We start from the raw sequence: 144,179 nt of genomic DNA, 5'->3' as shown, positions 1-144,179 counted from the left end.
ATTACAATACCTTCAGCTCCAGCTCACATCTGCTAAATCTAAATATCTGGAGGCAAGGTTCAGGAATTTCTATTTGTAACAAGCTCCCTAGGTATACACCAGGTACACACCATACGTTCGGAGCCATGTTTAAAGCATAACCATAGATTTTATAGAGCAATAAATTTCATTCTTAAAAAAATTGCCAATTTCAGATATATAGTTATTAATAATTGAGAGAGATTCATTTTCCCTTCCTGAGATAATCAGCAATGTTTTCCCATTGCTTTCTTTTTCCTTACTACTTGTTTTCATTTTATTGTGGTAAAATATATATATAACATTAAATTTGCTATTTTAACCATTTTTCAGTGTATAATTCAGTGGCATGAAATATGTTCACGAAGTTTTGCAACCATCACCATGATCTATTTCTAAAATTTTTCATTACCTAATAACAGAAACTGCTTACATATTAAGGAATAACTCCACATATTCCTTTCCACCAAGCCCTTGTAACCTCTAATCTACTTTCTGTCTCTATGAAATTGCCTATTCTAGCTATTTCATATAAGAGAAATCATGCAATATTTGTCCTTTTATGTCTGGCTTATTTCATATGGCATAATGTTTTCAAGGTTCATCCTTGTCATAACATGTATCAGAAGGTTTTTTTTTCTTTTTATGGCTAAATAACATTCAATTGTGTATGTATGTATATATATATATATATATATATATATACACACCATGTTTTATTTACCCATTTGCCTGTTGATGGACACTTAGGTTGTTTCCACTCTTTGGCTATTGTGAATAAAGCTACTATAAACATTGGCATACAAGTATTTGTTTAAGTTCCTGTTTTCAGTTTTCTGGGGTGTATACATAGTAGTGGAATTGTTAGGTCAAAAGTTAATTCTATGTTAAACTTTATGAGGAACTGCCAAATTGTTCTGCATAGTGGCTGTTCCATTTTATATTCCCATTAGCAATGTATGAGAGTTCCAATTTCTCCACATCCTCACCCACACTAGTTGTTTTACTTTTTTTGAATGATAGTCTTCCAAGTATGTTCGAAGTTGTATTTATTTAGGTTTTAGTTTTCATTTCCCTAGTGACTAATGATATAGGTATATGTTCCTATTGGCCCATTTGTATACCTTCTTTGGAGAAACGTCTGTTAAAGCCTTTTGCACATTTTAAAATTGGGTTGTTTGTCTTTTTGTGACCAAGTATAGACGATGGAGGATCTTCACCAGATGAGTTATCCTATCACCTAGTTGTTCAAAGCTTCTCCGTAGCAAATGCTCTATAGTGGGCATTAACACAAAACAGCAAATTCCACCCAATTTATACCCACTCCCATACGTCCATTAAAATGTCTGTTTCTAGAACTCTTTGTCTCTGACCTTCAATCTCATTTCCTCCTTATCTCTGACCAAACAGATATGTCACTGACCAGTGACTATGTGTCTATGAATCCTTAACTTTGTCCACTTCTCCCTCCATTGATAGTAGTCATGGGAGATTTGAAGATATTTGATCACTGGGGAGATTTCCCTCACTATTTTCCTATGAAGTCATCCCTGAGTGGTGCTATAGTGCACCAACAATCAATTATTTGCTTGCACCAACATAGTGAGTTGTCTCATCTATGAACTGGACTCAAGAAGTACTGAGATTATATAGCAGCAATAACACTTGAACAATATGGAATCAGTAGTAAATAAAAGGATTGTAGAGTTGGATATTTCTTGAATACCTTCATAAGAAGAGAATGACAGGCTCAGGTCAGTCAGTCAACAACTCAGAACACACATGGAATTCAGAAGGCCACTGTTTTCGTCTCCTAAGCTGCCATAACACATTAGCACAATCTGACAATAGAAATCTATTCTCATATTTCCGGGAGTCAAAAGTCTGAAATCAAGGTGTTGGTAGGGTTGGATCCCTCTGGAAGTTCTGAGAGAGAATCCATTCCATACTTTTCTCCTAGCTTCTGGTGGCTGCAAGCAATTCCTGTGGCTTATAGATGCATCACTCCAATCTCTGCCTCCATCTTCACATGACCTTCCCCTTTAGTGTATCTAGGATTTTTTCTTTTCATTGATTCATTTTATAAACACATATTGAGTCTGATGTATATACCACATAATGTGCTAGACATCAGTGAGATAAAAGTGAATGTTTCAAAGCCCCTCTCTCAGTTTGCTCAGATCCTAGTATAAAAATTAAAACATTAGGGCTTCCCTGGTGGCGCAGTGGTTGAGAGTCCGCCTGCCGATGCAGGGGACACGGGTTCGTGCCCCGGTCCGGGAAGATCCTACATGCCGCCGAGCGGCTGGGCCTGTGAGCCATGGCCGCTGAGCCTGCACGTCCGGAGCCTGTGCTCTGCAACAGGAGAGGCCACAACAGTGAGAGGCCCTGCGTACCGCAAAAAAAAAAAAAAAAAAAAAAAAAAAAAATTAAAACATTAGCCACGTAATACTGGTTTGATTCTAATCAGTTAGCAACTTGCTTGGCTTCATTATTCTATCGTTTGTCAGAAAGAGCCTTGTGTTCTATCACAACTTTCAAGCACTTCTCTCTGAACTATAATGATGCTGACACACAATTCTTAATCAAAAAACTTGAGTATGTTCATTAGGCCACGGAGTCTGAAATTGCAGCCCTGACCACACAAGCTAATATTACCAAATTCTGTTATCTAGTTTACTTATCTTGATCACCTCCTCTGCCCTGAGAGAATAATTTTGCTGTTTTTTCCTGTAATTTAAACCACTCTTTTAATGCCACATAGTAATTTGGATTCATGACTGTCTGGTTGCCTTTAACTCTGGCAACGTTTTAGGTCCAGCCATCTGCACAATGGGTCTAAGAGACATTTCAGCAAAGCGTCATAATATGGCAAATTCAGAACTAAGGAAGTCTATTTGGAAGTAAATTAGGATCTTGAGTCAACAAACGTACTCTAGATTTTCTGGTTTAGTGTCTCAGTGTCTATTTTGGTTAAAACAATTCTGATTAAATCAGATGTTCTTTTCCTTTGTAATTTTCACTGTAGAGTTAAATGTCTTTTATATTGAAGCAGAGTGTTTCAAAGTATTAAAGGGCACAGATTTCTATTCCAGTGAGGCAATTCTTAAAAGTTACTCTATTAAGTCTTAATTTCTCTCTGCCCTAGAATAAAAGCAAAACTTGTTTCTGTATGTACTGTATAAAATGATCCCATTTCATATAGAAACATTATTATTCATACCCTAAAGTGCACCATAAAGGTTTGTTCCAATTCTCAAATTCTTACAAGGAAAAGTTAAGAAAAACGGTTTAGAAGAATAACAGACTCTCTTAGTACTTCTCTAGAAAAAAAAAACTATCATACAAGAAAAAGGTATTAATGCTCACTAATTAGTTTGTACAGTCTTTTTAGAAAAACATATATGTATTTTTCAAGTTAAAATATATGTGAGCTACTTAAGCACCTACTAGTTAAAATTGCCAAAATATTCTTCTAGGAGTTTAGAGGTGCATTTCTCCAACATAATTATAATCCACTTTGATATCTGAATATTTCATCCAGCTACTAAGATGCTGCCTTGATCATAAAACATATCTGTCTAGAACACCTGGACAGATGAATGAATGAAAAGTGGGTTTATTTTAATGATTTTGATAAATGCCTTCAGTTGGTCATGAAGAATAAATCAGTTCAAACAAATTTCAGGGAAATAATCCACATGCCACATGGCTAGGAAGAGCCACACAACTTCAACTAATGTTAACAAAGATCCTCCAAAGAATTCTGAGGAGGAAAAGAAATTTAGTCCAGTTTATGGTGTAAAATGATGTTTGCATTTCTAGTTTTCAAAATCTCAGGCAAATCAAAGTAGAGAGCTAGCTCCTAGATACATGAAGGGAAAGACTGAAGAAAAATGTGATCAAGGCAGAACTATCTGTGGCAATTTAATGATGATTTCAGGCTTGTACCAAAAACACACTTAAGAAATTAAGAGTTAAAAGGAAGACAATTTCAAAGGGATGTGAATACTGAAGAAAATATCTGTGTATATAGATACAAAAAATGGTCTCTTGTAACAGTGTTAGAAGAATCTAGATCGTAACTCTTAGAATCACTGTAATTTTTGTGCTTAATGCCCATCCTTTACATTTTGTCATTTTCTGATTTGGGCATGAGGTCAAACAGACTAACAAAATCTATACCCCTAGGGTTACTCTGTGCTCTTTTTTGTTGGGAAAGGCTCTGGGTAACTCATTTTATCTTGGTGTAATGTTTAATACTGCTTCATTTACTCTCAAAAGTGTTCTGGTTTGAATGATAAATTTTACGTTCACTCTAAGAATGAAAGAAACTTGAATAGTCCCATGTAATATAAAGTTATCTGTGGGGCCTAATTTATTTTCTTCTGTCTCTAGACACTCTAAAGTCTCAGCAATTGAAATATCTAGTTGTCAGTTATTACTGTGCATTTCTGTCTCACTTAGTATTAATTAAAGTGAAATCAGATTGAGATACTTAAATATTTCTTCCAAGCTTTTATCTTGACTTATGTGATATTCAATTGAGAAGAGCATTATGACCAATAAGAGAGTAGTTTCTGAGTGGTTGTTCCATTTATTGAATTACTCAAGAAGAAATAAGCTACTTTGGAAAGACTTCAAGACAGTATTTTCCTCAAAGAAACATTTCCTATCAGCCTGGTGTAAATGTTATTCTTATGATTTGTGTCAATCATGCTCTTTTAAAAGAAATGTCATTCGTGTAATTGTAAAAAATAATAATAAAGTTAATGACATATGAATTTCACAGGCATCAGCTAATATAAGAGAAGAATTTCTTTCACATCTTTTAGAATGCTTTACCTGGTATCATATAGGGTTTGGGGCTAGGTAGATACCAAGATTGTGCTGAGTTAGTATTAAGCACCTACAGTGGGGAATTTAGCTGAAAGACACTAGCAAAGATGGGGGGTAATTTAGTAAGTGAAAAATAGGCTCTTAAGACAGTTCTGAAGTTATAATTCAGGAAGAGAACAGGATACCTGAAACTACAGAGGTTGAGAAATAGAATATGGAGCTAAGGGTAGCTTTACCAATTCTGCAGAATTTTACCCTTCTTGCATAGGTTGTTTTTCCTGGGCCTTCTTTGCAGGGATGATGGCTTTATTCCAAGGTCTCTCAAAGACACCTATCACCTGGAATCTTCCATATAGTCACATAGGATAGCACCTAAAATTAACCTTGTTCCTAGTCTGAATAGAGATGTTAAAAGTTGCTAGAATCACTTTAAAAGAAATACAACAGATTTTTCTCCTTCAAATTTTAGAAATTGCCTTTTTGGCAGACCAACTGCTTCTTGGACAATATGGATCTCTGTTTTGATTGAGGGAATTTTCAGTGTAATTCTCCATAAGAAAGCCCAATTTGTATTGAAGAGAGCCTCAAAACTGTCTATTTGTTAGAAAGCGTTCTAGAAGGCAATATTTCTACTCAGTTTTAAATAAAATAACTTATAGCTGTTATAGCTTCTCTTTACACATTGGTATTTAATGCCCCTCTTTGAAAAGCACAAAATTATGATGTTCATCCCCAAATTTCTAAAATCTGCATACTCAATCCTGATATTTAATTATTTTACTTTTTTTTTCAAGAGAAATGTGTGGATTGGGGCTGTAAAATATGGTCCCAACATTTATAAGGAAAATCAGTGAGCCCCCTGAGGCTAGAATGCAATAATCCCAATTTTGCCAAATGTCACTGACAGGAGGCAGGCTCATCTAGAACCTTAGCCTCACTCATTATGGAAGTGAGGTTCCAAGCATGCCAACATATAACGGTAAGTACAATCGATGATTTGTTTTGTTTCCTATTATCTTTATTTTTAAGAAGACTAACCAAAACAAATATGCATAGCCTCTGAGAAATGAAATGTACAGTTAATACTATGAAGCCCAGAGGGGAATAATCTTGTCCAAAGGGTATAGATTTTCAACAGATACAAGTGAGCTCTCAAAGTCTAAGAAACAACACTGCCCCCACTCTCTTTATACCCATGCCTATTAAAAATTATTTTTTAATGCTAGAAAAGTCAAATCAGGCATTGCCAACAAATCCGTCCAAATATGCCACACCTTCCAGTTGACTGACATAAAAGCAATGAGCAAAGTATGAACAACTACTGTATAAGGATTGAAAGATGATAAAAGTTTAGGATTATTTTGCGGGCAATGTTCAGAAAAAGTGTTACAAGGGCCATGGGCCTACACTGGAACAGGAGTGGATGTCCAGTCTTGCTTCCTCTTATTTTTACCCCAAAACAATAACATTTCTATACAGAAATGCTTTTATGTGCTTTAGTTGGAGTAGGACTTGGAGTTTTGGTTTAGATTTTAAAAGTACTACCACCAAATAATAAGAGATCAGTGCTTGAAAGACCCTTAGAAATGGTATAGTCTAGGAGTCTATATGAGAACATGTGATGGTTAATTTTGTGTGTCAGCTTGGCTAGGCTATGGTTGTTTGGTCAAACACTAGTCTAGATGTCACCATGAAAGTATTGCAGATGTGGTAAATAACTACAATCAGTTGACTTTACATAAAAGAGATTGCCCTCAATAATGCGGGTAGGCATCATCCAATCAGTTGAAAGACTTAAGAGTAAAAACTGAAGTTTCCTGGAGACTAGGAATTCTTTTACTCAAGACCATAACACAGAAATTCTGCCTGAGTTTTCAACTGGTAGCCTGCCCTAAGGACTTCAGGCTCAAGACTACAACATCAATTCTTATCTGGAGTTCCAGCCTGCTGGCCTGCCCTACAGAAATCAGACTTGACAGGTCCACAATCACATGAGCCAGCCTTTTTTACAAACTACAAAAACATCCTATTGGTTCTGTTTCTCTGGAGAATGCTGCATGATACAGAGCAGATACTTTTGTTTCAGAGTTCTAAAATAATTTTTAGTTAGAATTCCTTTAGGCAAAGCATAAATCCTTCAGTTCCCCTAGGTACTCACCATTCCCTGTTGTCTTACACTCAGTTTTGTCCCTGAAAGTATCTGAGTATGAGATTCCTCTCTTAAGCTACCCACTCAGTTTATAGATGAAGAAACTGAAACCCACAATTGTAAAAGTGTCTTATCCAAATTCTTAGGGTTTTTGAAGGGCTAAGACTAAGGCTCAGATGACCTTGCTTCCAGAGCACCTTACTTCCCATGACCCATTCCTGACTGTCAGTCCCTTCCCTTTGCAACCCTATCATGAGCTTAGCTTCAGCGTAGTTCCCAGCAGCCATCCAAAAATAAACAACCCCAAAGTTAGTCCTGTTTGAACCTTCTCTGATAAGGCTCTTACTTCAGGCCTAACAGTGCTTGCTTCTGCACTTCCTTTCCAGCCAACAGAGGAGAGAACTTTGAGTGTGGCCTGCATAAGAGAGGGACAAGGCTTTTTTTCTCACTGCAGATGAGGGAATTATCACAGGGGAGGGTGGAGTAAGCCAAATTCTTCCATGGTCTGAAGGGCCAGACCTAAAGTTTCAGAGAACCATAGTAAGACCAGAGCCTCAGCCTATTTGAAGTTCAGTGGAAGACCCCACAGTCTTGACCGCCTTTCAAGAAGGTTTAATAATAGATTTTTTTAGAAAAGTTTTGTAAGACAGACTCAACTTTATGCCATCCCGTTTCAAGAATACACAGGAAAGTCATTATGAGCTTTCATAGCATTTTGCTTCCTTTGTAAGGAATAGAATCAGAGCTAAAAGTACCTTTGAAATGATGTCTAACCCTCTTAATTATCAGAAGGATGACCTTACTTAGAAAAGAGAAGTGAGTTGCCCATAATATACAGGAAACCAGGACTGGAATCCAAGTGTCCTGCTCATATTCCAGTGATTTTATGTGTTGTTTTTTTTTTCATCACACTGCAGATTTTTTTTTTTTTTTTTGGGAAATGAGAAGCAATTCTTTAATAGAGTAAATTTGCTTTACAAGAATTTCTATTTTTCTGAAATTTCACTGATTTTACAGATAGAACCCCTCGAGACATGCCCTATAATGGTTTATTTTTACATGCAGTCCTTAGGTTTTGAGCCTATGCATTTCTTAAAAATCTGGGAACAACCCATTTAAGTGGCACTATTACGCACGTATTCTTTTAGTAAAGAACCTGTAGCTCTCCCTTACTTCCAAGTGGACACCAGTTGGAAACTGCATTGTTAAACAAGCCATCTTTGTGACAGTCCACTTAGAAAGCTGCTCTAGCTTTTTTTTTTTTTTTTTAACATCTTTATTGGGGTATAATTGCTTTACAATGGTGTGCTAGATTCTGCCCCATAACAAAGTGAATCAGTCATACATAAACATATGTTCCCATATGTCTTCCCTCCTGCATCTCCCTCCCTCCCACCCTCCCTATCCCACCCCTCCAGGCTGTCACAAAGCACCGAGCCAATATCCCTGTGCCATGCGGCTGCTTCCCACTAGCTATCTACCTTACTACGTTTGTTAGTGTGTATATGCCCATGACTCTTTCTCGCCCTGTCACAGCTCACCCTTCCCCCTCCCCATAACCTCAAGTCCGTTCTCTAGGAGGTCTGCGTCTTTATTCCTGCTTTACCCCTAGGTTCTTCATGACATTTTTTTTCTTAAATTCCATATATATGTGTTAGCATATGGTATTTGTCTTTTTCTTTCTGACTTACTTCACTCTGTATGACAGACTCTAGGTCTATCCACCTCATTACAAATAGCTCAATTTCGTTTCTTTTTATGGCGGAGTAATATTCCATTGTATATATGTGCCACAACTTCTTTATCCATTCATCCAATGATGGGCACTTAGGTTGTTTCCATCTCCAGGCTATTGTAAATAGAGCTGCAATGAACATTTTGGTACATGACTCTTTTTGAATTTTGGTTTTCTCAGGGTATATGCCCAGTAGTGGGATTGCTGGGTCATGTGGTAGTTCTATTTGTAGTTTTTTAAGGAACCTCCATACTGTTCTCCATAGTGGCTGAACCAATTCACATTCCCACCAACAGTGCAAGAGGGTTCCCTTTTCTCCACACCCTCTCCAGCATTTATTGTTTCTAGATTTTTTGATGATGGCCATTCTGACTGGTGTGAGATGATATCTCATTGTAGTTTTGATTTGCATTTCTCTAATGATTAATGATGTTGAGCATTCTTTCATGTGTTTGTTGGCAGTCTGTATATCTTCTTTGGAGAAATGTCTATTTAGGTCTTCTGCCCATTTTTGGATTAGGTTGTTTGTTTTCTTGTTATTGAGCTGAATGAGCTGCTTGTAAATTTTGGAGATTAATCCTTTGTCGGTTGCTTCATTTGCAAATATTTTCTCCCATTCTGAGGGTTGTCTTTTGGTCTTGTTTATGGTTTCCTTTGCTGTGCAAAAGCTTTGAAGTTTCATTAGGTGTCATTTGCTTGTTTTTGTTTTTATTTCCATTTCTCTAGGAGGTGGGTCAGAAAGGATCTTGCTGTGATTTATGTCATAGAGTGTTCTGCCTATGTTTTCCTCTAAGAGTTTGATAGTTTCTGGCCTTACATTGAAGTCTTTAATCCATTTTGAGCTTATTTTTGTGTATGGTGTTAGGGAGTGATCGAATCTCATACTTTTACATGTACCTGTCCAGTTTTCCCAGCACCACTTATTGAAGAGGCTGTCCTTTCTCCACTGTACATTCCTGCCTCCTTTATCAAAGATAAGGTGTCCATATGTGCATGGGTTTATCTCTGGGCTTTCTATCCTTTTCCATTGATCTATCTTTCTGTTTTTGTGCCAGTACCATACCGTCTTGATAACTGTTGCTTTGTAGTATAGTCTGAAGTCAGGAAGCCTGATTCCTCCAGTTCCTTCTTTCGTTCTCAAGATTGCTTTGGCTATTCGGGGTCTTTTGTGTTTCCATACAAATTGCAAAATTTTTTGTTCTAGTTCTGTGAAAAATGCCAGTGGTAGTTTGATAGGGATTGCATTGAATCTATAGATTGCTTTGGGTAGTAGAGTCATTTACACAATGTTGATTCATCCAATCCAAGAACATGGTATATCTCTCCATCTATTTGTATCATCTTTAATTTCTTTCATCAGTGTCTGATAATTTTCTGCATACAGGTCTTTTGTCTCCTTAGGTAGGTTTATTCCTAGATATTTTATTCTTTTTGTTGCAATGGTAAATGGGAGTGTTTTCTTGATTTCACTTTCAGATTTTTCATCATTAGTATATAGGAATGCCAGAGATTTCTGTGCATTAATTTTGTATCCTGCCACTTTACCAAATTCATTGATTAGCTCTAGTAGTTTTCTGGTAGCATCTTTAGGATTCTCTATGTATAGGATCATGTCATCTGCAAACAGTGACAGCTTTACTTCTTCTTTTCCAATTTGGATTCCTTTTATTTCCTTTTCTTCTCTGATTGCTGTGGCTAAAACTTCCAAAACTATGTTGAATAAGAGTGGTGAGAGTGGGCAACCTTGTCTTGTTCCTGATCTTAGTGGAAATGCTTTCAGTTTTTCACCATTGAGGATGATGTTTGCTGTGGGCTTGTCACATATGGCCTTTATTATGTTGAGGAAAATTCCCTCTATGCCTACTTTCTGCAGGGTTTTTATCATAAATGGGTGTTGAATTTTCTCAAAAGCTTTCTCTGCATCTATTGAGATGATCATATGGTTTTTCTCCTTCAATTTGTTAATATGGTTTATCACATTGATAGATTTGCGTATATTGAAGAATCCTTGCATTCCTGGAATAAACCCCACTTGATCATGGTGTATGATCCTTTTAATGTGCTGTTGGATTCTGTTTGCTAGTATTTTGTTGAGGATTTTTGCATCTATATTCATCAGTGATATTGGCCTGTAGTTTTCTTTCTTTGTGACATCCTTGTCTGGTTTTGGTATCAAGGTGATGGTGGCCTCGTAGAATGAGTTTGGGAGTGTTCCTCCCTCTGCTATATTTTGGAAGAGTTTGAGAAGGATAGGTGTTAGCCCTTCTCTAAATGTTTGATAGAATTCGCCTGTGAAGCCATCTGGTCCTGGGCTTTGTTTGTTGGAAGATTTTTAATCACAGTTTCAATTTCAGTGCTTGTGATTGGTCTGTTCATATTTTCTATTTCTTCCTGATTCAGTCTTGGCAGGTTGTGCATTTCTAAGAATTTGTCCATTTCTTCCAGGTTGTCCATTTTATTGGCATAGAGTTGCTTGTAGTAATCTCTCATGATCTCTTTTATTTCTGCAGTGTCAGTTGTTACCTCTCCTTTTTTATTTCTAATTCTATTGATTTGAGTCATCTCCCTTTTTTTCTTGATGAGTCTGGCTAGTGGTTTATCTATTTTGTTTATCTTCTCAAAGAACCAGCTTTTAGTTTTATTGATCTTTGCTATTGTTTCCTTCATTTCTTTTTCATTTATTTCTGATCTGATTTTTATGATTTCTTTCCTTGTGCTAGCCTTGGGGTTTTTTTTGTTCTTCTTTCTCTAATTGCTTGAGGTGCAAGGTTAGGTTGTTTATTCGAGATGTTTCCTGCTCCTTAAGGTGGGCTTGTATTGCTATAAACTTCCCCCTTAGAACTGCTTTTGCTGCATCCCACAGGTTTTGGGTCGTTGTGTCTCCATTGTCATTTGTTTCTAGGTATTTTTTGATTTCCTCTTTGATTTCTTCAGTGATCACTTCATTATTAAGTAGTGTATTGTTTAGCCTCCATGTGTTTGTATTTTTTACAGATCTTTTCCTGTAATTGATATCTAGTCTCATGGCGTTGTGGTCAGAAAAGATACTTGATACAATTTCAATTTTCTTAAATTTACCAAGGCTTGATTTGTGACCTAAGATATGATCTATCCTGGAGAATGTTCCATGAGCACTTGAGAAATATGTGTATTCTGTTGTTTTTGGATGGAGTGTCCTATAAATATCAATTAAGTCCATCTTGTTTAATGTATCATTTAAAGCTTGTGTTTCCTTATTTATTTTCATTTTGGATGATCTGTCCATGGGTGAAAGTGGGGTGTTTAAGTCCCCTACTATGAAAGTGTTACTGTCGATTTCCCCTTTTATGGCTGTTAGTATTTGCCTTATGTATTGAGGTGCTCCTATGTTGGGTGCATAAATATTTACAATGGTTATATCTTCTTCTTGGATCGATCCCTTGATCATTATGTAGTGTCCTTCTTTGTCTCTTTTAATAGTCCTTATTTTAAAGTCTATTTTGTCTGATATGAGAATTGCTACTCCAGCGTTCTTTTGGTTTCCATTTGCATGAAATATCTTTTTCCATCCCCTTACTTTCAGTCTGTATGTGTCTCTAGGTCTGAAGTGGGTCTCTTGTAGACAGCATATATAAGGGTCTTGTTTTTGTATCCATTCAGCTAATCTGTGTCTTTTGGTGGGAGCATTTAGTCCATTTACATTTAAGGTAATTATCGATATGTATGTTCCTATTCCCATTTTCTAAATTGTTTTGGGTTCGTTATTGTAGGTCTTTTCCTTCTCTTGTGTTTCTTTCCTAGAGAAGATCCTTTAGCATTTGTTGTAAAGCTGGTTTGGTGGTGCTGAACTCTCTCAGCTTTTGCTTGTCTGTAAAGTTTTTAATTTCTCCATCAAATCTGAATGAGATCCTTGCTGGGTAGAGTAGTCTTGGCTGCAGGTTTTTCTCCTTCATCACTTTCAGTATGTCCTGCCACTCCCTTCTGGCTTATAGGGTTTCTGCTGAGAGATCAGCTGTTAACCTTATGGGGATTCCCTTATGTGTTATTTGTTGTTTTTCCCTTGCTGCTTTTAATATGCTTTCTTTGTATTTAATTTTTGACAGTTTGATTAATATGTGTCTTGGCGTATTTCTCCTTGTATTTATCCTGTATGGGACTCTCTGTGCTTCCTGGACTTGATTAACTATTTCCTTTCCCATATTAGTGAAGTTTTCAACTATAATCTCTTCAAATATTTTCTCAGTCCCTTTCTTTTTCTCTTCTTCTTCTGGAACCCCTATAATTCGAATGTTGGTGCGTTTAATGTTGTCCCAGAGGTCTCTGAGACTGTCCTCAGTTCTTTTCATTCTTTTTTCTTTATTCTGCTCTGCAGTAGTTATTTCCACTATTTTATCTTCCAGGTCACTTTTCCGTTCTTCTGCCTCAGTTATTCTGCTATTGATCCCATCTAGATTACTTTTAATTTCATTTATTGTGTTGTTCATCGTTGCTTGTTTCATCTTTAGTTCTTCTAGTTCCTTGTTAACTGATTCTTGCATTTTGTCCATTCTATTGTCCATTCTATCTCCAAGATTTCGGATCAACCTTACTATCATTATTCTGAATTCTTTTTCAGGTAGACTGCCTATTTCCTCTTCATTTGTTAGGTCTGGTGCATTTTTATCTTGCTCCTTTATCTGCTGTGTGTTTTTCTGTTTTCTCATTTTGCTTATCTTACTGTGTTTGGGGTCTCCTTTTTGCAGGCTGCAGGTTCGTAGTTTCTCCTGTTTTTGATGTCTGTCTCCAGTGGCTAAGGTTGGTTCAGTGGGTTGTGTAGGCTTCCTGGTGGAGGGGACTAGTGCCTGTGTTGTGGTGGATGAGGCTGGATCTTGTCTCTCTAGTGGGCAGGTTCACGTCTGGTGGTGTGTTTTGGCGTGTCTGTGGCCTTATTATGGTTTTAGGCAGCCTCTCTGCTAATGGGTGGGGTTGTGTTCCTGTTTTGCTAGTTGTTTGGTATAGGTTTTCCAGCACTGTGGCTTGCTGGTCGTTGAGTGAAGCTGGGTGCTGGTGTTAAGATGGAGTTCTCTGGGAGATTTTCGCCGTTTGATATTATGTGGAGCTGGGAGGTCTCTTGTGGACCAGTGTCCTGAAGTTGGCTCTCCTACCTCAGAGGCAGAGCCCTGCCTCCTGGCTGGAGCACCAAGAGCTTTTCATCCACACAGCTCAGAATAAAAGGGAGAAAAAGTAGAGGGAATTAGTAGAAGTATGAGGAAAGAAAGAAGGAAAGGAGGGAAGGAAGGAAGGAAGAAAGAAAGAAAGAAGCAAAGAAGGAAAGAAGGCAAGAAGGAAAGAAAGGAGGGAGGGAGGGAGGAAGGAAGGAAGGAGGGAAAGAAGGAAAAAAGACAGAAAGAAAGAAGATACAGTAAAAATAAAATAAAGTATAATAAAGTTATTGAATTAAAAAATTCTTATTTAGACAAAAATAAAAGGGACGGATAGAACCTTAGGACAAATGTTGGAAGCAAAGCTCTACAGACAAAATCTTACACAGAAGCATACACATACACCCTCACTAAAAGAGGTAAAGGGGGAAAAATCATAAATCTTGCTGTCAGAGACCACCTCCTCAATGTGACAATGATTCGTTGTCTAAAGGAGGGAAGGAAGGAAGGGAAGAAAGAAAGAAAGAAAGAAAGAAAGAAAGAAAGAAAGAAAGAAAGAAAGAAAGAAAGAAAGAAGGTAAAGTGTAATAACGTTATTAAAATTAATTATTAAGAAAAAAAATTTAAAAAAAAACATGGACGGATAGAACCCTAGGACAAATGGTGGAAGCAAGACTATACAGACAAGATCTCACACAGAAGCATACACATACACATTCACAAAAAGAGGAAAAGGGAAAAAATCATAGATCTTGCTCCTAAAGTCCACTTCCTTAATTTGGGATGATTGGTTGTCTATTCAGGTATTCCACAGATGCAGGGTACATCAAGTTGATTGTGGAGCTTTAATCCGCTGCTTCTGAGGCTGCTGGGAGAGATTTCCCTTTCTCTTCTTTGTTCTCACAGATCCCAGGGCTCAGCTTTGGATTTGGCCCTGCCACTGCGTGTAGGTCGCTGGAGGGCGTCTGTTTTTTGCTCAGACAGGATGGGGTTAAAAAAGCCGCTGATTCGGGGGCTCTGGCGCACTCAGGCCGGCGGGGAGGGAGGGGCACGGAGTGCGGGGCGGGCCTGCGGTGGCAAAGGCCGGCGTGACTTTGCACCAGCCTGAGGCACGCTGTGCGTTCTCCCAGGGAAGTTGTCCCTGGATCCCGGGAACCTGGCAGTGGCGGGCTGCACAGGCTCCGCGGAAGAGGGGTGTGGAGAGTGACCTGTGCTCGCACACAGGCCCCTTGGTGGCGGCAGCAGCAGCCTTAACGTCTCCCGCCCGCCTCTGGGGTCCGCGCTTTTAGCCGCGGCTCGCGCCCGTCTCTGGATTCCGCGCTTTCAGCCGCGGCTCGCGCCCGTCTCTGGGGTCCGCGCTTTCAGCCGCGACTCGCGCCCGTCTCTGGAGTTCCTTTAAGCAGCGTTCTTAAACCCCTCTCCTCACGCCCCAGGAAACAAAGAGGGAAGGAAAAGTCTCCTGCCTCTTCGGCAGGTGCAGACTTTTCCCCGGACTCCCTCCCGGCTAGCTGTGGTGCACTAACCCCTTCAGGCTATGTTCAAGCCGCCAACCCCAGACCTCTCCCGGCGCTCCGTCCGAAACCGAAACCCGAGCCTCAGAGCCTCAGCTCGCAGCCCCGCCCGCCCCGGCGGGTGAGCAGACGAGCCTCTCGGGCTGGTGAGTGCCGGTCGGCACCGATCCTCTGTGCAGGAATCTCCCCGCTTTGCCCTCCGCACCCGTTGCTGTGCTCTCCTCCGCGGCTTCGAAGCTCCCCCCTCCGCCTCCCGCAGTCTCCGCCCGCGAAGGGGCTTCCTAGTGTGTGGAAACTTTTCCTCCTTCACAGCTCCCTCCCACTGGTGCAGGTACCGTCCCTATTCTTTTGTCTCTGTTTTTTCTTTTTTTCTTTTGCCCTACCCAGGTACGTGGGGAGTTTCTTGCCTTTTGGGAGGTCTGAGGTCTTCTGCCAGCCTTCAGTAGGTGTTCTGTAGGAGTTGTTCCACGTGTAGCTGTATTTCTGGTGTATCTGTGGGGAGGAAGGTGATCTCCGCGTCTTACTCTTCCGCCATCTTCCGCCGAGCCCCTCACACTGCAGATTTTAAATATTCTGAGACTCATTAAAGCAGCACCAAATAGGCAATTTTCCTTTCTGGATTCTTTGAGTAACTCTGTCAAAAATACCTCAGGACTGTGTTTTTGAAGGCAACCCTCCTTTTATTTTTTTAATTTGCATTAATTTTTTGTTTTTCTTTTTAAAGAATATAGCCTGTGATCAAAATGTTTAACTCCACTCACAGAGTTACATATATTCTCATGCTGATAAATAGAAAAGGAAAGCAAGCAGAAGAAAATGACTCCATTTCTTGAAGGTGCACTGTCCTCTTTTCTTCTCAGATTAATGCTATCTGACATGAACATTGCAATTCACTGCATCATGCAGAAAATGTAAAAGGACAGCTTTTCTGAAAAACAAACCATAGCTTTTAGAATATAACTAAAATGAAGAGCAGCATGTAGCTGGGTCTTCTGGTCAGGCACATGGAAAATGTTTTCTATTTGGCAGCATTTATCCAGAGGCCAAAACAGTTCACAACCATGCATTTTGCTATTCATATAACTGTGGATCTTTCTCTTGTTCTTCCTCACCTTATTATCTCCTTACATTCTAGTCATCTTTTCCAAACTACCTATTCTGCCACTCCATCCCATGCTAGCTCTCAAATGAAAACAAACAACACATCACTTGGACCCTCCTTGCCATTTGTTCTATCTCCCATTCCCCTCAAAGTTTACTAATCAGGAGAATGCTACAGATAGTGTATGTGGATTTTTCCAAGGAATATGACAGGTTCTCACATTATCTTGTGCATAAGATGTACCAAAATGTGGGACTGGTATAAGGATAGTGATGTTGATCCATAGCTGGCTAAAAAACAATACCCAAAAGGTTCCAATCAAGTGAGCAAAAGTCAACTTACAGAAAGCTCTCTAGTGAAACACCACAGGAACCTGTCCTTGGTCCTGCTCTGCTTTCTATATTTAGGAAAGGCCCCACCAGCCTATGAACACTATGAGGCCAGACATTTCATATTCACCATTCCCATGTTTGGCATAAATTAGTCAATAAATGTTTGTTTAAGAATCAATTACCAAGATGAGCATATTGATAATATACACATCAAATTCACAGGATCAAGGATCAAAGAAAGCAATCTCAACACATTATTGATGGCCGGGATAACAAACAAGATCTAATGAGTACTTGGCTACAGACATACCATAATTTGTCAAATATAACAAAGAGTAAGTTTGGTTTAAGAGCAGAATGAGTTTAACATATTAAAAAATACTCTGGAGATGTCAACAAGATGGCAGAATAAGAGATACCAGCCTTCATTTCCAACAACGACAATAACAACAATGAAAACAATTAACTATCCACAAAGAAAATAGCCCTGGGAGTGCTCAAAAGTCCAATGAATAACCTATAGTAACACAGTGGAGCAAAAAGTGGAGAATAATTGCACATAAAGGATTACTGGGGAGATCAGCTTAGCTAAGATGTTTGGAAACAGCTAGGAGCAAAGAATGTGAGAGTTATCAGTATCAGCCACATGGTGGGTGCTATTACACTCCCCAGTTGCCTGCTCTGTGGAGGACCCCAGCATCCTTTGCTGCTGAAGACCTCAACAGCTCCTGTGACAGCTGCAGATTCCTTGCAGCTTTCAAAGTGGAGGACATCATAGTGTTCATTGGCATGGATCCCAGCAGACTGCTCTGCAGAGAACACTGGCAAATTTAACCACCAAGTTAACCAACAGCGATTGCCACCATGGATCACCCTGGGAAGGGAGATGCACTGCCCACCCCCACAGAAGGAAATATTGTTACACCATACTGGGACAAGGGTTGCCACCTGCAACCCCTCACAGGATCCATACCCCAGAGCTATAGCTGCTGCACATGCACCTGCACTCCAGACTCCGGCCCTGAGGCCACTCTATGTGCCCACATCTCACACACTGGAGCCACCACTGCTATGAACTAGCCAGCACTCCAGATGCCAGAGTTACTAACTCACCATGTACACCTGCACTAGGGACCCCAGCTCCATCACTGCCCATGGGTGTTCATGTATCAGACACCAGTACCACCACCACTGTGAGGGCACCTGCTAGCCAGACTTGATACCTAGAGACTATAAATGTCTGCATTAAATAAAAAGAAAGATCTCAAATAAACAACCTAACTTTATACAGGAACTATAAAGAGAGAAATAAACTAGGCCCAAAGTTAGCAGAAGAAATGGAAAAAATGTTAGCAGGCAGAAATAAATGGAATAGAGATAGATAAACAATAAAAGAGATCAATAAAACTTGAGTTGGTGTTTTGAAAAGATAAAGAAAATTGACACACTTCTAGATAAACTAAGAAAGAGAGCCGACTCAAATAAATAATATCAGAAATACAAGAGGAGACATTAAAACCAATACCATAGAAATATAAAGGATAATGAGAGACTATTATGAACAATTATGAGAAAACAAATTGGATCACCTAGAAGTAAGTGGGATGTCACCTTACACCTATTAGGATGTCTTTACTCAAAAAGACAAAAGATAACAAGTGTTGGTGAAGATGTGGAAAAATTGTACACTGTTGGTGGGAATGTAAAACGGTGACACCACTATGGAAAATTGTATGGCAGTTCCTCAAAAAATTAAAACTAGAACCACTATATGACCCAGAAATCCCACTTTGAGGCATATATCCAAAATAATTGAAATTAGGATCTCAAAGAGATACCTGCATTTGCATATCATTGCGGCATTATTTACAATAGCTAAGTTATGGAAATAATCTAAATGTCCGTTGATGGATGAATGGATAAAGAAGATGGGGTGTATAAATACAATAAAATATTATTCAGCCTTAAAAAAGAAGGAAACCCTGCCATATGTGACAACATGGATGAACCTTGAGGACATTATGTTACGTGAAATAAGCCAGTCACAGATGGACAGGTATTGCATGATTTCACTTACATTAGGTATCTAAAATGATCAAGCTCATAAAAACAGAGAGTAGAAAGGTGGTTGCCAGGTACAAGAAGGAGGGGGAAGTTGCTGTTCAATGAATATAAAATTTCAGTTATGCAAGATAAGTAAGTTCTAAAGATCTGCTGTGCCTATAGTACTATATACTGTACAATATTGTGCTGATAGTTAACAAGACTGTATTGCAGACTTCAAATTTCATTAAAAAGGTAGATCTCATGTTGTGTTCCTGCTGCAGTGAAAAATAAATTTAAAATATTTTTAAGATTCTAAGGTTATTAATTGACAGGGAGCTCAAAATATGATAAGAGCATAATAGGGTTGCCAATAAAGCTAATGTAAGCTTAGGTTGGGGAAAAGAAGAATGGTGTCCTGAGCTTAGTTGACCCTTGAACAATGCAAGGGTTAGGGGCACCAATCCTCCATGCAGTTGAAAATCCACATATAGTATATAGCTGGCCCTCTGTATCTAAGATTCCTTTGTATCCTCGGTTCTGCATCCAGAGATTCAACCAACTGTGGATCATGTAATACTGCACCATTTACTATTGAAAAAAATATGCACATGAGTGGATCCACACAGTTCAAACCCATGTTGTTCAAGGGTCAACAGTAGTTGAACTCCTATTCTAGTTTCCAGGACATCCACACTGGCAAAAATCAGTTTTACTAATGATCCAGTTATCCAATTATAGCTTGCCTAAAATGGAACTTCCTTTTGAGTATTTTGGCATTGGTTCAGGGATCCTAGAAATAAAATATAATTATATTAAAATTAAAAGAAAGGGACTTTAGACCAACAGTCCAAAAAGTTCCTTAGTAGACACAGTAGGAAAAGCACCCATTAAGAAAGCAAACCATCCCATCATTCATAGTATGCAGCATAAAATATGAAATTATGTCAAAAATACTCCCTAACATATTGGATTTTAAATATCTAAAAATACCAAAAAGATGGTAAAATAAAATACAGGGTGCTATGACTGAAAAAGTGCTCAGAAAAGCATTGTAGTTTAGATAAAGTAGCACATAACCTTTGTCTACATTGACAAAATTACAATCAAACCATTGTACCCAGTTCTGAATGCCCACTGAGAAAATGCAGCACGTTGACAGAGGAGTAATAAGGATTACTGGAAGACTTGAAACAATACCATTTTAGAAGGAGGTGAGGCAACTCGAGATGATTTCAATGGAGGAAAAAAAAAGATACATGTTGGACATGATATCTGACCTTACGTACTTGAAAATATTCATTACACTTATTCCATTAGCTTCAATGATCCAATCTAGAATAAATAAAACTGATTGTACAAAGATACCAATCAGGACTGAAAGTATGAAAGAAGGTTTGGTCAATTGCAACTTTAAACATTGTAAATGGCTGCCTTGGAATTATATTATTAAGATTGTTCTTGCAGGTTGTTACTTATAACCTTAATGTTAAGATTTATATCATTAGGTTATTTATAAAGAAATCAAATTTAGAACAATTCTACTGAGGGTTGAGACTGAATTTCTTTCTTAGGTTTGGCATTAAAGTCTTTCTCTCTGAAAATTCTTTGTACCCATCCTGGCCACTATGACTCTGTTTCTTTCCTGATTCCTTTTTTTCTAATGAAGTACTGTGAACTGTAAGTTACTTTTTATTTGAAGACTGGACTTTGAAATTTTCAGCCATCCAGAACATTACCAAGAATCAGACAAGAAACTGAAATATTTGTTATCAAGCCCATGATACAATGTCCCATTTCTATTGGTGTCATATTATTATAGGCTTTATTACTTTGTGTCTTAATGCAAAATACAGCAATAATGGTAAATTTGAAATTTGGTGAAAGAAGGCATACATTGTCGGCACATTGATGGGATAGCTGACAATCCTTAGAGACAGGACAGCCATAAATAGCAGACTGAAGCATAAAAAATATGGCTTTGCTGACCAATTGGGCAAACAACCCACAAACTCCATAACATCTGAGAGCATCACTCTTTTTCAACACAAAATGATCATTATTTATAATAATCAGAAGTTATTAAAAAATAATCCTATTGAACTATCTAATGGATATTTTCTTTAGGGAGTTAGAGGAATGTCTTATTCATTTTAGAATTTTTTTTCTTAAACATAGATCAAATTTTAAAAATCAGGCCAATAGAGATTCACATCATTATATGGAAAAGCACTTATGTAAAGGGCCCCCCCCCCCCCCTCCCCCCCCACCCCCCGTGCCTAAAGATGTCAGATAAACTTTACTGCACTTCATCCTAGATTTCACTCTTTGACATTGCCTAATTTGAACTTACATAGCAACGTGAGTTGAGTCTAGGAAATTGGTCTTACTCCACTTCCTATCCTAAGGATTTACAATTGTTACTAATTAATGTGATGGGGTGGGAGTTGGGAAGATAGGAATAGCCTCACACCCCAATGTTAGCCTCAAAATATCCCTGGAAATAAAGACATGAGAGCTCTGTACCAAATATCCAGCTGAATTATTCAAGGGGTCTATTTTTCCCCTGAACTATTTTATTAAATGTTCAAAAAGAATTTTTATTATTGTTGTCTTTCCAATATTTAACCATTTAATTAATAGCAGATTACACCATGTTTGAGCACTACTTGATTTAACTAATAATTACCACCCAGAGGGCTTCTCTGGTGGCTCAGTGGTTGAGACTCCACCTGCCGATGCAGGGGACACGGGTTCCTGCCCCAGTCTGGGAAGATCCCACATGCTGCGGAGTGGCTGGGTCCGTGAGCCATGGCTGCTGAGCCTGCACGTCTGGAGCCTGTGCTCCGCAACGGAAGAGGCCACAACAGTGAGAGGCCTGTGTACCGCAAAAATAAAATAAAAATAAAAATGATAATAATAATAATTACCACCCAGAAAAATTGCTCGTAAAGCAAATTTCTATAAAACAAATTATCTTTTTCCATTGATCTTTCTAATAATGTAAGGAATGTGTTCCCGAATTTCTTTTTTTTTTTTTTTTTTAATTTGCTGTTCCTGCCTCTGGGTGATTATAGCACAAAGAGGGGTATAGTTACTCCACTAACTCAGACCATCTGCCACCTGCCTGAAGCCATGGCTCAATTCAGGCATAGGATGCAGGAAGCCCTGCTCTTTCCACCTTGCTTAATTTCAAATGCTTGCTTCATGCAGGCAACTTCTTATCCCCTACTGCCACAGCCTAGATTTGATGGCTTATCCAAGATCAGGCTGTGGGAGATACGAGTAGCAGCTGGTCACATCCTGCTGTTTCTGTGGCAAGGTACAGATAACTGGAGATCTCATTTTGTATATGCTCCTGGAAGCTATTTGTCTGCTGGCAAGTTTCTGTTCATGTGAGGTTTCTGGAAGCATATATTGAATTTATTTCCTACTTTTCTGTTATGGTGAATTTCTCGTTGGTGAATCCCATGTAATGGGGTACACCTGCACTTTTGAATCAAGAAGGAGGGAAGCTTCATAGTAAAATTAACAGTTGGCATTTGATGTTAGGACACATGACTACATTTGCAAATTCACTCAATAAATCCACAGACTTTTTCTATTCCTGTGTGTGTTTGTGCGTGTACATTATATTTCCAGCTAAGAAATGATCACATCTCTTGATTGCTTCACACTGTGACTCAGTGCTCAAGCAGCACTGAATCAGCATTTGTAAAGACACTGTTGTTGGAAGCTTTGTTTTTTAGTTAAGATGCACAATTGAAGTCCTGATCACTTTATACTCACTAACTATCCCAGTGCCACTTTTTCAAGGATATGGACACTAATTAGTTCCACTGTCCTAAACCAATTCTAAATTAGGTAATTATGTTGTATATCCAGCAGTTTCTGCTGCGAAACAAGTTCTTCACTTCCTGTCTCTAATTGATGGCCATCTGTTAAATAACTTCCAAGTTTTCCCCAGAGATGGTTACACATCAGAAATGATTCTTTTACAGGATGTTTTCAGAACATTCAAGATGAAAGGAGCTATGTAAATGGTATTGTTATTGCTTATTATTATATATTATCAGTGACAACTCTCTTCATAGCATTATTGCATTAGTAATTTGGAGGTAAATGACAATGTTGTAAGATGCATCTCAGAGATTTTTGTTAGAAAAATTTGTCATAGGCCAAATGCCTGTGTCCCCCCAAAATTCATGTGTTGAAATCCTGACCCCTAATGTGATTATCTTAGGAGGTGGGGCCTTTTGAAGATAATTAGGTCATATGGATGGAGCTCTCATCAATGGGATTAGTGCCCTTATAAAAGGGGCCCCAGAGAGTTCTTGCTCTCTTTCTGCCATGTGAGTTGGCAGTCTGAAATCCAGAAGATGGCCCTCACAAGAACCAGACCAGGCTGGCACCCTGATCTTGAACTTCCAGCCTCCAGAACTGTGAAAAATTAAGTTCTGTTGTTCATAAACCACCCATTTTATGGCATTTTGTTATTGTAGCCCAAACTAAACCAAATTTTTGCCTGAAAACCAATTCATATTAGGCAAGTACTTCCCAAGTTCTTAATAAATGCATATCTGTTAGCAGAAAATAATTTTAAACTCATTCTGATTCAAGATTTTATACAGTGTAGGGTGGTAAAGGGGAAAGGGGGAAAGTAACCTGAAGTCTATTTTAAAGAACATTGGAAATAATATTTAAAATCTTGAGTAGTCTATTGGATGAAATAATCACTAGTGATGAAAGGGAAAGTTAATGGGAATTCATCTTGTGAGCTATCCGTACCTCCTCACTTACGAAAATAAAAGTTTTCAGCAGATGTCTCCTATAAAATATTCTGAGGAGTGTCCTTCTCTCCAAAAGACCAAGTACAAAAAGTCACATTTAATTAGAGATGAAATTTAACAACTGCACTAGAACACTGATCTATTATAATTCATCTTTTAATGGTCACATTCCCAAAATTAAGAAACTATAAATAGTATTGTGAGTTTATATATAAATGATTTGAGTCTATAAATATGAGATGTGTGATTAATTTTGTGTATAGAGATTGTGCAGGTCATGTCAGCTATTCTGATGGTTGCAGAGGTTGAGACAACTCCTAGTAAGCAAGTTGCATGTGAATGGAATCCATGTTAATTCTATTTAAGTTGCATTATCACAGTAAGTACACAAGATCCTCAGGGAGGCAAGGATTGAGAGGTGGTCATGTCTAATCATCCATGCTCTGAATCTAGTAGTGAGACAGCACTATGGGATGGGTTTTAGATAGACATAGTTTCCCTCTGTGACAAATTCTTTTAAGATTAACACTATAATCACAAAAAAGAAATTCTTGGCTTCTCTTAATAACTCTTTGTAGATTTAATACCCACCTCCCCAAAAAAGTATACCTTGCATGAGATTAGCACATTTATGTTCCTTTAGGAAAGATACCATGTCTTATTCATCATTATAGCCACTGCTCCGTGTAAAGTAGTATACTGCAGAAGCTCAATTAAAAATTTGCTGAATAAAAAATTGTTTCTCAGTTTTTTAAAGTGTTTATAATTTCTTGAAACAAAGAAATATATATTATCAACTTTGTAATAGTACTTCCTTTAATTCAGCTTAAAACTGTCTCATTATTGTTCCAGAAGCTACCTCCCATCATTCCAGGAATTTGTGAATGGATCTCTGGTCATCTGAGTTATTTACTTACTCAACAACTATTGAGCCACTCCTACATGCAGGTAACTGTGCAGGATACAAAGATGAAAAACTCAGATCCCTAAAAGAGTTTCCATTCTAGTAGAGGAAGATAAGACAGTAGAAAGTCACAGGCCCATGTATAACTGATTCACTTTGTTATAAAGCAGAAACTAACACACCATTGTAAAGCAATTGTACCCCAATAAATATGTTAAAAAAAAAAAAAAAAAGAAAGTCACAGGCCCCCTAATGGAGATACAGAAAAGTGCTACATGACCTCAAAGGAGAGAAAAATGACACAGTATGGGAGATGAATTAAGGAGAGAATGATTCAGCCTATGGAAATTTGTTTGGTTCAGAAGGGGTCCCTTTAAAATCTAGCACCAATGACATTTATTGGTCATCTTTTAACCCTTTTGTGAAATTATTTCTTGTTCACAAAGTTGCTCATGATAATTTTTTAGGTAACACTTAGATTGCTCAGAGAGATTGACTAATTCACTGGTTACTTTGTAATGTGATACCAAGTCCTGATGTGTTGAGTGCTCTTAGGAAAGACTTGCCTCCCTCAAGGTTTTTCATAAGACACTCTGCACCACTCATGCCACTAATTCCAAAGTTAATCTAGAAAAGGCCTTACGTATGTGCTGTGCACAGTTACTAGTCAAACCAGTAAATGAATTCCTAATCAAACTTGTTTCTTCAGAACAAAGCTATCTTTCATATCACCTTCATTTTGTTTTTAAAAAAGTTGTGGAGGGACAGGTCAAGCATGTACAAGTCACTGGTCAACCTGCTCTTTCTCAGCTAATGGGAAATGTCTCCTGTGTTTCCATTTATTATAAACTATTATGGTAAGGAAAGGGCAAGTACCAACAATCATTAAAACTCACTAGAACTGAATGACAAAACACTATTGTCCATTTCTTTCCTGAAATCCATTAACCTCTCTTTCATATGAAACGTCTCACAGAATTTATTTTGATCTGAACATACATTTCTTTTATTATCAGTTACTGCACCACATGGTGTATTAAATGTAATCTGCACACATGGAGAAGTTAGGTGGCCCAGAAATTAAGTAGCTATCCTGTCTTGTGATAATATAATATCTCTCTGGAAAATAAAGAGGTCATTGATGACAGTAATCTGAGACTCAAGAAGTAATCTGAGATTCAAGAAGATAGTTGTTTAAAATAAAAGATAAAGACTTAGGGTCTCAGGTTGGTTCAAGATGGCAGAGTAGAAGGACGTGTACTCACTACCTCTTGTGAGAGCAGCAGAATCACAATTAACTGCTGAACAATCATTGAAAGGAAGACACTGGAACTCACCAAAAAAGATACCCCACCTCCAAAGACAAAGGGGAAGCTGCAGTGAGATGGTAGGAGGGGTGCAATCACAATAAAATCAAATCCCATAATCACTGGGTGGGTGACTCACAAACTGGAGAACAATTATACCACAGAAGTCCAACCACTGGAGTGAACGTTCTGAGCCCCATGTCAGGCTTCCCAACCTGGGGGTCCAGCAACAGGAGGAGGAATTCCTAGAGAATCAAACTTTGAAGGCTAGCGGGATTTGATTCCAGGACTTTGACAGGACTGAGGAAAACAGAGACTCCACTCTTGGAGGGCACACACAAAGGAGTACATGCATGAGGACCCAGGGGAAGGAGCAGTGACCCCATAGGAGACTGAACCAGATCTACATGCTAGTGTTGGAGGATCTGTTACAAAGGTGTGAGTAGCTGTGGCTCACTCAGGGACAAGAACATTGGCAGCAGTTCTGGGAAGTACTCCTTGGTGTGAGCCCTCGAGGAGTCTGTCATTAGCCCCACCAAAGAGCCAGGTAGGCTCCAGTGCTAGGTCACCTCAAGCCAAACAATGAACACAGAGAGAGCTCAGCCCCACCCATCACCAGACAAGCAGATTAAAGTTTTACTGAGCTCTTCCCATGAGAGCAATACACAGCTCTATCCACCACCTGTCCTTCCCATCAGGAAGCTTGCATAAGTCACTTATAGCCTCATCCACCAGAGGGCAGATAGCAGAAACAAGAAGAACTACAATCCTGCAGCCTGTGGAATGAAAACAACATTCACAGAAAGATAAGCAAAATGAAAAGGCAGAGGACTATCTACTAGATGAAGGGACAAGATAAAACCCCAGAAAAGCAACTAAATGAAGTGGAGATAGGCAACCTTCCAGAAAAAGAATTCAGAATAATGATAGTGAAGATGATCCAAGACCTCGGAAAAAGAATGGAGGCAAAGATTGAGAAGATGCAAGAAATGTTTAATAAAAATCTAGAAGAATTAAAGAAGAAACACTTAGAAGAATTAAAGAACAAGCAGAGATGAACAATACAATAACTGAAATGAAAAATACACTAGAAGGAATCAATGGCAGAATAACCGAGGCAGAAGAACAGATTAGTGACCTGGAGGACAGAATGGTGGAATTCACTGCTGTGGAACAAAATAAAGAAAAAAGAATGAAAAGAAATGAAGTCAGCCTAAGAGACCTCTAGGACAACATTAAACACACCAAAATTTTCATCATAGGGGTCCTGGAACAAGAAGAGAGAGAGAAAGGACCCGAGAAAATATTTGAAGAGATTATAGTCAAAAACTTACCTAACATGGGAAAGGAAATAGCCACCCAAGTACAGGAATCACAGAGAGTCCCAGGCAGGATAAACACAAGGAGAAGCACACCAAGATACACAGTAATCAAATTGACAAAATTTAAAGACAAAGAAAAATTATCAAAAGCAACAAGGGAAAAACGACAAATAACACACAAGGGAATACCCAAAAGGTTAACAGTTGATTTCTCAGCAGAAACTCTACAAGCCAGAAAAGAGTGTCATGATATATTTAAAGTAATGAAAGGGAAGAATGTACAACCAAGATTACTCTACTTGGCAAGTATCTCATTCAGATTCAATGGTGAAATCAAAAGCTTTACAGACAAGCAAAAGCTAAGAGAATTCAGCATCACCAAATAAGCTTGACACAAAATGATAAAGGTATTACTCAAAGTGGGAAACACAAGAGAAGAAAAGGACCTATGAAGACAAACCCAAAACAATTAATAAAATGGTAATAGACCAAATGTAAAATAGATAGCTAGTGGGAAGCAGCTGCATAGCACAGGGAGATAAGCTCAGTGCTTTGTGACCACCTAGAGGGGTGGGATAGGGAGGGTGGGAGGGAGACATAAGAGGGAGGAGATATGGGGTATAAGTATATGTATAGCTGATTCACTTTGTTATAAATCAGAAACTAACACAACATTGTAAAGCAATTATACTCCAATAAAGATGTTAAAAAAAAGAAACAGAACAGAAAATGGTAATAGGAACATACATATTGATATTCACCTTAAATGTGAATGGATTAAATGCTCCAACCAAAAGACACAGGTTCACTGAATGGATAAAAAAACAAGAACCATATATATGCTGTCTACAAGAGACCAAATTCAGACCTAGAGACACATACAGACTGAAATTGAGGGGATGGAAAAAGATATTCCATACAAATGGAAATCAAAAGAAACCTGGAGTAGCAATACTCATATCAGATAAAATAGACTTTAAAATAAAGAATGTTACAAGAGACAATGAAGGACACTACATAATGATCAAGGGATCAATCCAAGAAGAAGATATAGCAATTATAAATATATATGTGTCCAACATAGAAGCACCTCAGTATATAAGGGAAATACTAAAAACCATAAAAGAGGAAATCAACACTAACACAATAATAGTGAGGGGTTTTAACACCTCACACCAATGGACAGATCATCCAGACAGAAAATTAATAAGGAAACACAAGCTTTAAATGACACAATAGATCAGATAGATTTGATTGATATTTATAGGACATTCCATCTGAAAACAGCACATTAAACTTTCTTCTCAGGGCACACGGAACATTCCCCAGGATAGATCATGTCTCAGGTCACAAATCAAGCCTTGGTAAATTTAAGAAAATTGAAATCATATCAAGCATCTTTTCCGACCACAATGCTATGAGATTGGAAATCAAACATAAGGAAAAAACATGAAAAACACAAACACATAGAAGCAAACAATACATTACTAAATAACCAAGAGATCACTGAAGAAATCAAAGAGGAAATCAAAAAATACCTAGAGACAAATGACAACAAAAACACGACGATCCAAAACCTATAGGATACAGCAAAACAAGTTCTAAGAGGGAAGTTTATAACAATACAATCCTATCTCAAGAAACAAGAAAAATCTCAAATAAACAATCTAATCGTACCCAAAAGAACTAGAAAAAGAACAACAAACAAAACCCAAAGTTAGTAGAAGGAAAGAAACCATAAAGATCAGAGCAGAAATAAATGAAATAGAAACACAGAAACAATAGCAAAGATCAATAAAACTAAAAGCTGGTTCTTTGAGAAAGTAAATAAAATTGATAAACTTTTAACCAGACTCATCAAGAAAAAGAGGGAGAGGACTCAAATCAATAAAATTAGAAATGAAAAAGGAGAAGTTACAACATACACTGCAGAAATAAAAAGCATCCTAAGAGACTACTTCAAGCAACTCTATGCCAATAAATGGACAACCTGGAAGAAATGGACAAATACTTAGAACGGTATAAGCTTCCAAGACTGAATCAGGAAGAAATAGAAAATATGAACAGACCAATCACAAGCACTGAAATTGAAACTGTGATTAAAAATCTTCCAACAAACAGAAGTTCAGGACCAGATGGCTTCACAGGTGAATTCTATCAAACATTTACAGAAGAGCTAACACAAACTTTTCCAAAAACTGCAGAGGAAAGAACACTCCCAAACTCATTCTACGAGGCCTGCATCACCCTGATACCAAAACCAGACAGAGATACTACAAAAAAGGAAAATTACAGACCAATATCATGGATGAATATAGATGCAAAAATCATCAACAAAATACTAGCAAACAGAATCCAACACCACATTAAAAGGATCATACACCATGATCAAGAAGGGTTTATTCCAGGAATGCAAGGATTTTTCAATATACTCAAATCAATCAATGTGATACAGCATATTAACAAATTGAAGAATAAAAACCATATGATCATCTCAATAGATGCAGAAAAAGCTTTTGACAAAATCCAACACCGACTTATGATAAAAACTCTCCAGAAAGTGGGAATAGAGGGAACCTACCTCAACATAATAAAGGCCATATGTGACAAACCCACAGCAAACATCATTCTCATTGATGAGAAAATGAAAGCATTTCCTCTAAGATCAGGAACAAGACAAGGATGTCCACTTTCACCACTATTATTCAACATAGTTTTGGAAGTCCTGGCCACAGCAATCAGATAAGGAAAAGAAATAAAAGGAACCCAAATTGGAAAAGAAGAAGTAAAACTGTCACTGTTTGTGGATGACATGATACTATACATAGATAATCCTAAAGATGCTACCAGAAAACTACTACAGTTGATCAATGAATTTGGTAAATTTGCAGGATACATAATTAATGCACAGAAAACTCTTGCATTCCTACACACTAACAATGAAAGATCAGAAAGAGAAATTAAGGAAACAATCCCATTCACCACTGCAAGAAAAAGAATATGATACCTAGGGATAAACCTAGCTAAGGAGGTAAAAGACCTCTACACTGAAAACTATAATATATTGATGAAAGAAATCAAAAATGACACAAACAGATGAAGAGATATACCATGTTCTTGGACTGGAAGAATCCATATTGTGAAAATGATCATACTACCCAAAGCAATCTACAGATTCAATGCAATCCCTATCAAATTACCAATAGTATTTTTTATAGAACTAGATAGAACAAAAAAATTTTAATTTGTATGAAGACACAAAAGACCCTGAACAGCCAAAGCAATCTTGAGGAAAGAAAAATGGAGTGGGAGGAATCAGACTCTCTGACTTCAGACCATACTACAAAGCTACAGTAATCAAGACAATTTAGTACTGGCACAGACAGAAATATCGATCAATGGAACAGGATAGAAAGCCCAGAGAAAACTACACACCTATGGTCAACTAATCTACGACAAAGGAGGCAAGGATATACAATGGAGAAAGACAGTCTCTTCAATAAGTGGTGCTGGGAAAACTGGACAGCTACAGGTAAAAGAATGAAATTAGAACATTCCCTAACACCATACACAAAAATAAACTCAAAGTGGATTAAAGACCTAAATGTAAGACCAGACACTCCAAAACTCTTAGAGGAAAACATACGACATAAATCACAGCAACATAGTTTTTGACCCACCTCCTAGAGTAATGGAAATAAAATCAAAAGCAAACAAATGGGACCTAATGAAATTTAAAAGCTTTTGCACAGCAAAGGAAACTGTCAACAAGATGAAAAAACCCTCAGAATGGGAAAAAATATATATTTGCAAATGAGTCAACGGACAAAGGATTAATCTCCAAAATATATAAACAGCTCATTCAGCTCAATATTAAAAATACAAACAACCCAATAAAAAAATGGGCAGAAGACCTAAATAGACATCTCTCCAAAGAAGACATACAGGTGGCCAAGAGGCATATGAAAAGCTTCTCAACATCACTAATTATTAGAGAAATGCAAATCAAAACTACAATGAGTTATCACCTCACACCAGTTAGAATGGGTATCATGAGAAAATCTACAAACAACAAATGCTGGAGTACGTGTGGAGAAAACTGAACCCTCTTGCACTGTTGGTGGGAATGTAAATTGATACAGCCACTATGGAGAGCAGTATGGGTTTTTTTAAAAAAAACTAAAAATAGAACTATGATATGACCCAGCAATCCCACTACTGGGTGTATACCCAGACAAAACCATAATTCAAAAAGACACATGCATCCCAATGTTCATTGCAGCACTATTTACAATAGCCAGGTCATGGAACCAGCCTAAATGCCCATCGACAGATGGATGGATAAAGAAGATGTGGCACATATATACAATGGAATTTTACTCACCCATCAAAAGAAATGAAATTGAGTTATTTGTAGTGAGGTGGATGGACCTAGAGTCTGTCATACAGAGTGAAGTAAGTCAGAAAGAGAAAAAACAATACCATATGCTAAAATACATATGGAATCTAAAAAAAAAATGTTTCTGAAGAACCTAGGGGCAGGACAGTAATAGATGCAGATGTAGAGAATGGACTTGAGGACACATGAAGGGGGAAGGGTAAGCTGGGACAAAGTGAGAGAGGCATGGACATATATACACTACTAAATGTATAATAGATAGCTAGTGGGAAGCAGCGCATAGCACAGGGAGATCAGCTCAGTGCTTTGTAACCACATAGAGGGGTGGGATAGGGAGGGTAGGAGGGAGATGCAAGAGGGAGGGGATATGGGGATATATGTATGCAATCCCACTAGTGGTCATATACCTAGAGAAAACCATAATTCAAAAAGACACATGCATCCCAATGTTCATTGCAGTGCTCTTTACAATAGCCAGGTCATGGATGCAACCTAAATGCCTATCGACAGATGAATGGATAAAGAAGATGTGGCACATATATACAATGGATATACTCAGCTATAAAAAGAATGAAATTGGGTCATTTGTAGAGACGTGGATGGACCTAGAGACTGTCATACAGAGTGAAGTAAGTAAGAAAGAGGAAAACAAATATCGCATATTAACACATGTATGTGGAATCTAGAAAAATGGTACAGATGAACCAGGTTGCAAGCAGAAATAGAGACACAGATGTAGAGAACCAACATATGGACACCAAGGGGGGAAAGTGCGGTGGTGGTGGTGGTGGCATGAATTGGAGATTGGGACTGACATATATACACTAATATGCATTAAATAGATAACTAATAAGAACCTGCTATATAAAAAAAATTTAATTTAATTTAAAAAAAAGACTTAGGGTCTCATTCGTGGAAAAGAATGTATTTCATTTCAAAAATGATTGAAAGGAAATTACCAGGCTTTCCATGGTAAATATGTAACTCACTATCTTTTCCCTCCTGTCCTCACTTTATGCATGTTAAATCAATTAGGCCCCTTGTTCATTGACTGATGAGAAAGTATGTTCCCTACAGGTGTCTAATAGTTTCCTTTCATAATACTGTAAGTGAAAATATATTTTTCACTTCAAATTCTAAGGTAGAATTCTCAGTACCCTAGTGTTAATATCTGCAGTGTAATCATTCTGAAACTACTCTTACTTATGCTTTGCTATGCTATGTTGAACATCTTATGGGAAAATACATCTGTGCAATACCACAGCAATCATTTAGTATCTGCTAGTAATCTATAATAGCATTTTGGGAAGATCACATTCAGAAGTAGTGTTATAGGGACCCCAAATTGAACACTTTTATCTATAATAGGAGAGAAAATAATGACAGCAGCAACCACAACAACACTATAAAAAAGGAAGCTCTTTCACACCTTAAATTTATTTTGCATGATGCTAAAACAATGGGTTAAAAAATAAGTCTTCAGCTGATCAGTTGTTTGCTCACTCTACATAATTACAAATAATCAAGTCAGTGATTTCCCAAACATTTATTTAACTTGCTTTCTGGGTGAAGTGGCTGCATTGCATTGGCATGGTTTTGACAGAGTCTGAGTCACAGTATGAAGCATCAGATGGTGGATAGACTGCCCTGGAATGAAGTGAAGATGTATTTGATGGCCAAGTGTAGACCAAGAAGTCTACTAACAGCCTATAACATTTATGGAGCTGAAGCATTTGTATCTACAGTTTGCATGGAGATGATTTTGTGGAGTTTACCTCGTTTGCAAATTGCAATTCTAATCTTTGGAAAGTCTTTCTTGATAAGTGTGATAGTGTATGAACCTCTGACATGAATGACTGGATTTGCATTGAGAAAGAAAACCTCACTGGATTCCAGAACAGATATGCTTTTTGGAAATGAGTATATGCAAAAAGGGTAAGAAATTATACTTTCAGATTATTTTGGAGTAAAGTTGTATCAATATCAGTTTTCAACCATTAAAAAGAACTCTGTAATTTTGGCACCTCTTCCCACTTCCAGGTGTTCCCAGATATATGACTCCCAAGGTGGATGATCAAAGTTCTCTGAAAAGAATTGGTCAAAATAGTTCCTAAAATATGCTAAGAACAAATTTATAAAAGAAAAAATAACAATATTTTTACTGCTTTTGATAAGCACTATTTCATTGGGTGACCAACTGAAAACTCCTTAGCTCTCTTTATCTAGACACTCTTACCCATCTAAACATACACACACCCCCACACCCCCACACACAATCATATATACATGTACAATCTTCAGTCATGTATTGTATCTGCATCAGGAGTGCCATTTCTAATCTACAGAAATACTTATGATCATTCTAAGCAACATACAGCCAGTAACACCTGCTATACCCTTTAGGCCAGTGAAATTGTTCTGGTACTAAAAAAAAAAAAAAGTAGACTTTATCATGAGATAAGAGTAATACAGAAAACAATAAACAATAAATTTCTTAATCAATAAATTCTTCAAGAAACCCAAGGGGAAAACACTATAAAAAGTCAAGAGATAGGAAGGCTGGATTTATTTGCATATGTTTACAGAAGTGACTCATCAGGACCCATTTAGTTCCAAGTGACAAGAATCAACTCAAATTAGGTTAAATCAAATCTAAGAAGATAATTAGCTCATATAGCTTAGAAGGATGCTGGAGAAACTAAAAATGGGTGGAGGAACCACAGAAACCAGGACTTTAGGGTTTAGAAACAGAGTCAAAGATACTAGTTTTATATATATTATATTTATATATTATATATAATATACCATGTGCAATAAATATACTATATATATGACATTTTGATTAACCAGAAATCTTTCATTTTCATTTTGAAATACCTAACATTGTCCAATACAAAAACACTGTGAAATTACTTTACAACTGCTAGAATATTTAAGGGGCTGACTGGTGATTCTTAGAGTACGTTCAGGCAAAATCTGTGAATGGAAGCAAACAAGAACTGGAAACAGAATAGAGATTTCTCAGTGAGCCAGAAAAACCATGATATGACCCAGAAAGTATTGAGTTGATTAAAGAACTTAATGCACTATCTAGCACTTAGTGTTCAATAAATATTAGTCTTGTGCCATACTTTCGATAGCTTATCTCATTTTTTCCTCACAATATTCAAATATATAGAAAGTTTCATTTTACAGCTGAAGAAATTGGGGTGCCAAGCAACTTTTGCAAGGTCACAAACCTTATAAATGAATGATTCATCTGCAAGTGGAACCCAGGCAAGTTTTCTCTAAAATTTCTCGTGTCATGCTACTTGTCAAAACAAAGCATTATGGCAAAATTTCAAGTTATGCCACTATTTTCTAAGGTAAATTTCCTCATATAAATAGGTTTAGAATAAAAGCATGGATATTTTAACAAAAAAATACTTTTTATCTTCAGTATTGATGTTTATTTAATGTTAATGACATACAAAAGTAAATCAAGTCAATATACATAACCCTTTCAAACTATTTAAATATGACCCACAGGAAAAAATACATTTTACACCATGACCCAGTAAACACAAAAATTTTATGAAACAATATTTACTTTATCACATGTAATGCACTCTGGTACCTTATATGCTATTTTATCACCTAAAAAAAATAATGATGGCCATAACCTATGAAATTGATTTCTTAACCCACTAATGGGTTGTGATCAACAGTTTGAATGAAAAACACTCATTTGAACAATGATGCTTTAAACAGCCATATCTACTTCTTTTTAGCTCCTAAGTATAGTTGGATTCTCCAATCAACTAAAAGGAAAAAAAAAGCAAAAGGCCCAGGAGGAGCTTCAAGATGGCAGAAGAGTAAGACACAGAGATCACCTTCCTCCCCACAAATACATAAGAAATACATCTACATGTGGAACAACCACTACAGAACACCTACTGAACACGGGCAGAAGACCTCAGACCTCCCAAAAGGCAAGAAACTCCCCACATACCTGGGTAGGGCAAAAGAAAAAACAGAGACAAAAGAATAGGGATGGGACCTGCACCAAAGGGAGGGAGCTGTGAAGGAGGAAAGGTTTCCACACACTAGGAAGCCCATTCATGGGCGGGAGACTGCGGGTGGCAGAGCGGGGAAGCTTCGGAGCCACAGAGGAGAGCACAGCAACAGGGGTGCGGAGGGCAAAGGGGAGAGATTCCCCCACAGAGGATCAGTGCGGATCAGCAATCACCAGCCCAAGAGACTTGTCTGCTCACCCACCAGGACGGGTGGGGGCTGGGAGCTGAGGCTTGGGCTTCGGTCCGATCCCAGGGAGAGAAATGTGTTTGGCTGTGTGAACACAGCCTGAAGGGACTAGTGCGCCACCACTAGCCGGGAGGGAGTCCAGGAAAGTCTTGAGCTCCCGAAGAGGCAAGAGACTTTTTCTTGCCTCTTTGTCTCCTGGTGCGCTAGGAGAGGGGATTAAGAGCGCCACTTAAAGGAACTCCAGAGATGGGCGTGAGCCAGGGCTATCAGCACAAACCACAGAGACGGGCATGAGACGCTAAGGCTGCTACTGCAGCCACCAAGAAGCCTGTGTGCAAGCACAGGTCACTATCCACACTGTCCCTCCCGGGAGCCTGTGCAGCCCGCCACTGCCAGGGTCTCGTGACCCAGGGACAGCCTCCCCAGGAGAAAGCATGGCGTGCCTCAGGCTGGTGCAACATCACACTGACCTCTGCCACTGCAGGCTTGCCCCACATCCGTACCCTCCCTCCCCCCGGCCTGAGTGAGCCAGAGCCCCGGAATCAACTTCTCCCTTAATCCCATTCTGTCTGAGCAAAGAACAGATGCCCTCAGGCGACCTACATGCAGAGGCAGGGCCAAATCCAAAGCTGAAACCTGGGAGCTGTGCAAACAAAGAAGAGAAAGGGAAATTTCTCCCAGCAGCCTCAGGAGCAGTGGATTAAATCTCCACAATCAACTTGATGTACCCTGCATCTGTGGAATACCTGAATAGACAACAAATCATCCAAAATGGAGGAGGTGGGCTTTGGGAGCAACGTTATATATATATTTATTTATTTCTCTTTTTCTCTTTTTGTGAGTGTGTATGTGAATGCTTCTGTGTGTGATTTTGTCTGTATAGCTCTGCTTTTACCATTTGACCCAGGGTGCTATCTGTCCGTTTTTTTGTTTTTTCTTTTATATCAAAAAAATGTTTTTCTTAATAATTATTTTCTATTTTCACAACTTTTATTTTATTTTATATTCTTCTTTCTTTCTTTTTTTTCTCCCTTTTATTCTGAGCCATGTGGAGGATAGAAACTTGGTGCTCCAGCCAGGCATCAGGGCTATGCCACTGAGGTGGGACAGCCAAGTTCAGGACACTGGTCCACAAGAGACCTCCCAGCTCCACATACTATCAAATAGTGAAAATCTCCAAGAGATCTCCATCTCAACACCAAAACCCAGCTCCACTCAGCGACCAGCAAGCTACAGTGCAGGACGCCCCATGCCAAACAACTAGCAAGACAGGAACACAACCCCATCCATTAGCAGAGAGGCTGCCTAAAACCATAATAAGGCCACAGGCAACCCAAAACATACCACCAGACGTGGACCTGCCCACCAGAAAGACAAGATCCAGCCTCATCCACCAGAACACAGTCACCAGTTCCCTCAACCAGGAGGCCTACACAACACACTGAACCAACGTTAGCCACTGGGGACAGACAGAAAAAACAATGGAAACTACGAACCTGCAGCCTGCAAAAAGGAGACACCAAACACAGTAAGTTAAGCAAAATGAGGAGACATAGAAACTCACAGCAGACAAAGCAGCAAGGTAAAAACCCACCAGACCTAACAAATGAAGTGGAAATAGGCAGTCTACCTGAAAAAGAATTCAGAATGAGAGTAAAGATGATCCAAAATCTTGGAAATAAAATGGAGAAAATACAAGAAACGTTTAACAAGGACCTAGAAGAACTAAAGATCAAACAAACAGTGATGAACAACACAATAAATGAAACAAAAAATTCTGTAGAAGGAATCAACAGCAGAATACCTGAGGCAGAAGAATGGATAAGTGACCTGGAAGATAAAATAGTGGAAATAACTACTTCAGAGCAGAATAAAGAAAAAAGAATGAAAAGAATTGAGGACAGTCTCAGAGACCTCTGGGACAACATTAAATGCACCAACATTCGAATTATAGGGGTCTAAGAAGAAGGAAAGAAAAAGAAAAGCACTGAGAAAATATTTGAAGACATTATAGTTGAAAACTTTCCTAATATGGGAAAGGAAATATTTAATCAAGTCCAGGAAGCACAGAGAGTCCCATGGAGGATAAATCCAAGGAGAAACACAAGACACATATTAATCAAACTGTCAAAAATTAAAAACAAAGAAAATATATTAAAAGCAGAAAGGGAAAAACAACAAATAACATACTAGGGAGTCCCATAAGGTTAACAGCTGATCTTTCAGCAGAAACTCTGCAAGCCAGAAGGGAATAGTAGGACATATCTAAAGTGATGAAAGGGAAAAATCTACAACCAAGATTACTCTACCCAGCAAGGATCTCATTCAGATTTGATGGAGAAATTAAAAGCTTCACAGATAAGCAAATCTAAGAGAATTCAGTATCATCAAACTAGCTTTATAGCAAATGCTACAGGAACCTCTCTAGCCAGGAAACACAAAAGAAGGAAAAGACCTACAATAATAAACCCAAAACAATTAAGAAAAATGTAATAGGAACATACATATCGATAATTACCTTAAACGTATATGGATTAAATGCTCCAACCAAAAGACAAAGACTGGCTGAATAGATACAAAAACAAGACCTGTATATATGCTGTCTACAAGAGACCCACTTCAGACCTACGGACACATACAGACTGAAATTGAGGGGATGGAAAAAGATATTTCATGCAAATGGAAATCAAAAGAAAACTGGAGTAGCAATTCTCATATCAGACAAAATAGACTTTAAAACAAAGACTATTAGAAGAGACAAAGGAGGACACTACATAATGATCAAGGGATCAATCCAGGAAGAAGATATAACAATTGTAAATATTTATGCACCCAACATAGGAGCACCTCAATACATAAGGCATATGCTAACAGCCATAAAGAGGGAAATCGACAGTAACACAATCATAGTAGACTTTAACACCCCACTTTCACCAATGGACAGATACTCCAAAATGGAAATAAATAAGGAAACACAAGCTTTAAATGATACATTAAACAAGTAGAACTTAATTGATATTAATAGGACATCCCATGCAAAAACAACAGAATACACATTCTTCTCAAGTGCTGATGGAACATTCTCCAGGATAGATCATATCTTGGTTCAGCAATAAAGCCTTGGTAAATTTAAGCAAATTGAAATCATATCAAGTATCTTTTCTGACCACAATGCTATGAGGCTAGATTTCAATTACAGGAAATAATCTGTAAGAAATACAAACACATGGAGGCTAAACAGCACTCTACTTAATAACCAAGATATCACTGAAGAAATCAAAGAGGATATCAAAAAATACCTAGAAACAAATGACAATGAAAACACAATATCCCAAAACCTATGGGATGCAGCAAAAGCAGTTCTAAGAGGGAAGTTTATAGCTATACAAGCCTACCTTAAGAAACAAGAAACATCTCAAACTCTTCCAAAATATAACACAGGGAGGAACAATCCCAAACTCATTCTACAAGGCCACCATCATTCTGATACCGAAACGAGACAAAGATGTCACAAAGAAAGAACACTACAGGCCAATATCACTGATGAACATAGATGCACAAATCCTCAACAAAATAGTAACAAACAGAATCCAACAGCACATTAAAAGGAGCATACACCATGATCAAGTGTGGTTTACCCCAGGAATGCAAGGATTCTTCAATATATGCAAATCAATCAATGTGATACACCATATTAACAAATTGAAGGAGAAAAACCATATGATCATCTCAATAGATGCAGAGAACACTTTCAACAAAATTCAACACCCATTTATGATAAAAACCCTGCAGAAAGTAGGCATAGAGGGAACTTTCCTCAACATAATAAAGGCCATATATGACAAACCCACAGTCAACATCATCCTCAATGGTGAAAAAGTGAAAACATTTCCACTAAGATCAGGAACCAGACAAGGTTGCCATTCTCACCACTATTATTCAACATAATTTTGGAATTTTTAGCCACAGCAATCAGAGAAGAAAAAGAAAAAAAAAAAGAATCCAAATCGGAAAAAAAGAAGTAAACCTGTCACTGTTTGCAGATGACATGATACTATACATAGAGAATCCTAAAGATGCTACCAGAAAACTACTAGAGCTAATCAATGAATTTGGTAAAGTAGCAGGATACAAAATTAATTCACAGAAATCTCCAGCTTTCCTATACACTGATGATGAAACATCTGAAAGTGAAATCAAGAAAACACTCCCATTTACCATTGCAACAAAAGGAATAAAATATCTAGGAATAAACCTACCTAAGGAGACAAAAGACCTGTATGCAGAAAATTATAAGACACTGATGAAACAAATTAAAGATGATACAAATAGATGGAGAGATATACCATGTTCTTGGTTTGGAAGAATCAACACTGTGAAAATGACTCTACTACCCAAAGCAATCTACAGATTCAATGCAATCCCTATCAAACTACCACTGACATTTTTAACAGAACTAGAACACAAAATTTCACAATTTGTATGGAAACACAAAAGACCTTGAATATCCAAAGCAAAATTGAGAATGAAAAACGGAGCTGGAGGAATCAGGCTCCCTGACTTCAGACTATACTACAAAACTACAGTAATCAAGAAAATATGATACTGGCACAAAAATAGATATATAGCTCAATGGAACAGTATAGAAAGCCCAGTGATAAACCCACGCACATATGGTCACTTTATCTTTGATAAAGGAGGCAAGAATATACAGTGGAGAAAAGACAGCCTCTTCAATAAGTGGTGATGGGAAATCTGGACAGCTACATGTAAAAGAATGAAATTAGAACACTCCCTAACACCATACAAAAAAGTAAACTCAAAATGGATTAAAGACCTAAATGTGAGGCCAGACACCATCAAACTCTTAGAGAAAAACTTAGCCAGAGCACTCTATGACATAAATCACAGCAAGATCCATTTTGACCCACCTCCTAGAGAAATGGAAATAAAAACAAAAATAAACAAATGGGACCTAATGAGACTTCAATGCTTTTGCACACCTAAGGAAACCATAAAAAAGACAAAAAGAAAACCCTTAAAATGGGAGAAAATATTTGCAAGTGAAGCCACTTACAAATGATTAATCTCCAAACATAGAAGAAACTCATGCAGCTCAATATCAAAAAAACAAGCAACCCAATCCAGAAATGGGCAGAAGACCTAAATAGACATTTCTCCAAAGAAGATATACAGATTGCCAGCAAAACATGAAAGAATGCTCAACATCATTAATCATTAGAGAAATGCAAATCAAAACTACAATGAGATATCACCTCACACAGGTCAGAATGGCCATCATCAAAAAATCTAGAAACAATAAATGCTGGAGAGGGTGTGGAGAAAAGGGAACCCTCTTGCACTGTTGGTGGGAATGAAAATGGATACAGCCACTATGGAGAATAGTATGGAGGTTCCTTGAAAAACTGAAAATAGGACTACCATAAGAACCAGCAATCCCGCTCTTGGGCATATACCCTGAGAAAACCATAATTCCAAAAGTCCTGTACCAAAATATTCATTGCAGCTATATGTACAATAGCCAGGACATGGAAGCAACCTAAGTGTCCATCCACAGATGAATGGATAAAGAAGATGTGGCAAAAAAAAAAAAAAGAAGATGTGGCACATATATACAATGGAATATTACTCAGCCATAAAAAGGAATGAAACTGAGTTATTTGTAGTGAGGTGGATGGACTTAGAGACTGTCATACAGAGTGAAGTAAGTCAGAAAGAGAAAAACAAATACCGTATGCTAACACATATATATGGAATTTAAAAAAAGAAAAAAAAAAGTCAGAAGAACCTAGGGGCAAGACGGGAATAAAGATGCAGGCTTACTAGAGAATGAACTTGAGGATATGGGGAGGGGGAAGGGTAAGCTGGGACAAAATGAGAGAGTGGCATGGACATATATACACTATCAAATGTAAAATAGATAGCTAGTGGGAAGCAGCTGCATAACACAAGGGAATCAACTCGGTGCTTCGTGACCACCTAGAGGGGTGGGATAAGGAGGGTGGGAGGGAGGGAGATGCAAGAGCGAAGAGATATGGGAACATATGTATATGTATAACTTATTCACTTTGTTTTAAACAGAAACTAACACACCATTGTAAAGCAGTTACACTCTAATAAAGAGGTTAAAAAAACAAACAAAAAAAAAAAAACAGGACTTCCCTGGTGGCGCAGTGGTTGTGAGTCTGCCTGCTGATGCAGGGGACACGGGTTCGTGCCCCGGTCCGGGAAGATCCCACATGCCGCGGAGCGGCTGGGCCCGTGAGCCAGAGCTGCTGAGCCTGCGCGTCCGGAGCCTGTGCTCTGCAACAGGAGAGACCACAACAGTGAGAGGCCTGTGTACCACAAAAAAAAAGCAAAAAAGAAAAAGACTGTATTGTAGAAGGTTGTAGTCAGGATTGACTCTTCTTGACCAAGGAGGCAGGCAATGGCAGCATTGCTCCTTCAAACCATTTTTCTCCTCACTCAGCTTTCCTTAGCCAACTAGGATCTAGATCTTTCTTCCTCTTGCCTGAAAGTTAACAAGTCTTTTGTTACTTACAGTTTATATCAACACTCAGTCATAACCAAGTTTCCAACTTGTATCCAGTGGAACAAAATTTAACAAAATATGTCAGAGAACCTCAGAAAAAAATGGCGGTAGATACATTGGCTCGTATACACAGCCTTAGGCCACTGGTGTCAACAGGAGACTATAATTATTAGGTAGGTAGCTGCTGTACTGGAGAAATTATAGACGTAAGTAAGTATGAGTAAACCTGGTTGGCCTATGTTTTTATTAATATTTTGATAGACTGGCTATAAATTTTCTCTTTCAAAATTTTCATGAAGGCAGAACAAAAATTATGTGATGTTTAAAATTTCTGGTTAAACCTCCCAAATAACGTGCCAAAAAATAAATGGTGGCTAGTTCAGTCTGACACTATTCTTTCCTGCTATTTCAAGCTGCTTTGTCATATATTTTTTAAATTTTATTAAATATAAACCACAACAATTGTTTGGAGATACTGGAGATACTTCTGGTTCTTGGTTTATCCAATAAAGACACTTTTCTTCCCTAGATTGCTCTTCAGGGTGTAAAATGAAGTATGACTGATGATAACTTACTAATATTTTATTCACCTTATGAATTTTACTTTTTCCCCCAAACATTATTTTATTCTATTTTTAAAATACGGGTAGCAAGTTAAAAAGTATTTTTTTTATAAAAATGTTAAATTATTTTAAAGAAAAAGTTTCTGGACATTTGTTTTTTTGAAAAATACTGTGGAGTAATAATGCTATATTGGCTTTTAGCATAAAACAATATTTAATAAAAGGCTGATATAGACCATGAGAGTCATATGCTCAAACCCTGTAAAATATGTATAAGAGAACACCAAAGGCTTTCTGGAAGACAATGATTTTATTGCACTGAAAGCTACACATCTTTACACATGTGAAAGATTACTTATAATGATATGAAAAGAAAAGGAAGTAAACCTCCATTTCATAAACAGTGAACTTCCCCAAGGGAAATACAAAAAAATATTAACAGCCTTAGTTCTTCTCTAGAATTATTTTTCAAAGAAGAAAAAACAGACAAATTGAGGCTTAACCTAAAGAACTTCTTTAAACCTTTATTCAGCCTTGAACTTTTATCTCTTATATACATCCTCTTCCTGTAGCAAAGTACACATATAAGGAAAAAGAGATTCATCAGCCTCTTAACCACACAAACATGACAAAAGCCCTCAAAGAATCTTACATAAAGAGAATAGTTACATAAATCGTTTATATAAATAAATGTCTACTCTCGTTTCCTATTCCAGGAAGCCTTGCACACTATTGACTGAGGTTCCAGATAAAGAAAGAAGAATAAAAATCCCTTTCCACTTGGCAATATCTATTGCTCCTAATATAAAGAGAATTACCAACTTATTTAATGAAGATGATCTAATTTTATTTGTTAGGGAATAAGGACTCATTATTTTTACTCATGGGATATGACACCTTCTGATGTTGGCAGCTGCTAGACTATGTCAGCACCTGCCAATAGCAGTTAGTGAATTGGAGAAATATTGACAACTTTATGAACATCTGTGATTGCTATCACTTGTCCTAAAACATGTACTCAAAACTTCCTCAAATCCATGACAAACCAATGTAAAATACATTTAGTGACTTGATTATTGTTATTCTGGTTTTCTAAATCTGACTATTCCTATATATCCTTAGAGGTTCTTAGCTCCTAGGAACAGATTTTTTTTAATAAAATTTATTTTAGAATAAATTTTTTGATTTACACAATAAGTTTTTGATTTACACAATTATGGCAGACAGTACAGAGAGTTTCTATTACCCCCCACACACATTCTAGTAATAGAATCCCCTATTACTAACATCTTACATTAGAATGGTACATTTATTAAAATTTATGAACCAATATCAAACATTCTTTATCAATTGATATTCAACCTTTATTCAGATTCCCTTAGTTTTCTTCTACTGTTTTTTTCTGTTTGAAGATCCCATCCAGGATTCTACATTACAATTAATTCTCATGTCTACTTAGACTCCTCTTGGCTGTGACAATGTCTCAGATTTTCCTTTGTTTTTGTTGTTGTTTCTGCTGACTTTGACAGTTTTGAGGAATACTGTTCAAGTTACTTTGTAGAATATCCATAAATGGGGATTTGTCTGATTTTTTATTATTGTTATTAGACAGGAGTTATGTGTTTTGGGTTGAAAGACTACAGAGGTAAAGTGACAGTTAACATCAAAGTCAACTGTTGATGTTAACTTGATCACCTGGCTTAACAGTGTTTTTCAGGCTACTTCACTGTACAGTTAACCTTTTTTTCCCTCCCTTTCCATACTGTACTTTTTGTAAGAAAGTCACTATGCACAGCCCACACTTGAGTGGGGACTTATGCTCTATGTCATTAAAAGTGGAGTATACATATATTATTTGGAATTATTTTGCATGGGACATATGTCTATTCTCCCCATTTATTTATTTATTCAGCCATTTATTTATACCAGTATGGATTCATGGATCTTTATTTTATACTTTGAGGTATTTTATTGCTTAAAAATCTTCCAGTTTTATCCATTGGGAGATCTTTCAATTGGCTCCTGTGTACCTTTGAGTATTCCCTACCCCCATCAATGTGTTTTTCTTATTCTTTTCTTCTTTCCTTTCCTTTTCTTTTCTCTTCTTTCTTTCTTTGAGAACTTCCTTAGTTTTAGGTACTAAAATATACTCCATGTTTATCTATATATTTTCTGCCCCAGTCCTATGATCAGCCATTTCTCCAAGAAGCTGTGTCACTTTTATTGGAGATTGGTCTTAGAAACAAAATCTGTATGTGCTCATTGCTACTGGGGTGTTGTTAGTTATAGGTTCTCTTAGCTGACATAACAAGGAAATATATGTGTTTATACTAATTATATTATAAATAATACACATATCTATACATATTTATATATGTTTCCATCTATGTCTATATAAAGCTACTGATGTCTCCATCATCATACTGATGTCTCCAAATTCTAATCCATTACCACTTGGATCATTTTATACTCCTCTCTTCCTTATCTGTAAATTCTCACTCAAACAGTGAGAAATCTGATTCCCACCATCAATCATATATTTACTGAATTTTTAAATTTCAGTATACATATACTGCAGTATCAGAATTGATATCCTGGTGGGAACTCTTTATCAAGTATAGTACAGTGTTTACATGAAGTTCCATTTGCCTTCAGTCTTACAGACTGAATTCATTTCCATAGTTACTTAGGTCAGCAATTTATTCCCCCATCCCTTTCAGTGAGGTTTTAAAATACATTTGTAACATATTTAGATTCTTTTGCCACACTTTGCAGTCCTTCCTGGAATGCATATGTGAAGGATTACTCTTTGTGCTGTAAAAATTAATTGGTTTTGACAAATGTTTAATATCTTGTTTTCACCCCTTATAGTATCATACAAAATAGTTTCACTGACCTAAAAAAAATCCCCTATGCCTCCCCTAATCAACATCCCCAAACCCCTAGCAACCAGGGACTTTTTTATAGTTTTGTCTTTTCCAGAAGGTCATAAAATGTAATTGTACAGTATGTAGCTTTTTCAGACTGTCTTTTTTCACTTAGCAATATGCATTTAATAGTGATTTTTTTTTTCATGTCCTGAGGATTTTCTTTTTATCACTATAAAGTACTCCCATGTATGGGTATATCAGAGTTTGTTGTCCATTCACCTACTGAAGGACTTCTTTGTTACTTTCCAGGTCTGGTAATTATGAATAAAGCTACCATAAGCATTCATGTGCAGGTTTTTTGTGGACATAAGTTTTCAAATCAATTTGATAAATACATGGGAGTGCAATTGCTGGACCATATGATAATGTTATGTTTAATTTTGGAAGAAAATATCAATTGTCTTCCAAAGTACCTGTATTATTTTTCATTTCCACTAGCAATGAATGAGAATTCTTGTTGCTCTGCATTCTCACTAGCAGCTGTTATTGTCAGTCTTTAAAAATTTTAACCATTCTAATAGGCTCATAGTGATATCTTATTATTTTAATTTGCAACTCCTTCATGACAAATGATGTGGCTCATCTTTTCACATGTTTATTTTCCATTTGCATATCTCCATTTCTTGTAATGTCTTTATGTGGATTTGGTATTACGATAATGGTGATCCCATAGAATGAGTTAAGAAATGTTCCCACTGCCACAATTTTCTGAAATATATTGTGGAAAATTGGTATCATTTCTTTGTTAAATGTTTGACAGAATTCACCAGTAAAATCATCTGCCTCTGATGATTATGTTTTTGGAAGGTTATTATTGATTTACTTTCTTTATTAGATATAGAGCTATACAAATTATCTATTTCTCCTTGTGTGAGTCTCCTTTGTGCCTTTTGAGAAATTTGTCCTTTTCGTCTAAATTATCAAATGTGTAAACATAAGTCAAAATTATAGTATTCATTTATTACTTTTAAAGTCCATTTAAGTCTTCTCTTTTTTCCTCTTGGTTAGTTGGGCTAGAGGTTTACCAACTTTATTGATATTTTCAAAGAACTGGCTTTTGTCTGACTAATTTTCTCTATCATTTTCCTATTTTTCAATTTCATTGATTTCTGCTCTGAATTTTATTATTTCTTTTTTTCTTCCTGCTTTAGGCTTAAAATGCTCTTCTTTCTCTAGATTTTCTAAGGTAGAAAATTACATAATTAATTTTAGTTTTTTATTTTTGATAATGAAATATTTAGTATTTATTATAATAACCTATGAATTATGGACACAGCAAATTTGACACAGTAAAATTGTATTTTTATGTGTTAGTATTTTTCTAGTACATGGGGCCTGCTGTATATTTAATTTGTGTAATCTATTTATTTTCATTTTAAAGCAGTCAGAACAGTTTTCCTCTTTTACATGATAGATTTTTTGCAGTAAAATATACATAGCATAAAATTTATGATTTTAGCCATTTTAAAGTGTACAGTTCTGTGGCATGAAGTACATTCACAGTGTTGTATATCTGTGATTATAGATTTTTTTTTCTTTGCGACAGGGATTTATTTGTTTGTTTTAAAATCCTAAATGGAAACCGGATAACAAGGGGATCAAGGTCTTATCTCTGTCTCATCTCCCAAGGTTGCCCTGGAGGAGGCCTCTGTGTGGGATCTGAGGGCTCAGGAAGAGCCAGGGTGAAAACAATTGCCCTAAAGTATCATTAAAATGAATGTCTTTACTCTTTGTGGTTTGATTTTTTTTAAATTAATTTTTATTGGAGTATAGTTGCTTTACAATGCTGTGTTAGTTTCTGCTGTACAGTAAAGTGAATCAGCTATATGTATATATATATATCCCCTCTTTTTTGGATTTCCTTCCATTTGGGTCACCACAGAGCACTAAGGAGAGTTCCCTGTGCTATGCAGTAGGTTCTCATTAGTTATCTATTTTATATATAGTAGCGTATATATGTCAATCCCAATCTCCCAATTCATCCCACCTCCCCTTCCCCCTTGGTATCCATATATTTGTTCTCTAAGTCTGTGTCTGTATTTCTGCTTTGAAAATAGGTTCATCTGTACCACTTTTCTATATTCCACATATAAGCAATATTACACAATATTTGTTTTTCTCTTTCTGACTTACGTCACTATGTATGACAGTCTCTAGGCCCATCCATATCTCTGCAAATTGCACAATTTCATTCCCTTTTATGACTAAGTAATATTCCATTGTATATATGTACCACATCTTCTTTATCCATTCTTCTGTTGATGGACATTTAGGTTGCTTTCATGTCCCAGCTATTGTAAATATTGCTGCAGTGAACATTGGGGTTCATGTATGGTTTCAAATTATGGTTTTCTCTGGATATATGCCCAGGAGTGGGACTGCTAGGTCATATGGTAGCTCTATTTTTAGTTTTTTAAGGAACCTCCATACTGTTCTCCATAGTGACTGTATGAATTTACATTCCCACTAACAGTGTAAGAGGGTTCCTTTTTCTCCACACCCTCTCCAGCATTTATTGTTTGTAGATTTTTTGATGATGGCCATTCTGACCTGTGTGAGGTGATACCTCATTGTAGTTTTCATTTGCATTTCTCTAATAATTACTGATACTAAGCATATTTTCATGTGCTTTTTGGCCACCTGTATGTCTTCTTTGGAGAAATGTCTATTTAGTTCTTCTGTCCATTTTTTGATTGGGTTGTTTGCTTATTTTGATATTGAGTTACATGAGCTGTTTGTATATTTTGGAGATTAATCCTTTGTCAGTTGCTTCATTTGAAAATATTTTCTCTCATTCTGAGGGTTGTCTTTTCATTTTGTTTATGGTTTCCTTTGCTGTCCCAAAGCTTTTAAGTTTAATTAGGTCCCATTTGTTTATTTTTATTTTCATTACTCTAAGAGGTGGTCAAAAAAGATCTTGCTTTGATTTATGTCAAAGAGTGTTCTGCCTATGTTTTCCTCTGAGAGTTTTATAGTGTCCAGCCTTACATTTAGGTCTTTAATCCATTTTGAGTTTATTTTTTTGTATGGTGTTAGGGAGTGTTCTAATTTCATTCTTTTACATGTAGCTGTCCAGTTTTCCCAGCACCACTTATTGAAGAGACTGTCTTTTCTCTAATGTTTATTCTTTCCTCCTTTGTCATAGATTAGGTGACTGTGGGTGCATGGGTTTTTCTCTGGGCTTTCCAACCTGTTCCATTAACCTATATTTCTATTTTTGTGCTAGTGCCATACTGTCTTGATTAGTGTAGCTTTGTAGTATAGTCTGAAGTCAGGGCACCTGATTCCTACAGCTCCACTTTTCTTTCTCAAAATTGCTATGGATATTTGGGGTCTTTTGTGTTTCCATACAAATTGTAAATTTTTTTTTGTTCTAATTCTGTGAAAAATATCATTGGTAATTTGATAAGGCTTGCATTGAATCTGTAGATTGCTTTGTGTAGCATAGTCATTTTCACAATATTGATTCTTCCAGCCCAAGAACATGGTATACCTCTCCATTTGTTTGTGTCATCTTTGATTTCTTTCATCAGTATATTATAGTTTTCTGAGTACAGGCTTTTACCTCCTTAGGTAGGTTTATTCCTAGGTATTTTGTTCTTTTTGTTTTAACACTAAATGGGATTGTTTCCTTAATTTCTCTTTCTGATCTTTTATTGTTAATGTATATAAATGCAAGACATTCTTGTATATTAATTTGTATCCTGCAACTTTACCAAAATCATTGATTAACTCTAGTAGAAATTACGTAATTCATTTTAAATATTTGTTCTTTTCTAGTATATGAATTTAATGTTATAAACTTCCCTCTAAATACTGATTTTGCTGTATCCCTCCAAGTTTGATAAGGTATATTTTAATATTCATTCAGTTTAAAAAGTTTTTCAATTTCTTGAGATTTCTTTTTTGCCCCATATGTAACATAGAAGTGTACTGTTTAAGTTCCAAATATTTAAGGATTTTCCCACTATCTTTCTGTTATTGATTTCTAGTTCAATTCCAGTGTGGTCTGATATCATATTTTGTATTATTTCTACTCTTTTAAACTTTGTTAAGGTGTGTTTTATGATCCAAAATGTGGTCTATCTTGGTGAATGTTCTATGCTAATTCAAGAAGAATCTTCATTCTGTTGTTGGATGGAGTATTTTATAAATATCAGATAGATTTTTGATAGTGCTATTAATAGCTTAATGATAGTGCTATTCAGGTAAACTATGTCTTTACCAATTTTCTCCCTGCTTGATCTCTCAATTACTGAAAGAAAGATGTTGAATTTAACTATAATAGTGGATTTCTTTCTTTCTCCTTACAATTCTCTCCGTTTTTGTCTCAAGTTTTCTTAGGCTTAAACACATTAATAATGTTATTTTTTCTTAGAGAAAATGTTTATGTAATGCCCCTCTTTTTCCCTGATAAATCTCCTTGTTCTGAAGTCTGCTTTGTCCAAAACTAATATGGCTACTACAGTTTTCTTTTGAATTATGTTAGCATAGAATATTTTTCTCCCTCCCTTTATTTTTTAACCTATCAGAGTCTTTATATGTAAAGTGGGATTCTTATAGACAAAATACAGTTAGTTTTGTTTTTTCAGTCACTCTTACAATCTCTTTCAATTAATGTGTTTATACCGCTGACATTTAAAGTGATGACTGATATACTTGGATTAATATCTACTATGTTTGTAACAATTTTCTATTTGTTGCCAGAAACCACCTTCTCCAATATTAGTTGATCATATTATATAATTTTATTTTCTCTCCTCTCTTAACATATATTTAAATTATATTTCTTTTGAAAATTATTTTAATGGTTTCCCCAGTATTTATAATGCACAATTTTAACTAATATAAGTCCACCTTCAAATAACACTATTCTACCTTACAGGTAGTGCAAATGCCTTATAATATGGTATTATCAATTCTCCTGTCCCTTATAACATTTGCTGTCATTTGTTTCACTTATCTATATGCTATAATCACCCAATACATTGTTACTATTATTACTTTAAAGAGTTATTTCTTAGATAAACTAAGTATTTTATATTGCATTCAATTATTCCTCCAATACTTTTCCTTTTTTAATGTACATACAAGTATCCAACAGCAAAAAGGTTCCTAGACCAAATTCCAACCTCTGTATTTAAAGGCTTCCCACACTAACAAGCAATTCTTGAACACCAGCATAATGTCCAAGAATTCAACTCAATTTTTACACTATTTAACTGGAGGTAACACAGATTTCACAGGTTGAGGGCTCAGTCCTTCAAGACTACACACTCACTCACCCCCATCCCCACTTTAGACACCAGTCACAAGCCCATATTATTTCCTGTGCTTTTGACTGACTGCCTACAAAATAGAGGTTTTGATAACCACCTCCTTGGGTTTAATTAATTTTCTAGAACAGCTTGCAGAACACAGGGAACTTATTTACGCACTATATTACTTATTTATTATAGGATGTTAAAGGAGATGAATCAATAGCCAGATGAAGAGATACATAGGGCAAGGTCCCAAACAAAGGGCCTTATGTCTTTGAAGCTTGGGGTTTGGCACAGTGACATGCAAAAGCGTTCTGCTTCCAAAATGTGGAAGTTCTCTGAAAAAGGGACCAAAAAGCTCTCCCTCCACGTTTTGTGGAGACTTCAGTACATAGTCATGATTGACTAAATCATTGGCCAAAGGAGACTGATTCAATCTTAAGCCTCTCTCCCCTCCAAGGAAATACGGGAGTGGAACTAAAATTTCCAACCCATTAACTCATTGGATCATTCTCCTGACCAATAGCCCCCATCCTTAGGTGCTTCTAAAAGTTACCTCATTCACATAACTAGAAACACCTTTACCATTCTCGATACATAGAAAATTCCAAGGGTTTGGGAAGCTGTGAACCAGGAACTGTGGGAAAATACCAAATATATGTTAAATATATTTTGTTCATCCAAATGACCAAATATATATTTCTTATAAATCACAATATTACAATGACCTATATCAGTTTCTTTATGCCTGAAGAAAAGCTTTTACTATTTTTTGCAGAGCTGGACTACTGGCAATGAATCCCCTTAACTTTTGTTTGTTTGAGAAAGTTTTTATTTCTCCTTCAATTATGAAGAAAATTTTCTGCATATACATTTCTAGGTTAGTGGATTTTTTTTTCTTTCAACACTTTAAATATTTCACTCACTTTCTTTTTGCTGACATGGTTTCTGAGGAGTAGGCCACTATAATTCTTATGCTTGTTTTTCTATAGGCAAGACATTTTTCCTCTGGCTCCTTCCAAGATTTTTTTTCTTTTTCCTTGCTTTTCTGAAGTTTGAATATTGTATGCTTACATGTAGTAATTTGGAGTATTTCTCCTGCTTGGTGTTCACTGAGATTCCTGAATCTGTGATTTGATGTCTGTCATATAGTTCCCAGCCATTATTACTTCAAATATTCTATTTACTTTTTTTGTTGTTGTTCTTTTTCTCTGTGCTTTTCAGTTTGGGAAGTTTCTATTGATCTATATTCAAGCTCACTGATTCTTTTCTTAGCCACATTAAGTCTATCTTTAATCCCAGCAAAGGTATTCTACATATCTATGGTGATTTGATTTCTACCATTAAAAAAAAATCTTTTTTTGTTAGAGTTTCTGTCTCTCTGTTTACATTATCCATTTCTTCTTGCATGCTGTCTATAGTTTTCACTAGAGTTGCTAACTTATTAATCATAGTTAGTTTAAATTTCTTCTCTGATAGTTTCAATATCTGTGTCATATCTAAATCTTGTTCTGCTTGCTTTGTCTTCTCAGTCTGTGTTTTTGTCTTATCTTTTGTTGTGCCTTGTAATTTTTTGTTGAAAGCCAGACACATATTAGGTAATAGGAACTGAAGTAAATAGGCATCTGGTGTGAGAATTTATGTTAATCTGCCTAGGAGTTGGCCTTTCTTAAATGTTTGCTATAATCTATAAGTGCCAGAGACTTCAAATTATCTAGTGTCCTTATTTTTTTCTCTCCTCTTGACTTTGGGTTTCCTTAGTTACTCCTCCTCAGAGAGATTCTATATCTGACAGCTCTTTCATTTTTAATCTACTGTTATAATGTTGAAGCCCTGCTGGTGAGGTGGTAAGAGGTGTGAGAGAAAGAGTATTCTGTGTTCTTTCAATTAAATCTTAGTCTTTTAGTGAGCAGTGTCTCTGGCTGTGACCTTTATAAGTGTTTCTTCTTGTATAGTTTTTTTTTTCCTACTGATTAAATAAGAAAGAATAGAGGGGGCTGCAGTGAGAAGAATGTCCTTCCCCCATGGCTTTGAGATAATACTCTAGTAAATTCATTCCCCTGGAGGGTAGTCTTTTGCTGTGGAGAAGGTCTGGTGCATTTCACAAGGAGTACCTTCCCCTCCCACTGTCAGAGCCAACACGTAATCTTTCTCATTTCTTTACTGTGAGAACCTAATAGGATATCTGGAGGTATAACCTCCAAATATGTAAGACTACTGCTCTAAGAACTTTCTCACTCTCATGATAGTCAATATTCAGCTTCCAGCAATTTATCAAAATTACTGTTTCAGTGATCACAAGTTTACAGCTGTAGTGGCTTCTGTTCTAGGTAAACAGATCTTAGTTCTGATTCTCTGGACTTACCTCTCTCTTCATATTTGGAAGTTGTAGTTTGCCCTGCTACTTAGTTCTATGATATGTCCAAGAAAAGTCTTTGTCCAGCTTTCTTTTATTGTAAGGACAAGAGTGATGACTTTCAAGCTCTTTACATGTTGGAGTTGAAACTAGAAGTTGTCCTTGGGATAGATTTTACAAATTGTTTTTATTTTACAAATCTAAATTAAAAAAGAGGCTTACGTACAAATGAAGACATGTTCAAACCCAATAGCAAATCTCTTCCTACTAGAAAGAATGCTGTTTTTATTTCAAAATATCAGATAAAATATTGAATATTTTTACAGCCACAGTTCTGGAAATCATAAGAATGAATTCTACCATTTTAGCATTATAGAACTGGTAAGCAAAACAATTTATTTTCTAGGCTTCTATGTAGTGAGACACAAAGTCAATTGTAGATAAGTAATGCCTTTACATTCCAAACAGAATAATACTTAAACTTTACATTTCTCTTTAGAGTTCCATTCCCACATTAAATTTCATAGAATGAATTACTTTAGGGAACACTGTGACCCAGTCTGAGACATATTTTAATCATTAAGGTAAGTTTTTCCCTCATTAACCTCCTTTGCTAAACAAGCTATGTATGGTTTTGATAGCAACCACAAGAGGGTATTTTTTAACTCACAAACTGTCATAGAGGATAAAATTAACTTGAATTTGGTTTAACAAAAGCACGTTGTTGATTGTTAAAACTTGGGAGAGTCAATATATTTTAGAAAGCCAAAATCAGCAATGTTTACTTAATAAAAAATAAAATAAAATCACCAGGAAATACCCTATGGAGAATTTGTTTTCTTTCTTTCAACAAGTGATTAACTATGGCATTATGTGTAACTGGATACCCCTCCCATGATAAAAGATCTTGGTTGGAAGAATCAATAGGCAATTTTTCTGTATTCTATTATTTAAAATCTGGATTACTTATGCATAACTAGTTATTTCATATTGTTTGACATAAATCAAAACCTCTTTTCACCATTTTTTCCTTCATTGAATTTGTGGCATAAGCTATTTAAACTTATGTATTTTGTTGCAGTATTAAAATAGAAAAATATAGGAATTTTCAGTGAAAAAAAGCCTTACTTTACTCCAAACTCATCATTCTATAGTGGTGGAAGCTAAGGTCCAAAGATATTAAAATTGTTTTTTTATAAAAAGGAACTTTCAATCAATAAATCAATTTTAATCAATATCACATAGAAGTTGACTTTAATGAAACAGGTGAAAACTATTTTAAAAATATCTAACCATTTAAAGCCTCTGGAAATGATCCTAAGGGTGAATAGAAAATAAAGAAACATCTATTTGAACCAAGATTACTATGTCCCTTTCCCATCTCCTAGCTCAAACAAGGCCAGAGACTACTCCAAACTCCTGTAGCCAAGAATATAGAGTTCTTTCTCCCAATAACACCAAGATGGAAAATTTTCCTCCCAGAGAAACAGGGTGTCAGCATTTCTCACCCTGCCCCCAGCTACTGGTTGCTGAAGCTAAGTCATGGTTGAGTACAATCGAGAGAAGGCCTTCTTCCTTCTACTCAGCCCTGACTTATGGAATGGAGGCTATACCTTTAGTGTAGCACCTCTGAGAATAGTGAACTCTTTTCACTCTTGCTCCAGCTTGGAGGGTAGTGATTTTATGCCAGGAGATCCAAACAGAGAGTATCTAGTCTGCTGCCCACTGCAATGTGTGCTTATTCAGTGAGTGCTCATCCAATAAGTGTAATGAAAGGCAGTTGGGAGGATATTTAAGATAGAGGTTAAAATGTAAACCAGCTAGTTTGAAGGAGAAAACCAGGAATGAAACAGCTGGGAGAAGCTCTTCTGGGATCAGAACAAAAATCAAATACTGGTGTCAGAAAGTATTTCTTCAGAGGAGCCAGAATTGTTCATTTGCAGAACATTTTTGCCCCAGAGCATTGCTGCAAACAATTGAGCAATCATTTGCCAATTATTGGAGTCTAGCAATTGGGTGTGGTCAGGGAAAGAAGAAAAGAGCCCTTCAAAAACCACTGTCATTTCAACATAACTGAGATTATAACCAAAGCTGTGCCTCTATGAACAACAATATCAAAGGCTGAACACTAAGGGGGGGTAGATTTCACTAAAATAAAAAGTCAACCACTAAATAAATAAACACAAAACAATAATAAGCTCCTGGGGGGATACTACCCAAAGTTGCTACAATATATTATCTAAAATACAGTTTACAATAATAAATTATGAGGCATGCAAAGAAACAGAAGAATATGCCCCACCAACTGGGAGATAAAACAGGCAACAGAAAGTGCCTATGACAGTGAAAAGATGTCAGATTTATCAGAAAAAGACTTTAAAGTAGCCATTTTAACCATCTTCACAAAACTAAAAGAAACCATGATTAAAGAAGCAAAGGAAGGTATGACAACAATGTTGCATCAAATAGAGACATATCAATAAAGAGATACAAATTACAAAAAAATAACCAAATGGAAATGAAAGAGTTGAAAAGCACAATAACTGAAATAAAAAAATTCACTAGAGGGGCTCAACAGTAGATTTGAACTGGCAGAAGAAAGAATAAGCAAACTTGAAGATACAGGAATAAAGATCATAGAAGCCAAAAAAACAGAAAAGAGGATGAAGAAAAATGAGAAATGTGTATACCATCAAGTGAACAAAATTATTCAGTATGGGGTTACCAAAAGGAGAGAAGGGAAAGAAAGGAGAAGAAAAATATTTGAAGAAAGTATGGCTGAAAACCTAACACATTTGCTGAAAAACAATAACCTACATATTCGGAAAAAAAGTCAAAAAACTCTAAGTGGTATAAACACAAAAAGATTCACAAAAAGGCACAGAGTAAAAGATGCTAAAAGTCAAAGACAAGGAGGAAATGCTGAAAGGAGCAAGAGAAAAATTACTCATTACTTACAAGGGAGTGTCAATAAGTTGAATAACTGACTTTTCAGTAGAAACAATGGAGGCCAGAAGGCAAACTGCTCAAAAAAACAAAACTTTCAACCAAGAATCCTATATCCAGCAATGCTATCTTTCAAAAATAAATATTAAATAGACTTTTCCAGATATAAAAAAAAACTAAGAGAATATGTTTCTGGCAGAACTACCTTACAAGAAATACTAAAGGAAGGTCTTCAGACTGAAAGCAAGCAACCTCAGACAGTATTCAAATCCACATGAAAAACCAAACAACACCAGTAAAGGTAATTGCAACTATGAAAGACAGTAGAAATGCATTTTTTCTCCTTCCTCTTAACAGATTTAAAAAGTACTTGTATAAGATAATATGTATATAATGTGTTTGTTGTTGGGCTTATAACATATAAAAATGTAATATATGTATAATATATTCACTGATAATAACACTAGGAGATTGGTGGGAGCAAAGCTGAATTAGGCTAAGGAAATGACCAAAAATGTTAAAGTAATAATTATGACAAGGTATCATTAGGTTTGTAACATTAATAGATGAAATTATATAACAAAAATACAACAGAAGGGGGGGGGAGGAATAGAGCTATATAGGAGTAACATTTCTCTAGCACTAGAATTAAGCTAGCACAAATTGGAAGCTGAATCAGATACAATAAGATGTATGTGGTAAACCTTAAACTACTCCTCAAAAATAAATAAAATAAATAAAATAAATACAATAAAAACCTATTAAAGAAAATGATATATTAGAACATATTCACTTAATGCAAAATAAATAAGTAAAAGGAATAAAAGAACAAACAACACATGAGACATATAAAAAACAAAAATTTTGATGGGAAACATAAAACAATATATCAATCATAATAATAAATGTTAATGAACTAAATGATTCAATCAAAAGGTAGAGCTTGTTAAATAGGGTTAAAAAAACTCCCCAAAATATGACTCAACTACATGCTCTCTATAGGAGACAAACTTTAGATTCAAAGATACAAATAGACTGAGAGTAAAAGGACAAAAAAGATATAACAAGTAAAACAATTCATGAGAAAGATATAAAAATTATGAGCATATATGCACCTAATAATAGAGCACCACAATATAAGAAGGAAAAACTAAAAGAAATGAAGGGATAGGCAATTGAAATATAATGGTTGTGGACTTCAATACCCAACTTCCAATAATAGACAGAACAACTAAATAGAAGATCAGCAGGGAAAGAGAAGACTTTAACAACACTATAAATCGACCAGTACCTAACCATGTATATATATAGAATACTCTATCCAACAACAGTGACAGAATATATTATTCCTAAATTCACACAGAACATTCTTGAGGATAGAGTATATACTAGACTATTAAACAAACCTCAATAAAATTAAAAGGTTATAAATAATACAATGTATGTTCCCTGACCACATGGAATGGAATTAGAAAGGAATAATGAAAAAAAAAAAAACTTCTGTAAAATTCACAGATGTGGCAATTAAACAATATATTCTGTTATAGCCAATGGGTTAAAGAAGAAATCAAAAGGGAAGTTAAGATGTACTTTGCTTAAATGAAAATGAAGATACAACCTAAAAAAAAAAAAATGGGATGCTGCTAACATAGTACTTACAGATTTATAGATGTAAGCACCAATATAGAGAAGATTAGAAATAAATTACAGGGAAAAAAACCAGTAAAAAACACAAACATATGGAAACTAAGCAACATGTTACTGAACAACCAATGGACCACCGAAGAAATCAAAGAGGAAATTAAAAGATACCTAAAGACAAATGACAACAAAAACAAGACAATTAAAAACAATGGGATGCAGCAAAAGCTGTTCTAAGAGGGAAATTTATAGCAATATAATCTTACCTCAGGAAACAAGAAAAGTCTCAAATAAACAACCTAAACTTACACCTAAAGAAACTAGAGAAAGAAGAACAAGGAAAACCCAAATTAATGGAAGGAAAGAAATCATAAAGATCAGAGCAGAAATAAATGAAATAGAGATGAAGAAAAAAAATAGTAAAAAATTCAATGAAACTAAAAGCTGGTTCTTTGAAAAGACAAATAAAATTGATAAAGCTTTAGCCAGACTCATGAAGAAAAAAAGGGAGAGGGCTCAAATCAACAAAATTAGAAGTAAAAAAGGAGAAGTTACAACTAACACCACAGAAATACAAAGGATCATAAGAGACTACTACAAGCAACTCTGCCAAAACAATGGACAACCTAGAAAAAATGGACGAATTCATAGAAAGGTACAACCTTCCAAGACTGAACCAGGAAGAAATAGAAAATATGAAGAGATCAATCACAAGTAATGAAATTGAAACTGATTTTAAAACTTGTAACAAACAAAAGTCCAGGACCAGATAGCTTCACAGGCAAGTTATACCAAACACTTAGAAAACAGTTAACACCTATTCTTCTGAAACTCGTCCAAAAAATTATTGAGGAAGGAGCACTCCCAAGCTTATTCTATGAGGCCACCATCACCCTGATACCAAAACCAGACAAAGATACCACAAAAAAAGAAAATTACAGACCAATATCACTGATGAATATAGGCATAAAAATCCTCAACAAAATACTAGCAAATAGAATGCAATAATACATTAAAAGGATCAATCACCATGATCAAGTGGGATTTATCCCAGGGATGCAAGGATTCTTCAATATACACAAATCAATCAATGTGATACACCATATTAACAAAGTGAAGAGTAAAAACTGTATGATCATCTCAATAGAGGCAGGCAAAGCTTTTAACAAAATCCAACACCCATTTATGATATAAATTCCCCAGAAAGTGGGCATACATACAGGGAAGCTACCTCAACATAATAAAGGTCATATACAACAAACCCACAGCAAACATCATTCTCAATGGTAAAAACTGAAAGCATTTCCTCTAGGGTCAGGAACAAGACAAGGATGTCCACTCTCACCATTATTATTCAACATAAATTTGGAAGTCCTAACCATGGCAATCAGAGAAGAAAAAATAATAAAAAGGATTTCAAATTGGAAAAGAAGTAAAACTGTCACTGTTTGCAGATGACATGACACTATACATAGAAAATCCTAAAGATGCTACCAGAAAACGACTAGAGCTCATCAATTAATTTGGTAAAGTTGCAAGATACAAAATTAATACACAGAAATTTCTTGCATTCTTATACACTAGCAATGAAAGATCAGAAAGAGAAATTAGGGAAACAATCCCATTTCCTATCACATCAAAAAGAATAAAATACCCAGGAATAAACCTACCTAAGGACATTAAAGACCTGTACCCAGAAAACTATAAGATATTGATGAAAGGAATCAAATATGACACACACACACACAGACATAACATGTTATTGGATTACAAGAATCAAAACTATCAAAATGACTATGCTAAACAAAGCGATCTACAGATTCAATGCAATCCCTATCAAATTATCAATGGCATTTTTCACAGAATTAGAACAAAAAATGTAGAATTTGTATGGAAACACAAAAGACCCCAAATAGCCAAAGCAATCTTGAGAAAGAAACACGGAGCTGGAGGAATCAGGCTCCCTGACTTCAGACTATACTACAAAGCTACACTAATCAAGATAGTATGGCACTGGCACAAAGACAGAAATATAGGTCAAGGGAACAGGATGGAAAGCCCAGAGATAAAGCCATGTACCCATGGTCACCTAATCTATGAAAAAGGAGGCAAGAATATACAGTGGAGAAAAGACAGTCTCTTCAATAAGTGGTGCTGGGAAAACTGGACAGCTACATGTAAAAGAATGAAATTAGAACACTCCCTAACACCATACAAAAAAATAAACTCAAAATGGATTAAAGACCTAAATGTAAGGCTGGACACTATTAAACTCTTAGAGGAAAACATAAGCAGAACACTCTTTGACATAAATCGCAGATCTTTTTTGACCCACCTCCTCGAGTAATGAAAATAAAAATAAACAAATGGGACCTAATGAAACTTAAAGGTTTTTGCACAGCAAGGGAAACCATAAACAAAATGAACAGACAACCCACATAATGGGAGAAAATATTTGCCAAAAAAGCGACTGACAAGGGATTAATTTCCAAAATATACATACAGCTCATGCAGCTCCATATCTAAAAGAAACAAACAACCCAATCAGAAAATGGGCAGAAGACCTAAATAGACCTTTGTCCAAAGAAGACATATAGATGGCCAAAAAGCACATGAAAAGGTGTTCAGTATCAGTAATTATTAGAGAAATGCAGTTCAAAACTACAATGAGGTATCACTTCACACAGGTCAGAATGGCCATCATCAAAAAATCTACAAACAAATACTGGAGAGGATGTGGAGAAAAGGGAACCCTCCTACACTGTTGGTGGGAATGTAAATTGGTACAGCCACTATGGAGAACAGTATGGAGGGTCTTTGAGAAACTAAAAATAGAACTACCTTATGACCCAGCACTCCCACTACTGAGCATATACCCTGAGAAAAGCATAATAGAAAAGATGCATGCATCCCAATATTCATTGCAGCACTATTTACAGTAGCCAGGACATGATAGCAACTTAAATGTCCATCAACAGAGGAATGGATAAAGAAGATGTGGTACATATATACAATGGAATATTACTCAGCCATAAAGAGGAATGAAATTGTGCAATTTGTAGAGACATGGATGGACCTAGAGACTGTCATACTGAATGAAGTAAGTCAGTCAGAGAAAGAGAAATATCATATGATATTGCTTATATGTGTCATCTAAAAAAATGGTACAAATGAACTTATGTACAAAACAGAAATAGAGTCACAGATGTAGAAAACAATCTTATGGTTGCCAGGAGGGAAAGGGATAAATTAGGAGATTGTGATTGGTATATACACACTACTATATATAAAATAAGTAACTAATAAGGACCTATTGTATAGCACAGCAAACTCTTCTCAATACTGTATTATGACTTATATGGGAAAAGAATCTAAAAAGATTGGAGATATATATATATGTATAACTGATTCACTTTGTTGTACAGCAGAAACCAACACAATATTGTAAATCAACTATACTCCAATAAATTTTTTTTTAAAAGTTAGAAGAAAGATTCAAAATTAATAGCCTAATTTTCTACCTTAAAACACTGGAAAAAGAGAAACTCTGTGAAGTAAACTCTGGAAAAAGAGAAGTAAAAGAGAAGTAAACATATGAAAGGATCTTTAACACCTTTAGTCATCAAGAAAATGCAAATCTAAACCACAATGACATATTTCACACCCACTAGTATGGCTAGAATCAAAACGTCAGAAACAATTGTTTGTGAGGATGTGCAGAAATAAGAACCTTCATACACTGCTGTTAAGGATGTAAAATGGGGCAGCTGCTTTGGAAAGCAGTGTAGCAGATCCTCAAATGATTAACCATGGAGGTATCATATGGCCCAGTGATTCCAATTCCTAGGTATTTACCCAAGAGAAACGAGAACATATGACCACACAAAACCTTGTACACCACTCTTCATAAAAGCATTCATAATACCGAAAAATTGGAAATAATTCAATATATTCATCAACTGATGAACAGATAAGCAAAATATACTATATTGATGGAATGAAATATTATTCAGCCATTAAAGGGAATAATGTACAGATACATATGACAACATGAATGAACCTTAAAAACATTATGATAAATGAAAGAAACCAGTTACAAAAGACTACATATTATATCATTTCAGTCATATGAAATGTCCAGAAAGTAAATTAGTGGTTGCTTAGGCCTACGGGAGGGACAAGGGATAGAGGGTGATTGTTAAAGGGTACAGGGTTTCTTTCTGAGGTGATAAAGATGTTCTAAACTTGACTGTGGTGATGGTTGCACATATCTAAATACACTAAAAACATTAAACTGTACACTTTAAGTGGGTGAATGTATGGTATGTGAATTAATTATGTCTCAATGAAGTTGCTAAAATGCTCACAGGAATTTTTTAATATTAGGGTGGGCAGGTGCTGATCCTCTTAATTATGTCAGAAAAACCTCTGAGTCTCAGTCAAGTGCTTTCTCAGGCATAGGGGTGGTAGCAATCATAGCTCTTGCTTAGAAAATATTTGGCTCACTCCCAGTTACACCTGTGACCCAATTCACTTTGGAGGTGGGGTAGCCCTCCTATAGGGAGAGAATGTAAGTCAGATTCTTAGAGTTTCATAGCACATGCTTCCTGCTCAACTGTTCTTCAGAACTCTCAGGATTAAACTAATGATACCCAGTTTCTGTCAAGAGCCTACTGAAGCCATTTGTTAATTAAGTCTGTCAGTCTAAGGCAGGATTGACAAACTTTTTCAGTAAAGGATCACATCGTAAATGTCTTAGGCTTTGTGGGTCATATGGTCTCTGTTGGGAGGGCTCAGCTCTTCACTCAAAGCGTGAAAACAAGCAATGACAATATGTAAATAAATGAGCATGGCTGTATCAAATCAAACTTTACTTATTGATAGTGAAATTCTAATTTCATATAATTTTCATATGTCATAAAATAGTACTCTTCATTTGATATTTTTCAACCATTTAAAAATGGAAAACTCATTCATGGCTCATGGGCCATACAAAAGCAGGCAGTAGGCTGGATTTGGCCTTTGACTTGTGGTTTGTTGACCCCTGCCTAAGAGATTTGTTATCAATCTACACTAGCTATTTTAAATTTTAACTTAGTAACTACTTAGTCACCAGAAATTTTTGTACCTTAATATCATTAACTTAAATTCTGGAAAATGTCTTACTGAGTTACATTTTATCTTTATTGGCCATATAGAAAAGTTAAGAAAGGGTCTTTAAAAAGAAGTTTCTGTATGTTCTATAAAATATAAAGATGTCACTCACTATGTGATGGCCCTTATAAAATTACAAATATAATAAATTAATTTGGGACTCTAATATGAGGAAGAGTTTGATAGTATCATTAAAGCCTAATGTTTCTATCGAATAATGAGGATTAGATATTCCACCATGCTTTCAATTTTTGGCCTTGGCTTCCAGAATTTGAATTTAATATTCAAATTCATTAATTATATTAACCCAGATCGTGTTAAACTTATTGCTCCATACATATATATTTGTATTTGAATGATTCTATTATATATCCATCTTTTATTTTGAAACCTCTCATCTCTGTTTTGGAGGTAATTGAGGTAAATATTTTTAAAGTCGTGAGTTATTGTTACTTTAAAATTTGGCAGCAGATTACTTCAGGGAGAGAATTCTTTTTTATTTAGCAAAATATCTTAATAGATTGTTGTATATTAAAAATTTGATCCCCAGGGCATGGCCTGTCTTGGTGGGAAAGCAGGGGCAGAGGCAAACAAATAGCTGAATTTCTTTGGACAGAACTTGTCAAGAGGGGAGGGATGCATGGGGTAACTATGAGAGAGAATAAAACAGAATGGCTGGGTAAATGGCAATAGACAAGTGAGAAATTTCTAGTGGCAAGAATAGGCAAAGAATGCCTGGTATTTAATTTTAAGTACCCTGTTCTTCCCTATATTTTGCCATCTCCCACTGTGTTTAAAGCTTCAGTAAAAGGCTGCTACAACCAAGTTTTGCATCAGTGCTACATTGAGGGAATGCTAGAGTAAGTGCAGTGTTTTGCATAGAGTTTTATGGTGACTGCACATTTGGAATATGTGAGAAGCATAATGGGAATCAAGAATAAAGCAGTATCAGGAAAATCAAAGACAGAGGTGACCAAGAGAAATGTAGATTAGAGATATTGGAAAGGACCCTGCACCTCCCACCACATATGGGTGAAGATTTAAGTCTATTTTATTTAAATACTTTTCCAAGTGTATTGTCAAGTCATTTACTATTTTTTCCAGCTTTAAGTATAAATGACAAAATTGTATTTATGTATAAAATGCACAATGTAATGAGTTGGTATACATATACATTGTGAGATGATTACCACAACCAAGTTAACTAGCACATTCAGCATCTCACATTATTACATTTTTTTTTTTTGGTGTGGTGAGAACACTTAAGAGCTACTCTCCTAGCAAATTTCAAGTGTACAATACATCATTATTAACTATAGTCACCATGTTGTACATTAGATCCTCAGAATTTGTTCCTCTTATACTGAAAGTTTGTACCATTTGGCCAACATCTTCCCATTTTCCCCACCTACCCCACCCCTCTGGTAACTACCATTCTAGTCTCTGGCTCTATGAGTTCAACTTTTTAAAATTCCAACATATAACTGAGATCATAAAGTACTTGTCTTTCTCTGTCTGGCTTATTTCACTTAGCATAATGTCCTCCAGTTTCATCTATGTTGTCAAAAACAATGGGATTTCCGTCTTTTTGCACCTAAATAATATTCCATTGTATATAGAGAACTACTTCCTTATCTATTCATCTGCCAATGGATACTTAGGTTGTTTTCATGTCTTGGCTGTTTTGAATAATGCTGCAGTGAACATGGGAGTGCAGATGTATCTTTGAGGTACTTATTTCATGTCCTTTGGATATATAACCAGTAGTGGGATTTCTGGGCTATATGGTAGTTCTATTTATTTTGAGAAACCTCCATACTGTTTTCCATAATGGCTGTACCAATTACACTCCTACCAACAATGCACGAGTGTTCACTTTTCTCCACATTATTGCCAACATTTTTTTATATCTCATCTTTCGGATAACAGGTATGAGGTGATATCTCATTGTAGTTTTGACTCGAATTTTCATGATGATTAGTGATGTTGAGCACCTTTTCATATACCTGTTGGCCATTTGCATGTTTTCTTTGAAAAAGGGATGCATTCAGGTCCTTTGCTCATTTTTTAATCAGCTTTTGTTTTTTTTGCTATTAAGTTGTATGTATAAAGCAACCTACAAAATGTGAGAAACATTTGCAAACCATATATCTGATAAGGAGCTAATATCCAAAATATATAAGGAACTCAATTTTATCTAAATCTTAAAATACAGGTTGACTTTAGGTCATCGAAGAACTTAAGCATAATCTAGATAATTATATTAATTTATTTGCCTAATAATATATGTTTAGTAAATGGTAGAACCAAAATTATAATCTTAGATTCCTAATTTCAATTTAGCATTTTATTATGTATCATGTATTTTCAAGGAAGAAGGAAAAGAAATTCCATCATTTGGGCATTTTGAAATTCAAAAGCCTAAAAAGTAGAAATGTATAAAAATTCACATGTACAAGATTCCAAATTTTCAAAGCATTTCTCATAATAATTTTATCTGTGTGACAAAAAAAAATTCTGAAAAATCTAGTCACTGCCCCTATTTCTTGCTAGTCATTTGTGTGAAATGCAATAATTGCTCTGTCAAATAGCAGCCAAAAGAGTACCCTCTCCCTTTTATTCTTATTCTCTGACTGGAAAGCACTAGGGAGACTACATGTTGATTTCAGTAGAAGGTTTTGTGGATTTGGTGATTTGGCAAGTTTTACTAGTTTGTTTACTTTGTGTTATCATATTATTAATATTTTTAAACATAAAACTCCAAGAGTACTTTTGGCTTTTGTCTTGAATTTTCTAGCTATCTATACTTTTAGCTATCTATGTGACCTATTAATGATTATTTCTACTTAATATATATTTAATTTCAAAATGCATTTCCAATGCTTCTATACCATGATATTAACATTCCAGAGTTCATGATCTTTATTTCCCTCTCAGTTGTCTATAACCCTTAATACTTGTTGAAGTAACATTTTTTTTCAGAACGGGCACCAGGGTAAGCTCTTTTTTAAACCCTTGCATATATGAAAATAGTTGTATTATTAGTATTAATCAATGTATTAGTTCCTGAAGTTGTAAAAAAATGCCACAAACTTAGTAGCCTAAAAAAATAGAAATTTATTCCGTCACAGTTGTGAAGGCCATTAAGTCTGAAATCAATGTGTCTGTAGTGCTCTCTACAGAGGCTCTGCAGGAGATTCTGTCTCTTGCCTCTTCCATCTACTGGTGACTTGACATTTCTTGGCTTCATTGCTCTAATCTCTGCCTCCATCTCAATATCACCTTCTCTTGTTCTGTTTATCTCTCTCAGAACTCCCTGTACCTCTCTCTTATAGGGATACATGTGATTGAATTTAGAACCCACTTGGATAATCCAGGATAAGCTCCACATCTCAAGATCTTTAATCATGTCTTTTGGCATGTAAGGTAACATTTGTAAGTTCCAAGGATTTGATGTGGATATTTTGTTGGGGGGGCTCAATTTTTAGCTTAATACAGTCTACATGTCTGATTTATTTTGGAGGATCAATTCTAATTCTTACTTGGTGAGTTTTAATTTTACCATTGCATTATCTTACATTAGTCTATTCCCATATATCTTGCTTTTAATCTGTTGTCCTTTTTTTTAAATCTCAAACTATTTTTGCTTTGCAGTAGTCATGTTTTATAGCATAGAAAAATGCATTCTTATATAATGAGAAACTGAAACAGGTAGTTTCTATATTGTTCTCTTTCCTTTAGTAATTTTTTTTTCAGAGATGTACTTTTCTTCTTAGCCTTCTCTAGGCTATAGCATTTTTTTCATAAACCTTATATATATATATTTTTTAATTTGCCAAAGTACAGAAGTTCAGGCCTTGATGTTTTAGCCCTCCTTACTGTCTATTCAAATGCTAATGAAATCCTTTCATATCTAAAACTGGAGAGGGGTGTACTATGCAAATATCCAGTTTGTTCTAGAAAATTGTGTTGTTCTCTCTCTTCCTTTCAGCTCTATGTACTCATTGCTTCTTTTGGAATACTGAGTCTCTTTTACTTCTTCTGTACTACTACTATTCATTTTTACATCTAAGCTTAAGTAACATTTCCCTTAAAAAGTCTTTCCTGGTCTCCCAATATTGAGTGAGATACCTTGCCTTTATGTACCTAGGATACCTTGTACTTTACCCAATCACAGCATGTATCATACTACATTATAGTTGTCTGCCTCCCCAATAGACAGCAAACAACTTGAGGGAACAAATTATTATTTGTTCACATTATGTTCTCAAGATTTAGCACAATACCTAGCACTAGTAGGCAATCAATAAGAATATTTGAATTGTGACCTTAGAATATGTCACCTACAGAAGCTCTTCCCTAAACCAAGTTTAGTGTGTTACCTCTATTCTGGGTTCACATAATACCCTGTACTGACCTTTATCATAAAATATATCACAATGTGTGGTAACTTTACAATAATAATTAGGATTTATTAGGCATTTAGACATTGTGTTAAGCAAGTTATACATACTCTCTCCTTTCATTTAGCCCTCACAATACCCCTGTAAGTCTAGTACTATTATTCCATTTTAAGAGGAAGAAATGGGCGTAAAGAGGTTAAGCACATTGTCCAAAGTCACCCAGTTAGCAACTGGAGAAGCTTGGTTTTTAACCCAGGCAATTTGATTCCAAACGTCATTCTATTAGCCAGTATACTATACTTCTCCCATGTTTGTTTCTGTTTCTGATACCAAACTGTCAGAAAATTCTTAGGGGCAAGTATTGCATATTCTTCCCATTGCTACCATGGTATATAATGCATTGGAGCTGCTAAATAAATTTTCCGTATGAATAAATGAATGACATGAAGTGAAGTTCAGATTACCGCTCCATGTGGAGTTCAAATAATTTATTTCAGAAAATGAAAATATAGCCTATAACTTTTACATTCTGCACTCACAAATTTTTTAAAAATATCTATGAATGAATAAACATCATTTAAAAATATAGCTCAGGGGCTTCCCTAGTGGTGCAGTGGTTGGGAGTCCGCCTGCCGATGCAGGGGACACGGGTTTGTGCCCTGGTACGGGAGGATCCGACATGCTGCAGAGCAGCTGGGCCCGTGAGCCATGGCCACTGGGCCTGCGTGTCCGGAGCCTGTGCTCTGCAGCGGGAGAGGCCACAACAGTGAGAGGCCCACATACCGCAAAAAAAAAAAAAAAAAAAAAAAAATATATATATATATATATATATAGCTCAAAATATCAAAGCTACCCTAGGTTAGCTCTGGACAAAAGAGTGAAGCAAAAATCAGCAAAACGGGAGATTTTTGTCTCCATGAGAGAATATATATATATATAGCTCAGATACGCAGCTTAGATCCTTAAAGAGATATTAACATGTTTACTTCCATCAAGTATATAAAGAATATTTACTACTTTACATATATTTTGATAGAATTTACTAACAATGAGCCAAAACTCCTCACAATAATTTGAATCGTCAAATATTGCATCAGTTAGACCATATATCTTTCAGAATAAGATTTTCTTAGTTGGATATCTTTTTACCTTTTTCATAAATTTTCAAATATTCTCCTATCAGCATATCATATTAAGGTTCTGGCACTGGCCAATACCCTCACCTTCAAAAATTCAGTTGTGGTAATGTAGGTGCTCTTTGATCCTTTCACCTCTTTGACAAACATCACCAACACAACAGTGGCCTTCTTTATGTTTCCAACTAGTTACTATCCCCCACCAAAAGTAATCATTATCCAGATTTCTAATGCCACAAAGTAGTTTTGTTAGGCTGATTTTTTTAATTTTATAGAAATGTAAACTTGCAGTAATTATTCTTTGTACCTAGCATCTTTCAATCAATATTGTTTCTGAGATTCATTCTTAATGTTACATGTAATAATGATTTTCTTTCATTTTTATTGCTGTGTAGTAATACAGTATATTAACACATTATTTATCCATTCTACTGTTGATAAATATGTGGATTGTTTTCAATTTGGGGCTATTCTGTACAAAGTTGCTACGGACATTTTTCTATATTATGTTGGTAGATATACACACTCATCTCTCATGGGCATATACCTAGGAGTGTTGTTGGGTTACATGATTAGTATAGGCTAATTAGTATAGGCTTTTAAAGATACTGAAAACTTTTTCCAAAGTGTTTATACTTATTTACACTTCCATCAATAGTGTATGAAAGGTCCAATTGCTCTATATCCTTTCCAGTATGTAGTATTGCCAGTCTTTTAAAGTATTCATTCTAGTGAATGTCTAGCAGTACTTCATGGTAGTTTTAATTTGCATTGTCTTAATTTTTTTAATATGTGTGTTGGCCATTTGGATATATATTTTTGAAGAGCCTATTCAAGTCTTTTTTCCATTTTATTTCTCTTGGGTCTTTTACTTTGCTCATTGCTCTGGATGCATGTCCTTTTTTATATATAAAAAACTGCAAATATCTTTTCTTACTCTATGGCTTTCCATTTTACTCTTTTAATTATGTCTTCTGATGAAAATGTATTTTTAATTTTAATGTAGTCCAATTTATTATATATTCTTTATGGATATTTTTCTTTGTGTCCTGTTTAAGAGATATTTGTGTATTCCAAGATTAAACTATTTTCTTATTCGAGATTTATGCTTTATCTTTTATATTTAGGTCACAATACATCTGGAATTAATTTTTTAATATGGTAGGAGGGAGAAATCAAGGTTTAATTTGGATATCCAATTAATCCAACACCATTTAATGAAAATGTTATTCTTTCCCTCATTGAATTTTAATGCAGACTTGATAATGCAACTCTATTTCTGAACTCTCTTGTTTCTGCTATTCATCTATTCTTGCACAATTAACGGTGTCTTAATTACTATACCTCTAAAAATAAGCCCCAATATCTGGTAGTGTACATCTTTCAGCTTTGTTCTTGTTCTTCAAGATTGTCTTGGCTATTTTGGGCCTTTACAGTTCCTTATAAATTTTAGAATGGGCTCTTGAAATCACGCACCCACACCCACACCCACACAAACTGGTTGATATTGTTATTGGAATTGCACAAAACCTACAGACAAATTTGGGGAAAACTGATATAATTCCAATATAAAGTCTTCCAATTCATTAGCCTGGTTTATTCCTTCAATTATTTAGTTTTCTTTAATTACTCACAGCAGTGCTTTGCAGTTTTCTGTATATTTGCTGCTGTTGGTGAGTCTTTTTTTCTAGATTTTTTCAAGATTTTCTCCTTGACATTAGCTTTCTTCAGTTTCACTGTGATTTGTCTATATGTGGCTTTCTTTTTGTATTATTCTGCTTGGGGTTCATCACAATTCTTGGATTGTGGTTTAATGTCTTTCATTCATTTGGAAAAATTCAAAACTACTCTCTTGCCATCTATTTTCTTGAAGATATTGCTTACAATAATTTTAAAGTCAAAGTCTGTCAAATGAATGGCTGAATTCCCAGAAGGTCCGCTTCTATTGTCCATACTTTTCTCTTGAAATTGATTTTGTGAAGTTGGTTATTTCTGTTTACTGAGTGTTAGAAATTGTCTATGAAAACTTATGGAAGATCTACATGAGGTTATCTTCTTCCAGAGAAGATTTACTCTATTTCCTATCTATGCTGCAAAGGGGCAGATCACCTGAATCTGGTCCTGGACTGAAGTGGTCCATTCCTACTTTGCAGTCTCTATAAACTCCCTCTCCTTCTGTTTTTCCCACATTCCTGGAGTTGAATCCTTCATGTATTCCAACTGAAAGCCTGTAGTGTCTCTTAGTGATACTACATAATGAGGGACACTTAACTTCAATTTTTTGCTGCTAGGACGTGAAACCATGGAAACTCCACTTTGCTTTTCAGCAGTTTTCTGCTTGGTATCTTACCATCTTGCCCTGTGCAGCTCAGTGAGAAAAGGCCTTGAGGAGGAAATTGGTGCCAGGTGTCTAGCTCATGTATTTGTGCCTTCTTCCTCTCTGGTATATTAGTCTCTCATGCTGTGATGCTTTAAAATACCAGAAATCCAGTATCTGTCCCCCTATTCTGTGATATTGACCAAAGCTATCCTGGATTCTCTGCTTCTTTCTTGGCACCAACAAATGTACCAAGAGGAAAAGCAGCAAATAAAAGGTTAGGCTTACCTCAATAACTTCCAATCTCTTTTCTATTTGGACCACCATATCCTAGTTGTTTTGAAATTATCCTGAGAACTTCAAAATAAATCTTGAATTTTATCCAGGTTTTCTGTTTGTTCTCAGCAGGAGTATTGGTCTGCTGCAAGCTACTCTGTCAAAGCTGATGACATATATTTCTCACAAAATTAATTCTGCAAAATGCCACAAAATTCTAACAAAATACTTACAGTATTTACCACTACTAAGTCACAAAGAAAGATTCAATAAAGTACAAAAGCAGAAAACATAGAGGTTACTTTACTTTACTTTCTTCAACCTCACTGTCATCAACTAGAAATAAATCAAAATATTAGCTAAAAAACACAAAGATTACTAGACAAATATTTGAAAACTATTCTAATTAACTTGCTTTATGAAGAAATCAAAACAAATACAGAAAATTAAGAAATGAAGTTACTGCATCTCAAAGTCTTAGTCTGGAAACAAAGTGGTTCTGAAAGGAATATGTATAACCTTAAATGTATTTACTGAAAATAAGAAAAATGGAAGATATGTTAATTTCAAGTTTATCTTATTTTTCAACTGGGTTATACTTGCTTTACAATGCTGTGTTAGTTTCTGCTGTACAATGAAAAGAATCAGCTATACGTACACATATATCCCCTCCCTCGTGGACCCCCCTCTCACCCCTCCATCCCACCTATCTAGGTTACCAGAGAGTACTGAGCTGAGCGCTCTGCAATATATAGCAGGTTCCCACTGGCTATCTGTTTTATACATGGTAGTGTATATATGTCAATCCTAATCTTCCAATTCAACCCACCACCCCTTCCCCCCACCAAAGTCCACAAGTCCATTCTCTACATCTGCGTCTATAATCCTGCCCTGCAAATAGGGTAATCTGTATCATTTTTCTAGATTCCACATATGTGTGTTAATATACATATTTGTTTTTCTCTTTCTGACTTACTTCACTCTGTATGACAGACTCTAGGTCCATCCACAACTGTACAAATGACCCAATTTCGTTCTTCTTTATGGCTGAGTAATATTCCATTGTATATATGTACCACAACTTCTTTATCCATTCATCTGTCTATGGACATTTAGGTTGCTTTCATGTCCTGGCTATTGTAAATAGTGCTGTAATGAGCTTTGGGGTGCATGTGTCTTTTTGAATTATGGATTTCTCAGGGTATACACCCAGAAGGAGAATTGTTGGGTCATATGGTAGTTCTACTTTTAGATTTTAAAGAACCTACATAGTGTTCTGCATAGTGGCTCTATCAATTTACATTCGCACCAACAGTGCAAGAGGGTTTCTTTTTCTCCACACCCTCTCTGGCATTTATTGTTTGTAGATTTTTTTGAAGATGCCCATCTGACCAGTGTGAGGTGATATTTCATTGTAGCTTTGATCTGCACATCTCTAATAAATAGTGATGTTGAACATCTTTTCATGTACCTCTTGGCCATCTGTATGTCTTCTTTGGAGAAATGAGTACTTAGGTCTTCTGCCCATTTTTTAATTGGGTTGTGTGTTTTTTTTGATATTGAGCTATATGATCTGTTTGCATATTTTGGAGATTAATCCCTTGTCAATTGCTTTGTTTGCAAATATTTTCTCCCCTTATATGGGTGTCTTTTTTTTTTTATTGTTTCCTTTGCTGTTCAAATGATTTTAAATTTCATTGGGTCCCATTTGTTTTGTTTTGTTTTTATTTAATTTAATTTTATTTTTTAACATCTTTATTGGGGTATAATTGATTTACAATGGTGTGTTAGTTTCTGCTTTATAACAAAGTGAATCAGTTATACATATACATATGTTCCCATATCTCTTCCCTCTTGCGACTCCCTCCCTCCCACCCTCCCTATCGCACCCCTCCAGGCAGTCACAAAGCACCGAGCTGATCTCCCTGTGCTATGCGGCTGCTTCCCACTAGGTATCTACCTTACGTTTGGTAGTGTATATATGGCCATACCTCTCTCTCGTTTTGTCACAGCAAACCCTTCCCCCTCCCCATATCCTCAAGTCTGCTCTCTAGTAAAACTGTGGCTTAATTCCTGTCTTACCCCTAGGTTCTTCGTGACATTTTTTTCCTTAAATTCCATATATATGTGTTAGCATACAGTATTTGTCTTTCTATTTCTGAATTACTTCACTCTGTATGACAGACTCTAGGTCTATCCACCTCATTACAAATAGCTCAATTTCATTTCTTTTATGGCTGAGTAATATTACATTGTATATATGCACCACATCTTCTTTATCCATTCATCCGAAGATGGGCACTTAGGTTGTTTCCATCTCCGGGCTATTGTAAATAGAGCTGCAATGAACAGTTTGGTACATGACTCTTTTTGAATTATGGTTTTCCCAGTAGTGGAATTGCTAGGTCATATGGTAGTTCTATTTGTAGTTTTTGAAGGAACCTCCATACTGTTCTCCATAGTGGATGTACCAATTCACATTCCCACCAGCAGTGCAAGATTGTTCCCTTTTCTCCACACCCTCTCCAGCATTTATTGTTTCTAGATTTTTTGATGATGGCCATCCTGACCAGTGTGAGATGATATCTCATTGTAGTTTTGATTTGCATTTCTCTAATGATTAATGATGTTGAGCATTCTTTCATGTGTTGGTTGGCAATCTGTATATCTTCTTTGGAGAAATGTCTATTTAGGTCTTCTGCCCATTTTTGGATTCGGCTGTTTGTTTTTTTGTTATTGAGCTGCATGAGCTGTTTATAAATTTTGGAAATTTATGCTTTGTCTGTTGCTTCATTTGCAAATATTTTCTCCCATTCTGAGGGTTATCTTTTGATCTTGATTATGGCTTCCTTTTCTGTGCAAAAGCTTTGAAGTTTCATTAGGTCCCTTTTGTATATTTTTGCTTTTATTTCCATTTGTCTAGGAGGTGGGTCAAAAAGGATCTTGCTGTGATTTATGTCATAGAGTGTTCTGCCTAAGTTTTCCTCTAAAAGTTTGCTAGTTTCTGGACTTACATTTACGTCTTTAGTCCATTTTGAGCTTATTTTTGTGGATGGTGTTAGGGAGTGATCGAATCTCATACTTTTACATGTACCTGTCCAGTTTTCCCAGCACCACTTATTGAAGAGGCTGTCCTTTCTCCACTGTACATTCCTGCCTCCTTTATCAAAGATAAGGTGACCATATGTGCGTGGGTTTATCTCTGGGTTTTATATCCTGTTGCATTGATCTATCTTTCTGTTTCTGTGCCAGTACCATACTGTCTTGATTACTGTAGCTTTGTAGTATAGTCTGAAGTCAGGGAGCCTGATTCCTCCAGGTCCATTTTTCGTTCTCAAGATTGCTTTGGCTATTCAGGGTCTTTTGTGCTTCCATACAAATTGTGAATTTTTTTGTTCTAGTTCTGTGGAAAATGCCAGTGTTAGTTTGATAGGGATTGCATTGAATCTGTAGATTGCTTTGGGTAGTAGAGTCATTTTCACAGGGTTGATTCTTCCAATCCAAGAACATGGTATATCTCTCCATCTCTTTGTATCATCTTTAATTCCTTTCATCAGTGTCTCATAATTTTCTGCATACAGGTCTTTTGTCTCCTTAGGTAGGTTTATTCCTAGATATTTTATTCTTTTTGTTGCAATGTAAATGGGAGTGTTTTCTTATTTCACTTTCAGATTTTTCATCATTAGGGTATAGGAATGCCAGAGATTTCTGTGCATTAATTTTGTACCCTACAACTTTACCAAATTCATTGATTAGCTCTAGTAGTTTTCTGGTAGCATCTTTAGGGTTCTCTATGTATAGGATCATGTCATCTGCAAACAGTGACAGCTTTACTTCTTCTTTTCTGATTTGGATTCCTTTTATTTCATTTTCTTCTCTGATTGCTGTGGCTAAAACTTCCAAAACTATGTTGAATAAGAGCGGTGAGAGTGGGCAACCTTGTCTTTTTCCTGATCTTAGTGGAAATGTTTTTAGTTTTTCCCCATTTAGGATGATGTTGGCTGTGGGTGTGTCATATATGGCCTTTATTATGTTGAGGAAAGTTCCCTCTATGCCTATTTTTTGCAGGGTTTTTATCATAAATCCGTGTTGAATTTTGTTGAAAGCTTTCTCTGCATCTATTGAGATGATCATATGGTTTTTCTCCTTCAATTTGTTAATATGGTTTATCACATTGTTTGATTTGCGTATATTGAAGAATCCTTGCATTCCTGGTATAAACCCCACTTGATCATGGTGTATGATCCTTTTAATGTGCTGTTGGATTCTGTTTTCTAGTATTTTGTTGAGGATCTTTGCATCTCTATTCATCAGTGATATTGGCCTGTAGTTTTCTTTCTTTGTGACATCCTTGTCTGATTTTGGTATCAGGGTGATGGTGGCCTCATAGAATGAATTTGGGAGTGTTCCTCCCTCTGCTATATTTTGGAAGAGTTTGAGAAGGATAGGTGTTAGCTTTTCTCTAAATGTTTGATAGAATTCGCCTGTAAAGCCATCTGGTCCTGGGCTTTTGTTTGTTGGAAGATTTTTAATCACAGTTTCAATTTCAGTGATTGTGTTTGGTCTGTTCATATTTTCTATTTCTTCCTGAGTCAGCCTTGGCAGGTTGTGCATTTCTAAGAATTTGTCCACTTCTTTCAGGTTGTCCATTTTATTGGCATAGAGTTGCTTGTAGTAAACTCTCATGATCTTTTGTATTTCGGCAGTGTCAGTTGTTAGTTCTCCTTTTTCATTTCTAATTCTATTCATTTGAGTCTTCTCCCTTTTTTTCTTGAAGAGTCTGGATAATGGTTTATCTATTTTGTTTATCTTCTCAAAGAACCAGCATTTAATTTTATTGATCTTTGCTATTGTTTCCTTCAATTCTTTTTCATTTATTTCTGATCTGATTTTTATGATTTCTTTCCTTCTGCTAAGGTTGGTTTTTTTTTGTTCTTCTTTCTCTAATTGCTTTAGGTGCAAGGTTAGGTTGTTTACTCGAGATGCTTCCTGCTTCTTAAGGTGGGCTTGTATTGCTATAAACTTCCCCCTTAGAACTGCTTTTGCTGCATCCCACAGGTTTTGGGTCATCATGTCTCCATTGTCATTTGTTTCTAGGTACTTTTTGATTTCTTCTTTGATTTCTTCAGTGATCACTTTGTTATTAAGTAGTGTATTGTTTAGCCTCCATGTGTTTGTATTTTTCACAGATCTTTTCCTGTAATTGATATCTCATCTCATAGCGTTGTGGTTGGAGAAGATACTTGATACAATTTCAATTTTCTTAAATTTACCAAGACATGATTTGTGACCCAAGATATGATCTATCCTGGAGAATGTTCCATGAGCACTTGAGAAAAATGTGTGTTCTGTTGTTTTTGGATGGGGTGTCCTGTAAATATCAATTAAGTCCATCTTGTTTAATGTATCATTTAAAGCTTGTGTTTCCTTATTTATTTTCATTTTGGATGATCTGTTCATTGGTGAAAGTGCAGTGTTAAAGTCCCATACTATGAATGTGTTACTGTCGATTTCCCTTTTATGGCTGTTAGTATCTGCCTTATGTATTGAGGTGCTCCTATGTTGGGTGTCTAAATATTTACAATTGTTATATCTTCTTCTTGGTTTGATCCCTTGATCATTATGTAGCATCCTTCTTTGCCCCTTGTAATGGTCTTTATTTTAAAGTGTATTTTGTCTGATATGAGAATCACTACTCCAGCTTTCTTTTGGTTTCCATTTGCATGGAATATATTTTTTCATCCTCTTACTTTCAGTCTGTATGTGTCTCTAGGTCTAAAGTGGGTGTCTTGTATACAGCATATATATGGGTCTTGTTTTTGTATCCATTTAGCCAATCTGTGTCTTTTGGTGGGAGCATTTAGTCCATTTACATTTAAAGTAATTATCAATATGTATGTTCCTATTCCCATTTACTAAAATGTTTTGGCTTTGTTATTGTAGGTCTTTCCCTTCTCTTGTGTTTCTTTCCTAGAGAAGTTGCTTTAGCATTTTTTGTAAAGCTGGTTTGGTGGTGCTGAACTCGCTCAACTTTTGCTTGTCTGTAAAGGTTTTAATTTCTCCATCAAATCTGAATGAGATCCTTGCTGTGTAGAGTAATCTTGGTTGCAGGTTTTTCTCCTTCATCACTTTAAATATGTGCTGCCACTCCCTTCTGCCTTGCAGAGTTTCTGCTGAAAGATCAGTAGTTAACCTTATGGGGATTCCCTTGTGTTTATTTGTTGTTTTTCCCTTGCTGCTTTTAATATGCTTTCTTTGTATTTAATTTTTGACAGTTTGATTAATATGTCTCTTGTGTATTTCTCCTTGTATTTATCCTGTATGGGACTCTCTGTGCTTCCTGGACATGACTAACTAATTTCTTTCCCATATTAGGGAAGTTTTCAGCTATAATCTCTTCAAATATTTTCTCAGTCTCTCTCTTTTTCTCTTCTTCTGAAACCCCTATAATTCCAATGTTGGTGTTTTTAATGTTGTCCCAGATGTCTCTGAGACTGTCCTCAGTTCTTTTCATTTTTTTTCTTTATTCTGCTCTGCAGTAATTATTTCCAGTATTTTATCTTCCAAGTCACTTATCCGTTCTTCTGTCTCAGTTATTCTGCTATTGATCCCATCTAGAGTATTTTTAATTTCATTTATTGTGGTGTTTATCATTGCATGTTTCCTCTTTAGTTCTTGTAGGTCCTTGTTAAACGTTTCTTGTATTTTCTCTATTCTATTTCCAAGATTTTGGATCATCTTTACTATCATTATTCTGAATTCTTTTTCAGATAGACTGCCTACTTCCTCCTCCTTTGTTAGGTCTGGTGGGTGTTTGCCTTGCTCCTTCATCGGCTGTGTGATTTTCTGTCTTCTCATTTTGCTTAACTTACTGTGTTTTGGGTCTACTTTTCGCAGGCTGCATGTTCGTAGTTCCCGTTGTTTTTGGTGTCTGTCCCCAGTGGCTGAGATTTGTTCTGTAGGTTGTGTAGGCTTCCTGGTGGAGGGTACTAGAGCCTGTGTTCTGGTGGATGAGGCTGGGTCTTGTCTCTCTGTTGGGCAGGTCCACGTCTGGTGGTGTGTTTTAGGGTGTCTGTGGATTTATTATGATTTTAGGGAGCCTCTCTGCTAATGGGTGGGGTTGTGTTCCTGTTTTACTGGTTGTTTGGCATAGGGTGTCCAACACTGTAGCTTGCTGGTCGTTGAGTGAAGTTGGGTTCTGGCATTGAGATGGAGATATCTGGGAGATTTTCACCATTTGATATTATGTGGATCTGGGAGTTCTCTTGTGGACCAGTGTCCTGAAGTTGGCTCTCCCACCTCAGAGGCAGAGCACTGACTCCTGGCTGCAGCACCAAGAGCCTTTCCTCCACAAGGCTCAGAATAAAAGGGAGAAAAATTAGAGAGAAAGAATTAGCAGAAGTAGGAAGAAAGAAAGAAAGAAAGAAAGAAAGAAAGAAAGAAAGAAAGAAAGAAAGAAAGGAAGGAAGGAAGGAAGGAAGGAAGGAAGGAAGGAAGGAAGATAGAAGGAAAGAAAGAAAGAAAGGAAGGAGGGAGGGAGGGATGGTGGGAGGAAGGAAGGAACAAAGGAGGGAAGGAGGAAAAAAGAGAAAGAAGGATGATAAAGTAAAATAAAATAGAGTAAAATATAATAAAGTTATTAAATTAAAAAATAAGTGTTAAGAAAAAAAATTTAAAAAAAAAGGATGGATAGAACCTTAGGACAAATGGTGGAAGCAAAACTATACAGACAAAATCTCCTACAGAAGATACACATACACACTCACAAAAAGAGGAAAAGGGGAAAAAATCATAAATCTTGCTCTCAAAGTGCATTTCCTCAATTTGGGATGATTTGTTGTCTAAAGGAGGGAAGGCAGGAAAGAAAGAAGATAAAGTAAAATAAAATAGAGTTATTAAAATTAATTATTAAGAAAGAAAAAAATTAAAACAAAACAAAACAAAAAAACGAACGGGGGCTTCCCTGGTGGCGCAGTGGTTGGGAGTCCGCCTGCCGATGCGGGGGACGCGGGTTCGTGCCCCGGTCCGGGAGGATCCCGCGTGCCGCGGAGCGGCTGGGCCCGTGAGCCATGGCCTCTGAGCCTGTGCGTCCGGAGCCTGTGCTCCGCAACGGGAGAGGCCATAGCAGTGAGAGGCCTGCGTACCGCAAAAAAAAAAAAAAAAAAACGAACGGATAGAACCCTAGGAGAAATGGTGGAAGAAAAGCTATACAGACAAAATCTCATACAGAAGCATACACATACACACTCACAAAAAGAGGAAAAGGGAAAAAAATCATAAATCTTGCTCTCAAAGTCCACCTCCTCAATTTGGGATGATTCGTTGTCTATTCATGTATTCCATAGATGCAGGGTACATCAAGTTGATTGTGGAGCTTTAATCGGCTGCTTCTGAGGCTGCTGGGAGAGATGTCCCTTTCTCTTCTTTGTTCTCACAGCTCCCAGGGGCTCAGCTTTGCATTTGGCCCCGCCTCTGCATGTAGGTCACCGGAGGGCGTCTGTTTTTTGCTCAGACAGGACAGGGTTGAAGGAGCCGCTGATTCGGGGGCTCTGGCTCACTCAGGCCAGGAGGAGGGAGGGGCACGGTGTGCGGGGTGAGTCTGAGGCGGCAGAGGCCGTCGTGACATTGCACCAGCCTGAGGCTCGCCATGCATTCTCCCTGGGAAGTTGTCCCTGGATCCCGGGAACCCAGCAGTGGTGGGCTGCACAGACTCCCCGGAAGGGAGGTGTGGATAGTGACCTGTGCTCGCACACAGGCTTCTTGGTGGTGGCAGCAGCAGCCTTAGCGTCTCCTGTCCGTCTCTGTGGTCCGCGCCTTTAGCCGCGCTTGCGCCTGTCTCTGGAGTTCCTTTAAGCAGCGCTCTTAATCCCCTCTCCTGGCGCACCAGGAAACAAAGAGGGAAAAAAAAGTCTCTTGCCTCTTCTCCAACTCCAGACCTTTTCCCGGACTCCCTCCCGGCTAGCTGTGGTGCACTAACCCCTTCAGGCTGTGTTCACGCCACCAACCCCAGTCCTCTCCCTGTGCTCCGACCAAAGGCCCCAAAGCCCGAGCCTCAGTTTGCAGCCCCACCCGCCCCGGCAGGTGAGCAGACAAGCCTCTCAGGCTGGTGAGTGCCGGTTGGCACCGATCCTCTGTGCGGGAATCTGCCCGCTTTGCCCTCCGCACCCCTGTTGCTGTGCTCTCCTCCACGGCACTGAAGCTCCCCCACACCACCACCTGCAGTCTCCGCCCACCAAGGGGCTTCCTAATGTGTGGAAACCTTTCCTCCTTCACAGCTCCCTCCCACTTGTGCAGGTCCCATCCCTATTCTTTTGTCTCTGTTTTTTCTTTTTTTCTTTTGCCCTACCCATGTACGTGGGGAGTTTCTTGCCTTTTGGGAGGTGTGAGGTCTTCTGCCAGCGTTCAGTAGGTGTTCTTTAGGAGTTGTTCCACGTGTAGATGTATTTCTGGTGTATCAGTGGGGAGGAAGGTGATCTCCACGTCTTACTCTTCTGCCATCTTCCCCTCGTCCCCCCTCGTTTTGTTTTTATTTTCATTACTCTAGGAGGTGGGTCAAAAAAGATCTTGCTGTGATTTATGTCAAAGTCTGTAATGCCTATGTTTTCCTCTAAGAGCTTTATAGTATCCAATCTTACGTTTAGCTCTTTAATCTATTTTGAGTTTATTTTTGTGGATGGTGTTAGGGAGTGTTCTAATTTCATTCTTTCCATTTAGCTGTCCAGTTTTTCCAGCCCCACCAATTGAAGAGACTGTCTTTTCTCCACTGTATATTCTTGGCTCTTTGGTCATAGATTAGGTGACCATAGATGCATGGGTTTATCTCTGGGCTTTCTGTCCTGTTCCATTGATCTATATTTCTGTTTTTGTGCCAGTACCATACTGTTTTGATTACTGTAGCTTTGTAGTATAGTCTGAAGTCAGGAAGCCTGATTCCTCCAGCTCCATTTTTCTTTTTCAAGATTGCTTTTGCTATTCGGGGTCTTTTGTGTTTTCATACAAATTGTACAATGTTTTGTTCTAATTCTGTGAAAAATGACATTGGTAATTTGATAGGGATTGCATTGAATCTGTAGATTGCTTTGGGTAGTATAGTCATTTTCACAATATTGATTCTTCCAATCCAAGAATATGGTATATGTCTGTCTGTCTGTGTCATATTTGATTTGTTTCATCAATATCTTGTAGTCTTCAGATTACAGGTCTTTAACCTCCTTAGGTAGGTTTATTCCTGGGTATTTTATTCTTTTTAATGCAATGGGAAATGGAGCTGTTTCCTTAACTTCTCTTTCAGATCTTTCATTGTTAGTGTATAGGAATGCAAGAAATTTCTGTGTATTACTTTTGTATCTTGCAATTTTACCCAATTAATTGATGAGCTCTAGTTGTTTTCTGCTAGCATCTTTAGGATTTTCTATGTATAGTATCATGTCACCTGCAAATAGTGACAATTTTACTTCTTTTCCAATTTGAAATCCTTTTTATTTCTTTTTCTTCTCTGTTTGCCATGGCTAGGACTTCAAAAACTATGTTGAATAATAGTGGTGAGAGTGGACATCCTTTCTTGTTCTTGATCTTAGAGGAAATGCTTTCAGTTTTTCACCATTGAGAATGATGTTTGCTGTGGGTTTGTCATATATGGCCTTTATTATGTTGAGGTAGTTTCCCTCTATGCCCACTTTCTGGGAATTTATATTATAAATGGGTGTTGGATTTTGTCAAAAAGTTTTCCTTCATCTATTGAGATGATCATATGGTTTTCATTCTTTAATTTGTTAATATGGTGTATCACATTGATTGACTTGTGTATACTGAAGAATTCTTGCATCCCTGGGATAAATCCCACTTGATCATGTTGATTGATCCTTTTAATGTACTGTTGCATTCTGTTTGCTAGTATTTTGTTGAGGATTTTTGCACCTATATTCATCAGTGATATTGGTCTGTAATTTTCTTTTTTTGTAGTATCTTTGTCTGGTTTTGCTATCAGGGTGATGGTGGCCTCACAGAATGAGCTTGGGAGTGTTCCTCCCTCTGAAATTTTTTGTAAGATTATGAGAAGGACGGGTGCTAGCTTTTCTCTTAATGTTTGATAGAGTTCGTCTCTGAAGCCATCTGGTACTGAACTTTTGTTTGTTGAAAGATTTTTAACTGTAGTTTCAATTTCATTACTTGTGATTGGTCTGTTCATATTTTCTATTTCTTCCTGGTTCAGTCTTGGAAGGTTGTACCTTTCTAAGAATTTGTCCATTTCTTCCAGGTTGTCCATTTTATTGGCACACAGTTGCTTGTTCTAGTCTCTTATGATGCCTTTCATTTCTGTGGTGTCTGTTGTAACTTCTCCTTTTTCATTTCTAATTTTATTGATTGGAATCGTCTCCCTTTTTTTCTTGATAAGTTTGGCTAAAGGTTTATCAATTTTGTGTATCTTCTCAAAGAACTAGCTTTTAGTTTTATTGATTTTTGCTATTATTTTCTTTTTTTCTATTTAATTTATTTCTGCTCTGAACTTTATGATTCCTTTCCTTCTACTAAATTTGTGTTTTGTTTGTTCTTCTTTCTCTAGGTGCTTTAGGTGTAAGTTTAGGTTGTTTTTTGAGATTTTTCTTGTTTCTTGAAGTATGATTGCATTGCTATAAACTTCCCTCTTAGGACTGCTTTTACTGCATCCCATAGTTTTGGGTCACCGTGTTTTCATTGTCATTTGTCTCTAGATATTTTTTTTTATTTCCTCTTTGATTTCTTCAGTGTTCTCTTGGTTATTTAGTAGCATATTGTCTAACCTCCATGTGTTTACGTTTTTTACGGTTTCTTTTTCCTGTAATTGATTTCTAATCTCAGAGTGATGTGGTCAGAAAAGATGCTTGATACAATTTCAATTTTATTAACTTAACCAAGGCTTCATCTGTGACCCAAGATGTTACCTATCCTGGAGAGTGTTCCATGTGCACTTGAGAGGAAAGTGTATTCTGCTGCTTTCGAATGGAATATCCTATAAATATCAATTGAGTCTGTCTGGTCTATTGTGTCATTTAAAGCTTGTGTTTCCTTATTTATTTTCTGTGTGGATGGTCTGTCCATTGATTTCATTGGGGTGTTAAAGTTCCCAATTATTATTGTGTTACTGCCAATTTCCACTTTTATGGCAGTTAGCATTTGCCATATGTATGGAGGTGTTCCTATGTTGGGTATGTAAATGTTTATAATTGTTAGTTCTTCTTCTTGGATTGATCCCTTGACAATTATGTAGTGTCCTCCCTTGTCTCTTGTTACAGTCTCTATTTAAATTCTAGTTTATCTGATACGAGTACTGCTATTCCAGCTTTCTTTTGATATCCATTGTATGGAATATCTTTTTCCACCACCTCACTCTTAGTCTGTATGTGTTCCTGGGTCTGAATTTTGTCTCTTGTAGACAGCATATATACGGGTCTAGTTTTTGCATCTACTCAAGCAGTCTGTGTCTTTTGGTTGGAGCATTTAATCCATTTACTTTTTGCGGTATGTGGGCCTCTCACTGTTGTGGCCTCTCCCGCTGCGGAGCACAGGCTCTGGATGCACAGGCTCAGCGGCCATGGCTCACAGGCCTAGCCGCTCCGTGGCATGTGGGATCTTCCCAGACTGGGGCACGAACCCATATCCCCTGCATCAGCAGGCGGACTCTCAACCATTTACTTTTAAGGTAATTATTGATACTTATGTTCCTGTTACCATTTTCTTTATTGTTTTGGGTTTGTTTTTGTAGTCCTTTCTCTTATTCTTCTCTTGTGTTTATGCCTTGAGAAGTTTCTTTAGCATTTGTTGTAAAGCTCGTTTGGTGGTGCTGAATTCTCTTAGCTTTTGCTTGTCTGTAAAGCTTTTGATTTCTCCATCAGATCTGAATTAGAGCCTTGATGGGTAGAATAATCTTGGCTGTAGTTTTTTCTCTATCATCACTTTATCTTGTATGGGACTCTGTGCTTCCTAGACTTGATTGACTATTTCCTTTCCCATGTTAGGGAAGTTTTCGAGTATAATCCCTTCAAATATTTTTTCAGACCCTTCTTCTTTCTCTTCTTCTTCTAGAACCCCTATAATTCGAATGTTGGTGCATTTAAAGTTGTCCCAGAGGTCTCTGAGAGTGTTCTCACTTCTTTTCACTCTTTTTTGTTTATTCTGATCTTTGGCAGTTATTTCCACCATTCTATCTTCCACCTCACTTATTCTTTATTCTGTTTCAGTTTTTCTGCTCTTGATTCCTTCTAGTGTATTTTTCATTTCAGTTATTGTATTGCTCATTACTATTTCTTTGTTCTTTACTTCTTCTAAATCTTGTTAAACATTTCTTGTTTTCTCAATCAGTGCCTCCATTCTGTTTCTGAGATTTTGGATCATCTTAAGTATCATTACTCTGAGCTCTTTTTGAGGTAGATTTCCTATTTCCTCTTCATTTATTTGATCTTGAGGACTTTTACCTTGCTCCTTTGTCTGTAACATATTTCTCTGTCTCTGCAAATCAAAAGTACAATGATGTATCATGTCACACCAGTCAGAATGGCCATGATCAAAATATCTACACACAGTAAATGCTGGAGAGGGTGTGGAGAAAAAGGAACCCTCTTACACTGTTGGTGGGAATGTAAACTGATACAGCTACTATGGAGAACAGTATGGAGGTTCCTTAAAAAACTAAAAGTAAAGCTACCATATGACCCAGCAATCCCACTCCTGGGCATGTACCCTGAGAAAACCATAATTCAAAAATATACATGCACCCCAATGTTCATTGCAGCACTATTTACAATAGCCAGGACATGAAAGCAACCTAAATGTCCATCAACAGATGAATGGATAAAGAACTTGTGGTATACATAAACAACAGAATATTACTCAGCCATAAAAAGAACAAACTTTTGCTATTTGCAGAGATGTGGATGGACCTAGAGACTGTCATACAGTTGAAGTAAGTCACAAAGAGGAAAACATATATTGTATATTAATGCATAAATGTGGAATCTAAAAAAATATTATAGATGAGCTTATTTTCAAAGCAGAAGGAGAGAATCAGAGGTAGAGAACATACGTATGGATACCAAGGGAGAAGAGGGAGTGGGATGGAGTGGATGATTGGGATTGACATATATACTCTCCTATGTATAAAATAGATAACTAATGACAACAGACTGTATAGCACTGGGAACTCTACTCAATGCTCTGTAGTGACCAAATTGGGAAGGAACTCCAAAGAAGAGAGGACATATGTATACATGTGGCTGATTCACTTTGCTGTACAGCAGAAACTAATGCAACATTGTAAAGCAACTATACTCCAGTAAAAAAATAAATCTTATCTATTTATGTAGATATTAAGAGGCATGATTGCAAAATAAATGAGTCACTGGTGTGAAATACAGAATGTGGAGAATATAGTCAATAATTATATTGTATCTTTGGTGACAGATGGTAACTAGACTTATTATGGTGGTCATTTTGAAATGTATAGAAATATTGAATCACTATGTTGTATACTAGGAACAAGCACACAAACAACCTCATAGAAAAAGAGATCACATTTTTGGTTACCAGAGGTGGGGGTAGGGGAGGGGAAATTGGATGAAGGTAGTCAAAATGTACAAACTTCCAGGTATAAGATAAATAAGTACTAGGGATATAAAAAATAAATAAAAGGCATGCATACTCTTCAAAAGCTCAGTTCCAATTATTGGGATCTAGCCTAAGGAAATATTAGCATTAATACCCAAACATTCATGTACAAATTTATTCATTGCAACATTATCTGTGTTCAAAAATTTGGAAATTACCTAAATGCCCATCAACTGAGAATGGTTAAAGGATAAGGAAAAAGTATGTGAACAATATTAATGATGCACTCTTAAATGAATAAAGTTCATGGTAGAAAAATATGTTGTATAATGACATTTTTGTGGAAAACTAAGTCCAAATGTATTTCTCTGTGTGTCTAGATGTATTTAAGTGTATATGTGTATATTTGTATATATATGTGTATATATATATATGTGTGTGCATACAGCGTGTGTGTGTATGTGTGTGTGTGTGTGTGTGTGTGTGTCCTTACATACATATCTGAAAGAAAGCACACCAAATTATTAACATGGTTACTTCTTGAAAGCAGGATTGGGACGGGGTGAGGGAATGTTTTTGGTTATCCCCCTACTTTTCCACAGTATTTAAAGTTTCACAATTATGCTTTACTTTTAAATTGCTTTCTTTCCCAGTAGAATTCAATCTCCTTAGGGCAGGGATTTCAAATCTCTCATTTTACCTTCAGTACCTAGAAGAATGGCACAAATTCAATGGCTCAGTAAATATTTATTGGCTACGTGAATTGACAGAGAAGGGGAGATAGGTCAAGGAACTAGTTTCTCAGATACCAGGAGAATATAGCGTCTTTCAAGGAGGAGGGAATGGTCAATTGCTACTGAGAACTTATGAAAGATAAATATCAGATGTATCCATTAGTAAGAAATTAGAAAGCATCTTTAGAAACAGTTCATGGGTGAGAATCATGTGCATAATGGAAAGTTGTGAAAAATTGCTATAACATATTATTATCTGGAAAATATTCTTTTTGGAGCATGTTTCTCCATTGGTTCTAGACAGTTATATAGCATAGTGCTTAAAGGCATGGACTATAGAGCCAAACTGACTGGCATTAAATTCAGCTTTGCCACTGCTGGATGACGTTGGATAAGTTACTTGAACCATCTGTGCCTCAGTTTCATCTCTGTAAAATGGGGACAGTAAGGTACTTAAAGGTTTGTTTTGAGTATTAAATGAATTAGTATATTTTAGAGCAGTGCTGGTTACATAAGTAAATATTCAAGGAACGTTAGTTATTTTTACTTAAGGAAGGAAGGAAGCAATGAAGGGAAAGTAATATGCTCCACTGGTAAGAGAAATACCCATAACTTGATTTCCTGTTGTATAAGATGGTAAATACAAGTAATCACTGACCATTGCTACAAATCCTTTTTCTTGTCTTTTGTGAGGTCCTTCTTCTGTTTTCCTAAGCAGTAATTTCATAGCCTTATTACTCTTCCCAACCAAAGTGGGATAGCTTCATCCATCTCATTTCATGTCTCAGTCTTAGATTCTAGGTCATGCATTAATCTGGGGTCCACACCGTTTCTCTTTGAATACTCAGTCTATTACATATATGAAAACTCATAATTCCTAGCATGTATTTCTACATGGAGTCTTTCTGTTTCTCTTTCTATATAAATGATTTGTCAGGATTACATTTCCCAGTATGCTATGTGATATTTCCATTTCAATTCCTACTTTCTACTCAATTGTATTATGGGATGTGCTGTCTCTGAATAGATGTAGACTAGTAGAGGGGTGAGGGTACATTAAAAATAGCAGCTAAGACTTCTGCTTCTGACCAACATAGAATAAGGGGGACAAGATATACTCTTCCACCTGCAAACAAACAAAGCAACAAGACAAAATACATGAAATAATGGTTTCCAAATCACTGAACACCAAGCAATGAAGGACAGTGACACCTGAGAATCAGGGAACAAATTGAGGCCTATGATTATTCCCTATCACTGCCTCGAGAGAGTTTCCAGGCCATGGCACAGGAAGGGAGAACCCAGTCAGAGCCTGGAAGAGTGTCCAAAACTGAGGAGACATTGTTGAGAGTCTGGAGAGAACAAGGGGATTAGAGTTCACAAAACAAAGTACCAGAAAGGAAATTGTTGCACAGAGAGCAAACTCTAGAGATCTGTCGAGGGGTCCTCTTCAGTATTAAACTGACTACTGATCAGCAACTGTGTGTGAGAAAATTACCCAAGGCCTGGGAAGGAACAGGGCCAGAAATAGTGCCTGTTTCCACCAGCCAGACTGGAAAACCTTATGATTCACAAGTCATTGAGTAGAGGGTCTTGACTTATTTGTGGGAAATATTAGGACTAGGTTGAATACTTTTTCAGTCTCACTCAACAAATCTAAACAATAAGTCCCAAAAGGATCAATCTATTTCCAAACAATTCAACCACATCCCAGAAAAAAATATCTCAAGAATATTTTTAGGAATAGAAAAATATGCAGCACCCAACAAGGTAAAATTCACAGTAGCTAATATCCAATCAAAAACTGAGTCATGCAAAGAGGCAGGAAAACAGAACCAACAGTAAGGAGAAAAAAACAAACAATGATAATGGACTCAAAACTTACACAGATGTTAAAATTAACAGACGAGGTCCTTAAAACAGTTATTATAATTATTACATAGGGAGAGACATGAAAGATAAAAAATTGATCCAAATTAATTATCTAATAATGATGGCTACAATACAATGAATGAGATAAAAAATACACTGGATGGACAGAGATCAAATGCTGTAAAAGAAAAATGTTAGTAAAATTTTAAGATATAGCAATAAGAACTAATCAAAATGAAATATGGAGAAGAAAAATAAAGGAAGGAAGGAAAGAGAGAGAGAAAAAGAAAAAGAAAGGAGAAAAGAACAGAGCATCAGTGAATCATGAGACAACTTTAGATGACCTAATATATGTGTAATTAGAGTCCCTGAAAGACAGAGTAGGATAAAGAGAGAACACACATATTACAATTATCAGGGATAAGAAGGTTGAACTTGCCCAGAGACTCTACAAATACTAAAAGAGAATCATATGAACAATTTTATGTCAATAAATTCTACAACTTAGATGATATGGAAAAAGTCCTTGAAAGACATAAATTACCAAATCTCACTTAAAAACAAATAGATGTCCTGAATAGCCCTATATCTATTAAAGAAATAGATTTTGTAGTTAAAATGCTTTTAGACTTAGTGGGTAGAGAGGGACTAACCCTACAATCCTTCTAGTCACAAAGTCTGAAAGCTGGGAGCCATTCTAGATTTGTTGTTCTTTTGCATTACCAGTATTCAGTATCTAAATCATTTATTTTTATTTCAACACACACAGATTTTGAAACAGTCTTCTACTTTCCAACACCCACTACCACTGTCTTATTCCAAGTACCAAAACTTTTTTTAATTGAAGTATTGCAACAGCCTTCTAAGTTGCCTTCCAGAATAAAATCTATGGCCCATACTTTCTCAGGTGAAATATTAGACAAATTCCAGTTCCTTCAAATTGACCATATGATAAAATCTGTATTCTTATTTCATTCATGACCCTTGGTGATCTAGTTCACTTCCTGTTCCCCCTCACTTCTTATTCTATGACCCAGCAACATGAAGCCAGATGTAATTCCTCAAGCACACCATGCTCTTTCATGTTTCTATGAGTCTGTATAAGCTCTGCCCTTGACATGGATTCTTCTTTCTCTTCTTTGCTGTCTAGTGAAAACTAGTCATTCCCTAAAACCCTGCTCTACCAAAACTCAACCAGGAGGTAGCTTCTTAAAACAGTCGTGATATAAAATTTGAAACTATGTCAATGAACTGTTTGTACTCTGTTACATTAAAAGCTATTGATAAACTTGTATTTTCAATGGATCTTTTATACATGATTTTATACCATCAGTTATTGGTCATTTGGAAAATATTCATTCACTAAGTTATACGGATCTTCTAAATATTGATATATTTCATTATACACTATCACAAAGTCACCTTTATTTTTATCACCACTAATCTTATCAGAAAAGTCTTCAAGTATTGGGAAGCTGTCAATCTCATGGAAGTAATAATAGTAACAAGTTGTCCAAAATTCTAACTCCTGCTTGAAATCTTAAATATTATCATTATTGGCCAAAAATTCTGCCAGTTATTTTCCTTAGAGAAACAGGCTCACTTCATTCATGTTTGAGAGAACATCTGCCTCATATCCAAGTCTGAATAACAAAAGTCTATGTTCATCCTTTCTAGTAAAAATAATGTTCTATGAAAAAAATTGGCCTTTCGAGCACATACCTCAAACAACTGCACAAGTGCTTTTCCTTGAGATAGTAATAGTACTTCAGTATACTGAAGTAATTTACGTGCACTTCCATTTCATCAAGACTATTAAGACATGTACATAAGTGTCAAGCTTTAATAAAATTAACAAATTTTACACTTCATCAAGGATATCCTTAACTGAAACTGGCTTTAATTTTAACTGCAAATGCATGGTGGTGAAGAATACAACGACTAATCTTACTGTTCATTGTCACTGTGCTATTTCATTCCAAAGCCCCAGCAGTTTTACCCATCACTGTTTTTGCATCATCAACGTGAATTTCAGCACAATGAATGAATTTTAGGATTATTAAAAAAATAGTGTGCCAGGAGATTATCATACTAAGTGAAGTAAGTCAGACAGAGAAAGACAAATGTCAAATGATATCACTTATATGCAGAATCTAAAACAAAAAAATGATACAAATGAACTTATTTACAAAGCAGAAACAGACTCACAGACTTAGAAAACAAATTTATGGTTACCAAATGGGAAAGGTGGGGAGGAGGGATAAATTGGGAGTTTGGGATTGACATATACACAATACTATATATAAAATAGATAATCCACAGGGACCTACTGTATAGCATAGAGAACTCTGCTCTATATTCTGTAATAACTTAAATGGGGAAAATTTTTGAAAAAGAATAGATATATGCATATGTATAACTGAATCACTTTGCTCTACAGCTGAAACTAACACAACATTGTAAATCAACTATAGTCCAATATAAAATAAAAATTATAAAACAAATACAAAACAAAATAGTGTGAATGTTGTGGATCCCCTGAAGGGATCTTGCAGACCACACTTTGAGAGATAGAAAACCATGACAGAGAAATATGGTACCTGCCAGTGCCATAATAATTGGGTTTTAGGGAAATTTCCAAAAATTATTTAGCTGAGATTTATTGAGTGTTATTGAGATTAGTCTCTTCCTACAGGGTTTCTTCACTTGAAATTACGTTGTTCAGCCTTTTTTCCTGATTTCTGTTGATACATATTGTTCTCCTGCAAGCCAGACTACAGATAGCAAATATTTCTGAAGTTGTTTTCTAGGCTTTGGAGGAAGTTTTTGGAGAAGGGATGGGAATTGCAGGTGGGGGCGAGTATTGGAAGGTGTTATTATAACTGGTGCTGTTATTGAGATTACAATATGTGTTAACATTGAAATTACTATGTTCTCATTACTGTGGTAAGCTTTGAGGATACATTGGTCTATGAAACAGAAATTTCCAGAAACTATTTAGCTAATATTTGTCCCTGTGCCAGTGGAGTGTAAATACTAATGGGAATAAGTCAATTGCAAAGAGAGAGAGTTGTATAAATTTGAGCTGTATGGTAACTTAGGACAAACGGTTGTAGAACCTCTCCCTACAGTGACTCTTATTTGGGATTCAAACAAACTATATAGCTGCTGAATCTTTTAATTCATCATAATTCAATGATTTTGTTTCGTATAATAAGCCATAAGTGAACAGCTGTGAATCTTTTTGAACTGTTCTGTGTTCATGCTTATATTCACTGTAGCCTTTCAGATCTAGGTTTCAGGATGCAATATTGCTTACATTTTCATTTCTTTCTTTTACATTTCATTTTTTCCTTGAGGCGGGGAGGATGACTTCTAACAGAAGATTAACTAGAGATGTAGGGATTACAGAGACAAGCAAGCCATTGGCCTCACCAGGACCTAAAATGGTAAAAGTCCTATAGAACTCGCTGATAACCTGAGGCCATAAATGTCTCCCATTGTCACCTGGGGCTGTTTGTCAGTGTCACTCTCTACACATTCAAGGTCTTTTTCAGATTCAGTTACAATCATGAACTCAGTGCTCTACTAACTTCTCTCTCCTCTGCTGTCAAAATCTAGGAAAATGATATTCACAAATGGAAACTCACATGTGATTTTAGCAGAGGGTCTGGGAAGATTCATTAGCAAGAAAAAGCTTCAAATGGAAAACAATGCCACTGAATAGAAACACATCACCAAATTGATTCCATCTAAATTGACTTGTCCTGTCCAGATGGTGTAAGTCTTTGAGACTATTTCCAAGAACAAGTGAACAATTTTAAAGGTGATTCAGAGGGGTGTGGTTGACAATGGCAAATGAGCTGAGCTTTGGTCCTGCGGGATAAGAATCTCTGTTCTAAATTACATTAAACTCTGCTGTTGAGGTAATTCAATCAAACTCTAGGACTTCTGTTTTCTCATATAATAAAATGGGACTATAAACACTTCCAACAAATATCACGAGTTTCAAAATGGAAGAATGTATTAGAAAGTACATCATACATATGAAATTTTTAAATGCTTTAAAATAGGATTTACTGGTCTAAAGAAGCACTGTAAAGTTGAGTATTTCTAGAAACAGCCATCACTCTTAGATATGAATGTTGATCTTTAAATAGGTATAAGATTGTCTTTCCATTTTAAGTTCTCTTGTGCTATTTATTCTTCCAATGAGAAATAATATATTCATAAGTAGTAGGAAGAAAAAACCAAGTATTTTCAATCCTTCCCTAAATTATAGAAACATTTCTATTCTCACCTTCATTCATTCTTCCCTAACCACTCATAATCAGGAAGTAGGAAGTACTCTAACCATACAAAACTTTCTTCTAGAACACACACCAAAAAATGTTTTTTTGTACTTCTATGTTTTTCCATCTTCTATATAACTCTTTTTCTTCTGATTAATTCCCTCTCACCTATAGAACTCAGCTGAAAGGTCATTTTTGCTGTGAAGCCTTTCCTAACTCCCCAAGACAGAGCCAGTAGAACCTCCTCTTTCTTCTCATTATATTGTATACTAATTTTGTACAAGTAATTACCGAATAGGTATACCACCACTTATTACATTTTGTTGTAATTCTTATGTCTTTTCCTCCCATTAGACTGTGAGTTCATTCAAGGCATTGCTCTTACCTTCTTCCCACCCTCTGTACCCAGCACAGTTTCAGCTGCATAATTATTACATAGAAATGAATGAAAGCATGAATATACCCTTCCAGCTAAGCCTACTTTGGTATATAGATATGAGACAGATGGGGACAGCTCTGTGCTGTGTCCATTGTGACCCATCACTGACTATGTGATCTCTCTGTGATTTGCACGTAGTTGTATTTCTCCCATCCCTACCTCTCTGTTTGCCCTGGCACTCCAGAGAATGTCTTAAATGTGCCTCAGATACTCTTATCCATAGCATTATCTAAATAAGATATAATTTGGCATTTAAAAACAGCATACAAGCAAATATAAAGTAAACCATGTAAAATGAAACCTGAACTTCCTTATACTGACAAAATCCACATCAAAACCTGAGCATGGAAGGAAAAGGAGGTTTCGTTTGGTTGGTTGGTTGTTGATTTTTGAGGCTCTTTTTTCCCTCTTTTTAGTATTCCCATAGAAGGAGTTAATTATGGGCAACAGCTCCAACCTTTTAATGAGATAGATATTTTAATCTTTCACATCTTTTTGCTGCTGCTTAGCCACTTAAGTTATTTCAAATCTACAGCACATGATTCCTAATACTACAGTGAAGAGCAGGAAAAGCACAAAACAAATTTAAAAATCTCTAGTTATGGCTTGCAGACTACAGGATTACTTCCAATATTTCTTGGTTCCTTTTCCCAGTAAGTTCCCCAACATTCTATAGCAGGGATTGGCAAATGTTTTTCTGTAAAGAGCAGACAGTAAATGTTTTAGGTTTTGTAGACCAAGAGGCAAAATTGAGGATATTATGAAAGTACTTACATTAAAAAAGAGAAAACTTCCTCAATTTTTTATTGACAAAATTCAAAATGTAATAATAATAATATTATAAATATAATAATCATCATCTATTTTTTGGTAATATAAGTCTACTAATGAGAAAATGGAATTCTTTTTTGGGAAAGGAGCAGTAAAATTTCATTTTACCCCATTTCATGGGGTTCAAAGTTAGTGTTCCCAATCATTAAAATTAACTGCAAATTTCATTTGTTAATGCTGATCTGTAAATGAGATTTTAAGAATTTCATTTTTGAAAATGTCTTTTCACACAGATAGGTAATATATGTGGCATTCAGAATGCTGATAACTATATCATTATGATTTATAGTAGCACTGAGAAATAAGAGCATCCTATAGAGTTTCTGTCACAACTACTCAATTCTGCTGTTGTAACACAAAATCATCTACAGAAAATGGATGAATGAGTGTGGCTGTGTTTAAGTAAAACTTTATTTTGGAACTGAAATGTGAATTTCATAGAATTTTCACATCCCCAAATATTATGCTTCTTCTGATTTTTTTCAACCATTAAAAATGTAAAAATAACTCTCAGCTCATGGACTGAACAAAAGCAGGTAGCAGGCTGAATTTGGCCCTTTACTATGGTTTGCTGACTCTCGCTCTATGGTATACCCCTGGATTACAGTTGACTTTTGATGGTGTTGGTGGCAGAAAGTTCAGGGGGACAAAGAGACAGAAAATAGAAAAGGGGGTCTAGGTTTTTCCTTTCTACTAGGCCCTCTCTTAACTGCCCCATTCCCATACTTCCGCTCCCAGATTCCTACTCTCCTTTCCTTATGCCATTATCCCCTGACTGGGTATACTTATCACTCTGCAGTGTAGTGAATATGCTATCACTGTATGGCAGGCAATTCACTCCTTCATCATATAATATTTATATTGTTTCAAACCCTACTGAGTCCACTCTCAGGCAAGCAAAGAGCCCTGAAAAATGACCCATAGGCTTCTCATAAGAGGTGTGCATGTGTTTGTATTAGCAGTGAATGAAAGTATAGGCCAATGAGCATGAATATGGAACTGACTAGACCAATGGGCATACATGAGAGGAAAAGAGGGAACCACAGTTCTGGGGGATGGAAGAAGAGAATAGTCATCTTTCATTGTGAATAGATGAATATCATTGTGTTTCTATGGTGATTAAGATATAAGATGTTTGAATCTTCCCTGCTATCTGCAGAAACTGTTAGCAATTGTGCTTTTACTTCTTACTGGAAAACTAATGAGAAGAATGGAATTCTTCTTTTGGGGAACGGGGTAACATTTCATTTAGTGTGCAAAGTTAGTATTCCCTAGAATTAAAATTGATTATAAATTTTGTTAATGCTGATCTATGATGAGATTTATTGTATTTCTAAGTCAGAAAAGAAAAACAAAAATGGTGGTTTATCTGTGCAAAAATTAAATGAATTTTAGACATGCACATAAAATGCTAAATGTTTTAGGCCTAATTACCATGAAGCACAATGGAAGATGCCACAGTCAAGCAGAAAGGGAATATATTTAGTAGTCATATAACCCTGGTTCTTAACTCCATTTCTGTCCCTTACTAATTAAATGATCTCAAGTAAGATATTCAATCTCTCTAACCATCATGTTTTCCTATTTGAAACCTCACAAGGTAGGCATAATTATCTGCAAGTTGTAGAACGAACAAGATATGTAACACACATAGTCCCATAAGTGGAACTCAAAAAGAATCATTTTAACCTTTATAAATGATGTACATCATTAAATGTGTTCTTTTAACTTTGTACTGATCACTGTTTGATAATAACAGCATATTAATCATACATGATCACGTTATTCTCCTGGGATTTCCTTTCACCCAATGCCTACACTGTCCTTCTAAGGACCCAGTCAGAATGCTACAAAATGCTGTAAAGACTTTCAGATAACCCCAGATCAAAACAATGTCTCTGTCCTCTGAAGTCTCACAGTTTGTATATCTTTTATTTTGGTATTTATTGCTCATTTTCAATTACACCTACATTTATTCAATTTATTCACATGCTTGGAATCATAGAATGTGGGAACTGGCAAGGGACATAAGATACCCTCTCACCCAAATCTCCTCATTTTGCATAGGGAGCAAGAAATACTGAAAGGCAAAATGGATTGTCAGGAGTCACACAGAGCTTTAAAAACAATTCAACTCTAAATTTAATTATTTTCCTACTATATTATTTGTCTCCCATTTCCAAATTTTCTCTTACCTCTCCTGCCTTCACTAAGACAAATCAACCAGTCTTACCATCTTTATGCAGCTTTCGTTTCCTTTCAAATTCTACTTATAACAATATATCTCATGGCATAATAACCACAGACCTGCAACTATCAATTTTTAATCTTCAAATTTGTCTTCTCATTGCAAATCTATTTCTGGTCCAAGTCACACTATCGTCTGTTGCCAAACTAACTTTATGAAAACATCAATTGTCATTCTACTACTCAAAAAATATTCAGGATTCTATATTGCACAAAATACTTCCTGGAGTTGGAGGTTCTTCACAACTTAGACTTGCTTTGTTGCTGATTATAAATACTGAAGAAGTAACTTATGCAAAAGTGAAAAAACTCAAAATTCCTACCTTCCTCATTTCTTGTCCAGATGATTCCTCTGTCCTGGAGGTGTGACCTCTTCATCTATCTGTGTTTTTGCTCATTTGATTTCTTTTGCTTTGAATGCTTTCCTTCATTTTCATTTATTTAATAACCATTTTCTTCTAGATCCAGCTTTAATTCCAGTTTACTTATGAAGACTTTCCTCACCATGTAATTCATGGGAATTACATCTTGTCTTCCTAGATATATTAGTAGTAGTAGTATATTTTACTTTGTATCATTGTTCCTCTTTTTTCATATATGTATGTAATATCTCCAAAAAGATTTTAGAAAATTTTGAAGAAGGATCATAACCTGACTATATTTTTATCTCGGTATCTGACAATCAGTAATGTTTATTGATCGACAAAATTATGTCCCTCTTGGTAAGTAAAAAAAAGTCCCAAAAAGACAACACGACTCCTGCTTTGATTGATTCAATAGCATTTCCCATAGCCAGATGTAATTATTTTTTCCCTGATGGCTTCTTAGGACCTGATTGTATTAGATAGCTCTGGTTTATTTCCAATTAAGAAATAATTTTGTTTCCACAGTTTGTTTCCAAAATTATAGTCTTCAAGACCAAATGAAAAGTGCTCTTGAATGACTTCCATATTTCAAGTTGTTGGCATCATGTAGCTCTCAATTTGATTTTCATAAACTTTGAATATAATAAGCTTTGAATATAAACAAATGACAGGAACAATCAGCTTATGTGATATATAAAAAGGATGTTGTATAGTGAGTAATTATGGCCTGATTCACATTTGGCAAGTGGACTTGACTAAAAAAGTTCAACTATAATATCCAGCTAATTTTCAATAAATAAAATCAGCTCCTAGAAGATTGGTTATATAGCCAAAAGTCTATACAGATGACTTTCACTCTTCATTGCAAACCACATTGCATAGGAAGTAAAATGAATTTGTAAAATAAGATATGGTTTAATATAAATTGAACTTGTGGGTTTTCCAAATTAAATACATAGTGTGGATTTCAGATGCATGATATAGGGCTAAATGTCCCTAATTTTTAAAAAAACAGAACATTTGCTAAAATTATAAATGATGTCTCATGTCTTATTTTTAGAAATAAATCCTGTGCTCTCAACATGTGAGTCAGTAATATTGTTAAACTGCATATTCAAATGTGGAACACAAATATCAGAGGGAATCACTGCCAGGGACCACATATTTTAATTCCATTCCCAGTGTGGACATGCTCTTTGACTTTGGGAAATGTCATTTTAAAGCATCACTCATGGGGTCCCAACTGAACACAAAGCTTTGCACATTTACATAAAGGTAAACATCTCGGCCAGGGTGACAGAATCCCATCTCCCCCTCCCTGCCACTAGACTCAAGTATTTATGTCTAGAAGAGAACAAATGTATGGATACCAAGGGGGAAAGGGGTGGGGTGGGAAGAATTGGGAGACTGGGATTGACACATATACATTATTGATACTACGTATAAAATGGACAACTGATGGGAACATACTGTATAGCACAGGGAACTCACCTAGTGCACTGTGGTAACCTAAATGGGAGGGAAGTCCAAAAGGGAGGGGATATCTATATGTGTATGGCTGATACATTTTGTTGTGCAGTGGAGGCTAACACAACACTGTAAAGCAACCATACTCCAATAAAATTTAATTAAAAAAACAAAGATTTATGTCTAGGTTCAAAAGTCATCTGATAGGCCAGTTATGCCAAGGTATTTTCAATAAAGCATTTGGAAACACAAAATAAAAGAAGGTGGAAACCAAAATGATTTTCTGCATAGTATATCCTTGTAATAAATCACAAATAAGAAAACTGTAATATAAAGTACCATTTTATTAAATGTCACTCAGCATTCATGATTTCATCATTCTGGTAGTTTAGAGAGAGTAAAAAGTGGTTGATAGTCCAAGAATCAGCATGCATAGCCAGAGCAGAGCAGTAGTGTTGAAGCTATGGAAAACCTGAGGAAGAAAGGTAAAAATTCAGGAAGAAAATAAATTCACATATAGAAAGTAGGCAACTCCATCACCTTGATCACTCTGAAATTATTGCAATTCAAATAAATTACAGTTTTCACACAGGTAGGCTAAGATCATGTGCTTAATTTTCTGTCTAACTTTGTGTGTGTGTGTCTGTGTCTTTCCCTCTGTGTGTATATGTATATATCCACACACACAGAGAAAGACATATATACAACTAAATCAAACAAAATTCTATTTTAATATATATATTTGAATGAAACAGGTGCTTGATTTAAGTCTGTGATAGTAAAGAGTGAAATGAGTCAAGAAAAAGACTTAATATAGTAGCTACAATGTACCACGGCGCATTTACAAAAAGTTGGATCTGGGGAAAGGTCTTGAGAACTGATTACAGGGAACACTAAAGAAACAAACATAGACACACACATTCCCAGCTCTATGTATAGGTTGGAAGAACTAATTTAGCTTTAAGATTCAGGAAACAGAATTTGCTGTAAGATTTTGTTCTGTCCCCAACAGGAATGCAAAGCAATCTGTGATTAGAACTCAAAGGATATGGATAATTTCTTGTACACTCTATATATATATGATTTTAAAATGGTAGTTCAAACCAAAATCTGAGTCAATTTGTGGATTTTGTTTTCTTGTTTGTCAAACCAAAATATACAACTAGATTTACACTTCAATCTATAATGGAATAAGAAGGACAAGATTTACCCTCTTGCCTTAACTAAAAATCAAGAAAAATATTTAAACAATGGTTTTCAGACATCAGACAAGAGAGAGTCCAGAAGAGTTATTTCCAAAAGAAAGGGAGAAAATGAGGTAAACCCTATGATTATTCTGGCTTAATGTCTGGAGAGTGCCCAGGCTGTAGAACAGGGAGGGGAGGACCCAAACAGAGCCTGACAGTTTCCCAAAGTTGAGACAAACTTCAGCATTCAGCGAAGTCAGGCAGATAGAATTCATAGGGCAGAGTATCATACAGGAGAAAGCTGCCCAGTAAAAGAGTTCTGAAGACCTATGAAGGTTTCCCTTGAGTTTTTTGGCTATAGACTGATCTGCACATGCACATTAGGAAACTACTGAGGTCAGGAAAAAAACCAACCAAAAAGAGCAAGCAGAAAAACCCCTGGAGTTCACATCGTGCTGGTCTCCTCACACAAGGACCACTTCTCTCACCTGCCCAAAGTTCAGTGCCCAGAGAAGGAAGAATGGGTTCAAGGAGAATCATTCCCTGTCTCCTTTTCCTGGTCAGCCAGGACAAAGTGGGCAAGGGGGCCTTCCATAGACCCCCAAAGTCAGGGTCAGGACAACCACATCTGGGCTGGTATCACAGCAGGCCTCCAGCCTCCTTTTTAGTCCTCTAGTCTGCTTTCATTCCTGCTCCATTAGACAGGAATAATTAATGAGAAACAGAGCAGCAGGGAGGCAAGAGTGAAGGAAAGGAGCTGTTTGTCTGTCAGCCCTGTGCCCTTACCCCCAAGCTGGAACCTATTCCATCCCTGGGCTATCCTCCTGATCAGTGTCTTGGGTACCTGTATGACTTGTTCCCCTCTTCTTTCTCCTCTCCTCTCTTAAAAAAGTCAATCATTTTATTATAATTTCCATTTTTTTCTTAAGCATAGACCAATTATAGGTTCAAAATTACCTAAATAGCATTATAAAAAGACAGGTGCTGCCATTAAAATGATTTCATCTGTATTAACAAATGACATTTTTGATAGAATTTAGTGCTACATAGGTTCAAAACAAACAAAAAATATCTGGATAATTACACTACAATAATGGATCTTCTTCCATGGAAACTAACACTTTGTGTTTAAAATCTGCATAATTATTTATAACATAATAAGTTAATGAATGCAATTAAAAATACTTATTATGAGTACCAAACAGCAGGTAACCCACTCTGCCTTACCTTATTGTCACTTATTTGGGGCACTAAAAAGGGCTAATTGTTTTGTTTCTCTACTTAACTCTTTCTCTGCGGCCTATGCAGAGGCATACACCTTTGGCAAACTACCAATAAAGACAAGAGAATGCATGCATTATTGATGAGCTTGCTTCTGAATTAAAAATCAAGGTATATACATATATGTATATAAACACCCTACATTTACCTGTGGAGATGGCACTTGTTTTCATGAAAAAGGAAAAACTGGTGTGATTATTTGTAGAGTTATATTGCCCCAAATTTAATTGCAACATAAATTGGGAGAATGAATATAAATTTCAGGGTACCCAATGAAGAAGGGATTTTTAAAAAAATATCTTTGACTTCTGTTTGGATAGTAATTCTAGTGCAGAAGAGACAATCCAAAGCAAACACAGACTTGCACATAGTTCATTTACTCTTAGGTATTACACATTATCATTAACTTTTGAGTACTTGGCTCATTTTCTGTCATGTGGTTTGCTGTAAGTCTAAAGAGGACTTTCTCTATAGAGCAAAGTAACTGCTCCTTCTTTGTCCTTTCCAGGAAAGCTCCTCAGAGTTTGTTAGAGAGTAAAGCTACAAGATGAACATCATCTAACAATTCACTTTCTGCACTTTTTACAAACCAGCGTTCAAACAAAGATATAAGAGGGGATCAGGGCATCCCTGGTGGCACAGTGGTTAAGAATCCGCCTGCCAATGCAAGGGACATGGGTTCAAGCCCTGGTCCGAGAAGATCCCACATGCCGTGGAGCAACTAAGCCCGTGCACCACAACTACTGAGCCTGCGCTCTAGAGCACGTGAGCCACAACTACTGAGCCCGCAAGACACAACTACTGAAGGCTGCATGCCTAGAGCCCATGCTTCACAACAAGAGAAGCCACTGCAGTGAGAAGCCCGTGCACCACAACGAAGAGTAGCCCCCACTCGCCACAACTAGAGAAAGCCTGCGTGCAGCAACAAGGACCCAACACAGCCAAAAATAAATAAATTAATAGATAAATAAATTTAATTAAAAAAAGAGGGGATCAGAGGAAAGGGTTATTGCATTTATTCCTTTTATTTTTGAGAGGGGGGTAGATTTGTCTATTTATTTGTTTGTTTTCTCCTCCCCACAAATTATGTCAATACAGGAGAGACAACTGTGTTCAATAGTTGAATAGTTGAAAGAGTTTGAATGATGTGGAGATGTTTCCATAAGTGTGTGGAAAATAGCATTGTAACTTTTCTATAAAATATTTTGAGAACCTTACTAGTATAAGGCAATTGCTTTGTCATAAGTATTAACAAAATCTCTCAAAAGATAGTAGAAGGGAAATAATTCAGGCAGAGAAAGAAAAATATTGTATGAGCTCACTTATCTGTGCAATCTTAAAAAGCCAAATTTATAGAAACAGAGAGTAGAATGGTGCTTGCCAGGGGCTGGAGGTGGGGGAAATGGAGAGATGTTGGTCAAAGGGTACGAACTTGCAGTTATAAGATGACTATGTTCTAGGGATATAATGTACAGCATGGTGACTATAGTTAGTAACAGTGTATTATGTACTTGAAAGTTGTTGAAAGAGTAAATCTTAAGTGGTCTCGCCATAAAAAAAAAAAGGTAATTATGTGAGGTGTAGAATGATAGAAGTATTAACTAACCCTATTGGAGTAATCATTGTATATCTTAAACTTACACAACATTATACATCAATTATATCTCAATAAAGCTGGGAAAAAAAAAGATAGTAGAAGGGTTTGACAATAATGCTTTCCTACCTTTTAGCAGTATGAAGTAAATACTAAAACTAGAACATTCTAGAACATACTTAAAAGATCTTAAAGGAAGATGCCAGGGCCTTAGAGCATAGGTTCCTCTTCAGCTCTCACTGACCTGTTTGAATTGTTTTAAGTCTTGAGCAAAGAACATGCCTATGACTAAAAGGAAAGAAAGTTAACACAAAATATCAAGATTACATGATATTTAATAAAATGACTCATTTTTTAAATTATCATTACTGTAGCATAAGTCCAGAAATGGTTGATGTGAGAGCCTCGTAGATGACAGACTGCCTAACAGTAAGAAGCTCCTTGTCAGATTATTCATTAACAATTACCAGTGAGAGAACTTTGCTTGTAATAGCAGTTTATTCTGATGGGCAAATTCTTCTTTGATTCAGAATGTTTTAAAAGACAAAAATCACTGCAGTTATGCATCAAGGACTCATTGGTCCCTTAGACCTGCTTGAACCCTAAATTAGCCATGGGGAACTACAGTGTAGGCAATAATTTCAACCTGTGTACCCATTGCTTCACATGGTTAATATATGGATTGCCCCTTGCTTGAATCAAGCAAATAGCATAGAGAACAATTAGCATTTTTGAAGCATATTGAAACATTGTGAAGATTTTTTTTTCTCATATAGCTTGAAATGAGGTATTTAGATTCCATAGTGAAGCATAGGACTTTAACTATATCTTCATTTTCTGTTAGTAAGTACTACATTTCTAAATTGCAATGTTGAATGCCAGGAAAAATTGTGATGCCAAAAGCTCAGCCTCTGGGCACCAGTGCCAAATCAAATCTCAGAGACAGAGGTTTGGGTGAAATAGAAAAGACTAGCTTTATTGCTTTACCAGGCAAAGGGGGACACAGCAGGCTCCTGCCTCAAAAACTGTGTGTCCCAACCCAGGAGGATTTGGTGAGGAGTTTTATGGCATCGGTTCAGGGGTGGAGTTGCTGATAAGATTAGGGTGTGTGCAGGGCCTGCACTCCTCTAATCTGGTCTCAGGTAATCTTCTTGATGAGCTTCTCTGTTTCCTTTAATCTTGCCTCAGGTGGTCTATTGGCTGCTCCTCTCTTGATTAACAATTGTTCGAATCTTCCCTTTGGAATTCAGGGAAGGTTATGGAGGCTGGAGTCTGTTCCCTACAAACAAGAAACAGGGTACATGGAAAGGCTTCCATGCCCAGGAGCCCCACAGTGTCCTGCTCAGTTTCACTTACCACAATATTCAGCAGTGGTTGTCATTAATAACTGATCATTTTTGCACTTTAAATATTTTTCTCGAAGAATCACAAAATCCTTCTAACCATTCTGATAATATGTTAGGAATTAAGGAGAATTATAGACTTTTGTGAATACTCTCATTTCCATGGAATCAGAGCACCACAATTCAAATTTGATTTAACAAACTTTCTTATGCTGACTTACAAAACAACATTTGGATAGGCATTGTGGTAGAATTCCAAAATAATGAAACACATGCCCTGCTCTCAAAAATGTACAATTTAGACAGGCAAATAAGGTATGCTCACAAATAACTTCTTTACTACAAATGCATTCATGTGCAAAAATATTCTCTAGCATCTGATTAATTTTCTCAAGCACAAATCTTTCTTAATACTCTTCAACTGCTCCCATTTCACCTTTGTGGCAAAAATCAATAATATTGGGTTGACCAAAAAGTTTGTCTGGGTTTTTGGTAAGATGTTATGGAAAGACCTGAACAAACTTTTTGGCCAACTGAATATTTTGCAGGACCTTTTATCTGACTCCTGCCTGCCCCTCTTAGCCTCATTGTTTCCTTAAACTCTCTCCATCGTCTCTATAATCCAATCATAATAACAAGTTAATTGGTCAATATTACTGTTTTGTTGTGATTGCTTTTTTGTTTTAGGCTAATGTTTAATTAAACAAGTGATAAATGAATATGTTCCCTTGGTAAAATAATTAAAATATTACAAAACTAGGACACAATTTGCACACTACCTCAAATGCCCTATCCTGTCTCCCAGTGGTAAGTGCTATTATCAGTTAGGAAATGAGTCCTTCCAGATGTTTTTTTAACACAATTACATACACAATGTTGCTTTGCTTTGTGTTTAACCTGAATGGAATCATACTTTGCATGAGATCTGCAATTTATTTATTTTATTCAACAAATATCTTGGTGATTTTACCACATCAGTGTTCTAATATAGTATTTCCATAGCCTGAGTTAATACGAAGTTTTAATTTCTTCTTAAAATATGTCCTGGGCTTCTCTGGTGGCACAGTGGTTAAGAATCCACCTGCCAATGCAGGGGACATGGGTTCAAGCCCTGGTCCAGGAAGATCCCACATGCCACGGAGCAACTAAGCCTGTGCACCACAACTACTGAGCCTGCGCTCTAGAGCCTGTGAGCCACATCTACTGAAGCCCGCAGGCCTAGAGCCCATGCTCCGCAACAAGAGAAGCCACTGCAATGAGAAGCCCATGCACTGCAATGAAGAGTAGCCCTTGCTCGCTGCAATTAGAGAAAGCCCATGTGTAGCAACGAAGACCCAACACAGCCAAAAATAATAAATAAATAAAAATAAATTTATTTAAAAATAAATAAATATGTCCCCTTTTTATTCCTTAAGCTGTTTATTTGAATTTCCCTTCCTTTTTTCCTTAATTACATTCAACAACAGTTTGTCTATTTTTTGGTCCTTGCAGTGTATTAGTTTGTGTTTTATTGATCAAGTCTGTATTTTGTTTTGTTTTCTATTATTTCTGCACTTATTTTTACTAATTTCTTTCTTCAATTTAATGGAATGTATTTTGTGGTTCTTCTATCAGCTTCATGAGTCAAAAGTTTGTTTTGTTTATTTTGTACTTTTGTTTTCTAATAAATTCATTTTATTAGAGCTATATATATATTCCCCTAAATTTCCTTTTGGTCCCTTTATACCAGTTTGATATGTGGTGTCATTCAGTTTTACATAAATTGTAATTTTCATTTTTATTTCCTTTTTAACCCAAGAGATATTCCAAAGTGTGCTTTTAAATTTGCAGGTATATAGAACTTTCTTTTGTCTTGTTACATTTTGGTTATTCCTTTCTAATTTTATTGTGTGGTGGTCAAGAAGGGTAAAGTGGCCTAGAAGATTTTAATTCTTTTATTCGTTGAGATTTTTTTCTAGAGGCTTAGTATACGGTCTGTTTTTGAGAATATTTTACATGTGCTTGAAAATAATCTGTATTTTTTTACAGGTACTGAGACAGGAGGAAAGAGGGCAGGGAACAACCTTTAAAAGAATAACATAGCCATTGAGGATACAAAAACACACTGGTTAGAACATACTAAGCCCAAGATGGAGGAAGATTCGGCTTTCTGTAGACATTGAGCCTCACTGTATGCTCATTGTAATACATTAGCTTATGCTAAATGACACACCCACAAGTGCCATGACAGTTCTGAGGCTGACCATAGAAGGCTAAAATGTGGGCAGTGGCCCAATTCCTAGAAATCCCCACCCCTTCCCCCAAATAGTTGGAATAATCCTCCCACTTATTAGCTTATGAAACTACCTAGCCTATAAAAACTAATCATCCCAGGGCCACTCTCACATTCTGAGACAGACCACATTCTGCCTATGGAGTATCTCTCTAAATAAACCTGCTTTCACTTTACTATGGTTCATTCTTATATTCTTTTCTGCATGAAGCTAAGGACCCTCACTTGGTGGCCCATCCCAGGGACTCACCTGAGATCTGGGACATGATGATTCTCACACCCTGTTCTCCTGCAACAGTACAACTGAGTGTGTGTGTGTATGTGTTTATATGTTTATTAAATTGAATTTTTTAATTGTTACATTCAAATACTCTATATTCTTTCTCACTTTTTTAATGTACTTGATCTAGAAACTTAGTGAAATATGTTATATTCTCACTACGATTGCAGATTTCTCATTGAAATTATTATTATTTTTTTTTTTTGCTTTTCCTGACCTTATTATGCAAAGTTAAGTGTTTCCTCCTGGCTCTCATTGAAATTCTATCAGTTTTTGTTGATATATTTTGAAACTACATAATTAAGTAATAAAAGTTCATGACTGCTATATATTTTGATGGATTATTCTTTCAGTATAAAATATTCTCTCTGTGCCCTTTTGACACTTTTTGCTTTGAATTCTGTTTTTCTGATATTAATAATGTCATACCTGCATTTATTTATTAATATTTTCCTAGTATATTTTTCATCTCTTATTCTCAAACTTCTTGTGTCTCATGTAAATAACAGTTGGACGTTTTTAGCCAATCTGAGAGAGTTTAACCTCCTTATATTACTCCTATATATATTTGGTCTTATTCCCAATGTATAATTTTGTCCTTTCTATTATCTATGCATTTAGGTATTTTTTCTTTAATTCATGTTTTTTCTTAATTTTTTGAAATATGTGTGTGAGTATATGTTTCTATTTAGGTTTATGTGTGTTTCCCTCTACATGTGTATTCTGCTAGTGATTATCCTTAAACTTTAATACTGAAACTGAGTCCCCCTAAAACCGAGTTTCTCTGCTGAGTTTATGATTAACCTTTCTAACCAAAACTTTATTCCCTTTCTTGTCCAACATCTGTTCCCCTCAAGATTGAGGAGTATTAAAGAAAAGCGGGGATTGAAACGGAGCAGGACCCTGTGGGGCCCTTCCAAGTACAAAAGCCTTTCCATGTCCCCCATTTCTGTTTGTAGGAAAAAGGTTTCAGCCTCCTAGCCCTTCCCTGAGTTCCAAAGGGCAGATTCAACAGTTACTAATTAGGAGAGTGAGGAAATGCAGAAAGAAACAATAGTGCATCATGGGGCCTGGTCCTGGTTCCTCCTCTGGGGATGTGCATAACAATTTGAAACATATCTCTGAGCTCTTCTACAGGAGCTAAGGCCCCCCATACAGGTAGAGGATGGTAACTTCAGACTGACCACAGCACATGGACCCCAGACTGGTTGGAAAAAGAAGGTTGATAACTAAGATTCCTGGAACACCTCCCTGTTACCTCACCACCAACCAATCAGAAGAGGGTTACACACCCTGCAGCCCTCCCTCCAAATTTTGTCTATAAAAACTTCTTCCCTGAAACCCATTGGGAAATTCTGGTCTTTTGAGCACAAGCTACCCATTCTTTTTGCTTAGCCCTACAATAAATCTTTCTCTGCTCCAAAAGTCAACATTAGGTTTGTTTGGCCTTACTGTGCCTGGGGCACAGGAACTTGGTTTCAACAACAATACAAACATTTAAACCTAGATTTTCAAAAGTATTCATTGATATTTATTTTCTGTCCCTCAACCAAAAACAAGAAATGCAGCACATATTTACATACCTCTTTTTTTTTTAAATTTTATTTATTTATTTATTTTTGGCTGTGTTAGGTCTTCATTGCTGCACGCGGGCTTTCACCAGTTGCTGCAAGCCAGGGCTACTCTTTATGGTGGTGTGCAGGCTTCTCATTGCAGTGGTCTCTCTTGTTGCGGAGCACAGGCTCTAGGTGTGCGGGCTTCAGTAGTTGTGGCACGTGGGCTCAGTAGTTGTGGCTCGTGGGCTCTAGAGCTCAGGCTCAGTAGTGGCGCATGGGCTTAGTTGCTCTGTGGCATGTGGGATCTTCCCGGACCAGGGCTCGAACCCGTGTCCCCTGCATTGGCAGGTGTATTCTTAACCACTGCACCATCAGGAAAGTCCTACATACCTCTTTTCTTCCTGCTTTCCCTCTTCCTCTTTCCCTTTTAAAATGTGGAGTTCAGTTCCAGTTTCGAATTTAACTTTTTTTTCTTACCATCAACAGTTATCAGTTTTAACAATTTGTATTACTTTCTGTAGGGGAGAAAGAATAATTTTTCCTCTACCCTTCTGAGTTCTTAGCTGAGACCTCTGTAATAAAAGATTAACAAGAGAAAAACAAACAGAAGTTTATTAACATGTATACCTCATGCATATGTAGGAGATACCCAGGGAGAAATAAGTACCCAAATTGGCTTAGAATTCCAGTTTACATGGCATTTTCAATAAAGAACAATAAATTTGTGGAGAAATGACAGGACAAAGGAAAGCAGTTTTATATCTACAAGGGCAGAGGTAAAGGCTAATTAGTAAAGTTTGTTATGTAGACTCCTCTGGTGCATTCTCCAGGCTGTTAAGGGTCTAAAATTTTCTCTGGTAAAACTTTAAAGTTTTCTCTGGTAAACTTTTGTCCTCTGGTAGAGAGAGGATGAGGAATGCCTTTGTAAATTTATGTCTTATTCTTAGACAAACAAGGGGAAAAATCTTCTCTTGCATTGGCTTCTTCTCAATTGCCTTCAGCTCAAAATAATGCTTATGCCAAAAGTGGCATATGTTGGGGTGGCATAATCTGTTACCCTTTGGTCCTTTATTCATCGTTTTTTCTTATATTTGACTTTCTCATCTTAGATTTATTTTTTCTTCTTGTAATACATATTCTAGTACAGTATTTCTCAAACTTAAGTCATTTGTTTATCACTTTCACAATTTTTATATCTGAACACCACTATAATTTTATTTTGTTAATAACTTTAAGTTAATTCACTTTTAACTCAATTTAAACTCACTCTAGGTAGTTATATCCATGAAATCATAGGTTACTATGCCAGTTACATATAACTATTAATTTTTAAAAATGTCAGTGTACTACCAAAAAAAAAAATCATCTCATGTATCATGAGGAGTTTCTCCTCACCTCTCAAATCTGTTTTTGCCTAAAAGTAGACACTGACACAGCTACTATCTACTCCAAATGTCAGGTGGGATGTAAATTTCAGTGGTCAAAGTGACCAGTTTCCCATTCTGTGGTACTCCAATTATCCTTGCTGTTGGTTGCCCTTGAGTTTCTTCTTACTCCTGGTATTACCTTTCTACAATCATGGTGTTTACTCCTGTGTTTTATAGTAGAATAGTCCCTCATATGTTTTGGGGTTATGTTTTTCTTTCTTCAAGCTGATTATCTATTGCCCTTCACCTTCTTTCAAGGTTTTCTCACAAAGTCTAGTCCATCATTATTGGTTTTCTTTGTTTGTTTGTTTTTTTTGGGGGGATAATCATAGCTTTACTACTTGTTTATATCAATTATATACCACTTCTTGAAATTTGAGGATTGAAAGGAAAAACTATAAAACAAGCCAGGCTTTCATCTTACGAGGAAACCCATGGTAGGATTTTGACAGCTGGCAGTGGAACAGAGAGGTATTCCAGATGGAAAGAATAATACAGTATTGCCTTTGGAGGTTAGTGAATAGTCCAGTCTGACCCACAAGGGGTAGGGAGGGAAATAATTGGGAGATGTTGCAGGAAAGATTGGCCATGAGAAGGAATGCATAGAACTTACAGGTCAGTTTTGGGAAAGCAAGGACTGTCTCTGAGGTTTTCACTGCTATTGCACAAGCATCTAGCACAGTGGCTGACATAGTAATTACTAAGTAAACATGAATGAATAAATGAATGAATGAGTTAATGAGACAGATTTTTCACAGCACCAGTGTAGGAATAGAGATGATAGATTTTCATTTTTTGTTTTTTTTTTTACTGCACCATGTGGCTTGTGAGATCTTAGTTTCCCAAAAAAGGATTGAAACCAGGCCCCAGCAGTGAAAGCACTGAGTCCTAACCACCAGACTGCAAGGGAATTCCTGATAAATTTTCATAAAGTCCCAGTTCTTAAAGGGAAGATGTAGGATTGAGAGAAGGGAATTAATGTATATCTATTTATAGTAAACAGTATATAGGGGCCTATCTGTTATAAAATGAATACTTCTTAATGCAAATCTTGACACATGAATAATCTCAACAGAACTCAAGATAATGTTGATTAGGTGAGCAGTTAGCAATTTTTTTTCTATAAAGGGCCAATTAGTAAATATTTTAGACTTTACAGAACCTACAGCCTATTTCAACTACTCAACTCTGTTGTTGCAGTGTGAAAGCAGCAATAGATAGTATATAAACAAATGAGTGTGACTGTGTTCCAATAAAACTTTATTTACAAGAACTGGTTTCAGAGAAGATTTGGCATGTGGGCCATAGTTTGCTGACCCTTACTTAGGTGATAGTACTACAATCTAAGAGGATTTTTCTTACTACAATCTTGACTAAGTATTTTAATTTCTCAAAGCAGAAAGATGCTGGTTATTACATGTTCTAAATAGGAAGTAGCTTTCACAACTTTCCAAGCATTTCACAAGCATTCCACTTGTTAAGACATCTGAGAGGAAGGTATCAGATTTTATAAACGTATGAACTCACACAAAGAGAAAGTAAATGGCTACATAGCTGCACAAAGAGCTAGCAGAAAAGGAAAAATAATAAATACTATCCATTAAAGATTAAACTAAACTTACCAAGTAGCAGTCTTGTTAGAACAGGTGAGCAGTTACATACATTTGCCTTACAGGCCCAAAGAGACCCATTTTTTTCAGGAACCCTGGCTTGATTATTGCCAGGGATGTAATAGAGCCACCAGACTGGAAAACTAAAGAAAAAAATAGAAAAGAGCCTGTTTTTTCACAGATATTTTCCCCTCACATGCTTTGACAATATTTAATTAATAATTATTAGTCTTCTTCTCTTTACATTCTTACATGGGTATAGGGGAGGCAAATTTTTACCCCTGCCCTCTTAGAGTTTTTTGGCTGAGCCTGAGAAATAAACTGACATAGGACAGGTCAACAAGAGGAAAGCATATACATTTATATTAAGTTTATGTGAGACGGGGGCCCTTATAAGGAATGAAGACCCAAAGAAATGTCAAACCTACATGCTTCTGTAGTGGGTTGAAGTGCGAGAGGCAATTGTGGAAAAGTAGTTAAATTATGTGGGGAGGCTGAAGGAAGATAAGATTTATTTTAACAAGGTCTCTTTGTATAGAATTCTCTTGGTCTCTATTTTTCATCCTTGATAAGAAAGGAACTATACTCTAATACAAATTAATACAAAATTAAAAAAAAAAGAATGTTTCTTTCCTTCTAGTATAGAGAGGATATGTCTCATATAAGAATTTCATCCTCTGCTTTCAGGAATCAAAAGTAGAGTCAGAGTGCTGTTCTTGCATCTGCTATTAATTCAAAATGATCAACATGCTATAGTGGCATATTTTGAGGTGACATATTCTAAATTCCTTCATGGGCAGAAATTAAGAAAACATCAAAAGAAAGGTCGTAATGTTAATAGACTTGTCATCTCTACTAACATTTTTTCTACATTTCCCTGCAAAGCCCTTAAAATGTCTTCAATTTTCTCTTGAAACATATGTATGTAAAAACAGATTTTTCAGGAAGACTCGTCAAAAAACAGACAAACAAAAGCAGAATTATTTGCTACCATGATTTTGAAAACATTTTACCAGAGAAACTTAAATATAAACATGGTGCCAGAACTGTGAAATGGAATGGATATCAGGAATCCCAGGCCTTTTGTACTTATGAAGAAAAAATCAGGCCTATCTGATCAGTTATTTTCAGAAAAGTGATAAAAGTGTTTTTCCTTTTCTCTAATTCTGTTCACAAGATCCAAATAATTATTCTACTCTTACTCTTGGCTGGGAGTTTTCAAAGGATTTGTTTATCAGAATGCCACGCTGAAGAGTAGTTGAAGGAAATTTTGAAGTATATTAATTATAGAGTACCATGGTTGACTTTAAATTTTCAAGTTAGTAAGTGTTGCGTCACTGATTTGAGGTGACATCTTTTCCTTCTAAAATACTTTTAAAAATGCAAACGTAGGAACAGAAAATTCTCACTTCAAAGAGAAATAGAACTGTCTTGAAAGACAGCCTTTGAATGCAATCTTATTCAAAAAGAAGCCTATTTAGAGAAAATGAAATCCAAAAATGTTGACACCTGTATTCTGCCTGAGACTATGCCTTCTTTTTGACAACAGCACTGATAAGCTAAGAGTAAATTTAAAAACAAACACACTTCACTTTATTTGGTTATAGGCAAGATAGTTGAAATGTTATGGTATTCCCACCCTTTCAATATATTTTCATTAAAAATCAATACATTTCACAAATTTGATATGGGCAATTGCCTAAACCCACATAGTGTATATTGGAAGACTCAACCTCATTTTAAAATCAAGTTAGGAGGGTTTCCCTGGTGGCGCAGTGGTTGAGAGTCCGTCTGCCGATGCAGGGGACACGGATTCGTGCCCCGGTCCGGGAAGATCCCACATGCCGCGGAGCGGCTGGGCCCGTGAGCCATGGCCGCTGAGCCTGCGCGTCCGGAGCCTGTGCTCCGCAACGGGAGAGGCCACAACAGTGAGAGGCCCGCGTACCAGCAAAAAAAAAAAAAAAAAAAAAAAATCAAGTTAGGAGACGTGTGTGTGTATGTGTGTGTGTATGTATTTCTAAAATATAAACTCAAACCTGGGAAAATGGCTTCTTTGCTATAATTTTGATCAGTTTTTAGAGTTGGAGTATAATGGAAAAAAATATGCTCTCACATCACAGAATTGATTTTGCTTTTTTGTTTTTATAGAAGATTATTATAAAGACTCTTTGATCTAAAAGAAAATAGTCTTTCTTGTTGGTAGCACAAAAGATATTAAATATGACAAAGATATGCTTTTTATAATAGTTTAAATAAAAATATTGTAGATAGCAATGCTTGCATTCCTAGACTAGGAAAAGATAAATGCCACTGTAACTGTTAGTTAAATAAGGGTGATACAGAAATTGCAAGGAGGATGCTGGTTGGCCAGGGATTTCTGGTGGCCATTTTTAATAATACATGCAGTTTTGTTTCAGGGGTTTACACCAATAAGGCATAATGAGACAAAATGGTTGTGTAAACCCCTAAAGAAAAAGAATGCATTTATTCTTAAAACATCTTGTGTTTTGTAATTTTGGCCACAATTCTCAATTTTATCATTTATTTTCCAGAATAATATAATCACAAGTAAAGATAATGTTCCTAGGTGGAATCCATTGATGTTATTTTGATTAAACATATTTTTGTCCATGTAATTCATTTTCTCCCAAAAACATTTTTTTGTCATACCTCAATTAAAACTTATCCTCACATTGAATAGGCACTACAGGTGGTCATATAAACTAAATGGTCATATTAAGGGACTTGCAATATAAGTGCCATATACTTCTCTAAGTTGCCTGACACATTTTTCATTTTACAATTTAAATGTAAACTATATTTTACAGCCAAATTGCAAGAGTAAAATGACTTGTAATGTGAACTCATTCATCCTTCTATAGTGTTCCACTTATAACCTAATCAAGAAAAATTCTAACTTAATGATAACTATGTTTTAGCCTTCAGAAAAAGTAAAATATTTGGTTTTCTATTTGTGATTTTTTAAAAAAATATTGGCATGGTACATTTTCTTCTCTTTTACCTTACCTGGTCTTTTGTGTTTCTAATGAGACAATCACCTAAGCGTTGCAGAAGTGGTTCATAGGTCTCTATAGTTCCAACAACCCAAACAGAATCATTCCTAAAAAACAGATCTTTTAGGATAATGTAATAAAGAAGATAAAGAAGGGTGGACATTAGGAAGAGTGGGGGTTTTTTTCCTCGTTAACAACACACTCATACATGCACCAGTCAATATTAAGATCAGAAAAAATGTGCACTTCGATCACTAACTTTGTCAAAGTTGGGAATCAGACTGCAGTTAAGAAAGGCAAAACTGGGAAAAGTTGAGGTAAAACTGCAAGATGAAAAAAATCCAGACAACACGGTAATATTAGGGTTTGTTTACTTCAAACATATGGTTCAGAACACTGGATTATAAATCTAAAGGAAGATTTGAAACCTGGAAATCAGGCCAGCATGGAAAGCAGAGGATAACTAAGTAATGGGAATTCAGGAAGACATGACATTGAAAAAAATATTGTTTAAGTATTTTAGAAGCACTTAAAAGGCAACAAGTCCACTGGCAGGAGACCTAGACACTAGGGAACTTGTATTCCAGGCAGTAAATCCAGTGATTGGGGATACTGAGGTGCAAGGCATGAGCTAAAGCATCAAAGTTAGAAGAAGACAAAAAGCAAGATTCATGGGTCTCATATACCCCTCCCCTTCCCAGCACAACCACTACCCCTAAACACACATAACAACAACCTCTGTAGTATTCTGGAATCTGAGGTGTGGCAGATCCTGAAAGGGGGTGTGGTGGGAATAAGTAAGAATCACAGACTGCCATAACTATTAGATGTCTTAGAGGTATCTAATCTTTTATCCAAATGGGGAATATGTGGCTCAGAAAAGTTACTCAATTGCTCATCTTCTCTGAGACTGTTTCTTCCCATAAAACAGAACTTTTGGGAGAATTAAATATGGAATAACAAGTGAAGATTCCTAACTATTTGCCTCTGCTCCTTCCATAAAACCATCCCAAATGTTCTTATCTAGAAGTATTGTAAGGGAATCCTGAAAACCATGTATATCACCACTTTTAGTCCCATTTACTTATTCTTCAACTGCATCACATCCTGGGAGGAAGCATTTTCTCAGAGGAATAAAGTTTGTCTCACCTCTGAAGTGTTATAGAAGATGGAATGGTGACTAGAGAAACATAGGCTGCATGCTATGTTAACTCTCTCCTCTAAAGCAGAGTTATTGAATATGATTATAAAATATAAATCACCACATAGCAACAATTTTCAAGGTCATTTAGGATTAGTGGAGTCACAATTGTTAAATCTGTGTACCATAATACACTTTTTTTCTGCGAGGAACAAAACTAATCTGCAGTATATAAACCCTATATTCAGAAGCTGTCAAATTAGTTACAATTTGGGGCATTGTCATATTTGAAGACAGGATTATATTTCTCCATTCTCATGCTCACTATCTGATGTTTGAAATCACTCTAAGATCAAGCAGTAATGTAATTGACATTGGGTTCTTCTCAAACAAAATGCAACCAATAATGGTAAATTTATGTGCAGCCATTTTTCTCCAGACAGCAAAAGAGCTTTTCAATGGGGAAAAAAGGGGCTGGCATTCATGACAATATGATAAGGTATTTTGGCATCCCTGCAGTGTAACTTTGGCTGCTATACAGATGTCAGAACAACACATCTTTATGGTGTGCACTAATGGAAGGAACATGATGAATGCCCTTGAGCAGAGTGTAAGGAGGAGAGAAGAAGCAGAGCCCAGGGACAGATGGTGCTGATTTATTACTCTGAAATGTCAGAGGGTAAGTGTTTTCTGCATATTGAGTTAGAGGTAATGCAGAGGTAATGTTTGAGATTACTGTGTTGGGCTTGATATTTTGATACTGAATTTGAATCAAAATCATCTCATCTCTTAAGCAGACTTATTGACAAAAGAGATGGCTGGATTTGAAAAGGCCTGACTGACATCTTTGGGGATATGATCAGGAAAACAATGCCCTGGGTCTATGGCTCATGAATATATTTGAAATGAACACAGGCTTTTTTTTTCATTGTCTTCATTTTCTGTGATTAGAGTGTGATTCAAAGTGACATAACCAAAATTCATTGTAACTAAAGCAGCTACTGTATTGTGTTTTGCCAATGAGATTAAATCTAAAAAAGAATACTGTGGTCAGAACATCTACAAAGCACAGACAATCCTCTTGGTTGTTCCTTTACTGATCAGTTTTGTGGTATGTGGATTTGGTCTCAAAGAAACAACTATCAAATGATTTTTTGACCTCTTCATTACTTTAATATCATTTATGATAACAGATGTCTTAAATTGTTTAATAGGTACTTCAACTGTATTAGGTTTTTGATACTTCCAGATTAAACTAAGCTTCTATAAATTGCTTGGTGATTGAACTTAAAATAGGAAAGAACTCTTAATTTCATATAATCTATACCCTACTATCTGAGAAGGGGACAAGATTCTGTACTGTACTATATATTTGACCACATTTTAAATTAAGCTTTCTCATTTATGAACTCTGAACTGAAACGTACACTCTTGGACAAGATGTGTTTGCCTATCAGTGAGGTTACTATACAGTTTCACAAACTCTACAGCTGAACATTCTATAACTTGTTATTTTCATTTCATTATTCATTAAGACATTTTCATTAATTTTAGTTTTCAGAAACAGGTGAAGAGGAAGATATGACCTACCACATAAAAATATCAGATTGAGAATGAGACTGAAATTCTATTCTCAGTTTATCCTCCTGCTTAATTTCTCTGACTAAAGTTCCTCACCTATAAAAAAGTAATCATTTACACTTATTGTACACTATAAATATTGTGTGGAACATTTTCAAAGAACTTTGACCTCAGCATAAAATGAAACCTTTAAAATTAAGTGAGTAGCTAATATATTTAGATACACAACACATTTGTATAGCACTTTAAAATCTTGGCACATATTTTTTAAATGTTTTGTAAATTGCTATGTGTAACAATTCTATTAGACAGTCAATGTCTGTATCACTGGCTCCATTTTTGTACATGAGCTGAGATTCAAAGGGAATAAGTGATTGATTTATGGTCATTCAACTATAAAGTGGAGCAGGCCAGATAATCACATAGGTCTTCAAAGACAAGCATTTATTGTCCTATACCGCACTGCTTCATTTTTTGCACAATGGATATATGTGCACTATCATCATATTTCTACATTATGGGTAATGACACGTCTAGTCTGCTAATCATAAAAATAGCAGAAAAAAATAATGAACAGAAAATAAACTATGCAGACAATATAATATTTGTTGAATTAAAACATTTGTTGAATTAAAAAGTAAATTAAATAGCTTAGAGGACATTTCTTCTCTCTAGAAGTTTAATCAAGACAGATGGGAGTATTTGTTGAACATCTACTAAATACCAGTCCCTGTAAAGAACTTTATATGTATTCACAGATTATTTTGCCCTCTCTAGCTACTTTGATGCAATCCTAAATTCATTTTAAATGTTAAAAAAGATTTCAATGATATAATAGTATGAGGAGAATGGAATGGCACTATCTATCTTTTAACAGAGCCCCCCAAAATTAAAAAAAATAGAAAAAATTTGAGATTCAATATCGTGCCATAGAAAGATGGGGAAAAAACAAGAGAGCTGACCACTAAGCACGCCAGCCTAAGGGATCACTAGCAGTAGGCAGAAAAGCAAAGATCAAAGAAGCTGCCTCAGGTTCACATGCTATTGACTGGCCAGCTAATGTGGAAGCCTTTGTGGATATGGCTTACACCAAATCCATACTCACCCTACAGAAATGTGATAAGGCCTAATTAGGTTGTTCAACTCCAAACGATAATATTAAAGGAGGCAGAAAAAGCTCACTCCTTGAGGATTTCTAAAGATATGGTACTTTTCTGTCTGGCTATATTGTTCCACAGCAGTGTTTCTAACATTTCTACCAGTAACTACCATAAAGATTCTTATCATCTTCCCACCAATATCCTGTGTTCTTCCCTCAAACCTCTCCAGCATTTCTGTTTACAGGTCTCTTCACCATCTGACACAAAACTAACAAATCCAGCCAGACTGGGGCTCTTCTTTCAAATACATTTTAAATTAAACATTTATTTTATTGACATTAGTTGTCCCGATTTAACCACAATTATGGGAGAGAAAATATTTGCATATTGGCTCATTATAGACAACCTCACCAAGGAAAACCCAGGGTAATGACCACAACAGGTTAAAAAATTAGCAAATTAATTAATTGTACTTTCATATACAGATTTATTCTCCAAGTTAATGATTTGTTTAATTAAAATCATTTTCACTTAATTGAGTGGATATATGGCATATTCAATAAGCTTAGCTTTCTAATGAGAAATGTTAGCTTCAAAAGAAAAAGATTTATGGTTTTATATGACTATAAACGTAATCTATACTTATAGTAGGAAATTTGGAAAATAATAAAATGTATAAAAATGTAGTATAAAATTATCCATAAATTCATCACTCAGAGATGAACATTGTTAACATTTTTGCATAAATAAAACAAACACTTCTCTGACTATACACACACACAAAAGCAATGAATTGAGTGGCAGTCAGCAATAATCAATGACAATGACTTTAGACCATCAAAAAGTTTAGATATTGCAATTATAAGACAGAGATTATAAGTTTAATATTTCTAAACCAATAAAATAAAGAACTGAAAGTAAAATGATCATAGTTAAAGTCTTCGATGTCCTTGCAATGTTTGGGAGAAGGATAAATATACTTATTAATTTTAGATTTTGATAACATTAGTGAAACATACTATAGCTATCACCAAGATAGAGCAGTCATATTCCTTCCAGGTCCTTCCCTTTATAACTAAAATTACACTGGACATAACACAACAAACCAGCCTAGGAAATCCCTGACAGATGGAAAGAAGACGAGCTGCCTAGGGACCTCAGAACATGAGAAAGGATACAGTGGTGAGTTCTCTGGGTCTCTTTATTATCCCCCATATATACCATACAGCGTGCTACAGAAGCCCCCAACCCAGAAATACCAACAGGCACAGGAAAAGAAAAGCTCCAAGAAAAACCTGCTTTATGTAACCAAAGGACTAGGAAATGGTGGCCTAACAACTGGAAAACATTTTGGCTGTATCTGCCTATAAAAGTCTGCCCTGGGCTGCCATAACACATGAAACAAAAGCTGATAGCACTGACAGGAAGAAAAGACAAATCTATAATTATAGTTGGGGACTTCAGCATCCTAACTGATAGAACTATCAGACAGAAAATCAACAAGCATATAGAACTAAATAATATAACCAGTAAACAGGATCTAATTGAAATATATAGAACACCCTACCATAACAAAATACTACAGACTGCATGGTTTAAAGAAGAGAAATATATTTTCTGTCACAGTCTAGAGGCTAGAAGTCCAAGATCATAGGTCAGGATTGTTTTCCCGTGAGGCCTCTCCTCCTGGATTGACAGCTGCCTTCTGGCTATATCCTCACATGACCAGAGATCTCTGGTCTCTCTTCTTCTTATAAAGACACCAGTCCTACCAATTAGGGCCTCATCCTTATGACCTCATTATTAATTACCTCCTTAAAAGCTCTATCTCCAAATACAATCATATTGGTGGTTAGAGCTTCAACACATGAATTTGGAGGGGGAGGGGGATATAATTCAGTCCATCACACCACCCTACTCCAGTCAAACACCAATAGGAAGTACTCCCCCATCACCCACCCCTACTGTAGTTTCATCAGGGCCAAGTGAGGAATTGATCTTCATCCCATCTTTCAGCCCTGTTGGAGCAGACAGCATGCTTCGATTCCCCTGCTGGGTGTTGTTGGTGGAGCCTAACAAGGAGCTAATCTTCCCTACACTGTTAATGGAAACAGGTGGTATTGGCACCTTGACAGGTGATATTGGCAGGTCAAACAGAGGAATGATATTCCATTCCTTCTCAGGAGAATCAGATAGTGCTCCCAAACCCCCCAAGGGTAGTGTCCATGTGCTCTAATGGTGAGCTGAGTCTCCACTGCTACCCAGAAGTCATGAGACTGAACAAAGTGGTGCAAGTCAATGCTAGTAAGCACTCCACTTTGCCCCAACCCCAGAGATCAATGAAGTCCATTGGGAAGCTGAACAACCACACTTACCCAGCAGCAACAAGACTGAAGGGGGTGATGTAAAACAGGGCTAGTTGACATGCCACCTGCCTCCCCCCTCATTTGTCACTAGGATCCAATGGTAATATGAGCTTCCAGTTCCACCCTACACCAACAATTTGGTCCAATAACAGGAGATTGGCTTGGTGACATTCTGCTCTCCCCTTGCCTTAGGGTCAGGGGGCTCCATGGGGAGTTAAGTCTCCACCCAATATGACATCAAGTCATTGGAAGTTATGAGGAGTGTAGCTAGTTGGTACTCTACTTCCACTTACTCCCCTCCCCTGGTGTTACTGAGGTCTAGTGGGTAGCTGAGTGTCTGCTACCCACCCTGCAGCAACAAAATGGTGTAGGTTAGCCCTCCACTTCCACACTCCCTAATGGCAATGTGGCCCAGTAGGGAATTGATCTTATATATTCACTTGGAGGCAATATAGATGATAATTATATCATTATAACTAAGAAGATGATATATTCAATAAAACTACTAATAAGTCAAGATAGAATCCTAAAACAAATGTTCAAATAACCCAAAGGAAAAAAAGATAAATAAACAAATAACCAAAAGGAAGGTAAGAATAAAGAAACAAAGGAGCCAAACATAAAACAAAAAATAAAATGGCAGAGTTAAGCCCTAATATATCAATAATTACCTTAAATATAAATGGTCTAAATACATCAAGGAAAAGGAGATATTGGCAAAGTGGATTAAAAAAACATGATACCACAATATGATGAATACAGTTGACCCCTGAACAACACAGGTTTGAACTGCACAGATCGACTTTTACTCAATTTTTTTTCAATACTATAGTACTACACAGTCTGCAGATGGATGAATCCATGGATGCAGAATTTCAGATACAGAGGGAAGACTATAAAGTTATATGCAGCTTTTTGACTGCACAGGAGACAGGCACCCCTAACCTCCACATTGTTCAAGTGTCAACTGTATATGAAACTCACTTCAAATATGACATAGGTAGGTTGAATTTAAAAGGATAAAAAAAGATATACCATATAAAATTAATCAAAAGAAAGCAGGAATGTCTATATTATACCTGATAAAGTTGACATCAGAGCAATATATATATATATATAATATATATTTATCTTTCATCCAGCATTACATGTTCTTTATATATATATACATATATATGTGTGTGTATGTATGTATGTATATATGAGAGAGAGAGAGAGAGAGAGAGAGTGTGTGTGAAAGGGAGAGGAAGAGAAAGTTGATATAATGTATATATGTATATAAATAGTAATCAAGACTATGCAGTGTTGGCAGAAAGATAAACACAGAGATCAATGGATCAGAATAGAGAACTAGAAACAGAACCACACAAATATGCCCACCTGACTTTTTACAAAGGTGAAAAGCAATGAAATGGAGGAAGGATGGTCTTTTTGATAAATTGTGACAGAGCAACTGGACATCCTTAGGCAAAAAAGATGAACCTTGACCTAAACCTCACATCTTACACAAAATTGAACACAAAATTGATCACAAACATATGTAAAATGTCAAACTATAAAACTTTTAGAAAAATCATAGGAGAAAAATCTCTAGGATTCAGGATGAATCTAAAAGTTCTTAGACTTGACATCAAAAGTAGAATCCATTTTTTAAAAATCAATAAATTGGACTTCATCGAAATTAAAAAAAAATGTTTGCTCTGCAAAAGACTTCACTAAGAACACATAAAAACAAGTTACAGAATGGGAGCAAATACTTGCAAACCACGTTTTCAACAAAAGACTACTATCTAGACTATATAAAGAACTCTCAAAATTCAACAATAAAAAACCAAACAATTCAACTAGAAAATAGGCAAAAGACATGAACAGACATTTCACCAAAAAAGAATATACAGATGGCAAACAAGCATATAAAAAAAATGTTCCACCTCAAATGTCATAAGGGAAATGTAAATTAAAACAACAATAAGATACCACTACGCATGTGTAACAATGGCCAAAATCCAGAACACTGACAACACCAAATGCTGATGAGGATTTGAAGCAATAGGAACTCTCATTCATTGCTGGTGGGAATTCAAGATGATACAGCCACTTTGGAAGACAGTTTGGCAGTTTCTTATAAAACTAAACATACAATTACCATACAGTATAACAATCATACTCCTTGGTATTTACTCAAAGGAGTTGAAAACTATGTCCACACAAAACCAACACACAGATGTTTATAGCAGCTTTATTATTAATTGCCAAAACTTGGAAGCAAGCACAATGTCCCTCAGTAAGTAAATGGATAAATGAACTGTGGTACATCCAGATGATGAATATTATTTAACATTAAAAAGAAATGAGCTATGAAGCCATGAAAGACATGGGGGAAACTTAAGTGTGTATTACTTAGTGAAAGAAGCCAATCTGAAAAGGCTATATACTGTATGATTCCAACACTATGACATTCTGGAAAAGTCAAAGCTATGGAGACAGTAAAAAGATCAGTGGTTTCCAAGGACTGGAGGGAGGGAAGGGATAAATAGGTGGAACACAAATGATTTTTAGGGCAATGAAACTACTCTGTGTGATACTGTAATGGTGAATACATATCATTATACATTTGTCAAAATCCATACAATGTAGATTCATCAATTGTAATAAATGTACCACTCTGATGGGGGATGTTGATGGTGGAGGAGGCTATGTATGTGTAGAGGCAGGGATATATGGGAAGTTCCTGTATCATTTCACTCGATTTTGCTGTGAATCTAAAACTGCTCTACAAAAATAAATTCTATTAATAAAAAAAAATGCTCAATATCATTAGCCATTAAGGAAAGGCAAATTAAAGTCACAATGATATATCATTACACACTTGTAAGAATGGGTAAAATAATAATGATAACACTTAAAGATGGCTAGAACATGAAGAAACTACACTTGGAATATAAAATAGGGCAAGCACTGTGGAAAACAGTTCAGCTATTTCTTATGAAACTAAACATGCAACTACCATACAACTCAGCAAGTGTACCCCTTATGCATTAATCCTAGACAAATATAAATTTAGGTTAACACAAAAAAACCTGTACACAAATTTTTATCATAGCCTTATTCTTAACAATTAAAAACTGGAAAAAAAACCAGATGTCCTTCAACAGATTAATGACCAAACTGTGGTATATTTATGCCATGGAATTCTACTCAGCAATATGAAGAAATTCATACATTCAACCACCTGGAAGAATCTCCAGGGAATTATGTTGAGTATAAAAAGTCAATCCTTAAAGGTCACACACTGTAATTCCATGTATATAACATTTTTGAAATGATAAGGTTATAGACATAGATAACAGGTAGGTGGTTGCCAGGGATGGAGGCAAGTGGGAAAGGAGGTGGATGTGGCTATAAAAGGAGAACAGGAGGAATCTTTGCAGTGATGAACTGCTCTACACCTTGACTGTATCATTGTCAGAATCTTGGTCTTGATATTGTATTATAGTTCTTCAAGACACCACCATTGCGGGGAAATGGATAAGTGAACATGGAATATCTTTCTATTATTTCCTACAATCTTTGTATTATTTCTTACAATTATCTCAAATCCTAGGTTTCATAAAAACTCTAGGATAAACACAAATAATAAAATAGAAATATGTATTTCAAGATGGTGATGAGGAAAAAATGGAAGGAGAAAAAATAAATCTAAAAGAAGGAAATGAGGAGGAAAAAAGAAAAACAGGAAATGTGGGACAAAGTGCAAAACAATATGTTACAGATTAATCCAGTGAAAATATTTAAGTAATCATTTCTCTTAATTCTGATGGATGTTGCTCTATTGTTTTATAATATGTCGTATTGTAGAGAAGTGTGTATAGAAGTTGATTTTATTCTTTTGAAAGTAAAGTCTTTCCCTCTAGAAGTTTATGGGGTCACTTATTTGAATGTTTCACTAGGATAAACCTAACAATGCATCTCTTACATACATATATATATAGATAGATAGATATATAGATATATATAAACCTAGCAATACATCTCTTATATATGTGTGTGTGTGTATATATATATATATATATACATATATATACGTATATATATATATGTGTGTATATATATATATATATATAGTTTTTTTATAAGCTATCTATCTTTCTATCTCGCTCTCTATCATACATGATGATTACTTGTTTGCAAATAGTTATGTTTCCCTCTCTTTCTGGGCTTAAGTTAGGATACCATTTGCCCACCTCCCATGAAGTTAGGGATGGACATATATGACTTGCTTTGGCTAAAGAAATGTGAGCACCAGTGGCTGTGTGTAACTGTTTATTAGTGAATTCCTTAGTGTAACTTGAAATTTATTATTTTAATTTCTTTAACCCTTTAAAAGATAAAATCATCCCATCTATTGAAATTTCCAAATTGATGACTGTGTGTTTATTTCTAGACTTCTAATTATTGGCTCTTTATCATATCCACAAAGATATTTTCATATATGCAAAGACTTGAGATGTATATTCTCTAAGTATTCTTCCTGAAAAGTAATTGAAGCTGTTCTATTTTTTATGAAGAAAGAAAACAATAAATCTTGATAAAATGTTATAGTAAGAACTGATAATGAGCACTGAACAAAGTTATGTAGATTTGCCCAAACAAATATACATTTTGCTATAATATAAATATCAACAATTAGTATTAAAAATGAATATTACATTTAAAATATATTTGGAAGACTTGAAAAAAAGTTTAAGGAAATGGATATGCATAATATATAAAAGCCAGATAAAATATTGCCTTCCATGAGTTGCTTTGAGGTTCCAGCATCAAATATTTCTGGCATATTACTTTCTACTTCACTTCTTGTTATTTTTAGAGAATTAGTAAGTTTTATAAAAGTCCACAGCTCAAAAATATCAATTTTAATGGCAGTCATTCATCCCTACAATTTTATTTCTTTATATTTTGAAGCCTTTGCGTCCAAAAGAGTTCTATTTGAAAAGCAAATTCTATTGAAGGAAGTTTCTCCTTAAAAATCAGTTAGTATGTTAATATATAGATAGAACTATAGCATAGGATGCTACATTGATGGAAATTGTCTATGGGAATGACAAAAGAAAATAGGGCTCTGACATGAGAGGTGAAAAGACCAGCAAATGCAAATTTCACACTTATGTCCATGGTCTAAATCATACAACTTAAAAATGCATTAAAAGTGTGGCCCTACAATGATGTGTTGATGCTACATGGAATTTTCAGTGGAAATCAGAGGAAATTCACATAATAACACCACTGTATGTGATTCAGTATATACTAAATATGATCTGAGTGATCTAAGGACAACAAAAAAAATACTTTTAATGGGTGGTCATGAAAACAACTGCCTTTCATGCCTTTATCTGTACTTTCCTGTGTCTCCTGTGTCTTGAGGGGAAGGGAAAATTTAAAAATTGCCCCCTGATTTAGTTACTATATCTGTCATACCTTCAAAAAACATGAAGGTAGAACCTTGAAAATTATCTAGAAAATAGATATATCTGTGTTTTTCAAATGGATACACTTGGGTTATATTCTTTTGGTCACCTATATCTGATTGACTATTGAGACATTGCAGCTAAAGAAATATATATGGGACTTGTCAAAATACAATATCTGAGGTAAGTTAAATGATGCCACCTCACTGTAAAGCACTCAACATTCATTCAATAAAAATATATATTAAGCAATTTGCTATGTACATGGTGTTTGATCAGCACTTGGGAATATGACGGTGAAAAACAAACAAATGGTACTGGCCTTCCTGGAACTTATGCAGTGATTCCCCTACATTCGAACCTTCAAGTTGTGAACTTTCAAAGATGCGAACTTGTGTCCATCAGTGTCAGGTGTCAGTGAAATTGCAACTTGCTCTCCATCTCCTATTGCTGACGATCCTTCAGCTCTATCATCCCCCACCTCCCCTCCCTCCTCCAGTCAGTAACTCTTCTTGCCTGTTCACTCGCTGCCAGCGCCTGTACACCAGCTGTTGTACTCTACTTTTCAAGGTACTGTACTGTAAGATTAAAAATGGTTTCTTTATTTTTTGTGTTTGTTTTTTTATGTATTATTTGTGTGAAGAGTATTATAAATCTATTACAGTACAGTACTATATAGCCTATTGTGTTAGTTGGGTACCTAGGCTAACTTTGTTGGACTTAAATTGGACTTACGAATGCACTCTCGGAACAGAACTTGTTTCTATGTAGGGGACATCCTGTACTCTTGTGGGAAAGACAGTTAAAACTACTTCCAGGGCTTCCCTGGTGGCACAGTGGTTGAGAGTTCGCCTGCCGATGCAGGGGACACGGGTTCGTGCCCCAGTCTGGGAAGATCCCACATGCCGCGAAGCGGCTGGGCCGATGAGCCATGGCCGCTGAGCCTGCACGTCCGGAGCCTGTGCTCCGCAACGGGAGAGGCCACAACAGTGAGAGGCCCATGTACCGCAAAAAAACAAAACAAACAAACAAAAAAAAACTACTTCCAAAATTAACTATTTAATTACAGTTTTGACCAATACTCTAAAGATGTTTAGAGAGTGCATCACAGGGGCATCTGCCCTAGACTGGGATCTGAGAAGGGGAGAAGGAGAAAGAAAATTCCAAGCAGAGGGAAGAGCATGGGGGAAGGTCCTGAGATGGGGAGGAACAGAGTTCATTGCAGGAACTGAAAATCTATGTGGGTCCAATTCAGAGTGGATGAAAAGTGGTATGAAACGAGCACATAAGGGCCATATGAAAGGTTTTAATCTTCATCCTAACAGCAATGGGAAGCAATTACATATTTCTAAGAAAGAGAATGTCAGAATCCAAAGGCAGTTTTTTTTTAATAAATTTATTTACTTATTTATTTATTTATTTATTTTGGCTGTGTTGGGTCTTCGTTGCTGCACATGGGCTTTCTCTAGTTGCAGCGAACAGGGGCTAGTCTTCGTTGCAGTGCGTGGGCTTCTCATTGCAGTGGCTTCTCTCATTGTGGAGCATGGGCGCTAGGTGCGTGGGCTTCAGCAGTTGTGGCACGTAGGCTCAGTAGTTGTGGCTCACGGGCTCTAGAGTACAGGCTCAGTAGTTGTGGTGCACGGGCTTAGTTGCTCCGCGGCATGTGGGATCTTCCCGGACCAGGGCTCGAACCTGTGTCCCCTGCATTGGCAGGCGGATTCTTAACCACTGTACCACCAGGGAAGCCCCAAGACAGTTTTTAAAGATTATTGTGATTAGAGATAACTAAGTCAGATGAGTATTTCCACAGTTTAGGTAAGGAATCATGGTAACTAGGACCAAGATGTGGCAGTGAGAATGAGAAAAGCAGACATATTTGAAAGATTTGAGAGATGTTTTAGGTGTAAAAATTGACAGGACATTTTTTTTAGTTAAACTTTTTATTTTGAGATAATTGTATATTCACATGCAATTATAAGAAATAATACAGAAAAATTCTATGTGTACTTCACCCAATTTGCCTCAGTGGTAACATGTTGCAAAATTGTAATATAACATTACCACTAGGATATTGATGTTGGTACAATCAAGATACAGAACACTTCCATCACTACAAGGATCCCTCATGTGGCCCTTTTATATAGCTCCATGTACTCCTCCCGTGATTTCTTCCCACCTCCACCTCTCCTTATTCCTTGGTAACCATTCTATTACTCTTTGTATAATATTTCAGCAGGACTTTTATGACTAATTAGTTGTGGGGTATGAGAGAAAAGAGAGGAGTCAAGGATGACTGCCAGGTTTCTTGCTTGCATAATTGGATATATAAAGTGCTGAATGAGGACAAAGTTTGAGGAAGGTGATGATTTGTTCAGCTTTGTCCATGCTGAATTTGAGTGGTTTGTGAAATATACAAGTGGAAATGCTGAAGAGAGTTGTAAATATGAGTCTGACCTTTACTGTAACTTTTCACAGTGCCCGGTGTTAAAACGCATATAATTTCCAATTAAATTATCAATTAAGTAGTTTTGTCCCCATTTTACAAGTATTACGCCACTGTGTCTCCATCTCCAGTCAATTGTTTTTCATCTTTTTTTACCAGTTACTTCTCACAAGAATATGCTCACAACATTCTTGGTAAGCCAAAATTTTTGAATTAATGTCATATATAAGAAACAGTCACCTGAAAATTAGCAGGCTAAAAATGAAAGAGCTGGAGAGTAAATGTTTCCATATCTCCTTAGCTACTGCTGACTTACCTATAATTTTTCCTTTCTGGTTTGTCTCTTTAACAGCTGTTTGAATAAAAATGTTGATATGACCATCAATTCTAAAAATATCTTTGCTCACTGTCAAATCACTTGAACATTCATATCTTATGAAGACAAGGAATAAGAGGGGCTAGAAATATCCCATCAAGGATGCATATTTTTGAAACCAATGAAGAGTTGAAACTAATGAAGTTGAAATAAAGCCACAGGTGTTGACTAGAGTACATAGCTTTTCCCATGTATTTTCAAACACAAATGTCTTAGTTCTTTCCTATGCCTAAAATAGGTAGCACAACCCATCTCTGAATGCCAGCAGTACTGCTTCAAACACACACAGACTGTGGAGGAGTCACATGGATCATATTTGTGCACAACACGCTGGCAAACTGTGACACAGAAAGGCAGGAATGTGCCTGCTGAGTGTTCACTTTACTTCGTCCTGTACTTCACAAAATGTTTTTCTAACACTCTTGATTTTTTGATTGCTGATGCAGCATCCTCCAGACCTTCAAAAAACGATTTGAAGTTAAAATGAGGAAGATATATTTTCAGAAAAATGAACACTTGGTGTTATGTTTTTCCATTTCCAAGAAGGAGCATTAAGAGAAGCTGAAGAGTGTGGGGGCAGAGGGCTGCAGGGATTCTAGAAGGCTGGGAATATCAGTTAGTAGGAGGTAAAATCAACTTTGGTTTCCCAAATGGTTCTTGTTTCTAAGAGCAATTTTCACAATGAAAAGTGAACATTGAGTAGAAAAATCTTAACCTTAAAGTGCTTGAAAGGAATATAAATTTTGTCCACATAACTTTAAATGGCTGAACTTTTTAGTTGTTGTTCTTCTTCTTTGGGATCACTCTTTTATATACTCTGTTAGAAGGTCCATTTGGTATACATTTTTCTAATAAGAAAAAAGAAAGAATAGGTAAATATTATTATGAAGATTAGCCATGTTATTTTTATCTGCCTATAAAAATTCAGAGAAATAGAGAAGAAGAAACAAATGAACACAGAGCCCAACACTGACTTTTGGGTTCCCACAATCGTTAATCAATTTGAGGAAGATACATGGTTACCAGAGGTGAGGGGTGGGAGGAGGGGGAATTGGATGAAGTCAGTCAAAAGGTACAAACTTCCAGTTGTTAGATAAACAAGTATCAGGGACATAAGGTGCAACATGATAAATAACATTAACACTGCTGTATGCTATATAAGAAAGTTGTTGAGAGAGTAAATCCTAAGAGTGCTCATCACAAGGAAAAAATGTCTTTTGTTCTGTATATATATGAGAAGATGCATGTTCACTAAACTAATTGTAGTAGTCATTTCATGATGTATGTGAGTCAAATCATTTTGCTGTACACCTTGAACTTATATAGTGCTGTATGTCAGTTATATCTCAATAAAATTAGAGGGAAAATACATATATACATACATACAATACATACATAAATTTGAGGAAGGGAAGGTATGAATGTTTGCAGTCTATGGATCACCATAGAAACATCATACTCCTTCCACAATGCCTGCCCCCCACGTCAACATGTTTCACCACATCCTGCTTTTACTCCCTTCATTTCCCACTCCCCCATTCCCTACACATAGGGTCTGCTCCAGAAGCCTCTTGATTTTGGGGAGCCAAAACACAGCTCCTTTTCTCAAAAAAGGTTGCCACCCTAAAGACTTCTTCCTATGAGAGGCCTACTATGCCAGCCTCCTGCTGAGAACATTTCCAGATTGATTCTTTCAAATCTCCATCAGAAGCAGGGAGAAAGAAAAAAAAAAAAAAAGAAATTGGGACAACTCTATATTCACTGATGTAATCTCTCCAAACTTAAGAAATTTGCTCACACATGGTCTCACTAATGGTAAATTTAACTTGCATCTGCACACAGTAACTCTCTTCTTGAGTAAAGTTCATCCCTAACAGCTTCCTGGAACACACTTGCCTTTGCCAAAAAGCATATGGAAAAGAGAATGTTATCTTTTACAGGCCATTTTCAGCTACAAAGATCTCAAGGTAGAGAAGAAAATTAGTTTTATGACAGTTAGGATGGAATCCTGTTTCATTTTCCCTATCTCATTCTAACTCAGCCATACTGGACTCCCTGCTTTCCTTCTAACCTGGAGGCTCACTCCTGCCTCAGGGCCTTTGCATTACCATTCACCCTGCCTCAGAAGTTGTTCCCCCACAAACCTCTCTTTCTTATCTCACCTCTTGTCTAGTCCTGTCAACTTATTAGAGAAGTTTCTCTGTCTCCTTATTTAAAACTGTAGACCTCTCTCCTCCATTCCAACTCCCATTCTCTGCTTTTACCTCTCTTCAAAACACTTATCATTATATATACTATTTGTTTGATTTTCTTTTTCTGTTATCACTAGAATATAAGCCCCATGAAGGTAAGGATTGCTTTAACATCTTTATTGGAGTACAATTGCTTTACAATGGTGTGTTAGTAGGTAAGGATTTTGATCTGTTTTATTCATTGGTACATCCTCAGCACCTAGAAGAGTGGGAACTCAAATATTTGTTGAATAAATGAAACAGTGAATGAGTGAACAAATGAGTGAATGAGGAAATTAATATTGGGCTAAAATAGCACTAGATCTAAACCTGCACTCTAACTATCCTGTACAAATAAAAAGTATTAAATTGCACTGCAAGTGACTCACCATCATATTCAACTTAATCTTATTTTGACTTATAGGCAACATCATATACTTTGTGTAGGGTAATAATTTAAGTCATTCATTGATTTATTTGTCAATGACATCATGAATACAGAAGAAATTTCCAATTGTGTGCTAGTAATTTAGCTAGGCTTTGAAATGCTGAAAGATTTGGTGTTCTCTGATGGTGGTTATTGTGTTGTTTCCCACCCCTACTGCATGTTAAATTGTCTTCTGTCATTCCTTTTTGGTGCTATTAGATTTGCTGTCTGCCATTGCAGTAATGGACAGCTCAAGAACAGATGTTTATGAAGTATCATTGATAACAATGTTGTGTGGAGTCAAAGGCCAACAAGCTTGACGGATGAGGAGGAGGTTTGGGCAGCTGATACATTGCCTCAGTGAGGGAAGTTTTATACTTCCTATGCCTCAATGGCTTCTGGAAGCAGTCAGCCATTTTTAACCAGGAGCCACAGCTGTGTAGCAATACCTGATCTCTTGATTTTTACCACTTTGACATTCATCATTCTCCAATTTAGCTATCTTTGCATTATTTAGTTTCATGGCTGCTAAATTTGTGTCCTCCTACATTCTCTTCAGTAAAGTTGCTTCTCAGCACCTGTAGTTTATGCTGCAGAACTCTGACTTACAGTATCACCTGACTAGGCTTCTTTTGCCATTCTGTATGCGGTCAAGTTAGACTACTAGGAGAACTTTTAAATAGAGCACTCTTAGCTTACCAGAATAATCAAACCCCTCCCCCTCCCTACCAAAAAACTCTATTACACTATTGTGAAATACTCAGTGTTGCTGTTTTTGTAGTTTTAACTGTTTTGAGGTAGTATCAACATACCTGTGATTTCATGTAATCATAGATTGCATGGAACATTAGAGTTTACCCATTTAAATGACATTAGTTTTTCAGATGAGGGAATTAATGTCCCCAAAATATAAGTCTCTTGTGAAAAATCACAAAGCATTTAACTTCCTACATGAATATAATTCTATAATAGAACCTGTGCAAACCTGGTCCTTAACTCTTGTTATCTAAAAAATAGATGTGTTAATAAAAAAAGATAAGAATATGTGTAAAATGTATCACTATAATCCTAATTTCCTTCACTATTCTAAAACATAGTCATAAAACATATTACATTGGGAAAATTCAGTCAGTCAGTCAATATACATTATGTATCTGAATTGTGCTTGGGACTGTGCTAGGGAGCCAGGGATATAAATGTTATTAAGAGTCATAATTCCTGTCATCACAGAGCTTACAAGATATTGGAGAAAAAATGAGTAAATAGATATAATTACAGTTAAATATAATAAGTAGCAATACAGGAGAGAAAGAGCAAGTTATGGGAGCACAGAAGAGCAGTACATATCCTAGACTTCGATGGCAGTGTGGATCAGGGAAAGTTCTCTAGAAGAAGTGATCTGAAATTGAGATATGAACAATGAGTAGGATTTAGCTGGGTGAAGAGTTGGTTGAGGGTACTGCAGGGAGAGGAAGAGAAGATCATGCATGAACGCCTTGAGGTAAGAGAATACATGACATGCTAGCAGATGGAAAGGAGGCTTAACATGGCTGGAAAATCAAATGCCAGTACATTAAGGCAAGAGATACAGCTCAAGAAATAAGAAAGATTTTATAAATTCTACAAAGGAGCTATGGCTTTATCTTAAGACCAATGAAGAAATCTTTCAAATAAAGGAGTAGCATGATAAAAAAGTAGGGTTAACTTATTCTAGTTACCAAAAAAAAAGAAGAAGAAGAAGAAGAATGAATGAATGAATTAAAGAGTGTAAAACCGGAGTCAGGGAGAACAGTTTAAGATGCTTGTTCAATAATCTGGGCAAGAATCTTGGTGGCCTGAATGAGGGTCAATATGGAATTCAACAGATAGATGCAGTAGGGCATGGATATTGACTTGACATGTTGGAAGAAATCATATATGACTACCAGGTTTCTAACTTAATAAGCTAGGTGGATAACAGTGTCATTTGTTAAGATGGGAAACACCAAAGAGTGAAATTGAGTGTGGAAAGCAAAACAATCAATTTTAGACATGTTCCATTTAAGGTGCTTATAAGACAGCCACATAAATTTGTATAGTAGGCCATTGGATATACAGGTCCAACGGTCAGGGAAGATATCTTGGTTGGAGATGTAGATTTGAGAGTCATCAGAACATACATGTTAATTGCAGCAATGAGAGCAGATGATATCATCCATTGAAAGAATATAAATTAGTAGTGAAAAGGATGAAGAAAAGAATCCTGTACACCATGAATGCTTAAGTAATGAGCAGAGGAAGAGGAACTAGGTAAAGGCCATGAAAAATGAAGAAACATAGAAGCCCAAGACAATCATTGTCTTGGAAAACAAAGGGAGAAAATTTCTCAGGGAGCACTGGTTAAAAAAAAATTCTCATATGCTGCTGAGCAACCAAGTGAAATAAGAATTTTAAAACATCTATCAGATTTAGTAACAAGGTTATTAACATCTTTAAGAACAGTTTCAGTTATGGGAGTATAATCCTGGTTGGCATCCATTTGTCCTTTTGGTATATTATTGAGATACCTGCTCTTAGGCTGGTACTATTAGATGTTGCAGATGCAATGGTAAGCAAGAGCATTATCCTCATTCTCATGGAGATTACAATCTAGTGAGGGAGACAGATATTAATAAAAGAGTCATGTAAATAAATGCTAGGTTGCTGCTCTGACAAGGGAAAGAGTTATATATGAGTATACATGAAATAGAGGGGCTGTAACCTGGAAGTTTCCTCTGTGGAAATGATATGAACTAAAACGTGATGGATATGTGTAAATCAACTAGGCATAGTAGAGTGAGGATACTGTGATGATTAGTGTTTTGGGTGAAGGAGTGGGCATTTGCAAAAATCTGGGACAGGAAGAAACATGGCATATCTATGGAATTAAAAGAAGGTAAGTGTGTCTAGGTATAGAAAGTAAGGGGGAGCATGGTAAGAAATGAGGGTAAGAGAGTTGGGATCATGCAGATCATGCAGCTAAGGATTTGTTTTTTATCTGAAAAGCAGTGAGAAGCCATTGAAGGGGTTTAATTGTAGGCATCTGTCTTGAGGGGAGGGGACAGAGTTGACATGATCAGATTTGCCATTAAAAGGGTTTTTCTGGCTTCTGTTAGTAAAAAGCATTTGAAAGAGAGGAAACATAGATGCAGGGAAAACTGTTAGGATCCAAGTCTGCAGTGGTCCATGCAAGAGAGAGCAATGGTATGAACTAAAATAGTAGAAATGAAAAGAAGTAAATGGACTCGAGTTTATTTAGAAGGTAAAATGGGTAGTAATTTCTGATTGATTAGATATGAGTTTGAGAAAGAGAGAGGTGTTCAAAACAAAAATAGAAAAACACTTTCCAAGTTTCTGTTTTGAGCAAAGACAACTGTAACATATTTTCTGAAAAATTTGGCTGAGAAATTGGAGAGAGAAGAGAGAGTAGCTGGGGATAGACATGAGGTTAGTGAAGATTTTTCCTATTTGTTTTTGTTTTTTAAGATGGCAAACATATAAGTATGATGAAATGTTGACCTAGAGAAAGAGAAGAAAATTCATATACAGGAGAAAGAAGAAATAATCAAAGACAGTGTTCTCTGAAAATGCAAAAGGAAGCAGATTCTACAAGACTTAGGAAAGAAGGAAATAATGTGTGGGGCTGCAAGTAAGTCATAAAGTTGGTGATGAGATGATAAGGACATCCCCTTCTGATGGCTGCTATTTCCTCTGTGAACTCATCTGCTGAAAATGAAATGGGATGTGATGGTGTCAACATCTGTCACTGTGTTATTTATAAAAGTGAAGTTTTAAGAGCAATACAAATACCATCGGGGATTGGTAAAATAGATTATGATATGTGTTACACTGTTTTAGTAGGTAGTATTTAAAAATCATGTTGTAGAAGAATATTTTAGATCAAAGGGAACTATTTGCTATGTGTTGCACATGAAAATAGCAGTTTACAAAAGAATATGCATAGTATACTCCCAATTAAAAAAATAAACTGAATATTTACAAAATAGAAAAGACTAGAAAGATATGCTACAAAATACTAACTATATATATTATATATACATATAGATATGTAGAGAGATATACATATATTGTCTGTGTGTATGTATCATTTTTGTAGTTTGTAATTTCCATGCTGTAGCCCTAGGGTGCCTGGCTCACTGTAAATGCTCCATAATTGTTGTTAAATTGATATAAACTAATGCTTTAACTTTATTTCAAAATAACAACATATTGTATGCTATATACGAAAGTTGTTAAGAGAGTAAATCCTGAGTTCTCATCACAAGAAAAAAATGTTATATTTTTTTCATTTTTTAAAATCTGTATAAGATAATCGATGTTAATTAAACTTATTATGGTAATCATTTCACGATATATGTAAGTCAAATCGTGCTGTAAACCTTAAATTTACACAGTGCTATGTGTCAATTATATCTCAATAAAACTTGGGGAAAAATTTGCTACTGTGATAAAATAATGTAACAATTAATTAGTATCTTCCCTTTAACATCTAGCTCCTGGGTCATATGGACTGCCTTAATAAAAAGAAACTGTTAATAAGAAATAATTTTTTACATGGCAAAAAAAAAGATAACAGCATAACTTATTCTACTATGAAGTATAGAAAATGTAAAGAAATGGTTGTAAAATTATATTTCCATTGAAAAAGCATAGGGCTGAATTGTTCCTTAATCAAAATAGCTACCACATTTTAAGCCACAGGCCAGATACTGTGGTTAGTGCTTCACCTTTGCAATTTGATGAGAAGGTCAATATGATAGCCACTTTATGGATGAGAAAACTGAGACCTTGAGAGGTCATTTGGTCAAAATCATTCACCAGGAAGAGGCAGAATCAGGTTTGGAACCCAGGTCTGTGTGATCCTGATGGCAATGTACTGCACTACACAGTGAAAAGAACTAAAAAAACTGCTCCTATGGGCCTGCCTCACAAACCTATACCTCTGCTAGCAAAATCACCATTTTAATTGAAAAAAAAAAATCAAATGAACCAATAAAAGAAAAAAATCCACTTGATTAATAAGTAAACACCATTTATTTCACAAAAGATATTTAGACAGATTTTCTGGCAGGAAAATTAATACTGCCAATGCTACAGAAACAATCACAAGCCATGTCTCATTTCTTAAATAATTAGTAATAGTTTAAAAGGTTTTTAAAGGGTAAAAATAAAAATCAAGTGAAAATTGAAAATTACACAAATGGCACTTTTTTGTCATCGAAAAAGCTTTCAACAACTGTAGATATTGTCTAAGGATACTTGCTAATTGTGCTGCTGTTTCAACCATTACCATCACCAGCTTTTATTCATACTTAGGATCGGGAACAGTAAGCAAGCTGGAAACAATACTCTTTTCTACATGTAAGTGAAGCCCTAAACCTATTCCCCTCATCCATCTCATCTTTATTCTTCTAACAGACATTTGTTGAGCACTTACCCTGTGCTTGTTTTCAGGACTGCCACATGGGATGTTATTCTGATGCAATTTGATTGAAGTCATGACAACTCTCAGTTGATAAAGTGAAAAAGTCAATTAATCTTTATCATCAAGATATTTGTAAAGGGATATTATTTTAATTAATGCTGTAGAATTTCTTTCAATGTCCTCTACATCCTGTCCTCCACATCAATCAACCAACCAACCAAATATGTAATTAAGAAAGAAGTGAAATATATGTTTCAGCAACCAGAAGGCAACAGATACCTTCTTGCTGTTAAATAGCCTTAGCTGGTGGTATTTGAGAGGATTGGTTTATTTGTTTTGATTGTTTTTTTTCTTGAATCCATTAAAATAATAATACAAATATTTATGTCTTGCTTTTTTCAGCTGAGAAGGTGGAAGGATTTTACAAAATTGAATTCATCCATACAACTTCTATAAAAGCAGGAGAAAATGAGAGATAAATATCTACCATGTTAAAACAGAACTCATGCTATAGCTAGGAAGTAGTTTCATGAATGACAGTTTATCTTGTAATACAGTACATCAAATCATCAAATTATGCTGTATTTTAACACTGATGGTAAATTGATTAATTAGAATTGTTTGTTCAATAAATAGGGGAGTTAAAATGTAACTTCCTTGGTTGGCCATGCTGGATGTCTGATGTGGGATATAACAGTGATTTATCTAGGCCCTTTAAATAAAGTAAGAATGGATTACTCTCATTCCTTGTCTTAGCACAGGTTTTCCCTAAAATCAGAGGCTGAGACAGAGACAAAGGCTGATGGAGGTAGTTGAGTCTCAGAGGGCAGGAGTGAGGGACAGAGAGAGGGAAACAGGAAGGAGGGAGAGCCTTATATAAGGTGATTTGGAGAACTAAAATTATCTGATCTGAACATTCATGCACTCCTTTCCTCTCTGGGACCAACAGACTCACTCACCCCCTCTAAATTCCTCCTTCTGAGGAATACTGAGAAGAGAACAATTCTGAGACCAGGACTTCATGGCCTGAAATGGGCCACATCACAAAGAAAAACAACTTCTTTCGACAAGATTGCAACATCTGCCTGACCAAATCAGGCCACCAATCGTGCAACTGCACTCTGCTGTTTTTGTCTCCTTTCCCTGTAAAACCCTTATCATCCTCCAAATTCATTTGTCTGTCTGTTGCAACTGTTTGAATAAAGTACCTTACAGTTTTCGTGTTGGAAAATTTTTTGAAAATTTGACAGCTTCCTATCATTACAGGGGTGAATGCTTGATCTTGAAGAGGACTTCTGAGGAGCCTTCTGAAATGCATCTCAGAATCATCTACCTAGGGAAAGAAAGGGATATACATTTATCCCTTATGAGTCAAAAGTTGGCCTACAGGGGGCTCTAATTCCCCCACACAACTGGGTGTTACAAGCTTGAATGTGAATAGGTTTCAATGGGTGTTTCACACTTCAGCCTCAGAGAAGCTCTGGGGTAGGAAGACCAAGACTCAAGGTGCCGGCCCAAATTGAGGTACCATCAGGCTACACCTGTGAGGAACTGAGAGCACCTGTTTCCATGTGAACTGGCTGCTCTGGTCGGGGCTGCAATAGAGGTGAGGCTGAGAGGGTTTGAAGTGATGCTGGAGGTACCTTCATGTGTAGTACTTGTTTGGATGGAGTTCTCACTTTCCTATCTTCTTGACCTTCTCAAAATCTCCCCCACCAATATGTGTGTAGGGTTGCACCCCATAGGCCTACAAGGCCTGTGCTTGCCCAGCTTCAAGACTGAAGAAAGAGCCCAGAGTCAGCAACAGAGACATCAATGGTTTAATGGATGGGGGAGCTTACACATCTGAAGCAAGGTCCTGGAGTGACACCCCACCCTGTGCAGTGGATGGTGGGCAGGACAGAGAGGCAATCTTTGCTCCTGGGGCTGGGGGGCTGGAGGGTGAGTAGGAAGGGGAGATTACCAGTTACAGGGTAATTGATGTCAGGTGGGCTATTAGTTACCAGGGAAACCAGTAGAGGGACACTCTGCTCACTGTCCCTTTGATAAGAACAATCACTAGCTGGGACCTGGGGCAATATATATGTAGGAAGGTCAGTCATGTGAGTAGAATGTAGGTGAATAAGGCACTGGTTGGCCAGGGCAAGCACAGGGTGACGGCTTGACAAATATCTATTGGAAGCTATATTTTTTTCTCAGCAACTTCCTCTGTCCTGGCTTGGTTCCCTCACTTCCCTATAGACCCCTCCAGAGAGTCTTCCCTCAATGAAGCACTTGTACAAGAATTCTGGCCTCAGACTCTGCTTCCAGGGAACCCAACCCAAGACAAAGAAAAGGAGAGTCAACTGCTGGGGAGTACTGTTCTCCTTAACCCTCTCTATAGGACACTATGGGTAAGGCCCCCTGGCTACCACTCCAATCCTGCCTCTTGTTATAATAATTGTGCACACCTTGTCTCTGGTTAAGACAACAACCTGACCTCTATTATGTCAGGATCCCTTGATCTACTATTATTTTCAGGGGACTCAGTTCAACGACTAACTCTTATTATCAATCCTTGCCTACAGGGAATGGCAACCACTGTACTTCTCAGTGCTCATGGTGCCTGTTTCACCAACACATTCCTCATTACTTTGATCCATGGGGTATCCTCCAGACCTTACTGGAGGAACATAGACAGCTGCTGCATTTTCTGGTCATTCAGAATCAATCCTCTCTAGCATGGCCACTTCACTAAGCATTTTGATATCTTTTTCCATCATCTTCCATGGCAGTTCTGAAAGTTTTACTTCATTTACTTTGGACCATCACTTTATCCAAAATCCCAAGTGCCATCCTAGTAGCACATTAGCCCCATCATCCAGGATCCTTGCCAGGGTGTTTAAATTGTATTAGAAGAAAATGTGTCAATATCGATAAATTCTCACTTCTCTAACTGAGAATTGAGATATTTGCCCACACCCTCCCTTGATCCAGCGTCCTCGGGATACAGTCCCATACATACTTTATCAGATCCCAGCACCTGTTGGTTAGGTTCTTCAGACTTTGCCTTGGCCTTTTCCTCCCTTCCCATGCTCCACACTTCTACATCCAGCTTATATGTGACATAACTCTAAATATTGGTTTGATGGCTAGGAGGGGAGCTAAGGGAAGACCATAAAGGGCCTTTCTTTTTCTTGCAATAAAGGCCTCTGTGGGAATTCCCTGTTGTTCCAGTGGTTGAGATGAGGGCTTTCACTGCTGTGGGCCCGGGTTCGATCCCTGGTCAAGGAATTAAGATCCCACAAGCCGCATGGCGCAACCACAAAAAAAAAAAAAAAGACTGCATCATTATCAAGCAAGGTGGGAACACTGCCTTTAAGAGGGAGAAACAGATCACTTCTGCAAGTCCAGAGAATTCAGGGGAATCAGAGAATTCAAGATGTCTCAAAAACAGCTTTATTGAGGTATAATTCACATACCATACAATTTACCCATTTAAAGTGCACAATACAATGCTTTTTAGTATATTGACAGATATGTGCCACAATCACCACAGTCTATTTTAGAATATCTTCATCAATCAAAAAGAAACACTGTGCCCTTTAGCCATCCTCCTGTCCCCCTGCCATGAATAGAGACCATATATGGTCTTTGTGACTTCTTTCACTTACCATCATGTTTTCAAGGTCCAACCATGTTGTAGAAGTCAAAGGTGTCTACCAGATGTCCCCATCCCACATCTCAGGCCTCCTCTCCTTCTCAACCAGGAGCTCCTCCTTTCTGTAATAAACATGCCAGAGATGGGAACATAACCCTTACCTGGACCTGCACTGTCGTTATAATTAAGTCCTGGGTCTGATCCTCTGGGTACAGAAAGTAAAAGTCTCTTTAAATGCTTCCAAGGCCCTCTGACTTTCACACTTCACCTTAAGTTGGTCATTAATCACCCTCAGCCTTTCATGGTTTTTCCCATGCATCTGTCACACTCAGCCACAACCATCCATTGTCCATTGTCCTTATCATTCCTCCCAAACTCCTGAGCGATTGCCACTGCCAATGCATTCCCCTGCACCCTGAGAATTTTAACAATTATTTTGCTATAACATGCCAAAGGCTATCCATACACCACCTCCCACCAGTGGCAGCATTCTTATTTCCAGTCACCTGATGAGTGATCCAGATACAATATCCCATTTTAAAGTCTACTTTTTCAAAGCATGCCTACCACCTGAGACGCAATGTCAGGCTCTCCATGAAACAGACTCTGAGATGAATATTTGAGTGCAGGAAATTTATCCAGGGCTGCTCTCTGAAAAAACACCTATGAGGCAATGAAAGAAGCAATATTGTGCAGAGAAAGGTCAGTTGCAGATTAGTAGTAATGAAGGCTTCATTTGAACTCACAGGGAGCTCTGGAGCTGAGATGCCCCCTCAGAGCTTTAAACTGACCATTCACTGAATGTGGGCTGCCCCCATGTAGGGGCATAACCTTGGCCAAGGCAGCTACCTTCAGTGGAGGGCATTGCCCAGGAAGAGACTCAAATGTTTGAACTCTTAGCAGACAACACTCCCAGAAGCTGGGAAAATGAGTGTCCTTGTTCTGAAAGGAGGTTTGTAGCAACACATTAAAGCATCCACTGCAAGATCATAATTCAGAACTTGTCATTGACAATAACTGCCTTGCTCCCAAAATCTCAATTTCAACTTCCTATTCTTCAACCACCACCTTCTATTTTTTTTAATTTTATAACCTAAAATACTTTAACTCCAACAATCTTTGAACTGAGACTTCCAATCCACTCATCCTACTCTATATTTTCCATTCTTCACTCCCTTGAATTCCTCTCTCCCTCTACCCATCTTAAATCCATGATCAATTAATATAATCATTGACTTGTATATAATATGGGGTACTATTCCCTGCCTTTTCTCACACACTTTTTTGTTATGTTTTCTTTTTTTGTTATGGTAGCCTGAGCTGACTAATACACCAGCTCTCTGCCTACTCTGTGTCTATACCTTTGCAGCTGAACCTGGCTAAAGAAAAATACCCACTCACACTAACTAGCTCACTTTAAATTCATGACCATGAATCTCAAGTACACAGTGATGCCTGTGAATCATAATAAACTTCCTAACTTTATTTAATCGTCCCATTCTCTTAGATGAATATATCATACTTATTCTCATTCCTCAAACTCCTGACACTTCACTACCCACCCTCATGAGAGCTGCTGACTCTGCTTCTTCATCATTGAGAAAATTGAAGCAATCAGAAAAGTATTCCCACAGTTCCCACCCAAACTATAACAACCCTCCTACCAGTATCCACAACCATATTCCTTGCCTTCCCACTTGCTACCACAGATGAAATATCCATGTTATCATCTAAAGTCTCTCCCCCATCTTGTGTACCAAATCCCATGTCCTCTCCACTATACAAGGGGATCCATCCAACATCCTCTTCCACTTCTTTTATTTTTTTCCTCTCTCTGAGATCCTTCCATCAGAATACAATCATGTAATTATTTCTCCCATCTCAAGGAAAAAACTTTAATCCTGATCTCTCCACTAAATTATGCTCCATTTATTTGTTCCCTTTTCAGTAAAACTCTTTGAAGACTTGTTTATACATTACTGTTTCAAATTCCTCTCTTCCAATTCTCTCTTAAACCCACTGTATTTCAGCTTTCACCCCCTGCTACTCCACTGAAAGTGCTGAAGGTTATCAATGACCTCCATGTCGTTAATTTCAGTGGTCTCTTCCCAGTCTTCAGTTTACTTGATCTAACACAGCAGTTCTCAAACAGAGGTGATTTTGCACACCTGGTGCCAAATATCTGGAGACATTTTTGTTGTCACAATTCAAGGGATTGTGGGAGTGGGGTCCAGGGGATGGTGGACCAAACTAGCATCTAGTAAGTAGAGTCCAGGGATTCTGTTAAATTTCCTACAATGCAAAGGACCCCCTCTCCCCACCACCACCACCACCAAAGAATTCTCTGGCCCCAAATGTCAATAGTGCTAAGGCTGAGAAACCCCAACCCGCATCATCTGACACACTTAATAGATTTTCTGCACTTGGATTTCAGTGTACCACACTCTCCTGATTTTCCTCCTACCTCACTGTGTGCCCCTTCTCGTATCTGTTGCTAGTTCCTCCTCTTCTCCCCAACCTCCAAATGTTTGGATGCTCTAGGGCTTGGCATTGTACTTTTTTCTTCTTTATTTATACTCACTCATTAGGTGGCCTCCTCTCTTCTCATGGATTTAATGCCATCTATGTGCTGTTAACTTCCAAAGTTGTACTTCCATCAGTCCTTTCTCCAGATTTCTGTACTAATTTCTGTACAACTGCTTACTCACACCTCCACTTGATATCTAATAAGCATTCCAAAACCTAATATGTCCAAAATGAAATTTCTTACCTTCCTTTGCAAACCTGAGCAGAGAGTCCCACAGTCTTCTCTATCTTGGAATATGGAAACTCTAATTCTTCTAGTGGCTTAGGCCCCAAATCATAGTCATCCTTGACTTCTCTTTTTCTCTTGTACCTTACATCCAATCTCTCATCTTGGTCTACCTTCACATTATATCAAAATCTGACTACTTTTTACTGTCTCAATTCTTGCTTCCCTGGTCCAACCCATCATCACTTCTTACCTCTGAATATAATCATCACCTCTGAATAACTGAAATATTGTTCTAATTGGTCTCTCCATGTCTACTGTTTTTATTACTGCAGTATATTCTTACATAGAAGCTAAAGTGATCTTTTCAGAAGCCATATCAAGTTACTCCTGTGTTCAAAACCTTCTAATGGCTCTCCATTTTGCTTAGTGTAAAACTCAAAGTCTTCATGATGGCCTACAAGTTCCTATGTGAACTCTTTCCTTTTTATCCCTCTGATCTCATCTCCTGCCACTCTTCCCCTCACTCATTCTGCTCCAGTTGCACTGATGTCCTTCTGTTCGTCAAATCCACCAGACATATTTCTTCCTTAAGGCCTTGGTAATGTGATGCTGTCCCTTAGATATCCACATACTTGCAACCTCATACCCTTCAAGTCTTTGATCAAATGTCACTTTTTCAATGAAGTTTACCCAAATTACCCTATTTATAACTCCAACCACAACGTACACTCCCTATACTTCTTACCACAGTCTTATTTTTTCCTCCAGTGTGATTATCACCTTCTAACATACTATATAGTTTTCATATTACTTATTGTCTATTATCTTCTCCCCTGAGAGCAGGGATCATTGTCTGTTTTGTTCACTGCCATACTCTCAAGTGCCTATAAAAATGTCTGGGGCTTCCCTGGTGGCGCAGTGGTTGAGAGTCTGCCTGCCAAAGCAGGGGACACAGGTTCGTGCCCTGGTCCAGGAAGATCCCACATGCCGCCGAGCGGCTGGGCCTGTGAGCCATGGCCACTGAGCCTGTGTGTCTGGAGCATGTACTCCGCAATGGGAGAGGCCACAACAGTGAGAGGCCCGTGTACTGCAAAAAAAAAAAAAAAAAAAAAAAAAAAAAAAAAAAAAAAAAAAAAAAAGAATGTCTGGCACACAAAATGTGCCCAAAAAATATTTGTTGAATTAATGAATTTTGACTAAAGCGAGATTTGGTACCAGATTCTGCCACTAGCTTTTACAATAAATTAATTTTTGATGGCAGTGGAAACTTTATTTTTGAGATTTTGTTTTCTTATGTCTTTCAGAAGAATTGTGATTAGAAGTTCAAAAAGTCTGTATTTTAAACCAAAATTTAATTTTCTCTTATGTATGATGATTCCAGGCATCAACTTTATTCCTCTTGGGTTTGGATGCATCTTCGTTCTTCTTTATTCACTCCCAGCTGCTT

The sequence above is a fragment of the Aethalodelphis obliquidens genome, unplaced genomic scaffold (genome assembly GCF_003676395.1).
Source record: "Aethalodelphis obliquidens isolate GAN/ISIS:26980383/991018 unplaced genomic scaffold, ASM367639v1 scaffold54, whole genome shotgun sequence".
Classification (NCBI taxonomy): domain Eukaryota; kingdom Metazoa; phylum Chordata; class Mammalia; order Artiodactyla; family Delphinidae; genus Aethalodelphis; species Aethalodelphis obliquidens.
This window is presented reverse-complemented; position numbering follows the sequence as displayed.